General features: G+C 37.2%; 1 protein-coding gene and 1 long non-coding RNA gene across 5 annotated transcripts; one reads left to right on the forward strand and one right to left on the reverse strand.

The window, feature by feature from the left end:
- Positions 1 to 31866: 31866 nt before the first annotated feature.
- SPDL1 (spindle apparatus coiled-coil protein 1) lies at positions 31867 to 51997 on the reverse strand. Of its 4 annotated transcripts, none has more exons than XM_073890097.1 (12): positions 51853 to 51997; positions 47469 to 47650; positions 45665 to 45841; positions 42790 to 42984; positions 42069 to 42218; positions 41874 to 41972; positions 41685 to 41795; positions 39388 to 39528; positions 38869 to 38972; positions 37681 to 37868; positions 35252 to 35591; positions 31867 to 32682 (listed from the first exon to the last, which is right to left on the reverse strand). In XM_073890097.1, the coding sequence occupies exons 2-12, from the start codon at positions 47625 to 47627 to the stop codon at positions 32535 to 32537; spliced, it is 1812 nt and encodes a 603-aa protein (XP_073746198.1). In that variant the 5' UTR covers positions 47628 to 47650; positions 51853 to 51997; the 3' UTR covers positions 31867 to 32534. The 4 variants fall into 4 exon arrangements, with proteins under 4 accessions (XP_073746198.1, XP_073746204.1, XP_025722846.1 ...); XM_073890103.1 differs by lacking the exon at positions 31867 to 32682 and adding an exon at positions 33364 to 34174; XM_025867061.2 differs by lacking the exon at positions 31867 to 32682 and having other exon boundaries at positions 34198 to 35591.
- Positions 51998 to 52005: 8 nt separating this feature from the next.
- On the forward strand, positions 52006 to 88453 carry LOC141371927 (uncharacterized). Its single transcript, XR_012377277.1, has 3 exons — positions 52006 to 52190; positions 57232 to 57336; positions 88133 to 88453. It is a non-coding gene; the product is annotated as an uncharacterized lncRNA (long non-coding RNA).
- Positions 88454 to 121647: the final 33194 nt, after the last annotated feature.

The raw sequence follows: 121647 nt of genomic DNA on the forward strand, positions 1-121647 counted from the left end.
AAGAAGTTAAAAATAGAGCTACCCTATGACCCAGCAATTGCACTACTACGCATTTACCTCAAAGATACAGACATAGTGAAAAGAAGGGGCATATGCACCCCAATGTTCATAGCAGCCATGTCCACAATAACTATGGAAGGAGCCGAGATATCCTTCAACAGATGAATGGATAAAGAAGTTGTGGTTTACATATACAATGGAATATTATTCAGCCATCTGAAAGGATGAATACTTACCATTTACATCAAGGTGGATGGAACTGGAGGGTATTACATTAAGTGAAATAAGTCAATCAGAGAAAGACAATTATCATATTTTTTCACTCATATGTGGAATATAATAAACAGTGCAGAAGATCATAGGGGAAGGGAGGGAAAACTGAATGGGAAGAAATCAGAGAGGGAGAAAAACCATGAAATATTCTTGACTCTGGGAAACAAACTGAGGGTTGCAGAAGGGGAGGTGGTTGGGGGGATGGGGTATCTGGCTGATGGGCATTATGGAGGGCATGTGATGTGATGAGCACTGGGTGTTATACACAAGTGATGAATCATTGAACACTACATCTGTAACTAAGGATGATATGGTGGCTAACTGAATTTAAATTTTAAAAAATCATGTAAACAAATGAAAATGAAAACAAACTGTTCAAAATTTTGGGATACAGCAAAGGTGGTCCTAAGAGGGAAGTACATAGCAATACAAAACTTTCTCAAAAAATTAGAAAAGTCTCAAATACAAAAGCTAACCTTACACTTAAAGGAGCTGGAGAGAGAACAGCAAATAAAGCCTAAACCAAGCAGAAGAGAAATAATAAAGATTAGAGCAGAAATCAATGAAATAGAAAACAAAAGAACAATAGAACAGATCAATGAAACTAGAAGCTGGTTCTTTGGAAGAATTAATAAGATCGATAAACCCCTAGCCAGACTTATCAAAGAGAAAGGAGAAAGGACACAAATTAATAAAATCATGAATGAAAGAAGAGAGATTTCAACCAACACCAAGGAAATACAAATAATTGTAAGGACATATTATGAGCAACCATATACCAACAAATTAGGCAATCTGGAAGAAATTGATGCATTCCTGGAAATGTATAAACTGCCAAAACTGAAACAGGAAGAAACAGAAAACCTGAATAGAAGCATAATCAGCAAGGAAATTGAAGCAGTAATCAAAAATCTCCCAACAAACAAGAGTCCAGGGCCACGTGACTTCCCAGGGGAATTCTACCAAACATTTAAAAGAAGAACTAATACCTATTCTTCTGAAGCTGTTTTAAAAAATAGAAAGGGAAGGAAAACTTCAAAACTTGTTCTATGAGGCCAGCATTACCATAATCTCAAAACCAAAACCATGATCTCCCCCCAAAAAGGAGAATTACAGATCAATATCCTTGATGAACATGGATGCCCAAAATTCTCACAAAGATACTAGCCAATAGGATCCAACACTACATTAAAAGGATTATTCACCACGACCAATTGGGATTTATCATGGGCTGCAAGGGTGGTTACACATTCACAAATCAATCAACATGATATATCACATTAATAAAAGAAAGGACAAGAACCATATTATCCTCTCAATTGATGCAGAAAAGGCACTTGACAAAATACAGCATTCTTTCTTGATTAAAACTCTCCACAGTGTAGGGATAGGGGAATATGCCTCAATGTCATAAAGGCCATTTACTAAAAGCCCACAGCAAATATCATTCTCAATGAGGAAAAACAGAGCTTTTCTCTAAGGTCAGGAACATGACAGGGATGCCCACTCTTACCACTGTTAATTCAACATTGTACCAGAAGTCCTAACCCCATCAGATAACAAAAAGAAATAAAAGGCATTCAAACTGGCAAGGAAGAAGTCAAACTCTCACTCTTTGCAGATGACATGATACTTTATGTGGAAAATCCAAAAGACTCCCCCCCAAAATTGCTCGAACTCATACAGGAATTAAGCAAGGTAGCAGGATATAAAATCAATGCACAGAAATCAGCTGCATATCTATAAACTAACAATGAGGCAGAAGAAAGAGAAATTAAGAAATCGATCCCATTTACAATTGCATCAAAACCCATAAGATACCTAGGAATAAACCTAACCAAAGAGGTAAAGGGTATGTACTCTAGAAACTACAGAATACTTAGGAAAGAAACTGAGGAAGACACAAAGAAATGGTAAAATATTCCATGCTCATGGATTGGAAGAATAAACACTGTTAAAATGTTTATGCTACCCAGAGCAATCTACACATCCAATGCAATCAATCCCTATCAAAATACCATCAACGTTCTTCACAGAGCTGGAATAAACAATCCCAAAACTTGTATGGAGCCAGAAAAGACCCTGAATAGTCAGAGGAATGTTGAAAAGAAAACTAAAGCTGGTGGAATCACAATCCTGGACTTCAAGCTCTATTACAAAGTTGTAATCATCAAGACAATATGGTACTGGCACAAAAACAGACACATAGATCAATGGAACAGAATGGAGAACCCAGAAGTGGACCCTCAACTCCATGGTCAATGAATCTTCGACAAATCAGGAAAGAATATCCAATGGAAAAAGGACAGTCTCTTCAATAAATCATGCTGGGAAAATTGGACAGCCACATGTAGAAGAATGAAACTGGACACCACACACAAAGATAAACTCAAAATGGATGAAAGACCTAAATGTGAGACAGGAATCCATCAAAATCCTAGAGGAGAACACAGGCAGCAACCTCTTCGACCTTGGCCACAGCAACTTCTTGCTAGACATGTCTCCAAAGACAAGGGAAACAAAAGCAAAAATGAACTACTGGGACTTCATCAAGATAAAAAGTTTTTGCACAGCAAAGGAAACAGTCAACAGAACTAAAAGGCAACCTATGGAATCAGAGAAGATATTTGCAAATGTCATATCAGATAAAGGGCTAGTATCCAAGGTCTATAAAGAACTTCTCAAACTCAACACCCAAAAAACAAATAATCCAGTCAAGAAATGGGGTAGAACATACATTTCTCCAAAGACGACATACAAATGGCCAACAGACACATGAAAAAATGCTCCACATCACTTGTCATCAAGGAAATACAAATCAAAACCATAATGAGATACCACCTCACACTAGTCAGCATGGCTACAATTAACAAGACAGGAAACAACAAATGTTGGCAAGGACTACATTGTTGGTGGGAATGGTACAGCCACTCTGGAAAACAGTATGGAGGGTCCTCAAGAAGTTAAAAATAGAGCTACCCTACAACCCAGCAATTGCATTACTGAGTATTTACCCCAAAGATACAAATGTAGTGATCCGAAGGGGCACTTGCACTCCAATGTTTATAGCAGCAATGTCCACAGTAACCAAACTGTGGAAAAAGCCAAGAAGTCTATCACCAGATGAATGGATAAAGAAGATGTTGTATGTATATACACACACACACACACACACACACACACACACACACACACACAATGGAATATTATTCAGCCATCTGAAAAGATGAATACTTACCATTTACATTGAGGTGGATGGAATTGGAGGATATTACGCTGAGCAAAATAAATCAGCCAGAGGACTATTATCATTGTTTCACTGATATGTGGAATATAAGAAACAGTGCAGAGGATCATAGAGTAAGGGGGGGAAACTGAATGGGAATTCATCAAAGAGGGAGAAAAACCATGAGAGACTTTTAACTACAGGAAACAAACATGGTTGCTGAAGGGGAGATGGGGTGGGAGAATGGGATAATTGAGTGATGGGCATGTGATGAGATGAGCACTGGGTGTTACACTCAGAGCAACGGTTGGATTCTTGAACACTGCATCTGAAACTAATGATGTACTACATGTTGGCTAATTGAATTAAAACTAAAAAAATAAAAAGAAGGAAGGCAGAAGATATGGTGCAGATGTAGACTGATAAGTAAAGTTGATAGAAGGAAACAAAGGTTGTTCTTTTCAGAGTAGTTGTTTCAGCATATGATGAGAGGTGGGTGAGAGCTGAATTCTAGAGCCAGCCTAACTAGGTTCAAAGGAAAACTCTTTCCAGTACCAGCTGTGTTACTTTGTGTCTCAGTTCCCTCATTTTTAAGATGGAGATATTTCGCAGCACCAACTTCAGAGAGTTGAGACGACTAAATGAGTTAATACTTGAGAGCATGTAGGGCACTAATATTTAGCACATAAGCATGCAACAAATGTTAACTATTATTTTCTCAGCAAAATATGAAGGTCATCAGCTGAGATTAAGGAAGAAAGAAGGTACAGAAAGAGAAGTGAAAGTCGTCTTGCAGAATTGGTATATGAGTGTTCACTGGTAATAAGATTAAAGTGAGAGAGTCAAGATGATTGGATTTCTTCTGCCACATTTAGCTATTTGGGCACAGACATGAATTAAGCTTGTGATTATCTACTCTGGGTGCTATAAGAATCACCTGGAGAGCTTTTAAAACTTACTATGTCTCAGGTCTCCCTCTTCCCACCCAGATTGATTAAACTGGTCTGGGATGGGAGTCCAATAGACTTTCAAAGATTCTAATGTGCAGCTAGAGCAGAGAAGCACTGGAGTAAGGGAAGAAGTCGGGTTTAACTGAGGTTTGGGGGTCTGTCCAGAGGAATTCAGAGGAGGAGAGATCAAGGGAAGGATTAATTATGAGTAATGGAATGTAAATTAAATTAGTTAAGGAAAAAATTGAAGACTTCCATGATGGACAGTAGAAAATTGGTAGAGTCAGAGCTTGCAGTTCCCACTGGAGTAGAACTGTTGATGTGGGAGGTACTCTGAGAACAGAAATAGCTCATGATCATATATCTTTATCCCAAGTGCCAAATACATTGTAAGCCCTCAGATGTTTTACATAAACAACACAAAAATTTAAGTAATTGAAGTACACCATGAGAATTATTCTTGTTCTTGTTCCTAAGAAGTTATGATTTGAATCCAATTGACCTAAAGTGGTTTTGTTCTAAAAGGAGTTCAGTTACAGAGAACAGAATCTATTATAAATAATTTAAGTAGGAAGTAATATATTACAGTGTATTAAATGGGTCACAGAACCAGACACTGGTTTTCCAGGAATAACTAACTACCAAAGCTACACAATGAAACTGGACTTAGTAATTTTTACAACTGCCATGGTTGATATCCTTTTATAGTAATTCAGCAAGATAAACAACAAAGAAAACCATCAAATAAGAGAGGTACCAAATATACACCAATGCAATCTTAAGTCATTTTACATGCTGCTACTTAGGTGAAATAGAAAAGTACTAAGTGTTGAAAACTATGTTTTTCTGTACAATCTGTCCACAAAGTCAAGAAACATGAAATGAATTTATTTTTAAAGAGTTATTTGTTACTTTGTCAAATAATATGCTCAATATATTTTTCTTCATCATCCTGATAACTTTTCAGGTGAAGGACCTCTAAATTTAAGACAAAGGGCTCAATTGTTAATCTTAAAAAATGTACAATAAATATGATTTTCCCTGTTATACCTTTTTCCAGGTTAGCAATTAGATCTATCGCTTTAAATTTAGAGTATTTCATTTGAAAACTTATTGAACATTATTTGAAAATGTAATTTCCCAACTTTGTGGACAGCTTGCACAGTAAAAACAGCTTAAGCCAACTTTCTTTTTTTTTTAAGATTTTATTTTATTTGAGAGATAGAGAGTGTGAGAGAGCAAGAGCGGGTGCTCAAGAGAAAGCATGAGCACATGAGCAGGGGGAGGTGCAGAAGGAGAAGGAGCAGACTCCCCACTGAGCAGAGAGACTGATGCAGGACTCAATCCCAGGAACCTGGGATCATGAGCTGAGCTGAAGGCAGACACTTAACCGACTGAGCCACCCAGGTTCCCTCTTTACTTCTAATGTACAACTCCAAAATGAAGTTTCCTTCCTTGCTTTCTCTCTCTCACTCTTTTTTTTTCCCTTCCTTCCTCCTTTCCTGCCTTCCTCCCTCCCTTCCTTCTTTTTCTTCCTTTCCTTCTTTCCAGAAGGCTTTCACAACCAGAATCTAGAGGAAACGTAAAGAACAGATTAATCAGGGTAAAGAAATTCACTGTAACAAGATAGGAAAAACATCATTTCAAAGAGCCATCCCCTTCATTTAGGAGAAATCACTGCTTTAGGTTTTAAATTTCACTGTTCTTTTTCTGTTTTGAATTATTCTTTGCCTGTGCTTCTTTAATAGTTTCTTTGTTCACTTTTCTTTGACCTCTTTTTCCAGATAAGATATCTCTCAAGGCTCATAAGAAATACCATTATTAAAAAAGAACACTAGATATGGGGGCAAAATTTCTGGAGTTAAGGCTGGGCTCTAAAGAAAAATTACCTTTCCTTATATTTACATCTGCATTCTTAAGCATAATGGCACAATATGATCTCTGGAAGGTCAACAAGTACTTATAGAAAAAAGTAATTGATACACAAGGCCAGTATCAATTTCACAAGTGCCAATGTTCCTAATAGGTCAAATTAAGTTAACATTTCAGGTTTTCTCAACTGTATCTTGTATCTCATAAACTTCTTCTAGATTTTATTTTAGTTAGCTGTATATTATTGTCTTAAAAGTAACATGTAAATTTTAATATCCTATCTGGAAACAGAATAAAGTATTTACAAAGATAAAAAAATGTTATTTCTGTTAGGTGAAGATGGGGATCAGGATTTATTTTTTCTTCATTCATTATACAAATTGACCTAGGATTATTCTTCAAAAAGACTATACTTTCCCCACTGCATCTGTAGTGTCATTTTTTGGTCACAAATCAGGTGAGCAAATGTGTTTGGCTCTGTTTATGGATTCTCTATTCTCTTTCTTTGATCTGTTTTCTATGTTTGCATTTACATCACACTAAATTATCATCTTATAACAGATCTCCGTATCTGTTAATGTAAGTCCTCCACTTGTTCTTCAAGATTTCCTTGAATATTCTTGGACTTTTGCATTTCCACTTGAATTTTTTTTTAATTAAAGATTTTTATTTATTAGAGAGCGAGAGAGAGCACAGGAGAGGGAGAGGGAGAAGCAGACTCCCCACTGAGCAGGGAGCACAATGCGATGTGGGGCTCAATCCCAGGGCCCTGAGATCATGACCTGAGCCGAAGGCAGATGCTCAACCCACTAAGCCACCCATGTGCCCAAGCCTTTCCATGTAATTTTAGAATCAACTTTTGAATTAACTTGTCATGTTCCAGGAAAAAACAAACAAACAAACAAACAAGCAAAACCCAAAAGCTTGCTGGGAATTTTATTGGAATTGCTTTGAATCTTTAGATCAATCGGAGAGAAGTGAATTCTATGGTATATTCTACCATTTATTTAGCTCTTTATGCCTGTGATATTTTGTAATTTTCCATGTAGAGGTCTCATACATCTTTTGTTCACTTTATACTTAGGCATACTATATATATGTTTTATGCTCCTATAAATAGCATAAAATTTAAAATTTCATTTCTATTTGTAGCTGGTATTTTTTAAATTAGTACTGTATTCAATAGATATCCTTAGTAAATACAGTTCTTAATTTTCAGTTTTATCTACAAAATGTTTTAGATTTTCCACATGTCTTGTCATATCATCTGTGAATAATGAAATTTAAGAACTTCTAATTTTGACACAATTTCAGACAGAAAAGTTACAAGAATATTAAAAAAAAATTCTGTAATCTCTTTACTCAGATTCTCCAAATGTTACGATTTTACCACATTTGCTTAATTATGCTTCTTTCAATAGATATACATATGCTTTTTGAGTCATTTGAGAATAAGGTGTGACATGATACCATTTTACCCCTAAATACTTCACTGCGCATTTCTTAAAAACAAGGGCAGTACAATGATCAGATTTGCAGTACAATGATCAGATTTAGGAAATTAACATCAACACAATACCATCAGCTAATCAAAGTCCTCGTTCAAATGTTGCCAGTTGTCCCATGTGGTCCCAGAAAATTCCATGTCACAAATTGCAGTCAGGAGTTAAATGTCTCTTCAGTCTCCTTTAATCAGGATCAGTACCACCACCTTTACTTGTCATTCATAATCTTTACATTTTGAAGACCACAGACCAGTTATTAATGCCCCTCAGTTAGGGGTTCAGGATGTTTCCTTGTGATTATATTCAAGTTATGGACTTTATTGGCGGGAATACCAAATAAGTGATGCTATGTTTTCCTCACTACTTTGTATCAGGAGACACATGTTATCAATTTGTTCTGTTACTGGTGATGTTAACTTTGATCATTAATTAGGGTCATGTTTGCCAGGTTTCCCCACGTGAATGTTAGTTTTCCCATTGTAATTAATATGTATTTGTGAAGAGATATTGTGAGACTATATAAATATTCTATAACTCAACATACTTTCAGCCCACTTGTTTTAATACCTATGAAAATGATTCCTGAATCATAGACAAAAAAATTTTAATTTTATCATTTTTTCTACATTTATTAAATGGAATTCTGTGACAAAGAGCTAACCTCTCACTGTTTATTCATTCATGTATTTATTTATTTATTTAAATGAATATGGGCTCATGGTTTGTGATGTTCCTCAATGCCTTATAATCCATTACTATCATGTATTTAGATGCTCAAATTATCCTAGATTTGGCCAGTGGGAGCCAATCAAGTTGGGTTCCATGCCATTTTGACATGCCCCCAACATTCTTTAACTACTTTCTTATTTTCTAGGACAAGATATTCAGGTCTCTTGTCATTCATTTTCAGCCTTGGACCAGAAAGTAGTCATTTCTCAAAGAAATGGTTCATTTAGTGGAGGATCATTTTAGTGGAGAATTATATTAAGAGACAAAGATCTGGGTGCTAGATGTACTGGATGTGCTAATTGCCATTGAGATGCTATTGTTTCTGAGGCTTCTCAGTAGATCGAAATACATATATATGTATACATATAAACATGTCTGTGTCTGTATGTACAAGTGTGCATGTATAAAAGTGTGTGTACACATACATGTGTATCTAAGCTTTTTTTTTATTACTGATACCTCCAATTCCAAGTTAACACCAAAGAGTTCATTTTTAGCTTTCCTCTTCATTAATTTTTACTCTTCTCACCAACAGTGAGAAATCTGGTTCCCATTATTCACAATACATTTAGTTATTTAGTCAATCCTTCAGTTCTTTTGCCAGTTTCCCCATTCTTTATTAGAATGATTACCCTTAGGAGATTCCTCAAGAAGGGTCCACGGGTACAAAAATTCCTTAATGTTACCATGTTTAAACTTTTCCTAAAGCCCTGATGTCTAAAAACATAGCTTTAATACAAATAAAATCCTTGGTTCACACTTTCTTTCCTTAAGGTTTTTTGTTTTGTTTTAAAGGCTGCATCATTATTGCTTTTTTCTGAATGTTGTTTTAGAGAAGTCCAATGTCAGACCAATTCTCTCACCTCTGTAAGTTATTTGATTTTTTTTTTTTCTGGAGTCAATGAGGATTTTCCTTTGTTTAAAAAAATCTAATAGTTTTGAGTGTTCTGAATCAATTTTCCCAGTTTAGAGTGTTGTGTTATCATTTGCTTCTACTTCATAGAGCTTTTGTTGGGGGGTGTGGGGACTCATCAGTTCATAAAGTGGTCTTGTTTTCTGTTTCCTTCATATAATAGCTTTATATGGTTTTAGCTGTTTTTGCCTATTTATGTCATGGAAATTCAGGGTGATTTTTACAAGGTTCCTAGTCAAAGGGTGCTCCCTCCTGTCAGTGCAGAGAAGTATAGTCTTTAAAAGTTTCTGCTGTGAGTGATGGGGGAGTTGGGAGAGTTCTGAGTCCTCTGTTATTATGGTTCTTTTGTCTTATAAGACCCCACATTTTCCCTTTTGCTTCTTTTCTTTTTTTTAAAAGATTTTATTTATTTATTTGACAGAGAGAGACACAGCGAGAGAGGGAACACAAGCAGGGGGAGTGGGTGAGGGAGAAGCAGGTTTCCTGCCAAGCAGGAAGCCCAATGCGGGGCTCGATCCCAGGTCCCTGGGATCGCGACCTGAGCTGAAGGCAGACGCTTAACGACTGAGCCACCCAGGCACCCCTCCCTTTTGCTTCTTTTCCCCTTATTTTCCAATCTACACAGGAATCCTCAATAAGAAATTACTTGCTGGTTTCGATTTTTGAAATGAATAAAGTTGGGTGGGTTTTTTTTTTTTGAGTGGTATTAGGGTTACATAAAAATAGAGTTCCCATAAACCTTTTCTCCCCCACCAGCAGTTTCCCCTATTATTAAAACATTGCATTAGTGTGGTTACATTTCTTACAATTGATGAACCAACACTGATACACCATTATTAAGTACAGTCTGTAGTTTGCATTAGATTGCTATTTGTGTTGTACAGTTTTAAGAGTTTTGAGAAATGCATAATGTCATGTAATTGCCAGCACAGTAGCATGTAAAATAGTTTCACTGTCCTAAAAATCCTCTTTGCTCTGCCTAGTGCTCCCTCCCTCTATCCCCAATCTCCTCTTAAAACCCTGGAAATTACTGATCCTTTTTCTAAATCTACAGTTTTACCTTTCCCAAAGTAACATGTAGTTGGAATCATACAGTATGTAGGCTGTTAAGACTGCCTTCTTTCTTTGTTGTATTTACATACATTGAAAGCTGCTGCCTGAGGATCAGGCTTCTAATTTAGCATCCATCTAGAAGCTGACTGTTCTTTCCCAGAGAACAGGTAAGTCTGCAGATACCTTCTCTGCCTTCTCCCTCTAGCTCACTCTGTCACCAGTATCTCCCTGGAAGGAGCTTGTACACATGTCTGTCTTTTGTGGTTGCCACCCAAGAGCTGGGCCCCTGGAATGCCTGACTCTGATAGCCAAAGGGGCTTGTATTCATGAGTCCCACAGGACTGTAGCAAACAAAGAAGCAGTTAATAGGCACAGGAGTACTTGCCTGTGGCTATACGCCTGGTTCGAGTGCAGAGGCAGCAGGCAAAAAAGCCCATCTACTTTTCCCATGGAAGGGCTCTAACTACATGCCTTCTTAGCTGCTGCCTGAGGGTCTAGGTACTGGCTGCAATGCTCCCCTTTGGAACACTGACAGGTCTTGGTAAACCCTCAACTACTAGGAGCCACATACAAAAAAAGAAGGTTGCTTGAACAATTACAATTGAGAAACAACCAAGAACTCAAACTGAGCTAATCAATAAGGTTAATCTCCTACATAAGACCACTCCATAAAGACTAGGAACGTAGCTGTTTTATCTAATGCATGGAAACCAACACAGAGTCAGGGAATATGTTCCAAACAAACAAAAAAAAGATAAAACTCTAGAAACATAGTTTAATGAAAAAGAGATAAGTGGATTACCTGATAAAGAGTTCAAGACAACAGTCATAAAGATGCTCACCAAGGTCAGAAGAACAATGTATGAACAAGTGAAAATTTCAACAGAGATAGAAAATATAAGAAAGTACTAAATAGAAGTCACAGAACAGAAGAATATGACAAAAATTTTAGCAGAGGGGTTCAATAGTAAACTAGATCAAATGAAAGAAATGATCACCAAACTCGAAGACAGACAGGGCATTGAAATTCATCCAATTAGAGGAGCAAAAAGGAAAAAAAAGAATGAAAAGAGTGAAGATAGATTAAGAAACTTATGGGACACCATTAAATAGAACAATATTCACTTTATAGGGGGTCCCAGAAAGACAACGTTTAGAGAAAGGGGCAGAAAGCTTACTCAAAGAAATAATGGCTGAAAACTTCAACATGGGGAAAGAAACAGACATCCCGATCTAGGATGTATAGAGAATTCCAAAAATTTAAATCCAAGGAGCCCCACACCAACACACATTATAATTAAATTGCCTAAAGTTAAAGACAAAGAGAGAATCTTAAAAGCTGCCACAGAGGAGGGCGGAGCAAGATGTCGGAGGAGTAGGAGACCTGGATTTCATCTAGTCTCAGGAATTCAGCTGAATAGGGATCAAACCATTCTGAACACCTACGAACTCAACAGGAGATCGAAGAAGAGAGTAGCAACAACTCTCTGAACAGAAAAGCGACCACTTTCTGGAAGGTAGGACGTGCGGAGAAGTAAATCCGAGGCGATATTCGGGAGGATAGACGGCGGGGGAGGGGGCCTCCGTCAGCCGCTTCTGGCAACTGATAAAGCCGCGGAGCACAAAATCGGAACTTTTAGAAGTTGGCTCCGCTGAGGGACGTCACTCCAGTGGGTAAGTGGGAGGTGGAAACCTTGCGGTACACTGTGGACTCAGGACGCTCGGGGTCACAGAAAGAACAGGGGTGCCTGAGTGCAGCAGAGCTCCCAGGTATCAGAGCAGGGAAGCTGGCTGCAGAGATGGAGCCGAGGCGCGGGCTCGCAGCTTGGGGTTGCCATAAACTGTGATCCCCGGCCCACTCGGGCCACTGCTCCTCCAGCAGGGACCCAACAAGCAGCAGAGCCGGGGAGACTCCCCTCCCTCCCCCAGGAGGAGTGGCACAGGAGCACACTGCAGGGATCTGATGGGTTTGGAGACTCCACATGGGATCGGGTGCCAGAGATAGAAATGCTCGGTCACAGGCTGGGTGAGTGTGGAGTGCGGCCGGAGACCGGGGAGATGGGAGTGATTGACTGCTTTTCTCTGGGGGCGCACCAAGGAGCGGGACCCCGAGTTCTCAGCTCCTCCGGGCAGAGAGTGGGAGGCCACCATTTTCACCCTAGTCCTCCAAAACTGTGCCCAGAGCTTGGCAGGGAACAAAAGCTCCTGAGAGCAAACCCAAGTAGCTTGCTTAGCCCGGACCGACAAGGGCGGGGCAATTCTGCCTCTGGCAAAGACATTTGGGAACCACGGCAACAGGCCGCTCCGCTCCCCCAGAAGATCAGCACGAACAGCCAGCAAGGAAAGACCAAGTTTACCCATCAAGGAGAACGGGAGAACTCCAGCGCTAGGGAAATACTGCACATAGAATTCATGGCTTTTTTACCATGATACATTAGTTTTTCAAAGTTAATTTTTTTAACTGTTTTTTTGTTTTTTGTTTTTTTTTAATTTTTCTTTTTCCCTTTTTCAACCAACATCTTAACAATCCCTTTTTTAAAAAAATATTTTTTATTTTTCATTTTTAGAGTAATATTTTCTCCCTTCATAGTAGTTACCCTTATTTTTGGCATATATATATAAGTTCTTCTCTCTTTAAAATTTTGATATACAGTTTCTTCTAACAGATCAAAATATACCCTAAATCACTAGTGTATGGCTTTGTTCTAGTCTCCTGCCTGATCACAGTCTCTCCCATTTTTTTTCTTTTCTTTTTTCTTTTTTTTTAAATCTTCTTTCTTTTTTCAAACAACTTCTTATCAATTCCGTTTATAAAACCGTTTATAAGTTTCATCTTTACAGTCATCTTCCACCCCTTCATTGTATCAACCCTTATTTTGTACATATATAAGTCTTTCTTCCTTTAAAATTTTAGCAGGCACTTTCTTCTAACAGACCAAAATACACCCAAAATCTAGTGTGTGGCAATGATCTATGCACTAGCCTGATCATATTTGATCATATTCTGGTTTTTTTTGTTTTGTTCTGTTCTTGTTTGTTTTTATCTTTTTTTCTCTTTTTTTGCTTTCTTTCCCTTTCTTTTCCCCTGGTTTCAGGTCTTTTCTGATTTGTATAGAGTATATTTGCTGGGGACGTAGTTAACCTGCTAGCATTTTGTTCTCTCATTTATCTGTTCTCCTCTGGACAAAATGACAAGACGAAAAAAATCACCTCAGCAAAAAGAACAAGAGGTAGTACCTCAGCCAGGGACCTACTCAATACTGACATTAGTACAATGTCGGACCTAGAGTTCAGAATCATGACTTTAAAGATACTAGGTGGGCATGAAAAAAGCGTGGAAGTTATTAGAGAAACCCTTTCTGGAGAAATAAAAGAACTAAAATCTAACCAAGTCGAAATCAAAAAGGCTATTAATGAGGTGCAATCAAAAATGGGGGCACTAACGGCTAGGATAAATGACGCAGAAGAGAGAATCAGCGATATAGAAGACCAAATGATGGAAAATAAAGAGGCTGAGAGAAAGAGAGAGAAACAACTACAGGATCACGAGGGCAGAATTCAAGAGATAAGCGATACGGTAAGATGAAACAACATTAGAATAATTGGGATTTCAGAAGAAGAAGAAAGAGAGAGAGGGGCAGAAGGAATATTGGAGCAAATTATAGCAGAGAACTTCCCTAATGTGGGAAAGGAAACAGGCATCAAAATCCAGGAGGCACAGAGAACGCCCCTCAAAATCAATAAAAATAGGTCAACACCCCGACATCTAATAGTAAAACTTACGAGTCTCAGAGACAAAGAGAAAATCCTGAAAGCAGCTCGGGAGAAGAGATATGTAACCTACAATGGTAGAAACATTAGATTGGCAACAGACCTATCCACAGAGACCTGGCAGGCCAGAAAGGACTGGCATGATATCTTTAGAGCACTAAACGAGAAAAATATGCAGCCAACAATACTATATCCAGCAAGTTTGTCATTGAAAATAGGAGAGGTAAAAAGCTTCCAGGACAAACAAAAACTAAAGGAATTTGCGAACACAAAACCAGCCCTCCAAGAAATATTGAAAGGGGTCCTCTAAGCAAAGAGAGAGCCTAAAAGCAGCATAGATCAGAAAGGAACACAGACAATATACAGTCACAGTCACCTTACAGGCAACACAATGGCACTAAATTCATATCTTTCAATAGTTACCCTGAATGTAAATGGGCTAAATGCCCCAATCAAAAGACACAGGGTATCAGATTGGATTAAAAAACAAGACCCATCAATATGCTGTCTGCAAGAGACTCATTTTAGACCCAAAGACACCCCCAGATTGAAAGTGAGGGGGTGGAAAACCATTTACCATGCTAATGGACACCAAAAGAAAGCTGGGGTGGCAATTCCTATATCAGACAAATTAGATTTTAAAACAAAGACTGTAATAAGAGATGAAGAAGGACATTATATCTTATTTAAAGGGTCTATCCAACAAGAAGATCTAACAATTGTAAATATCTATGCCCCGAACATGGGAGCAGCCACTTTTATAAGGCAATTAATAACAAAAGCAAAGAAACACATTGACAACAATACAATAATAGTGGGGGACTTTAACACCCCCCTGACTGAAATGGACAGATCATCTAAGCAAAAGATCAACAAGGAAATAAAGACTTTAAATGAAACACTGGACCAAATGGACTTCACAGACATATTCAGAACATTCCATCCCAAAACAACGGAATACACATTCTTCTCTAGTGCCCATGGAACATTCTCCAGAATAGATCACATCCTAGGTCACAAGTCAGGTCTCAACTGATACCAAAAGACTGGGATTATTCCTTGCATATTTTCAGACCACAATGCTTTGAAACTAGAACTCAATCACAAGAGGAAAGTCGGAAAGAACTCAAATACATGGAGGCTAAAGAGCATCCTACTGAAGAATGAATGAGTCAACCAGGACATTAAAGAAGAATTTAAAAAATTCATGGAAATCAATGAAAATGAAAACACAACTGTTCAAAATCTTTGGGATACAGCAAAGGCAGTCCTGAGAGGAAAGTATATAGCAATACAAGCCTTTCTCAAGAAACAAGAAAGGTTTCAAATACACAACCTAACCCTACACCTAAAGGAGCTAGAGAAAGAACAGCAAATAAAGCCTAAACCCAGCAGAAGAAGAGAAATAATAAAGATCAGAGCAGAAATCAATGAAATAGAAACCAAAAGAACAGTAGAACAGATCAACAAAACTAGGAGCTGGTTCTTTGAAAGAATTAACAAGATTGATAAACGCTGGCCAGACTTATCAAGAAGAAAAGAGAAATGACCCAAATCAACAAAATCATGAATGAAAGAGGAGAGATCACAACCAACACCAAAGAAATACAAACAATTATAAGAACATATTATGAGCAACCCTATGCCAACAAATTAGATAACCTGGAAGAAATAGGTGCATTCCTAGAGATGTATCAACTACCAAAACTGAACCAGGAAGAAATAGAAAACCTGAACAGACCTATAACCACTAAGGAAATTGAAGCAGTCATCAAAAATCTCCCAACAAACAAAGGCCCAGGGCCAGATGGCTTCCCAGGGGAATTCTACCAAACATTTAAAGAAGAATTAATACCTATTCTCCTGAAACTGTTCCAAAAAAATAGAAATGGAAGGAAAACTTCCAAACTCATTTTATGAGGCCACCATTACCTTGACCCCAAAACCAGACAAAGACCCCATCCAAAAGGAGAATTATAGACCAATATCCTTGATGAACATGGATGCAAAAATTCTCACCAAAATACTAGCCAATAGGATCCAACAGTACATTAAAAGGATTATTTACCATGATCAAGTGGGATTTATCCCTGGGCTGCAAGGTTGGTTCAACATCCGCAAATCAATCAACGGAATACAATACATTAACAAAAGAAAGAACAAGAACGATATGATCCTCTCAATAGATGCAGAAAAAGCATTTTACAAAGTACAGCATCCTTTCTTGATCAAAACTCTTCAGAGTATAGGGATAGAGGGTACATACATCAATATCATAAAAGCCATCTATGAAAAACCTACAGCGAATATCATTCTCAATGGGGAAAAGCTGAGAGCTTTTCCCCTAAGGTCAGGAACGCGGCAGGGATGTCTACTATCACCACTGCTATTCAACATAGTGTTAGAAGTCCTAGCCACAGCAATCAGATAACAAAAAGAAATCAAAGGCATCCAAATCGGCAAAGAAGAAGTCAAACTCTCACTCTTTGCAGATGATATCATACTGTATGTGGAAAACCCAAAAGACTCCACCCCAAAACTGCTAGAACTCATACAGGAATTCAGTAAAGTAGCAGGATATATAATCAATGCACAGAAATCAGTGGCATTCCTATACACCAACAACAAGACAGAAGAGAGACAAATCAAGGACAGAAGAGAGACAAATCAATTGCATCCAAAACCATCAGATACCTAGGAATAAATCTAACCAAAGAGGCAAAGGATCTGTACTCAGAAAACTATAAAATACTCATGAAAGAAATTGAGGAAGACACAAAGAAATGGAAAAATGTTCCATGCTCATGGATTGGAAGAACAAACATTGTGAAGATGTCAATGCTACCTAGAGCAATCTACACATTCAATGCAATCCCCATCAAAATACCATCCACTTTTTTCAAAGAAATGGAACAAATAATCCTAAAATTTGTATGGAACCAGAAGAGACCCCGAATAGCCAGAGGAATATTGAAAAAGAAAAGCAAAGCTGGCGGCATCACAATTCCAGACTTCCAGCTATATTACAAAGCTATCATCATCAAGACAGTATGGTACTGGGACAAAAACAGACACATAGATCAATGGAACAGAATCGAGAGCCCAGAAATGGACCCTCAAGTCTATGGTCACCTAATCAACTAATCAACTAAGCAGGATAGAATGTCCAATGGAATAAAGACAGTCTCTTCAACAAATGGTATTGGGAAAATTGGACAGCCACATGCAGAAGAATGAAACTGGACCATTTCCTTACACCACACACAAAAATAGACTCCAAATGGTTGAAAGACCTAAACGTGAGACAGGAGTCCATCAAAATCCTAAAGGAGAACACAGGTAGCAACCTCTTCGACCTCAGCTACAGCAACTTCTTCCTAGAAACATCGCCAAAGGCAAGGGAAGCAAGGGCAAAAATGAACTATTGGGATTTCATCAGATAAAAAGCTTTTGCACAGCAAAAGAAACAGTCCACAAAACCAAAAGACAACCGACAGAATGGGAGAAAATATTTGCAAATGACATATCAGATAAAGGGCTAGTATCCAAAATCTATAAAGAACTTATCAAACTCAACACCCAAAGAACAAATAATCCAATCAAGAAATGGGCAGAAGACATGAACAGACATTTTTCCAAAGAAGACATCCAAACGGCCAACAGACACATGAAAAAGTGCTCAACTTCGCTCGGCATCAGGGAAATCCATATCAAAACCTCAATGAGATGCCACCTCACACCAGTCAGAATGGCTAAAATTAACAAGTCAGGAAACGACAGATGTTGGCGGGGATGTGGAGAAAGGGGAACCCTCCTACACTGTTGGTGGGAATGCAAGCTGGTGCAACTACTCTGGAAAACAGTATGGAGGTTCCTCCAATAGTTGAAAATAGAGCTACCATACGATCCAGCAATTGCACTACTGGGTATTTACCACAAAGATACAAATGTAGGGATCCGAAGGGGTACGTGCACCCCAATGTTTGTAGCAGCAATGTCCACAATAGCCAAACTGTGGAAAGAGCCAAGATGTCCATCAACAGATGAATGGATAAAGAAGATGTGGTATATATACACAATGGAATATTATGCAGCCATCAAAAGAAATGAGATCTTGCCATTTGCAACGACATGGATGGAACTGGAGGGTGTTATGCTGAGTGAAATAAGTCAATCAGGGAAAGACATGTATCGTATGACCTCGCTGATATGAGGAATTTTTAACCTCAGGAAACAAACTGAGGGTTGCTGGAGTGGTGGGGGGTGGGAGAGATGGGGTGGCTGGGTGACAGACATTGAGGAGGGTATGTGCTATGGTGAGCACTGTGAATTGTGCAAGACTGTTGAATCACAGATCAGTACTTCTGAAACAAATAATGCAATATATGTTAAAAAAAGAAGAAGAAGAAGAAGATAGCAGGAGGGGAAGAATGAAGGGCAGTAAGTCGGAGGGGGAGACGAATCATGAGAGACGATGGACTCTGAAAAACTGAGGTTTCTAGAGGGGAGGGGGTTGGGGGATGGGTTAGCCTGGTGATGGGTATTAAAGAGGGCACATTCTGCGTGGAGCACTGGGTGTTATGCACAAACAATGAATCATGGAACACTACATCAAAAACTAATGATGTATGGTGATCAACATAACAATAAAAAAAATTTAAAAAAAAGCTGCCACAGAAAAAACAACTTGTTACATACAAAAGAAATCCCATAAGACTATCAACAGATTTTTCAGCTAACTTTGCTGACCATGAGACAGTGGTATGATATACTGAAAGGGCTGAAAAAAAGAAAAATGACAACCAAGAATACACTGCCCAGCTAAGGTGGCCTTCAGAATTGAAGGAAAAATAAAGAGTTTTTAATAGAAGAAAAAGCTGGAGTTCATCACCAGTAGAGTGGCCTTACAAGAAATGTTAAAGGGAGTTTTTCAAGCTCAACCAAAAGGATGCTAATTAAATAGGAAAATATACGCAGGTATAAATAAATCTCATTGGTAAAGGTAAATACATAGCTTAATTTAGAATATTCTAATGGTGATGGGTAAATCACTTATAACTTTACCATGAAGATTAAAAGACAAAATTACATATAAAAAACTCACAAAACTACAATAATTTGTTAATGGATATACAAGGTAAAAAAATGTAAATTGTGACTTCAAATACATAAAATGCAGGGACGGAAAGCGTAAAAATGTACAGCATTAGAAGTTAAGTTGTTATCAGCTTAAAATAGATTGTTATAAGATGTTATATATAAGCCTTATGGTAATAAAGCAAAAGCCTATAGTAACACACAAAAGAGAAAGAGAAAGGAATCTACACATACACAGAAAATCATCAAATCACAAAAACATCAGAGAGGAATAAAAGTCCAAAGGAATTAAAAATAGGAAACAATGAACAAAATGGCAATAATCTACAGCTATCAATACTTATTTTAAATGGAAATGGACTAAAATATCCAATCAAAAGACATGAATGGATTTAAGTAAAAACAAGCAAGACTCACTATCTGCCACCTACAAGAGACTCACTTCATATTTAAGGACACACAGACTGAAAGTGAAGGAATAGAAAAAAAAAAAGAAAAAAAAAAAGTCCAAGCAAATGGAAACCAAAAGAAAACAGGGAGAGTGATACTTATATCTGACAAAATAGATTTTTAGCCAAAGACTGAAATAAGAGACAATGAAGGTTATAATATCATGACAAAGTGGTTAATCCAACAAGAGGATAAAACATTTGTAAATATTTATGCACTCAATATGGGAGAACCTAGATATACAAAGCAAATATTAACACATCTAAAAGGAGAAATAGACAGCAACATACAATAACAGTAAAGGATTTCATGATCTCACTTCAACAACAGATATATCATCCAGACAGAAAATGCATGTTAAGACTAGAAGGACTTAACACACATTTAAAGAATATTCCATAAAATAGCAGAAGAATACACATTCTTCTGAAGTACACACGGAATATTCTCCAGGCAGATTATATGTTACAACACAAAACAAGTCTTAATAGATTTAAGAAGACTGAATCATATCAAGCATCTTTTCAACCACAGTGATATGAGATAAAAAAAAAAATCAGTTTACAAAAACTAGAAAATTCATAAATGTATGGAGATTAAACTATATGTTACTGAATAGCCAAAGGGTCCAGGAAGAAATCAAAAGAGACCAAAAAACGTATCTTGAAACAAATGAAAATGTAAATACAACATACAAAATTTATGAGATTCAGCAAAATCAGTTCTAAGGGAACCTCATAGCAATAAATACCTACATCAAGAAAAAGGAAAGATCACAGAAAAACATCCTAAATTTACACTGCAAGGAACTGGAAAAAAAACTAAACCTAAAGTTAGTAGAAGGAAACAACAAAAATCATAGTAGAAATAAATAAAATAGAAACTAAAAACAAAAAATCAATGAAACTAAAAGCTGTTTTTTTAAAAGATAAAATAGACAAACCTGTAGCTACTCTTACCAAGAAAAAAGAGAGGATTCAAATAAATAAAACAAGAAATGAAAAAGAAGACAATATAATTGATACCAGAGAAATCCAAATAATCATAAGAAAATACTATGAAAAAATATATATACCAACAAATTGGAAAACCTAGATGAAATGAACAAATTCCTGAAACATACAACCTATCAAGACTGAATCATAAAAAATATAAAATCTGAACAGACCAATTACTAGTAAGGAGATAGAATCAGCAATCAAAAGCCTTCCAACAAAGAAAAGTGTAAGACTAGAGAGTTTCACTGCTGAATTCTATTAAATATTTAAAGAAAAATTAATACCAATCTCTCTCGAAACACTACCAGAAACATAGAAGAAGAGGGAACACTTCCAAACTCATTTTATGAGGCCAGGATTACCCTGATACCAAAATCAGACATGGTCATTACAAGAAAAGAATATTATAGGTCAATATCCCGGATGAAGATAAATGCACAAATCCTCAACAAAATATTAGCAAACTAAATTCAACAGTGCATTAGAAAGATCATTATACCTTGATCTAGTGGGATTTATTGCAGGGATGCAAGGATGACTCAAAATATGTAAATCAATCAATGTGATACACCACATTAACAAAATGAAGGCTAAAAATCATGACGATCTTAATAGAGGCAGAAAAGCATTTGACAAAATTTGACATCCATTCATGGTAAAAACTCTCAACAGATGAATGTAGAAAGAATATATCTCAGCATAATAAAGACCATATATGACAAGACCACAGCTAACATCATACTGAACAGTGAAAGGCTAAAAGCTTTACCTCTACAATCAGGAACAAGACAAGGATGCCCAGTCTCACAATTTTTATTTAACATATTACTGAAAGTCCTAGCCAGAGCAATTAGGCAAGAAAATAAAAATAAAGTCATCCAAATTGGAAAGAAATAAGTAAAATTTTCTCTCTATGCAGACATGATATAAAGAAAAACCTAAGGACTCCACTAAAAATTTGTTAGAACTAATCAACAAATTCAATGAAGTTGCAGGATAAAAAATCAATATGCAAAAATATGTTGTGTTTCTATATACTAACAAAGAACTACCAGAAAAATAAGAAAACAACTCCATTTACAATAGTATCAAAAAAGAATAAAACAGCTAGGAATAAATTTAATCAAGGAGTGAAAGAACGGCACACTGAAAAACTATGACATTGAGGAAGACACAAACAAATAGATATTCCATGCTCACGGAGCAGAGGAATTAATAGTTAAAATGTCCACACTACCCAAAGCAATCTACAGATTCAACACAATCTCTATCAAAATTCTAATTTTTTTTCACAGAAATAGAAAAAACAATCTTAAAATTTGTATGGAACCACAAAAGAACCCAAATAGCCAAAACAATCTTATGAAAGAGCAAAGCTGGAGGCATGATGCTCCCTGATTGCAAATTGCATTACAAAGCTACAGTAAACAAACCAGTATGGTATCGACATAAAAACAGATACATAGATCAATAGAACAGAAGAGAGAAGCCAGAAATAAACCCACATATATATGGTCATTTAATTTATAGGAAAGGGGCCAAGATTATACAATGGGGAAAGAATCATCTTTTCATAAATGACTTTATTTCTGTTGATCTATTTCTGCATTTTCTATGCTGTTCCATTGATCTATTTCATCTACTTGTTTACTAATATCACTATATATATATAGATAGATAGATAGATAGATACACACACCACATTATAGCTTTATATTAAGTCTTGAAGTTGAGCAGTATCAGCCATCCAACTTTGTTTTTCTTCTTCAATACTTTGTTGACTATTCTTGGGCTTGTGCATTTTCACCCAAACCTTATAACCAGTTTATCCATATTTACAAGACAACATTCTGGCATTTTTTTCCCCTGTGGGAAAATTTTATTAATTAATTAACTTATTTTTATTTTCCATTATGTTCAGCTAGCCAACATATAGTACATCATAAGTTTTTATTGTAGTGTTCAATTATTCATTAGTTGTGTATAATACCCAGTGCTCATCCCAACACGTAACCTACTGGCATTTTGATTGGGATTGTATGAAATCTATATATCAAGTTGGAAAGAACTGACACCTTAACAATACTGAATTTTCCTACCAATGAACATAGGATATCTATTTATCTTTTTTATTTCTTTCATCAAAGTTTTATAGTTTTCCTTATATAGATCTTGTACATATTTTGTTTATGACTATTTCATTTTGGGGGTGATAATGTAAATGGCATTATGTTTTAGATTTTATTTTTTTTAAAGATTTTATTTATTTATTTGACACAGAGAGAGAGATAGCGAAAGCAGGAACACAAGCAGGGGGAGTGGGAGAGGGAGAACCAGGCTTCCTGCCGAGCAGGGAGTCTGATGCAGGGCTTGATCCCAGGACCTTGGGATCATAACCTGAGCCAAAGGCAGATGCTTAATGACTGAGCCACACAGGCGCACTATGTTTTAAATTTTAAACTCCAATTCTTCATTGCTGGTGTATAGGAAAGCAATTGACTTCTGTATATTAACTTATATTTTACAATCTTGCTGTAATTATTTATTAGTTCCAACAGGGTTTCTGTTGTTGATTATTTGGGATTTTCTAGATATGCAATGTCATTTGAGAACAAAAAGTTTTATTTCTTCCTTCAAAAGCCGTATACTTTTTACTTCCTTTTGTTGTCTTATTGCATTAGCTAGAACTTCCAGAACATGTTGAATAGGAATGGTGACAGGGGACATGTATTATCCCTCATCTTAGAGGGAAAGCATCTAGTTTCTCATCATTAAGCATAATGTTAGCTGTAGGGTTTTTTGTCAATCTTGTTCATCAAGTTGAAAGTTCCACTCTGTTGCTAGTTTGTTGAGAGTTTTGAATTTTGTTAAATGCTATTTCTGTATCTATTGATATGATCATATGATTTTTCTTCTTTAGTCTGTTGATGTGACTAACAGATTAGTTGATTTGTGAATGCTGAACCATCCTTCCATACCTGGAATAAATATCATTGGCATGGCATATAATTATTTTTGTACATTGTTGTATTCAATTTGCTTATATTTTGTTGGGAATTTTGCATTTATGTTCATAAGAAATATTGGTCTGTAATATTCCTTTTTTGTAATTTCTTTCCCTGGTTTTGGTATTGGGGGTAATGTTGAGCTCATAGAATGAGTTGGGAGGCAATCCCTTTGCTTTTTTTTTTTTTTTTTGTATAAGAGATTGAAGAGAGTATAATTTTTTCCTTAAATATTTCGTATTCACCAGTAAAACTACATGAGTATACTGCTTTCTGTTTTTAAAGATTTTTTATACTGGTTCATTTTCTTTAATAGATTTAGACCTATTTGGATTATGCATTTCTCCTTATATGGGTTTTGGTAAATAGTGTCTTTCAGAGAATTGATTGATTTCATCTAAATTATAAAATTTGTGGGCATAGTTATTCATAATATTCCTTTATTATCTTTTTAATGTCCACAGGATTGGTAGTGATGACCACTCTTTCATTTCTTATTTGTGTTTTCTTTTTTTCTTAGTCTGGCTATAGGTTTATTATTTTATGTATCTTTCCAAAGAACTAGCTTTTGCTTTCATTAATTTTCTCTATTAATTTCCTGTTTTCAATTTTATGAACTTCACTTTTATTATTTATTTTCTTCTGCTTACCCTGGATTTAATTTGCTTTCCTTTTTCTAGTTTCTCAAGGCGGAAGCTTAGATTGTTTAGATCTTTCTTCTTTTCTAGCATATGCATTCAATATGACATATTTCCCTATAACCACTATTTTTGCTATATCCTATAATTTTGATAAATTGTTTTCATTTCCATTTAATTCAAAATATTTTAAAGTTTTTCCTGAGACTTATTTGTTATTTAGAAGTGTGTTGAATAATCTCCAGATATTTGGGAATTTGTTCACCCATCTTTCTGTTACCGATATCTAATTTAATTCCATTGTAACCTGAAGGCATACTTTGTAGGATTTCTATTCATTTACATCTGTTAGTTTTATGGCCGCAAATGTGGTCTATTTTGGTGACTGTTCCATATGAGGTTTAGAAGAATGTATTCTGCTGTTTTTCTATAAATTTCAGTTAGATTCAGTTCATTAAGGTTCTATTCAGCTCAACTATATCCATATCTATCTATCTCTCATCTATCTATTAACTATAATAATGGATGTCTCTTTCTCCTGGCAGTTCTATGTTTTTGCTTTGTATATTTTGACAATGATTAGGTGCATATACATTAAGGATTGTAATACCTCCTTGGAAATTTGAATGACTCTTTATCCCTAATAATTGTTCTTATTCTAAAGTCTGCTTTGTCTGAAATTAATATATCTATTCTAGCTTTCTTTTGATTAGTGTTAACATATCTTTCTCCATCCCTTTATTCTTAATCTAAGTCTTTAAAGTGGGTTTATTATAGACAACATAGAGTTAGTTGGGTCTTGTCTTATTTTTATTTACTGACAGGCATCTTTTAATTGGTGTATTCAGGCCACTCACATTTAAAGTGACAGCTAAATTAACATCTACCATATTTGTAAATGTTTTCTACTCATCTCTCTTGTTCATTTTTTGTCTTCCACTTTTTCCACCTTCAATGGTTTTGAGCATTTTATGATTCCATTTTATTTTTTCTCTTATCAATTACATTTTTAAAAAACATTAGTGGTTGACCTAGAGTTCACAATAACATTTACAACTAATCTAATTCCACTTTCAAATAACATTATACCACTTCATAGGTAGTGCAGATAGATACCTTATGACAGAGCATTCTCAATTCCTCCTTCCCATTTCTTAGTTCATTGTTGTCATTGATTTTACTTGGCTATCAGCTGTAATCACCAAATACATTGTTGCTTTACTATTTTGAACAAACTGTTTTCTGTTAGATCAATTAAAAATAAAAAAAAAGACTTTATCTTCATTCATTCCTTGTCTAATGCTCTTCCTTTATGTGTATCCAAGTTTTTGACCTAGAATCATTTTTCCTTCTTTCTGAAATACTATTTTTAACATTTCTTCCAAAGCAGGTCTATTGGTAAAATTTCCTCAGTTTTCATTTTTCTGAGAAATTATTTCTCCTTCACTTTGGAGGAAAACTGCACTGAGTACAGAATTCTAGGTGCATGAGGTTTTTTCTTTCAACACTTTATTTTACTCCATTCTCTTCTTGCTTGCAGGCTCCTGAAGTCTGACATGATTCATATTTTTCTTTATAGGTATTTTGTTTTTTATTTATGTTTTTCTCCTATGGTTTCTTTGAATATTTTTTTGTTTCTTGATTTTTTTTTTCTTGCAGTTCATTATAGTTCTAGCTGCAGATATTTTTGGATTTATTCTGCTTAGTGCTCTCTGAACTTCCTCAATCTATATTTTGGTATCTATCATTAATCATAGAAAATTCTCAGCCATTATTTATTGTTCGTTAATATATCAATATTAAAACAATTCTTCTGTTTCCTTCCTTCTTCTCATTCTACTTATCTCATTACAGGTATTTTGCACCTTTTATAACTGTCCCAGAGTTCTTGGATATTTTGTCCTAGGTTTTTTTTTTTTTTTTAATTTTCTCTTTCATTATTCTTGCATTTCAGTTTTAAAAGTTTTTATTGGGATACCTTCATGTCCACTGATTCTTTCCTCAGCCATGTCCATTCTGACACTGATTTTGGACTTTAGTCTCCAGAACTATGAGACAGTAAATTTCAATGTTTCATTCAGCTTGTAGTTATTTATTATGGCAGTCTTTGGACACTAATACAGTAATATTACACTGATTTTCACCTTGATTTATTCTTGCATTCCTGGGACAAATCTCAGTTGGTACTAGTGCACAATCCTTTTAAAATGCTTCTGAATTAAATTTGCTATTTTGTTGTGGATTTTTGCATCCATATCATAAAGTATATTGGTCTGTAGTATTCTTTTTTCATGATGTCTTTGGTTTGGGTATTAGAGTAATACTTGTCTCATAGAATGAGGGAGGAAATGATCTCTTCTATTTTTTGGAAGGGTTTCAGAAGGATTAGTATTAACTCTTTAAACATTTGGTAGCATTTACTAGTGAAACCATCTGATCTTAAGCTTCTTTGTGGGAATTTTTTTAATTACTAATTCAATCTTTTTTGTGATAGCTCTATTCATATTTTTTTTCTTCATAAGTTTTGATAGTTTGATTCTGGGAACTTGATCAATTCATCTAGGATAGCTAATTTGTTGGCATACAATTGTTAATAGTATTCTCTCATAATCCTTTTTATTTCTGTAAGATCAGTAATACTGTCTCCAATTTAATTTCTTACCTTAGTACTTAGAGTCTTCCCTCATTTCTTTTTTGGTCAGTCTAGCTAAATATTTTCCAATTTTGATCATTTCAAGAATGAAATTTTGGTTCCAGTGATTCTCTTTGTTTTCTTTTCATTTATCTTTGCTTTAATCTTGATTTCCTTCCTTCTGTGAGTTTTCTTTTTCAGTTTTTCAAAGTAAAAGTCTTGGTTATTGATTTGAAATCTGTTTTCAATGTAGGCATTTATAGCTACAAATTTCCCTCTAAAGTACTGATTTTCCTATACCCGATAAGTTTTTTAGTGTGAACTTTGTTTTCATTCATCTTAAAGTATTTTTAAATTTCCCTAGTGATTTCTTAATTTACTGGCTGCTGAAGACTGTGTTATTTCTACATATTTGCAAATTTTTCAGGTTCTTTTATGTTATTGATTTCTAATTCCATTTGACTGTGGTCAGAGAAGATACTTTTTGTGTTTAACTTTTCAAATTTATTGAGACTTGATTTGTGGCATAACATATGGTCTATGCTATGGAATGTTCCATGTACACTTGAGAAGTATATGTATTCTGCTGTTGTAGGATGGACTGTTCTATATATCTGCGAAGTCTAGGTGGTTTATAGTGTTACTCAAGTCTTCTGTTTCCTTGTTTATATTAATTCTATTATTGAGGGTGGGTGCTAACATCTCCAATGATTATTGTTGAATTATCTCTTTCAATTCTTTGTTTTTCCTTCATGTATTTTGGGGCTTTCTTCTTAGGTGCATGTTTACTATTGTCCCATCTTCTTGATGGGTTGACCATTTTACGATTCATGTTTGTAGGGGGTGTGAGAGATTTGGGGACTGATCAAGAAAAAAAATGATATAACCATGAGAGGCAGTTAACACACAGTAAGCTTTACTGGGTGGCACCTGGACAGTGTTGCCTGCGTGAGGAAGTTCCTCAGGGGATGAGAATGTCCAGAAGCTACCAGGGCAGGGACCACCATCAAGAAGGAGAGCATAAGGAAACTCCTAGCAGAGAAGGGCACTGAAGAGAGAGCTTATATATTTAGGGGATATTGCTCAGCAAACTGGTGGGAGTCTCCATGTCTGAAGGACAACAGCAGCTTAGGACCTTATAACTATAAGGGCCTCTCTTATTAGGCAACAACTAATGTGGTCAGTTTTGCAGAGTATGCAAAAGACACAAGCTCTAAATGGCTAAGAATCTGCTTATTTCTGCTATTTTTAAAATAATTGGATGTGTAAACATTTGAGATTGGCACTGGTGGGGCTTTTGAGCTAATAGGTCTCAGCCTGTAGTGAAGACACAAACTAGGAACCAATTTGCAGAGGCCATCTTTGGTTCATTCATATACTAATGTCTTTCATATTTTGGAAATTTGGGGGCCATTATTTCTTCAAATAACCTTTTTGCACTTTCTCTCTTACACAAATGTTGCTATACTTGATAGTGTCCTACAGGCCTCTTAGGCCCTGTTCATTTCTCTTAATAATCTTCTCTTTCTGATCTTCAGCCTGAATCATCTCAATTAGCCAATCTTCAAAGTTCGCTGATTCTTCTACTTGTCCAAATGAACCTCTCCAGTGAGTTTCTTTTATTATTGTACTCTTCAACTCCAGCATTTCTATCTAGTTCCTTTTTACAATTTGTTGATACTCTCTTTGACATTATTCTTATAGTTTCTATTAGCAATTTAAGCATATTTAAAATTATTGATTAAAAGTTTTTGTCTAATAAGTCTAATTTCTGGGCTTCCTTATAGACAGTTTATTATTCCCTCCCATATATGGCCCATACTTGTTTCTTGCATGCCTTGAAATTTTTTGTCAAAAATTGGGCATTTCTAGTATTACCATGTGACAACTCTAGAAATTATATATTCCCCCTCCCCAGTTTGTTGTAATTGCTTTAGTTGTTTCTGTGATTTTAAAATGAGTTTTCTGCACCAATTTGGTAAAGTCTTATGTTCTTTATTGTATGTGGCCACCGAAGTCTCTGCTCCATTAGCTTAGTGGTCAGCAAGTCACTCATCAGAAATTTCCTGAAATGTCAAAACTCACTGATTTTTCTTAATTGTTCACCTGACTGTTTTAAGCCCTTGATTAGTTTCCAGAGTCCAGTAAAGTTAATTCTAATAATCCTTGTCAGTTTATTGGCTGATTTTGTGAAGGGATTGGATTTTGGTTTCCTATCCACAATTTTTCTCTGGCCTTACTCAGTATTCTTTTATCTAAGAAAGAGGATGAAGATTCTACCAACCTGCCTGTGTATATCTCCTATGTTAAGGGAACAAAAAAAAAAAAAAAAAAGGAAAAACAAACCATAAAATATAAGTGGCTCCTGGTGGAAAAGGAGGAAACAGGAACTGAAGCTAGATTTCTTAGATTTTACTTTGGATCCCCATATTTAGATAATTACTAAAAAATTAAAATATTTTAAAAAATGTTAACTAAACTATTCCCAGAGTCATACACTTGCCCACGTCTAATTAACGTTTATGTGGAGAGGCTGAGATTTCAATTCAGACAGTCTAACTACAAGGGCAACAACATTAACTATTATGCTAAACTATGTGGTATTAAGAGATAACATAGGTAAAACACCTAGCAAATCAACAAAAAATTAGCTTCAAAAAATCTATTAGAATAGAGTTTTAAGTCTTACATTTTCCTTAGAAAAAAAAGCATTTGATAAACAGACTTATTTTTGATTACATAAATAGATGAATACAACCCTTATCCCAAACATGGACACCCCCCCTCGTACTTCAATAAAAGTACTCCTCAAAACTGAAAAATCTCTCACTCCTCTTTTCTGTTAGCACCATCACTTACCCAATCAGATGTATCTTTTACCCCTATAGTCTAAATAGTCTAACATCCTATTTTGCCAACACCTCTTGATCGCTTTGCTTCTCTAAGCAGTATCTTGAATCCAACCACCAATCTTCATTCCCACTGCCACTGCCTCAGCTCCCACCTGTATTTCCTACCTGGAGTAATCAAATGGTCAAATTAGTCTTTCCTGCCTCCATTCTTATCTTTTTCTATACCCAATTTTCCATTATGCTTCTAGAGTGTTTTAACTAAAAGTAATTTCAATAATTTATTCAACCTTTTCAATTTATTCAATAATTGCTTTGTTCTATCAATTATTCATCATCTACAGTGGTTTTCAAAAATATATTCTTAAAACACTCAAGACTCAACAGGATTGCCTCAGTTTCTAAGCATGATAAAGCTGAAGGTATGTGGATAAGGTTCTTTTGTCATCCCTATTCTTCAACCTTTAATCACAGTTGCTCAATTTATCTGCAGGATTAGAGATGTTGTTTAATGCCTTTATTCTTTGAACAGCTATTTCTTCTACCTATAGTGCTATTCTCTCCATGACTTAGGAAACCTCTGAGACAATCTTAAAGATGACAAAAATATAAGAAGCCTACAGGCAGTTTCTTGTTTCCTTCTCTGTTCTTACAGTACTTTGTATACTCTATTAACAACCTCTACCACATGTTTTTCATCACCTAACACCTGTGCCCTTGGATAAGTAACTTCTCTGACCTTGGTTTCCTCACCTATAAAATGAGGATAACTAAGTACAATATCTAACTCACAGAGATGTTGGAGGGTTAAATGTGGTAATATATGAAAGGGCTTAGAAGAATGCTTGGACATTAGATTTATACAAATGTTAAATATAAGTCTTACTACTAGTAATAATAGCACTACCACTATTCATTTATGTGGGTCTATTAAACTGTAAACTCTAAAGGGTTATTTTTATGCCCCTAGCACACAGCTAATAGTAAAAACTTAATATTGGGAGGAATTGATCTACATTCTATAATATGCAATGAATACAGTCAATTATTTATTATCCTCAGGTTAAAATTTTCATTTCCTGGTGCCTTCAGCTACTTCTTTTTGCAAGAGGTATTATTTAATGTGAAATCTCTAAATTCCTTAGAGTATGCTTTTTGCAGAAAATTAAAAGTTTATTTAATCTCTTACAAGTGGGAGGCAATTTCCTTTTACTTAATATATTTCAATAAACTTATGTAAACCACTATGATGGGCATTAAAGAGGGCATGTGATATGATGAGCACTGGGTGTTATACTCAACTAATGAATCACTGAACATTATATCAAAAACTAATCATGTACTATACCTTTGCTAATTGAATTAAAAAAAATTTTTATGTGTCAACTTGGTAGGGTCACAGAGCCTAGATATGCAGTCAAACATTATTTTGGATATTTCTATGAGAGTGTTTTTGGATGAGATTAACATTTAAATCTGTGGACTTTGAGTAAAGTAGTTTGCAATTAGTGCAAGTCCTGTTTAGAACAAAAAGACTGAGCTCCCCAGAGCAAGAGAGAATTCTGCAGCAAATAGCCTTTGGACCTGAACTATATATAACACTGGCTCTTCCTTGAGTCTCCAGCCTGCTAGCCCACCCTGATGACTTTGAACTTGCCAGCCTCCATAATCACATAAACCAGGTTCTTAACATAACTCTCCTTCCCTCCCTCTACCACTATCCCTCTTTATATATAAATACACCCACCTACAGTATACATGAAATTAAGTTGTAGACCAGGCTATAATCATTTAAAGGGGAAAAAAAAAAGTCTTTATTTGGAAAGTTTAGAATTAAAAATATGTATTATATATGTATATAATATTAAGTATGTATAAATATAAAAATTATATGTGCCAGAGAATTAAGAATCTGTGAAGTTCATTTTACTTCTTTTATCCCCTTTTGATAATAATGTGTTATCTATACAGAGTAAAAAACAAAATAGAAAGGGGATAAATTGTTTTATTTTAAATTTCAAAATTATATTTTTCATATGCTTGAGACATAAAATTTAAATCATGTACATGGATACAAAGATGGACATACCTACTTAAAACACTGACAAAACCTAGTTACAATATAATATATATTTTTAAACCAAGTTTTCTCTTTTTATAATAGAGTGAAAAACTAAGCTCATTAAAAAGTACATAGAAAAATATAATAGTTAATAGCTAATTCTGTGTTCTCTTTTCAAATACGTGGCTTTGAAGGTATGTATTAATAACACTTAAAAAATACATATACAATGCAACAAATAGATTTATAACACTTTCCTTCAGTTACCAGTTTATTCACCGTAATTCACAGAAGCTCCATGAAGAGTCATCATTTAAGGAACTCTCCTGGGTGGAATCGCAACCAAATTTTGAACATTTGGTCAAAGGAACATGAAAATTCCAGGTCTTGGCATAACAGGTAGAAAGAAATAATCTACAACGTTGTATATTTCAGATGAAGACAATCTTAACTAAGCTCCAAATCAACTTTTTTGGGCAAGTGGTACCTTACTCTCATTAAAGAAATGTCTTTACTGCTGAGGGCACTTGGTCTCTGGAGTTGATTTGGAAGAAACGTATAAAATAGGGTGTGATTTCTTACAAGTTTCCTTTTCCAATTTGCTTGCAGTTTCTTTCCCTTCTTTAACTTCTGTTTGAAGCCTTGATTCAGCAGCTAACCTACAGGCATTAAAGCATCCACTCTGAATTCAAATGCGGTTAAAAAAATTAAAGAAGAAACAAACCTCTCATATAATGGGCCTCTAATGAAACGTGATCAATTTTATGTATATGAGGAGAAAATTATAGTTGACTCCAATACTATTAAGAACTAAGTCACTGCCTCTCTAAAAGAAACTTTTTTATATCAACAGACTTAATTTTTTAAATGCCTAAAATGATATTTTTAAGGTTGATAAAAGTCATGGCAAAGCCTAAATTAAAGAATTAAAATATAATGGGGTGTCTATGATGATAATACACCTAACAAAAAAATGTAAAGGCTAGAGCACAATTTTAACGTTAACATGATATAACAAAAGGCAAACACAAGATAAAAATAACATGGAATCCTGGGCTGCATGAATACATACCAATTTGTCTTAAAAAACAAAAACTGAATTTCAACTAGAATAATAATTTAAGAAAAAATAAACAGTGGAAAGGTATTTTAAAAGGTTTATAAAGATTTTATACTAAGAGCATCAATTTATAAAACATGCAATAGTGTAGTCCCCAGTAAACCCGTATTTATTGTTACAATATTATCATAGGATTGTGTGTCTACGTTAATCATGCAGACAGCAAAAGGTTGGAAATATCTTAAGTTAGCAGATGGACTCACACATACACAAAAACAAATGTTTTGTGATATTTTATTTGTTTTTGTTTAATTTGCCAGACAAAATTCCAACATGCTACTTAATTTGAGTCAAACAAGTAGCTAAGTACATTCGCTTAAGTAACTTTTATCAAGCAAAAAAAGGCAGAAAAAGAAATGAAGACAACACAGATAGCAAGGTCTGCACTGATTAATTCTGGAACTTTACCTCCAGAAATACACAACAGTCAAGCACACTTACACCATGAATCACATATATGCAAGCATAACCTATTGAGTTCATTTTAGAACTACCTGGAACTCTGTGTGTGTGTGCGTGTGTGTATGTCAGACAAAATTCATTTGAAGTTACTTTTTCCTTGAGAATATTAAACTTTTATTTTATGAGACTTATAATGTTATTATATAAAAATTCAAGGAATGGAGTTATAAATTACAGTTGACCCTTGAACAATGTAGGGGTTAGGGGCACCGATCTTTGCACAAAAATCCTTGTATAACTTTTGACTCCCCCCATACTTAACTAATAGCCTACTGCTGATTGGAAGCCTTACCCATAACATAAACAATCAATTAACACATATTTTGTATATATATACTATATACTGTATTCTTAAAGTAAAGCTAGAGAAAAGAAAATGTTTTAAGAGAAAATCAGAAGGAAAATACATTTACAACAATGTATTTAGGGAAAAAAGTCCGCATATAAGTGGAGCCGCGCAGTTCAAACCTGTGTTGGTCAAGGGTCAACTGTACTTCTCCTAATAGTAACAGCAGCTCACATTGTTAGATGCTTTCACTGTAGAGCACCACCTTTAATAACACTAAAGACTTTAAATTAAAAAAAAAAAAAAAATCAGATAAAACATACAAAACAGCCCCTTTAAAAAGCTGGGCTATGCCTGAGTATATTAACTCAAATGCACACTTGTAAAATGTCTTATTCTCTACTCTCCCATCTACAACTCATGTAGCCCTAGCAGCCCTTTAAAGATCTCCTTTCAAAATCAGACAATCCAAGCTATTTTCACATCAATATGCTTAATTTTTTAAATGTCTAAAGATATTTGTTTTAAATGCCTCTATTATTCCATTGCATACAGACATCCTTTATCATCTTTTTATTACCTTCTCCATTTTCCTCATTCATTTCTCTTTGCCCTACCCTTGGTTCCGCTGTATACACCCCGAGCTTGTGTCTTATTCCACCCTAGCCTCAGTCACTGTTACCTACCTTTCTCTTTCACTCACTTTCTCTTATCTTCTTATCTCAATAATTTTTTTAAAGATAAGGCTCTTAAAATTTTAATTCCTATACACATATACGTCTGACACTTCCTCTTTTAGTCACAAACTGAAATACATAGAAACTAGAGGCTTTGAATTTTGATATAAAATGAAAATGAATTACCTTTGATATTTAAAAATGTCAAAATCAAAGCTCATTCTTAAAGACTTAGGATAAACATTTTCAAAAGCCAAAAAAAAATTTCACCTAACAGTTTTCTAGAAAGCTGAAATTTCTTAGATCACTAGAAAGCCCTTTTAGGAGGTAAGTTAATTTTTCTTTCATGGCCACTCTTGAACTAGGGAAAAAATAACCAACTGTACATTTATTCAAACCAACAAAACATTCAGAGATATACTAGACTGTGATATTTTTGTTTCATCAAAGAGCACAGTATGACTTTTGAAAATAATTCCCTTATTCAGGAGTTCTTTCCCTTTGCAATCATTTTAGTTTTTCTTAAAGTTTTAGAAAAGTTGAATGTAGGCAGATGAAACTGTGGAATTATACTACATGCAATACTAAGAAAGTAGATAAAGAAACAGACAGCACAGTTCATGCAGCGAAAGAGAAGAGATGGAGAGGTCTGCTGGTTGCCCTGAAGAAAAGAGGACACTGACCTGGGAGAATTGGGGGTGTTTCCACTTCTTTCACTTAAGGCTTCAGAGTCAGTTGAAAATCCTGTAAGTTTCACACATTTCTTTTCCTTCTTTGGCTGAATGTCCATGGGCAGACTTTTGTGAGGAGAGAGATTGATTCCTGGTGTATTTATAGAAACTGTCTTTTCTAACTGCAAGTTATCTTCAGAATTGCTTGGACAGCACTGAGCCTCGTCTTTCTGAGGTGGTAATCTATAAACTTCTTCCCCAACAGCACTTTTGGCACATACATTGTTAGGGGTGGTTATATCCACAGGCAGGACCTCCCGCCTTTTTTTGGGTACAGGCACTTCAATTTTCTCTGAGAATAAAAACCATTAAAAATATATTCAGTCAAGAGATCAAAACAAAGACAGTAAACATAAAAAGATAGAACTGGTTATAGTTTTTTCCTTTCTTATTCTTCATTCTTTTGAAACCCACATATCTCCTTACTGATATCTTTTATCCTTTCTTTTTTCAAGGACTTCATTAACTATCTTTTAAAGGTTATCTGGCTATAAATTTTTCCTTGGGAACTCAAAAGATTTAGTTCTTGCAAGGAAAACTTATGTTCTGATATTGTGATAAAAGTTACATGGGGCTTTATAAGACTTCAGTGGGGAGGTAAGAAAGGTTACAGTGGCTAGGAGTCAAGGAATCCAGGTACTAATTCCATACTAGCACCCTGCAGCTGGGTGACTTTGAGGAAGTACTAATCTCTTGAGTTTTATTTTCTTTATCTGTAAAATGGGGATTAAAAAAAATCCACTCCACTGTTGTAATGATTACATGCAAAGAACAAGTTAAATTCTCTATAGCAACTTGTGGCAATTAGCCCCACCCACAAACTATATTCAAAATCTGAGTACTTCTACTATGGATACTTCCCAAATTCAAAACACAGTATATCTCATTGCAGACTATGACAATAGCCTTCTACCCCCACTGCCTAACATAACATCATTCCATCCCCTATGCAGGTCTATTTACAGTCACTAAATTAATTGTTCCAATACCTTTTCCCTAACCCATACCAATGTGTCTTTCATTTTCAAAATCAAAAACGTTAGTAAAGTTGGAAAAATCATGGTTGGACATGGGGTTGGTGTTCCTACTCTACACTGTTCTTTTTAAATCATTATTTTCCCTTTCGCTTGTACTGCTCCCCATATCAACTAGATTCACTATACTTCCCTCTTTGCTGTGTTCATTTCAGCAGACTTCCAAAATTCATAATGTATAATCCTTAATTAGGAAAGCCTACTAGGATCAGGGAAGAGAAAAAGGATGAAAGAGAAGCCTTTTTAAACTATTAAAACCCTTACTATTGCTGACAATCTCCCCACTACAGTTAAGAATCCCTCAAGTCACTGAGACAATAATAGTCTTAGGCATGTGAACAGTGTGGGGCAAAAACTGGCTGAAAATCTATAACCTAAAACGTGTAATAACACTTTTCTTGGGTCTAAGAACCATTGCATTCTTGGGCTTTTTTACTTTTGGCTGTTTTTTAATTTACAAACAGTAAAATCACTCTTTTTAGTGTATAACATGCAGAGCCCTTGTGGTAAGGCTATTTTCTACCTCAGTGATTATATTTGCTAGTTGTCCTCTAATTTCTATCCTACTAGTCTTCCTCAATAATAGAGCCCCCAAGAGTATACTCAATGATATTGTAATAACTTTGCATGGTGACAGATGGTAACTAGACTTATCATGGGGGGTCATTTTGTAATGTATAAGTACCGAATCGTTATGATATACACCCAAAACTAAGAGAATATTAGATGTCTGTTACACTTAAAAAAAGAAAATCCCAAGATGTCGTTGGGAACATGGCTCCTGAGAATCAACGCTGCATTTCTCAGCTTTTCTTGTAGGTAGATAAGGCCACATGACTCAATTTTGCTCAAAGATTATGCCGAAGAACAATACAAATGAAGCCTAGATCGTGACACTCCGACCAGTCCTGGAATGCCTCTTCCAGACTTCTGTAATGGAAGGACTTAATACCTATCTTGTTTAAGTCTCCATTATTTTAGGTGTTCTATAAACAATATTAACTAAATCAGCTCCCAAACATCAGTTGCTTCAACAAAATCAAACTCTTTGACATACTGCATAAGATATTGTAATTGTAAATGGAAAAGTCTCTAAGGTTTTCAAACCTTATCAAGGTTCTAATATACAGATATCCAACAGAATACCTATTATATTCATACATACCCAGTACTCAGTTCTCTTTGAATTTTCCTACACATTTTGTAGCTGTAAATTTATTAGATATACATAACCACAAATTAGTTTGTAATGAGATTTGCATAAAGCTGTAGTAAGAAAAAAGACCTGATATGATTTCTCAGAGTTTCTCATAATTTAAAAAGACAAAATATATGAGACATGCATACCTTCAGGTTCATACTTCAGTTTTAGCTCATCTAGTTTAGCTCTCAGTTTCATATTTTCACTTTGGGAGAGCTGGAGGCATCTTTCATTTGCAAAAAGTTTTCTCTCAATATCCAAAGCCCGTTGGCTCTCAAATAATGCTTTCATTCGCTGTATGGACAATTCACCTTTAGTGCTTTCATTTTCTTTGCTATATAAATAAAAAAAGGAGAACCAAGGAATATTAAAATAACACATAATATACATAAGTGTTTTATATACATATATATAAAACACTGTTAGTGCAAACCATTTATTACATATTCGAATTCTTAGATAAACATATACTTCCTTGGGGTTTTAAGTAACAAAGAAACAATAGGGGCATCTGGGTGGCTCAGTGAGTTAAGCATCTGCCTTTGCCTCAGGTCATGATCCTGGTCATGATCCTGGGATTGAGCCCCACATCCAGCTCCCTGCTGAGCAGGGAGCCTGCTTCTCCCTCTGACCCTTCCCCCTCTCATGCTCTCTCTCTCTCTTTCAAATAAATAAATAAATAAAAATCTTAAAAACAAACAGGGCACCTGGGTGGCTCAGTTGGTTGGGCGACTGCCTTGGGCTCAGGTCATGATGCTGGAGTCCCGGGATCGAGTCCCACATCGGGCTCCCTGCTCAGCGGGGAGTCTGCTTCTCCCTCTGACCCTCTCCCCTCTCGTGCTATCTCTCATTCTTTCTCTCTCGAATAATAAAATCGTTTAAAAAAAAAATAAAATAAAAAATAAAAACAAACAAAATAAGCTTTAGCAGCACTTTCAAATAAAAAAATGTCATGCATTCTTCAAAGGAAAGGAGGAAAATATTCTTTCCATATTAATGCATGTGTAAATAATTTAAGTTTCAAATTAGATATTTGTTCCTGAAAAATTTAGATTGTAAGAACATTTTCTATGTCAAAGTTCTTTTCACTTACCAATCTAAAATGCTAAACATGGAGAAATGAAAATATTTATTCATTGAAAGTATTTTTTTCTTCAATAACCAGCACTAAGTATATATTGATTATATCTTATTTGCTACACAAAGATATTTTTGTTGTCTTTCTTTTCTGGAATTTCTTTAGGCAATTTGAAAACAAAAATTTGTAGTCACTAACAGTACTTATTATAAGCAAGTCAAGAGAATGTCCATCTTTCTAAGCACCCAGCACTTACTTTAAGTTGTCGAGCTGTATCTGAAGTAAATCCATGTAATAGGTGTTATCTGCCGGAGCGCCAGAGCTGGCAGAAAGTTTAGATTCTGTACTTTCATATAAACTCTAAAGAAAACAACAATTGTTTTTACTTAAGATCAATAACAAATTAGGTTAATCCAGTTGTCCTTGAACAATACAGGTTTGAATGGCACAGCTCCACTCACATGTGAATTTTTCACAGTAGAGTACTATACATGTATTTTCTCTTCCTTACAATTTGCTTAATAACATTTTACTTTCTCTAACTTAAAGAATACAGTATATAATATGTATAACATACAAAATATGTGTCAATCGGCTGTTTGTAAGTAAGGCTTCCAGTAAAGAGTAAGCTACTCATATAAAGTTTTTGGGGTCATAAAGTTATGCAGCTTTTTGACTACACAGGGTTGGGCATCCCTAACCTCTGTGTTGTTCAAGGGTCAACTGATTTAAGATATTCAAACCAAATCTGGCTGCATAAAGGAGTTACATGTACCTTAAATTTCTCCAGATTTCTAATTTCACCTAAGAGGTGTTTAATTTCACCGTTTTTCTGCTCCAGCATAGCAAGCAACCGTTCCTGCTGCTCATATTCAGTTTGAGACCCTTTCATTTGTAGCAATGTGGCGATTTGTAACTAGGAAAAAAAAAAAAAAATTACCACCCTAGTGCCCACCCCCCCAACAGAGAACTGTTAGGGGAGAGGAAGATTCTGGTAACTATATTTTGGTACAACGCATATTCTATACTACGTCACATTGAATTCAGTTTGGAAACCAATAGCTATGTCTACTTTAATAATCTAATAATTTGAAAATATTTATATCAATAAGTTTAGTTACAGCTATAACTCGAGTACTTATTTGAGTACTTAGGAGTAATATCTGACATCGATAACAATTATTTGTACTTCTAGTGAAATGTAAAATTGAACTGAATGGCTATGATCCAGAAGCATCACTTAACTGGTAAATAAACTTGTCCAAATGCTATAATGTTGTGCTTTACTCATCATATGCACTGTCATTAAGGGTCTGATGGGGTTTCTCAAAAATTTTGATTAACTTCAATAGTATTAAGTGGAGGAAATTATTAAGCTACTCACATTTATAATGGTGAGACTTACAAATGACAAGGATGGAAAACAAAGGTAAAAGACACCTAAGGATACCGAGGGAATCTTCAATACAAATATAAATGTATTTATTTTTTAATAGCAGCAATCAACTTACCTAATTATGACTCCACCTAAACCTGGAGTTGTATACCAACTGAAGGGAAATTAACTGGAATCTAAAACTACCATTCCTTTCTGCCTTCAGAAATTTCTGGAGTTCTAAAAAGTGCCAAGAGTTTAAATATAGTTTTGAGTAACACAAGCAATGATATATGGTTGCAGTTATGGTTATGAAAATAGAAAGATGACTTTTAACATTTTTTTAAAAGATTTTATTTATTTATTCATAAGAGACAGAGAGACAGAGAGAGAGAGGCAGAGGGAGAAGCAGGCTCCCCGCTGAGCAGGGAGCCCGATGCGGGACTCGATCCCAGGACCCTGGGATCATGACCTGAGCTGAAGGCAGAAGCTTAACTATCCGAGCCACCCAGACACCCCAACTTTTAACATTTTTAAGGACCCACTTTCTGTTCCTGCTTCAGACTGGAGTCTAAGAAGATTCAGATGCTACTTGTTTATAAAGATAACTTGGAATATCATGGGAACATCTGAAGATTAATAATAGTAGCCAAACAAATACTGAAAGAAAACAGAAATGTGAGAAAATTCACAAAAAAATCATTCCTGGATAGGGGAGTCTTGGTAAACCAGGCAGTACCACTGAAATCCTTTAAAAACCACAGCTGTTTATTATCAGCACTTCCTTATATGCCAAGCACTGTATAAGCATTTTACTATGCTTTCATTTAATTCCAGGGCAATTTAAGAAGCAGGTTCTATCATATCTACTTTATAGGCGAGGCAAGTGATGATGCTCTGAAAAGTAAAAATACTTGTCCAAGGTCACATAGCTAGCAAGTGACAGAAGTAGGGATTCAATCCCAAGTTGATCTAACACCAAAGTTTAATTATTACCTTATTTCTTTTTAAATCTCACCATCCAACTGGGTGATGGCCATTAATAAGGGCACTTGAAGTAATGAGCACTGGGTGTTATATGCAACTGATGAATCACTGAATTCTACCTCTGAAACTAATAATACAGTATATGTTAATTAAATTGAATTTAAATAAAAAGTTTTTTTTAAATTGAATGGGCCTATATGCTTGACTTGAGGAACTTCAAGAAGAGGATATCCAAATCTCACTCTATAATAAGCCTTTGCAGGAGAACTGAAGAATGATGAGAGAGCTAGTTTTCACTGAAGTAGAAACCTTAGGCCTGTGCTAAGAAATGCCAGGCCAACAGCTGGAAATAAAAACTTTTGAAATTTTTTTTCTCCGTTACATAAAGATTTATATATTTCTGGGAAAGCTATTGAGTAACCATTTAAAAAAAAAAAAAATCAATCACAAAGCTATTGAGTACCCATTAAAAAAAATCAATCAACAGATGCTAACTATACTACTACAAATACCTACTGAAGGATTAATTTTTTGAAATAAAATATAATAGATCTTTTAGTCAATCTAAAGATACTTTTTCCAAAATAATGCAGTTCTAGAAATAACTAAGTACACTCTTTGAAGGAAAAGATGCTTTCTTTGATGTATCTGTACACATAACGTGGATACAAAATCAGTTTAATAAACCTTCGATGGTGATAACCTTATACCTTCATTCTTTGCATCTGTTCTCTGTTAAATGCATTTTGCTTCTTTAGTGACTGATACTTGACTTTCATACTGATAAACTGACGTTCCATTGCTGCCCTTCGATCTTCCACCTAGAAAATATTAACATGTTTAATTACTCTTGTATTAAGTGAAATGCCAATTTAATCAATGGAGTATTTGTTACATACCTCTGCAAACAAAGAGTTGCCTTTACTATTGGGGTCCAAGGCTTGCTGGAGTGCCTGGTCTAATTGCACCTGAAGATCTTGATTTGCTACACGAGCTTTCTAAATTTGAAAGAAAACAATTTAGCTAATAGAGGTTAAATTCGCAAGGAATCAACTCATTATAAATTGGAAAAAATGTTACTCTAATCGTGGTACCTCTAAGGCATTATAGTAAGAAACTGCTTCTTTCTCTCGCTCCTCTTTTTCTTCTTTAAGTCGGTCTACCTGGCGCATTAAATTAGTACTAAGAAGTTCTAGTTGTTCTTGTCTGTACTGTAGTTCATTCACTTCTTCTTTGAGGGTGGTCTATTCAATAGGAATTGAAAAAGAGGAAAAGCTCTTGAATAATCTTTCATTTAGCAGCTGCTCAGTTTATCTGTCAGAAGTGGTTTACAGCCAAAACTAAAACTAGTTAGTCAGCAGTTGCATAATAAAAGAATAAAAATTACTAAATTTTTCAGCAGGGAACCAAATGAAAGGCTATCTTTCTTTCCTATAAATTTAAGCCTTTAATTTTTAATTAACCTCAGCCTGCAGTGAAAAAAATCTACATTCATATGCATATCAATTTCCATGAAACCAATGTTTTATATAGAGTTTTTATGACACAAACTAGGATCAGAGTTAATGACTCTAAATTCTCCCAGAGGTTTCATTAATCTAAAGGTAATCTGCTTTACATAATCACATAATCTAAAACTTTACTATGAATGAATAATCCACCGAAAAACTCTGTATTTTTTAATCAGTAACATTGAAGTTAAGACAAAAAATATTTCAGCTTTAAAATTACCTAAGAATTATAACAAAAACGTATAAAAAAAATATGCAAGGAAAAAAAAAACAAATCTAAGAACATAAATGCCATAAAAATTACCTTCACACTTTCCATTTCGGTCAGCTCAATTTGAAGAGCCAGCATCTCTGAAGACATGCTTTCGTGTACACGCTCAGACATTATTCTCATTTCCTCTGACTTACATGAAAGGAGTTCCTTCTGATGATCTACTTTGTGCTTCAACTGCTTTTCACTAAGCCTAGCTTCATCTAATTCGGCTTTCAGTTTTTCTAACTAAAGTAAAAAAGAAAAAATCTCAATCTTAAAAAATCAAAAGGTAAGTGAAGGCCAGCAGAATATACAGTTACAGTATAAATTATTCTGGTAACCACAGAATAACTATTTTATAAGACAGTCAAGCTGAACAAAACTACACTTTCATATAGTTCTCTATCTTGGAAAACTAAAATATACAGTTTAAGGGAAACAAACTTATAGCAGAAGGATGAAGTTGTAGGGTCAAGCCTAGATTTAGCTGTTTCATTCCTCCTAGGTAAAAACTGTGAATGACTGTATCTACCATTACTGGGTTACTGTGGCTCTCACCCAAGATCAGGGTGGTAAAACATTCCGCATGATGCCTAGCATTCACTAAACAATTTCTGTTATCAAGAAAAAACTTTTGCTTTATGTCCAGGGTTGTAATTATCACCTATTTTGAATTATCTTCAATGAAGTATCAACATTCTATATCCTGGTATCTGTTTTCTATTTAAAAAATAAGAGCCTCGGGCGCCTGGGTGGCTCAGTTGGTTAAGCGACTGCCTTCGGCTCAGGTCATGATCCTGGAGTCCCGGGATCGAGTCCCGCATCGGGCTCCCTGCTCAGTGGGGAGTCCGCTTCTCCCTCTGACCCTCTTCCCTCTCGTGCTCTCTCTCATTCTCTCTCTCTCAAATAAATAAAATCTTAAAAAAAAAAAAATAAGAGCCTCTTGACTTGTTTTCCTTTTTCTATTTTCATGATGTGAAAAAAAAATTTCAGCTGAACGATCTGTGTTGAAATGTGACTATCTTTCTGAAAAACATCACTGACTGACCTAAATTTACTGCATGATGAGACTATTAAGGTTCCTCTTCGGCCAAGGCTAAGCATCTTACGACAATGATATGCGTTGTCCTACAAACATACAAATAGTCCATACAAGTAATCAAAGTATGTCTGGGCTCTTGGCCACTCTGGCTTCTATATGAAGAGTGAATGGTATGAATAGCAAAGATGGAAGCAGGTTGCCTGGATAGAAGGCTACAATAGTAGTCTAGGGGAGAGAGAATGGTGATCTGGACTAGAATGGTAGCAGCAGAGATGGATGCTTTGTAGATCAAGTTCTTAGAACCAGTTGAAGGAGTAACTGTGAGAAATAAGTGAGGGGCGCCTGGGTGGCTCAGTCAGTTAAGCATCTGCCTTCGACTCAGGTCATGATCCCAGGGTCATGGGATTGAGCCCCACATCGGGCTCCCCGCTCATTGAGAGAGTCTGCTTCTCCCCTTCCCTCTGCCCCTAATCATGTTTGCTCTTTCGCTTGCTCACTCTCGAAAGAAAGAAAGAAAGAAAGAAAGAAAGAAAGAAAGAAAGAAAGAAAGAAAAGATATCAAATATAACTCTAAAATTTTGGCAGAGGTGATTTGAGAACATCCATTAAGACTGAAAATATTTTTTGACTAATTTAGTCTTTGCTCACCAAAAAGCCATCTCTTATATAAATGGCCTTGCTTCAGATTATGAATATTTTCTACATTAGTCTTTTTTGTTTAGGTAATGAAAGCCACTGCTAAAATGAAAATAACATGGCAGGGACGGGGGGGCGGGGCAGGAATCATTATCTGTCACTGGTGTCTCAACTCAGATTAGTTTCAGACAAGGTGGATTACTGTTTGCCAGTATGAATGCAAGAAGATTCTAAGTATTATATGAAAAGGGATTTTGATAGCCATGTTCATCTGACTAAAATTTAGGAAAAAATATAACCAGTTCAAATATATAATTTCATTAATATCATTAGTTAAAATGAGAAAACATTTAAAAAGAGAGTTAATTTAAAGAAATTAACAGTATAGGTGGTATAGATATGGACAAATCTTAAAAGATGCTACACAAAACATGGAAAATTAGAAAACAGGCCCAAAGTCAGTTAAGGTTTTGTAGAAAAGGGTCTGGAAAGTATGGACTCTATACAAAGAAGAGCCATGATAAAGGTTCTGGATTCTTTTGAAGTAACCTGAAGGAACTGGATAGTTGGGGGTAACCGAAAAAGAATGGACAACGTGTTTTTAATGTGTGAAATGAAGCCAGTGTAACATGTCGTTAGTTTTAGTGACGTGGGCTTTGGAATCAAACAGCTCCAGTTCAAATCTTGACTGATTTCTGTGATTTTTGTCTAATTTATTCAGTATGTTTAAACATTGGTTTTCTCATCTGTTATCCACAGACAGTAATTGTACCTTCCTTACTGAGTCGTAAGAGGCAGATATGTCACTAGCTTATCTTCAATAACCAAACTAGAAAGTATCAATTCTAATGTACATTAATTTACAATAAACTATTGGTTTCTTTTGTAGGATTACAAAGTGTACTACTCCTTTCAGTGAAAGCTAGGACACTAGTCTTTCTGAAAGGGGACTGCCATACTACGCACTGTAAGCAAGAAAGTCATGCTTTTCACTAAACTAAAATGCCATAACAATATCCAGTTATTGAAATTAAATAATTGTATTTAATTAGTAGAATGTTATTAATACACGTCCCTTAGGTAAACTCTTGTTTCTCAGTGTTCCCACTCCCAATATTATGATGATGGAGCCTTGATCTCAGCTATTTTGCATAGATGGCATTAAGAAAATCTTCATCACCTAAAATTTACATATTGCTAACTCCATGAACATGAAATTTTTGTTTTGACATACATAGATATCCAAACCTTATTTTTTAGTTCATTTACTTCTTGTCCATGGCTTCTGCTCAGTTGTTCTTTTAATTGCTCCAGGTGTGTTTTTTGTTGTTGTTTAACAGCTTCACATTCAGAGCTCAAACTTTCTAACATTCGACTCTTAAGCTCAACTTCTCTCTGAAGAGTATATTTTTCTTGTTCATAATCCTGAAAACAGATTCAATTATAATTCAATTACATAAAAATAACTTAAAGCCACCACATATAAACAGTTCTCACCTTCAACTGTTTCATTCCTGTTTCACATATTTGCTGCTTTCTAAGTAACAACCACATGTAGACCTGGAATAACTCTGTAGCCAGTCAGTCTTAAGAAAAGCCCCGAGGGGTTTAGTCCATGCCACTGATGAGGTAATTGCTTCTATACCCTACCCTGTCAAGGAAGTAAGAGGTGTTCCATGGCATGTCAACATGTCACCCACGCGCCATTCTAACAGGGAAGTTTAAAGATTAAAAAAGCATTAGTTCAAACTCATTCAATAAGTTTTTCAAATAAGATAAAATAAAACTAGATTAAATCAGAGAAAAATAAGCAAGTTATCTTTTTTGCTATACTTAAATTTTGAGATCAAAGTTTAAACATATTACTGAGCATTTAGTACATAAAACAGATTAATTCATTCTTTCAATAAATGTGTGCCAGACATTACACATATAGCAATGAACAAGACAGACAAAATTCCCTTTCTCATGGAGCTTACAATCTGGAGTTAATTAGCTGAATTAGTGAATGATAGCAACTTTACAAAACACTCAGGGAAGACCTCTCAGCTGAGGTGATGTTTAACAGACACCTAAAGGTTGAGGACACAATTCATGACAGTGAGGGGATGTGCAATGCAGATGAAGGCAACAGCTCATGTAAAGCCCATAAGGCAGGACTAGTATAGCTAAGCACAAGGGAAAGTAGTTTAAAACAAGGTCAAAAGGTTGGCATGGGTCAGATCATACAGGAATCTGCAAACCCAAGTAAGGAGTTTGGATTTTGTTGTTAATATAATTGGAAGTCATAACTGTGTTTTTAAAAAAGCAGGACTGTGACATGATCTTTCGTTTATTTTTCAATGGCCATGTGGCTGCTGTGTGAAGAATGAACGGTATGAAAGGCAATGAGAGAAGCAGGCAACCTGGTTAGAAGGCTACAGTAATTTAGGGGACAGATGATGGTGGTCTGAATTAGAGTGGCAGTAGCACAGATGGATGTTTTGTAGGTCAGGTTCTTAGACCTTGTTGATGGATCAAACATGAGAAATAAGGGCCACAAAGATATGTAGTAAAATTCCCTGAAATTTGGCTCAAATTATTATATATTTACTAAGTAAGCTAAATTGCAAGAGAATGTTGTTAGCAGGCAGGGAATCAACTATTCTGTTCATGTTATGTTTGAGATGTCCATTAGTAGGCAATTGAATACACAAGTCTAGACTTTAGGGATAAACTAAGGACTTGGTGTAGTGTCATAAGGCATTTAGATGTTATCTAAAGCTATGAAACAAGTGAGGTCACCAAGGAATAGTGCAGATAAAACAAAATCTAAAATCCGATATGTGCAAAGAAAAGAGTAACTTGATTTTTCAAATTCAGAACACACAGGGTCAGAAAGAATATTAGGAATTCATTCAGTTTAGTCCCCTTTATTAGAGATAGGGGTGAATAAGAACTAGAACTATAATCTTCAAAAAGGAATAAAACTAATAGTAATAATAATTGCTAGACAATACTAATGTTCAATAGCTAAGCACAACCTTGTAAACATAGGAGTCCAGGGTCCTACCTCAGTCATGGTCATCATTTCATTACGACATTTATCCAACTGATTCTGCAACTCATTTTGGCTCTCCACTAGTTGTAAGCCATACTGTGCAGCTTTTAGTCGCTCTTCTTCGACCTCTTTGAGCTTGCATCGAAGATCTGCAATTATATCTGTCTCCATGTTTTTTTTTTGTTTTTAATCTACTGTAAATAGAGGAAATGAAAGTACTTAAGCTTAAACAAAATATTCCGTACAATGATAACAATAATAAAAGACATATATATCTTTCCCCCCAATACTATTGCCATGTAAAAAACACAGCATTGAAGATTTTATTACTGGCTTTTAGGTGGTCAAATTTGCATTCCTGTTCTAAAAGCAAGGTCTGATAATTCTTTCACCTGATTTGAGACCAAATCAAACAAAGAAAAAAAAATTGAACACATTTAACTTTGTTTCTAAGAAATGCAGTTTTATCAGGAAATTGTTCACTTGTGTGCTAAGCTTCCTTAAATGCTGAGGTAGGGTGGGTCTCATATTTATATCACTATACAGGTAACCAAATTAAGAGCACAATGAAAGAAATTAAGAATTTATAGTAACACGACTGCTACTTAAAATATAAAAATGCAGCTTTGAATAAGGTTTGTAAGGCAAGGACTATCGTGTCCACAATTTTTCACAACAGTGTTAACTTCCTGAACACATTAAATTTGCTGTATTGACAACAGGTTCACTAGTATTTTCCATTATTTATAAGAAGACATGAAAAACAGAATCATGTTCAGAGTAATTAAAAACATTTCTTTCATTCTAGATTTGCAATCAAGGACTTAAACAATGAAGGACTTTTATTATATATAGAAACATTCCACATAATTCAACCTTACTCATCAGCCTTTTCAAATTGTTCCATCTCTTAGGCCAGATTCAAACTCAGCTTTGCATTCAAAGAGCAACAGGCCGTTAATAAGGTTGTTTCCCCACTTCCCAGACAATGTAGTCATCATTCAACAATTATTTCTTAAAGCCTTATGTGCTGATCTCCATTCTGGGCATTTCAGATCCATCAGAAGCCAAATGAGCCAAAAAAAATAAAGCGCTCTTCTTTCATGAAACTTACCTTCCAGTGGGAGAAGACAAGCAATAATAGTATCATAATTACATGTATAAGAAAGTAAAGAAAGAAAAGAACAGGATAAGGGAACCTGGAAGAAGTCGGGGTATTGCAACTAGGATGAAATCTAAAATAAGTGTTGGGGGGAAAGCCCTCAAGGTGATTTCTGGAAAAAAAGAACAAAAAACCTTGCAGAGGATAAAAGAATTAGCTATGTATCTATTTCAGGAAAGAACAAGGAGTAGAGGAAGAGGGGTAGCACTAAAGTGGAAGAACACCCAAAGAATGAACAAGATAGAGTTTAAGTCACAGGCAGTAATGGGGGAGAATAGGCAAAGGAGGCCATCACAAGGACTTTGGCTTCTACTCTGAGTGAGACTGGGGGTCATTGTGAAGTCTGGAGTAGAGAGTCGATACTTTAAAAAGGATCATTTTGGCTGCTATGTTGAATAGTTCGAAGGGGACCAAGTGGGAAGCAGAAAGACCAGGTGAGATGATTGCTTACGCAAGGGTGATTGTATAGGAGGTGGGGAGAAGTGATCAGATTCTGCACATATAGTTTGAAGGTAAAGCCAACATGATTTTCTGAAAAATTAAATGGGGGTGTATGAAAAAGAGAGAAGTCAAAAAAGCCTCTAAGGCTTCTGGCCTGAGCAACTAATAGAGCAAATTTACCATCAGCTGAATCATCAAAAATTATGAGTAAAAATTGTTTTGAAAGAAAATCAAGGGCTTATGTTTTGGACATGAAATGTATCAAGTAACGAGTTGGCAATACGAGAAGGATCTGGGCTGGAAATATAAACCTAGGAGTTATTAACATAAATCCTTGAGTCTTGGTGTCACCAGAGTACGAACATAATTAAAGAGAAGAGGACCAAGGATTGAGCCTTTAAGAGGTGGGAAAGAAGACAGCAAAATATACTCAGGCATGACCAGTGAGGTAGGAAGAAAACCAAGAGCACATATTATCCTGGAAGACAACTGAAATGGGCTGGAGAGAATGGTGGGAAAACAGGAAACAGTTCTGCTGCCAAGCAGAATAGATAAATGAGGCATTAGCTGAAGGGAAAGTAGGATTAAGTTTATCTTTTTTAAGATACAATATTTTAAGAAAAAATAGCATGCTTGTATGTCATGGGATAGATTCAGGAGAAGAAAAACTGATGATATAGAAGGCATGGAGAACTGCTAAAGTGATGAAAAAGAATAAGGTCTAATGTACAGGGGCTGATTTTAGATGGGAGCATGAATATTTCATCTAAAGTAAGGGAAAGCAAAATATATGGGTACAGACACTGATAAGTAGGTAGATTAGTGGTGGGAATCTGAGTAAGTGCCCCTCTAACTGCTCCAATTTATCAGTGAATTAGGAAGCAAGGTCATTAAAAATGAAGATGAAGGAGGAGATATATGGTTCCAGAAGAGAGAGAGGGAAAAAAAAGGGTATCCTGTTATCCAAGGCTGGCAGTTACTGCTCTAAAATACAGGAACTTTCTGGGGTGCCTGGGTAGAGCAGTCAGTTAAGGGTCTGACTCTTGGTTTTTGGCTCAGGTTGTAATCTCAGGGTTGTGAGACTGAGCCCCGCGTGGGGTTCCTCACTCAGTGAGGAATCTGCTTCAGACTCTCTCTCTCCCTCTCCTTCTGCCCCTCCCCATTGCTCACTCTCACTCTCTCAAATAAATAGAATCTTTAAAAATAAAGTACAAGACCTTTCCAAAGCCTGTAGGTGATGGGGCTAGGCACTAGTTATTGCACTGGTTTATTATGTATTTATTGAGGATTTACCATTTGTCAGGCAGAGTGCGTCAAATGAATTACCTCATTTAATTCTTTTGATGGGCCTAAGTTAAACATTGTCATCAACATTTACCAAAGAAAAAAAGGGAGCTAGCCTCAAGACATCCCAGCCAGCAATGTCCAAGGAAGTCAAAAAAACTAGCTCTCCTTCTTTCAAAAGATTTGCTAGAATTCCTATTATGTCTCAGGTACTGCGCTATAACTGAGGACACAATGTGGACCCCAAAACTAGACAATGTCCCTACCTTCTTGACTCTTACAGTCCATTAGTGGAAAGGCATTAAATCAAATAACTTAACTGTAAAGTTTTTTAAGTGTGATAAGCGCAAGAGGGAACCTATAACATGGGGGCGCTGTTCTAAGTTGGGAAGTGGGGTGGGGGCAAGGGAGTATGGACAAGAGATTTCCCTGAGGAAGTGACTTTTTTGCAAAGGTCTAATGCATGAGTAAGAGTTAACCTGTCAATCTGCAAAGAGGTACCTGGGTTGAATAACTATACCTAACACATGTCAGACATTTTATTTGGTGCTTTGCATATATAATCTAACTCAACAACCCCATGAAATATAAGGTATTTCCGCCATTTACACATATGCAAACCGAGGCACAGAAAGGTTAGGTAACTTGCCCAGGGTTACCAAGCTAGTAAGTGGCTGAGATGGGGAACCAGGGTCTAGCTCCAAAGTCTGGTACTCCTAACCACTTTTGTGTTCAGCCTCTCAGAAACATAACATGCACAAAGCATTTAGGACAGGGAGCTCAGGAATTCAGGCTGCCTTAGTTCTTATTCCGCAACACACTGGCAGCATGAGCTTGGACGACTTATTTAAGGTCTTGGGTTCTCATCCATAAGATAAAGACAGTAACATTTACCTAACAGGGGTTTTGAGATTAAACCAGCTAAGGGATGATAAGCACTTAGAATCTGACACGCAGTTGTCTGGGGCAGCACTGTCCAACGGAAAAGAATGCGCGTTGTGCTATGTCATTTTTAATTTTCTAGGAGCCTCGTTAAGAAAAGTAAATACAGGTGAAATTCATTTTAGTAATATTTTATTCAACCCATCCATCCAAAACACTAGCATTTCAATATGTAACCTTTATAATTCTTAACGGACTGTTACTCTTTTTGTATAGTCTTCGAAATTCAGCGTGCATTTTTATATTTACAGCATTTCTCAATTTGGACTGCCACATGTGGCTAGTGGCTACCATAGTGGACCGCGCAGGCGACCCGGCCTTCCTTACTGATGCACGATACCCGGGGGGGTGGGGGCACACAGCCCAACAGAAGATTGAGACCGGCTCGGAACCTAGCTGAGAACTCCGGGTTCCGCTGAAGAAGCTAGGGGCCTCCGCCGTGACCCAGACCCCAGGTTTCCCGAGGCCCTGCTTCCCCCCGCCCCAGAGAGAATCCCTTTGCGGCTCCCACCGCTCCTCTCCACACGCACCTCCCTCCAGGCCCGTTGCCCCTACCTCTCTCCTCACCCCTTTCTCCTGCTGCTGCAGCCGGCGGCTCGTGACGAGGGCTCACGGCAACCAGGTTCACGACGGTACCACCACCCACGATTAGAGACGCCCGCCCATTCACGCAGCTAGCTCTCGGGTAAGCGCCAGGGCTTTTTGAATGCTGTTCCCGCGACAACTCACACATCTCGCGAGATGTTCCGCCCAAGCCGCGCGCGGAGGGAGAACACGGAGGAACGTCCGATCCAGCGCCCCGCCCTCTCTGCCGCGCCTGCGCAGAAGCACGTAGCGTGCTGGGGACTAGGTGCCGGTGCCGACGTAGCTCCCTTAACTGGTCAGCTTTACGCAAGCTTGGTTTTGTACGTGTCTTCCCCATGTCTACTTTTAGTTGCCATGCCGTTTGTTTCTGTTTTGTTCTGACGACTGTACCTTTCTGGAGAGACAATGTCACTAGAAGGCGAGGCGGTGGGGAATTCTGAGGTGTGCAGGCCTCCGGCATCCTACTCGCAGGTTGGCAGGCGCGCGCCCTGAGGGCATATCTTCCACGGTTCCAGGAATCTGAATCAGTGTGACAGTGCCTAAACTCATCATAGGACAGTATCACACTTACTGTTACAGAACAGGATGGCAGTTATCATTATAATGGCACTAACATTTGAGCTTTCACCATGTGCCAGGACAGTGCTAAATTTTACACGGATTATCTCAGTTAAGCCCACAAACAGCCTGAGGAGGTAGGTATTATTATCCTCTATTTCTAGTGAGGAAAACAGCCCGAGGAAGAAAAGTATAATGGCCAAGTGGTAGAACTAGAATTTGAACTAATGCAGTCTACTGCTAGGGGCCAGGCTTTTGCGTGTGTGTTTAAAGAACGAATTTATGTTTTGGAAGCCTGATGGCTATTCACTATTCTAAAATTTAAGCAATCAGAAATAACACTAGCCAACATTTACTGAGCACTTCTGAGTCCGAGTAGCTGTTATATGATAGGTCATGTGCTTTGAAACCATCTTTCTTGCTTACTTGAGCCCTTGACCATAGCTCCTCTCTTTTTCGTAATCAGGTTTTTTCTTCCCTGGTGGATCTTACCTAATAAACATGCTGTAATGACTGACATCTGAAAAATAATTCTCATCTTCCTTGACTCCAGTCAGCTCCCTCTCCATTTATTTGCTTCCCTTGGTAACAAAATTCCTAAAAAAAAAAAAAAAAAAAAATTAGACTGGTTATCTTCATTTTCTTACCTTTCATTCTAGCATTTTTTCCCACCTGGTTTTGGTCCCCACAGGTCCAGTAAAATGGCTCTTCTGAACATCACCAGTGAATTCTGTCTTGCAAAATCCTCACTTCTCTTGTATTATGACAGAGTTGATTACTCTCATTGAGTCTGGGTTTAGGTCTTGTGGTGCAACACCTTCCTTGCTTTCCTCTTTTTAGTTTCCTTTGTGGACTTTTAGTTCTGATTGAGCTAGGCCAGACAAGAATTGATCTAGGTTTGAAGACTGGCAACAATGATACCTTCAAGTTGCCTAGCAGATGTACTTGGGCTCTAAATGAGTGAGATGCTTGTTCATTTGTCATCACCCCCATGTTTTTGAGTAAATGAAATTCCATTTTCCCTACGATTTAACAAAGATTCTTCAACTGAATTCCTCAAAGTAAGACACCATTCTAGCCTAAGTCAACCATGACTGAGTGAAATTAGGTAATCTAAAATGTACCTGAACTTCATTTTTCTTTTTTGTTACATGAGAAGGTAGACCTACATTTCACTAATGTTTCTTCCAAATCTAATTTTTAATATTTTAAACTATTAACCAAGTGGCCATAATGTATTAAGCACAGTGGAAGGAATTCAGAAATGTGATAATCTCTACCACTTCTGGAAGATGTTCACAAAATAGTAGGAGACTAAAAAAAAACAAATATAAATAACTACAGGGCTGTATATAAATGCCATATACCGTACACTAAAGGGAGAGGTCAGTTTTGTGTGGCTGTTCCATTAATGTGTCACAGTGCAGGTGGCACTTGAGCGGGGCCTTGAAGAATGGTTGAGCTAAGGAGGAGTGCATTCAAAGGGTGGAGACAACATTAGCAAAATCATACAAGCTACCTGTATTATAATTATGGTCATTCCTTAGAACAGTCTGGGTAAGGTGCTACCACTACCACCAGTGGACACTAGATGTCACAAATGAAATGAATTCTAGATGGTTCATGCTTGTTTGGATAACTTGCTTAAGATTCATAGTTCCCGATACAGATGCACATACCCAGATGAGTTTCACATACCATGCACTAAATGCCATGGATCAGGGGGGAAAAAGCATATATCTTTTATTTTCAGTTTATATAATGTGAGATGGGATTTTGCCTCCTCACACAGAGTAGTGGATTCACCAAGCATGGGAAGGGAATTTAGATGCTGGGAAAGAACAACCCTCCTCTCCAGCACACTTCCTGATATTATAGCTGTTCAAAACTAGAAGAGACTGCTATTGTGCACTGGCCATCATTCCTTCACTATGACTGTTACAGTGGAAATGAGAGGATTGGTTATCAGAAATGGTGTAGAAGGAGTGTTACACTGTACTGAAAGCCTGTGTGTATTTTGATATGAACTTACTGAATAATTAAATTTGTTTTTGGTATTATAGGGGAATAGTCTTTGTCCTCAAAGGACTTAGGATTTAGTGAAAGAGGCATTTACCAAATAATAAATCCTTACTCAGAGTATGGTTTAGACTTTCTTGTTCCTTCATATTATTAAGTAAAGTTCCAAGATAGTTTTGGGGGGATCAAGCAAGAACAAGCCCAGGACTCTGACACAGTTTGCAAATAGGAACTGGATTGATCTACAAAGTTCCATAATTTATAGGATGGGCCAAAAAATGAGGTTTTGGAAGTTACACTCAAGGTTGTGGTAATTGAGACCTGGAGAACGGCTGAGATCAAGAAACAGTCTTAGAGGGGCGCCTGGGTGGCTCAGTCATTAAGCCTCTGCCTTCGGCTCAGGTCATCATCCTAGGGTCCTGGGATCAAGCCCCACACTGGGCTCCCTGCTCAGCGGGAAGCCTGCTTCTCCCTCTCCCACTCCCCCTGCTTGTGTTCCCTCTCTTGCTGCCTCTCTCTCTGTCAAATAAATAAATAAATAAAATCTTTTTTAAAAAAAGAAAGAAAAGAAAGAGAGAAGAGAGGGCTATGTGCAGGACTTTGGTGATTGTTCTAATCCACAAAACAAGAGAAGAATAAGGATTCAACAACAGCAAGAAAAAAATCAGGACCATCTGAGAAGTGATCAGGAAATTTAACTGTCAGTTATTGTGTTAATTAGATATCAATATGAATGCTTGTATCAGCCCAGCAGATTTGACTTTAATAGTAAGAATGACAGTGGCAGTCTTTCTTGGCCCTGCTATTTATAACCAGCTTCAGTTCTTCATGAGCCCTATTGCTATACTCCTTTTCCCCCCTGAATAGAGGCAGTCCTCACTTGGAGCAAAGTTGCATCATCCCAATATTGTGGACATTTATTGGCTAACTTCCCAGAATCAATTCCATTCTCCTTTTCCTGGCCAAAGCATTCTGATTATTTAATAATTCGTTTTCCTGTCCATTTTCAACCACGGTGATTGTTTAAAATTGATCCTACCCTTCAGCTGTAAGGTATCCCATCACTCTGGTTATAGTAATTTGTTCAAAGATGGGCATGCAACTGAATCCAAGCCAGTGAAACAAAATGAGATATTCACTGAGACTCCTGGAAAAATGGAGTTTGTTAAGCCCCTCGGCATTTAAATTTTGTAGCTCAAAGCTGCCTGCTGCCATCCTGGTTCCATGAAACTTAAGTTTGCTTGGAATGGACTCAAAAGCAGAGCTGATAATTAGAGAGGTTGAAAAAGAGTCCACGTCATACTGTTTGTGCCCCTACATCAAACTCCTCTTAAAGCAAAAAATATCCCTGAACAATAGTTTTTGCTCAAGTGGCTTCAATTTTTGTTTTCTGTTACTTGTAACATGAAAGGTTTTAACCAATACACTCAATAATACTTAAGTCTGAACTTGAGTAGACTAATTAACGTGTCAAGTTCCCAGTCTACATTTAGGATGCTATGAGACCAAAACTGGAAGTTGCTAATGTCCAGAGATAGGATTTAGAGATGGCTCCTCTGAGAAAAATTCATTGGTTAAACTAAAAGAAAGACTTATTCTAAATGAAGGGGCGTAGTGTATAGTAGAGTAAAATAAGGATCCAAACAGCTTGCATGTAACCCCTTTCTTGGCAACACCTCACATTATCATTATGCCCCTGTTAAGCTGACTTCTTCAGGTGATTTTAGCACCTAAGACAGGATTAGACCGAAGGTTTATATCACTTGTAGTTTTTACTTGCCAAAAGTAGTACCCAGCCTAGTTAAAGATATATGTGTATATAAAAAATACCAGTCCTAATTTTTGCAACTATTCACAAAACTGTAGTTGCTACTTTATGACAACCTATCTTCCGGTGCCCTTTACATATTTCTTTCATTTTTCTGTCAGTATCTCAACTAATTGGTGCTCTTTTTCCAGTACAGTGACCCTAATCTTCACTGCTGAATAAAATATATTCACTAGTTATTATCTATATTACTCACTATTCTGTTGGCCCAGATTTATTTGGGCAGACTCAAAGTGAGATAGGATACAACTTAAGGTCTTGTGCTTTCTCTGAGAGCTTGAAACTGTCACACTACTTTCTCTCACGCGTATGTGTGTGTATGTTTGGATTCAATGGAAAGAAGTGGTAACTGTCTTGATGCTGTAATATTTAGCTTAATATATTTTATTCCTTCTAGGAAAAAACAACTTGGGAGTGTACATAGTGAAAGGAGAAATTGATGAGTCAGCACCCCCCAAGTAAGCTGCTGAATACACCTGTTCAATCATGCTTGCTCATGAACTACCTCTTGCCTATTGCCACTAGGTGACAGTCTTTATAAATATTTCATCTGAAAAAGTGTCTTTCTGTTGACAGAAATTAGATTCTGTTGGGAGAGATGGTTACCTTGCTAGTTTCAGCTAGCAGATTAAGCAAGCGCATATGTTTGTTACAACCTACATACTTTTGGTGATTTGAGATCATAGTTATTCCTCATCTGGAGCACTCTTCTCCTCCTACTACTTAGTTTATTCCTTTCTACAGACTGAATTGCTTCTCCTAAAATTCATAGGTTAAATCCCTAACCCGCAATGTGACTGTATTTGGAGATAGGGCTTTAGGAGGTCCTTCCAGTTAAATATGGTCATAAGAGTGGGTCCCTAATCTGATAAGATTAGTAGCCTTACAAGAATAGGAAGAGAAAGATCTCTGTCTCCCTCTGACTCACTCTCTCTCTCTCTCCCCATGCACCACAGAAGAAAGGCCATGTCTGAAAGTGGCATCTACAAATCAGGAAGAGAGCCCTCCCCAAGAACTGACTGGGCCAGCACCTTGACCTTGACTTTTCAACCTTCAGAACTGTGAGAAATAAATTCTCTGTTGTTTAAGAATTTTGTTGTTGTAGCCTAGAGCAGACTTTCCATGGCTGGAGAGGCCTATGACTAATGGTTAAGAATATGATACATGTTCTGGAATCAACATCTGGGTTCATTGTAGGCTCTGTTACTCCATAGCTGTGTTACCTTTAACAAGCTACTTATCCTCTTTAAGATGCAGTTTCCTTAAGTACAAAGTGAGATCATCAAAAGTACCTAATTTGATAGGTCATTGTGTAGTTTAAATGAACTAACACTTTTTAAACACTTAGCATGATGTCAGCTGTTGTTAAAGCATTGTCTCAGCTCAAATGTTACACCATCTGGGACAGGAAAGCATTCCCCTTCTCTGAATCCCTATCCTCCGTGTCTTTTATGTATCTTCTGTAGCACCCTGTGCTTATCCTTTGGAACACTTACAGGAGTTTGCAATAATTTGTGTAATTTATGTCTGCCTCCCTTACTGAACTACAAGCTATTTGAGGCTAGAAAAGCCAATATGTGTTTTACTCACTATGGTTTCTCTCGGCAAGTGTCATAGTGCATGGGACAGGTAGGTGTTAAAGTCAAGTTTGATTAATGAATAATAAATGAAATTCATTAATTTAAATGAGGTATCTAAACTCTCTTTGAGAGAACGAAGTCAAGTAACTTGTAAAAGAATTACTATTCTTAAAAAAATTACTATTCTTGGGCGCCTGGGTGGCTCAGTTGGTTAAGCAACTGCCTTTGGCTCAGGTCAGGATCCTGGAGTCTCGGGATCGAGTCCCGCCTCGGGCTCCCTGCTCAGCGGGGAGTCTGCTTCTCCCTCTGACCCTCTTCCCTCTCGTGCTTTCTCTCATTCTCTCTCTCTCTCTCAAATAAATAAATAAAAAATCTTTAAAAAAAATTACTATTCTTAATTCTGAATGAAAAATGCAGAAAATATATTAATTGTTTACATGAAACAAATTAGGTGTTCCAGAGATGGTACACCAAATAATCTCTGAAGTTTTAATCACTTCATTCACTTGTGATAATATGTGTCCCTCACTTGAACCAGTATTTCTTCATTGGGAATTTATATATTGATATTATTTTTTTAATTCAAGCATTTTAAATTATACTAAGGAAATTGGTATGAAAATAATCCTACTGGAGAGGCCTGTAAAGCAAAGAATTCTTGGCTAAAGAAAGTGTTCACTTTTGTGTAAATACAGAGTCATATTAAATTCTTTTAAAGGAAGATTCACCCTCGATGAAGTTAAGGTTTTAAGACTCATGTTTTCCTAATATTTTATCATGCCATGGATGGATTTATCTATTTCCTGGAACACAAAACATGTTGTCCTATTAATTTTCCAAAAATAGAAAATATTAAAAAGGGTGTATAATTTCAGTAATTCTTAAAGTCCTTTGGTTATGAAGTGGCCAACTAAGTAAGGTGGCCCAAAAGTATAATAATGAGAAGTGTAAGAGAAGTATTAGTTATTGATGTTTAGAAAGATAATTTTATGTTTCTAAAGTTTTCTCAAAATATGGGGCATAAGTATTTTGTGGACTTTACATACCTTAGATGGATAGTAAAAGCTCCCTGTTTCCTATCATGGGGATAAAACTTTAGGCGGCCTTGATACAGGATGTGATCCTTTCTTCGATCATTGCCTTACCATTTTATTTGCCTCTGCATTATCAGGCAGGGTGCTTGGAACCTGGATTCATCACAAATGAAACCCATCAACTCCCCCATAACACCACATGCTGGCAGTATTTGTCTACTTTTGATAAGTTGGTCAGTCTTGTGAAATACTTCTGTAAGATGAAGTTCTGGAGCTTGTCAGGTGTCCTCTCTGACACTCATGTCTTCCTTTGGCTCTCAGATTACCCAACCAGCTGGGGTAAAGCCCATATCCTCCCACAAAGCATGTTTCTTTGGAAATTCAGATCTGTTGGCTTTTGGCACTAAAAAGTAATGTTCTTGCACTTTCTGTCCAACCAGTACTGAATAATCTCTTGGGGGTGAGTAACCTTTTAAATGGAGGAGTAACAGTTCCAGGGATCAGTGTGCATTTAGCAATTTGTAAGAAAAATCAGAAGGAATACAGTGTCCTTTTGACTACATTTGAATGTAGCAAGGCCTAAATTTCTATGCACACAAAAAAAGTATGTCTTCTGAATTACATAGGCATGCAATCATTATTACTATATATGACTGAAGGCAGGAGTTACGAAAGGGTCTTGGGTGACTGTTATCCTCCTACCTATAAAACTCCTGGCAAAGGGATTAATAGGTGTCCTATAAACAGAGGCAGAGTTAAGTTCTTAAAAACAACATCCCCTTCATAGGATTTAAATCTCCCAGCCAAATGGAAAAATAGGTTTAAAAAGTAACATCTAGTCTATTCTTAAATATAGTTGGAAGCTCTGATTTCATTTTTACTCCCACAAAAATAAATAGTGCTACTCTCATCCTAATAAATATATATATATATATATATATATATATATATATATACATTTCAAAGAGTGGTTTCCAAACTTTGTTCTACATTAGAAACATCTTATATAGAATGTTAATGAGGAGCTTTTACAACTTCTGATGCTCAGGCTATACCCAACACTAATTAAATTGGAATGTGTAGGGGTGAGTGCCAGGCATCAGTGATTTTTAAAGATGCAGGGGAGATTGCAATGTGCAGCGAAGTTTGGGAACCTGGGTTAACATAGTCTTGTACTCTCTCCTGCACTCCACCTTTTCTTCATTGCCTCTTTAGCTCAGTGGTTCTCATCCTGACTGCGCATCACAGGGCATCTTAAAAAAACCCATTCTGATTTATTTGGTCTAGGGCAGTGTATAAGAATCAGAAATGTTGGGCACCTGGGTGGCTCAGTCAATTGGGCATCTGCCTTTAGCTCAGGTCATGATCCTGGGGTCCTGAGATCGATTGAACCCTGCATCAGGCTCCCCAGGGAGCCTGCTTCTCCCTCTGCCTCCCTCTCTCTCTCCATCTCTCATGAATAAAGAAAGAAAGTCTTAAAAAAAAAAAAAGAATCAGAAATGTTCAACTGTTCCCCAAGTGATTCTAGTGTGTAGCTGTGGTGGAATCACTGGGCTAACTGATTATAGAAAGAGGTAGGATAAGGTGGGTCCTTTAGTCTTTTTCTGGCAGTTAAGAGCTTTATACATTTTAAAATTATTGTTCACTAGCTTTGTTGAATGAATTTTTTCTTCAACTCACTAGGCTGTTAAGCCCAGCCACTTTCCTGAACCCACTGGTGGTAGGATTGCCCAATAAAATATAGGGCAGCCAGTTAAATTTGATTTCAGCTAAACAATGACTATTTTTTAGTACAAGTATGTTCATGCAATATTTGGGATGTATAATAAAAAAAGATTATTTATAGGAAATTCAAATTTAACAGGTATCTTATATTTTTATTTGCTACTTCTGACAATGCTAAGTGGTGGGACAGCAGAGCTCATTCTTGGGAAAATCAGCAGTTGAATTCAGGAGAGTTCCATCCTTTTAATCTTCAGGGTTTATAGTCTGTTTTTTTTTTTAAGCTCTTACCCCTTCTAGCTGTAGAGGTAGTAGATAAAAAGGCAGGAGCAGTTTGGGAATTTAAAAGTGCTTAAAATCCTGCAGTGAGCCAAGAAGACCCACATTTTCCTTTTGCTTAGGGTATCATTGGGTGACCGTCAGGGGAGCAGCACAGAAGATGAGGGGGGTCACTGTGCAAGAAAAGAGAACACGGAAGGGGGTAGAGATCTGAATCTTCAGTATAACCTTTAGTTTCAGTAATCCCAGTTCTGTGTGTGCTCTCTAGAGGATTGCCATTTTGAGCCTTTTCTATGACTTTCAAGTAGTTCAGAATTGCTTTTTAAAAATTATTATTTCTTCTTAACCTATCTGAATATCAGATCCTTACTGCTTTGGCTGGAGTCTAGATAGTTTCCAGGTGAAGCTGTTCTCATAGCTTACCGAGTCTGAAATAATGGAAACTTCAGATTGTCCCTAGCAATCTTTAAGAACCCCCTCATCTCAAGAGGCTTCCCAAGCAGTCAGGATGCCTTTCAGCCCCATCCTCTGAGGACTGTTCACCATAAGCTGATTCCTGAAATTTCCTTCCTCCCCACCCTCCCAAATAGGCCTTGAACTGTAAATAAAATTCATGGGTAGGTGTATTTCTTGGCCAATAGCAGGCTCCATACAAAAGGAAAAAGAGCAAGATTTCACAGTAATTCCCAGAAAGCAGGTGTTGTAATGATTTAACCAAATTGGAGCCTGACATTTTGATGAACAACTCTTGAGCACCCCTCATAATTTCCTCCATGGAGGAGATAGGCAAACAGGTAATATGTCAAATCCCCATTTGCCAGTCCAAGTTTACTAATAGAAGGAGGTGAAACAGGTGAAGCACATTAACTTTTAACCTGTTAACATTGATTTTTTTTTTCACTAAACGTTAAATGTTTAAAAGGGAAATGCACACTTGCGGAAAGGAGACAAGACAGAGGGTGATAGGAAGGGGCTGAAAGCTGGCTTGCATCATGGAACATATTCGCAAGCCAGCTGGGCCCACTTTGTGCAGATGTTTTTATAGGAATAAGAAGGAGGGGCTGGTGTTCTAATATTCAGCACATTAATGAAGCAGTGGAATATCTCTGTGATGCTGCTCCTTTCTGTGGCTAGAGATGGATGTAGAGGATCAGAGGCTTTGGGATAAATTTATTGTTCAGATTGAGTTCACAGAAATTGCATATATTGATAGTAAGGCTTTTTTCCAAGTTCACTTAGAAAGGGCTAATTTATTTTTTAGGATACTGACTCTGAAAACCAAAGAGCTGCATGTTTATTTGCCTGTGGATGGAACAAGCAAATCATCATTAGATAATTTCTTCCCAGGTGGGCAAACATGTACCTAGTTGGAGGTAATAGTTTCAAAATTAATCTCCTTGAGTCTAAATGTTGAGCATGTTTTGGGGCAATGTAGATTAAGTCTTCCTCTTCCCCAGATGGTTAGCTTGGTCTTCCACTTTTTGCCTGAATCCTTCAGTAGTATGCCTATGCAGCATGTACTTCAGAAAATGGAGGAAGTCCATTTTTCTATGTGAGTTGGAGGTTTGCAGATTGGTGACCCACTGTTTGTTGTACACAATGCAGAAAAAAGGAAAAAAAAAAAAAAACCCTTTGAGCCAAAATGAGAAACCTGGGAATTTACGCACACACACACACACACACGCACACACGCACACACGCACTCATACTCATACGCACACATAGAAATTGGATTGCCAGTTTCTCTTGAAAAATCAGAAGATTTGGTCATGCTGTGCTCACATTCCTCATGCAAAAACTTTGTATTTTCTGGGCACACGTTTTCCAGTTTACCTGCCTGTCATTTTATCTTTGGGCTTATTCATTTGGATGGGTGCCCTGGGCTTATTCATTCAGTGAAATAGGTCAGATATAAGGAGACATTTATATTACCTTTATGTATGGTTCCTATATGCATTTGACTTTGCCATCCATGGTGTGAGGCTAGACTATATTATCACTCCAATGTCCTTCAAGCTGATTCTGTGATTCTTCTCTTTTATATAAATGGAGTTTATTAATATTGTTGGAGATTATCTGATACTTTGAGTAAAGAACTTGACTGTACTGTAGCTCTAAAAGTCATTTCTGTCCTATTTCAATTTGGTCTGCTTAAAGCGTGAATGAATTTATGACTAACAGAGTAACTCTTCAATTGATTTTCTTCTTTGGCTGTGTTTTTATTGATGGGAATTAAAATGATCACCTGGATAAGCTTATTTATAAATGAAAACCAGAAATTAGTAATTTGAATATTCAGAAGGTCTTGCCTATTCAGGTAAAATCTAGCAAAGAAATGCTCAACTGCTGGCTCAACCTAGTATCAGACAACTTAACATAAGAAAGGACCATAGGGATAAAATCTGACCCCTTTGTTTTACTGATAAAACTGAATTTAAGAAAAGTAAAGCCATTTACTCTTTTTTCCCCCTATTTATTTATTTTTTTTATTTATTTTTGATATAGTGTTCCATGATTCATTGTTTGTGCATAACACCCAGTGCTCCACGCAGAATGTGCCCTCTTTAATACCCATCACCAGGCTAACCCATCCCCCCACCCCCCTCCCCTCTAGAACTCTCTGTTTTTCAGAGTCCATCATCTCTCATGGTTCCTCTCCCCCTCCGACTTACTCCCCTTCATTCTTCCCCTCCTGCTATCTGCTTCTTTTTCTCTTTTCTTAACATATGTTGCATTATTTGTTTCAGAAGTACAGATCTGTGATTCAGCAGTCTTGCACAATTCACAGCGCTCACCATAGCACATTTATTCTTAATCACACTATAGGTTTGTGTCGGAGCTGGGGTCCAAACCATCTCTTTTGACTTTAACCAAGGCCAGTGTTATTTCTCTTATCTTTAATTGCTTCTAATTATATAGGAACAGTTTCAGGTTTACTTCTCAATTTTCATTGTTATTTATTCCAATAACACTATTTACAACAATAATTATAACTTTGTCATAGCTATGCATTTTATAATTATTAGAATTATTTATAGATCATTTCATAGGTACTTTTCTTAAAAATATGAAGATGACCCTTATTAATAAAAAATTTATAATTCATATTTTAATTTAAAAAAAGGCTTTCAAACAATGGAAAATGCTAACAGTAGTTGTCTTTGCCTAATTTTAGATGGCTTCCCCTACTTCTTTCCTATTATTTTTTGTTTGTCCAAATTTTCCATAATCTATATCATTTTTATAATTGTTAGAATTTTAAAACAGTTATATAAAAGAAACAAAGGCAAATCCAGGCTAATAGAGACATTTATGTGAAATTAAAATGTTCTCACACCTCATTCATTCCTATAAGTGGGATGTAAAGACCATTTCCTGTGACTTAAATATGCACACACAGAGAAAGGATTTGACACTTTCCCACAGTGAAAGAAAAATGTCTGGTGGCCATGACTGCAAGGGGCATGTGCTGAAGGCTGTGACCTAGAGCACATTCCAGGCTGAGTAACGTGGACTTTAAAACTGAAAATCCAGCAGTTCTAACTCTCTCAATTATTATCCCTTTACAGTAATCTGGCAGTTCTAACTCTCTCAGTTATTATCCCTTTATAGTAATCTGGCTAATTGATTAGCCCAGTCTTCTAGTATGGACTTTTTAAATATTTTTTGGAAATTCTGAAAGTTAAGTGAGTTCAAATTTATTTACCCTTTGTCTAGTGTTAGGAAATTTAAAGGAAAGTTCACGCCAGATATCTCTCCCAAAGTCTATTGCAACAGCTGCATGGTTACCAGGGGAAGAGTTTACTTGGATGGAGATAGAAAATACTTCTTTATAAATAATCTGTTTTTACGACTCCTGTTTCTGGGAAACCCAATACATACAATGCACCTATGAGTATTGGAGGTCAAGTTCTGACTGTGTTTTTATTAAATATTTGACTTTTTATTTTTTTTGTAATCACTAAGTTTGAGATCTGGGTGATTAAGGAGTTTGTAAGGAGCTTGCCACTGTCTCTCTTCTCCCTGTCTCCCTGTCTTTCTTTCTCTCTGTGGTTCTCCCTCCTTCCCTTCTTCTCTCCCTCTCTCTCTCCTTCCCTCTCTCCCTTCTTTCCCCTCCCTTTCCTTCTACCTCTCTCTATTTTGAAAATACTAAGTTTTAAAATAAGGATTGCTCTACTTTTTCATGCTTCTTAGTTTTGATTTCTTAAGAAGATGAAGCATCAGAGAATATTGCATAGCTCAGTATTGATTGATCAATTACTGTTCTCAGTCCTTTAATGTGTCTTCTGTAAAGCTGGGATGCCTGGGAGAATAGTATTGACAAATAGATCCAAGGTTTTGTGTCTGTTAGGAAGGCACCATTTTACTTACTTTCCCTTTATCATGGGAAGGACACAAGCCCATCTTACAAAAGGATATTTTAAGACCTCAGAGAATCTCAATAAAATGTTGCATCAAGTTTTTCTATCAGCAGTTAACTCTTAGCAGGACTACTCCCTTTTTAAAATTCTGACATGTTTCTAAATAAGTCATAACCTCTTCTAATATCCAGATCAGCACTAACACACACAGACACATGCACACACACACACACACACACGCACGTGCGCGCACATACACACCCCTCTTTGGCATTCTGCATCTATAAACCTTCCTGGTATGGGTAGGATGCAGTCCTACTGCTGCTGCTTATAGAGTTGGACAGAAGAGCCCTTTGGAAAGGCCTAGTGACACATCACAAGACACAGGCATGAAATTTCTTCCTCCCATTTCCCCACTGAGTACTTTGATAAATTTCAGGTTCTCTCTCAGAGTCGGGGTTGATGAGCTCTGGTTTCAGGCTGGGATGGTCAAGGCTCTGACACACAGGCAGGAGAGTACTTAGAATCTAAATGACAAAAAGCACCTTAATTTAGAAGGAAGAATAATTGAAAAATCCCGGCTGCTCCATGCAGTTCTTCTCAGGTGATTCCTGGAAACAAACTTTCATAGTCAAAACTCCCTCTCGCTCATGAGTTCCTGCTTCTCACCCTACAAGGACACAGGTATAAAGCAAAACACATTTTCAGTTGCAGATGTTGGTAAAGAAAATTCCAAAGAGGAACCTTAACACAAGTTTTGGTTTCTTTTGAAAATCTTTAAAAATAACTTTTCAAAAAATATTTGTTGGTTTAAAATGCTACTTAAGTTGGAGAGTGAGTAAATTTTTCATATTGCCTTACAGTTTATGAAGCACTTGCCAGTAGATTAAATTATTTAGTAGAAGAAAGTTAAGAGAGTTTTCCCAGTAGGAAATGGTGTGTGAGTGTGACATATTAATATTCAGCACAACATGCAAACTTGGGAGGGAGACGCTTGAACGGGCAGTGGACTGGACACGACTGGGGAAGTACCCAGCTCTGAAAGCCCCAGCTGGCCACCGTAGAATGGGTAAGTCTTACCACTGGAGACAGACTAATCTTGGTTCCAGTCTCTGCTTTACTTCTTTATAGAGAGTTGTCTAAGAGTGGAGGCTTTGGAGCCACATTTCTTAGATCCAAATCCTGCATTCACTGCTTCTTCTGTGACCCTGTTCACCCTCCTGATATTTCTGTATTCTCATCACAGATTGGAGACAATAATACCACCTAGTACATAGTGTTGTGAGGATTAGATGAGATATGATATGCATTGTGTTTGGAAAGGTGCTGGCACATTGTATATCTTTAGTAAATATGAACCACTATTAATAAATGTATTACCTTAGCAAAGGCCAGTCACATGACTGCTCCCTATCTCAATATCCCCATATATAAAAGGGGAGAATATAATTATTGTAATGATTAATCGAGAGTGTATATTTTGTTAATTTAATTTTAACCTTTTTATTAAAAATATTGCAAACAACACAAAAGTAGAGACTAATGGAACTTTGTTCCTGGTTTTGCATGTAAGGAGCTTGGAAGTTGCCTCTCTGTTTTAACAGGTAAAAAGCCAAACAAACTAGAAAAGTAACAACTCTTCTAGGATGTGTCAGAGAGGAGAGGATGCAGGGCAAATCACTGTTCTTAAGATTGGAGAGACAGAGAGATGAATATAGAGAGGCATAACTTCCTGGAACAGAGACTTAAGTGGGTACCATTGGGGCATCAAGTACCACATAGGAAAACCCAAACCGTAATTGCCAAATTGCTGGAGGCTCAGTGCAGACAAGTCTCAGAGTTAAAAACTCCAGGGGGATCTAGGCATAAGGGGACCCCCCCCACAATATTGAGAGATTTACCTCCAGGGGCTTGACCAGGTTCACACAGTAAATATGGGAGCAAAATCCCATCATGCTTCCAGCAAGGAGAGGGGAAAATGAACCATTTTGAAATATGCCAGAACACTCTGTTCTTAACAAGACCTGCCATCAGGAGCAGCTACTTAACCAGAGCCTAACCTGGCAAGGTATTATCATAGCTTAACTGACCCAGGGAAGGGAAATAACCAATTTCATCTGGCTTCAGCCACTCTGTGCCAACTAATGGAGGAGAAAAAACAAAAACAAAAACTGAGAAACGCTTGTGAAGTTCACAGTCCAGAGACGTAGGCTCACTGAAAGACTGAAACCTGATCATAGCACTATAGTACATCTCTCCCCAGCTACTACCACATTACTAAATGCCTATTCACAACAATACCTTTAACCCAGAACATCGTATTTGGCTATCAAGGAAAAAATTACAAGGCATACCAAAAGTAATATATATATATCCCACATAGTTTGAAGAGACAGAGAAAGACATGGCAAGGATGTTGGAATTATCAGACTGAGAATTTAGAACAATTATGATTAATATGCTAAGGGCTCTCATGGATAAAGTAGGCATCATGCAAGAACAGATGGGCAATGTAAGCAGAAAGATGGAAATTCAAACAAAGAACTAAAAAGAAATGCTAGGGAGACTAATGTAAATAACCACATGTGCCCATAATCAAGCTTTAACAATGATCACTTTTTGCCATTTTTGTTTCAACTATTACTCCATCAATTTTTTTCTGGGACTTTTTGAGTAAATTACAGACATTACATTATTTTAACCATAAGTTCTTCAGCATGCAGAAATAGTAGATTGTTTGCAAGATGGCCATAATGATTCTTCTATGTGCAATGTGACTTTTCAACATGAGTTTGTGTCTCCTCCAATTAGGAAGGGGAGTCTGTTTCCGGTCTTGTGACATGCCTTGACTAATGAATCTGGAAAAAGTGATATTGTGGGATTCCAGACCTCCAAAAATTGTCCATTTGAGCCCAATCCAACTACTGACCTCACAGAATCATGAGTTAATAACACTACCAAGTTTTGGGTGGTTTATTGTGCAGCATTAGATACCTAATGCAGTGATGTGTTTTTAAAAGTCCCTAACACAGGTCTTCATACATAAAAAACATGAAGCTTTTACCATCCTGGACAGGAGACTGAACTCACAAGATTTGAGACATTTTACCACTCTGAGGGAGATTGTCAGCATGCTAGGGTTAGTGTGGAAATAGTATTCCATGGCATTAATTCTAACTAAGAGAGCCTTCTGTGGCTGAATTAGATATTTCAGTTTCAGGTCCAAGGGATGCTGATCCTTGACCCAACCTTTACTGGGTCACAGTCTGCTTTGAGGATGTGATGTCTATAGACCTTCTTCCTAGAAAAGAATACCTGTGTGCACAGATCACCTTGCATGCGCATGTGTATGTGTGCATGTGCATGTAAGTTTGTTTACATCATGGGGGCTCATGGTTCAGTCACCTTGCATAAACACTGAATCCCTGTGTCTGCATAGTCAGTGCTAACTGCCAAACAACTATTTATGACTATTTTCTAGGCATTTGCTTCCATTGTGATTGTTGTTACAGCTACTAGTGAATGAGGCGGAACTGTTGGTATGGGTATGGCTGGATTCAGATTTAGAGTCTAAAAGCTGTTTTTTTTTTAGTCTTCCATGTATTTTATTTTCTTTTTTTATTATTTTCAGTTAGCCAACATATAGTACCTCATTAGTTTTTGATGTAGTGTTCAGCGGTTCATTAGTTGCATATAACACACAGTGCTCATCACAACATGTGCCCTCATTAAAACTTCTTGACTAATGCTTGGTTTAACCAGATCTGTTTCAAGACCCTTCACAGCTGTTAGTTCATTCTTCCCATCCCTACCCAGAACTGCCTTTAGCCTAAACTCTGGGTGATAGAATGCTCAGGAAGTTGGCAGATCCCCAGAAGAACCTCGGCAGCTGCACCTTACCATGCTGTTGGCACTGTCTGATGTACTAGATGCTTCCCCATGACTTTGCTTTGCATTTCTTGACGATTGTATTTATTTATTAGGCTTGCACAGACTATAAATATTTGCTTTGGTTCACATTTTACACTGCTTGATTGTTATCTCTGCTGTGCACCATACACTAGTGTGTTCAAGATCTTATTGATGGAGATGGCCAGCTCTTTGGCCATTGAGTCCATCTCTTGATAATAGTCCATAGTGTCCAGTATTCTCCAGGAATAGGCAGAGCTGGATGGAAGCAAGGACATGCTGAAGACTAGAGAGCCAGCCCCCACCTCAGGTGAACTGAGAAATTGGAATACCTCTAAGATCGAAATTAAAGTAACTTTATTGTTTATAAAAAAAGATAAATGAAAGGTGTTGATTATTATCAAATATAAAGTGGTACACACTCCATATCAATTATCACTCTCTTTCCTCTTACTTTGTTTCTTTGTAATAGCACTTACCGCCTTGCATAACAATACGGATCTATTTGTTTATTGTTTGCTTTCCTCCATTTTAGTGCAAGCTTTATTAGAACATGGATGTTGTATTGCCAGCACAGTAATTGGCATATAGTAGGTGCTCAGTAATTATTTTAATTCTCTTTTGAGTAAGTGGATGAATAATTGAATGAACTAATGTTAGTAAACTGGTATCTCCCAAAGTTCTTCCAACATTCTTGTGTATAAGCATTCTCTGGAGAGGGCTTTAAAAGATACAACTGTCCATTCTATATTTTGAGGGATTCTCATCATTAGTATGAGAAATGAACTCCAGAATCAGGTATTTAAACTCTCCAAGTTATGCTGAGACAAGTGGTCCCAGAAAGGGGTTTTGAAAAGCTGCCTCAAGTGATTTATTTTCCCTCCAAAGATGTACACCAGGAACATTTAGCAAAACATTGGAGTCCCATCCTTTGTCCTTTGCAATTTGGGACAAATAAAAATATAATCAAACTTTTAAAATAATCAAATAGTAATTTAGTAACTCACTTTCATTTAAAATAATTTTTCTGTTTTCTCTCCATTTTTTCACTATGTCCCTAGGGTTTTTTGTTTGTGTGTTTTAAGTAAAGTTAGAAAATGGATATATGGTGTTGCTATAAAATTCTTTTTTAAAAAAATTCTAGTGTAGTTAGCATACAGTGTTATGCTAGTTTCAGGTGTACTATATAGTGATTCAACAAATCTATACATTATTCAGTACTCGTCACAATAAGTGTATTCTTAATCCCCATCACCTATTTCCCCCATCCGCCTACCCATCTCCCCTCTGGTAACCATCAGTTTGTTCTTTATATTTAAGAGTCTGTTTTTTTGTTTGTTTGTCTCTTTTTTCTTTGCTTTGTTTCTTAAATTCCACATATGAGTGAAATCATATGGTATTTGTCTTCCTCTGACTGACTTATTTCACTTAGCATTATACCCTCTAGATACATCCATATCGTTGCAACTGGCAAGATTTCATTCTTTTTTATGGCTGAATAATATTCCATTGTGTATATACAACACATCTTCTTTATCCATTCATCTGTTGATAGATATTTGGGTTGCTTCTATATTTTGGCTATTGTAAGTAATGCTGCAATAAGCATAGGGGGGCATGTATCCCCTCATATTAATGTTTTTGTTTTCTTTGGGTAAGTTCCCAGTAGCGGAATTACTGGATCATATGGTAATTCTATGTTTAAGTTTTTGAGTAACCTTCATACTGTTTTCCACAGTGGCAACCCCAGTTTGCATTCCTACCAAGAGTTCCTTTTTCTCCACATCCTTGCTAACATTTCTTTCTTGTATCTTTTATTTCTTTTTGTAGATTTTTCTGAGATCTATATCTCAGAAAGGCTTAAAATTGCTCCTGACTATATATTTTTTTCAAACTGAGAAAAATTTGGTAGCAGTCAGTAAGAATGCAAAAAGAAATGTTTGAAAAATGGACAGACTCACTTTTGGCACTGGAGTCTTATAAGTTAAAGAGCATATAGGTCAATTAGCACCTATACTTAAAAAAATCAGTTAAGCCTCAGAGAATATAATCAAGTAATTCATTTTTAAAAAGGAATATGAATAGTTAAAAGCATTTTTAAATTTTTTACTGATCAAAGAAATGCAAGAGTAATGAGATTTTTCACTGACCAGTTTGGCAAAAATTAATATCCAATGTGGGAAACATAGAAAAACAGGTTGTCTTTTACACAAAAACAAGCACTCCTGCATGGCCTGGAAGAAATTTCCTAAAGGGCAGCTTGGAAATAAGTGTCAAATTTTTAAATGTGGATACCCATTGGCCCAGCAATTATATTTGGGGGACGAGTCCATAGGAAATTATTGGATATGTGTTCAAAGATATATTTTCAAGGATATTAATGGATGGGCAATTTATAAAATCAAACATTTTCAAACAATGCTAATATCTACTAATCAGGATTAATGAACTTAGTTGACATATATCCATAAAATAAAAGTAACTGACATTTACTGGGCACTTACTGTTTCCTTGCTACTGTACTAAGTTCATTATAGGAATTAACTCATTTACTTCTCTCAAGAATTCTCTGCATAAATAGTATTATTATCACATTTTAAAGATGAGGGAAGTGAGGCACAAGGAGATCAAGTAACTTGTCCAAGGTTATGCATCAGCCAAGGGGTCAAGTTGGGGGTGACACCCAGACAGTCTGGCATGATTCTGCATATATGGAATATAACACAGCAAGTATATGGAAAGGGGACAGGATATATTTGGTAGAGTAAGGTAGATTTCAGAAGAATCTAGCATGGTTACAGGAAGAATAGATTGGAGGAAGGAAGAATTTATGTAGAATGCTTAGAAAAAAATTTGAAAGAGTTTATGCCAAATGTATCAAGGGTTACTTTTAGGTGACTTCCACTTTCTTCTTTATAGTTGCTTACAATCTGAGATTCTTGTTTAGTAATGTCGTTTTTTTTTTTTTTACAATTAAAAAAGTATTTTTTTTTTAAATCAGCCAACCTTTAGCCTTAATTTGTTTTGACAGATTTCGAGGCATTTCTTATTAAATCAGTTGGTATTGATTTTTCCCTGTTAATGTTTCCTACAAGCCAGTACCTTCCTAAATTTCAGTTATTCAGTAGTTCAATGTTGATTCCACATCTATATTTTAATAAAACCCTATATAACTATCCTGTGAGTCACAATTAAGGAGGTTGTAGGGATATGAAGATATAATACTGAAATGATTATAATAGACACGGTTACTTAGCTGACCAAATAGTCATTGATGGGATCTCCACTCTGCAGATTGGAGGAGCTGGATACTCACTTTCACAACCACCCTTGGACCTAGAGTTGGCCATGGGACAGAAGGCAAAGGGGCTGGCTGCTGTATGAGTTTCTACAGAACACGTTCTTTTCCTGGTAGAAAGATCAGACCTAACTGGCACTGCTTTTCTCTCCCTCAAGCTTACAGCCAGTTGTGAGGGCATGATTTTTGCAGTTATAGAAGCCATTTTGTGAACTTGAGGTTACCTAATTGAGGGCAAAATCAAGAGATGTTCTGACCCTAACATGTGGTGCTGCTGAACCAAAAACAGCTGAAGCTTACCTCCAGACTTCTTGTTTTGTGGGAAAAAGAAAACATTATTTATTTAGGCCACTGAGAACTCTTACTACTTGCAGCCATGCATAGTCCCAATGGACAGAGTGCTCAAAATACTCAGGTATTATTTTTTATTGCACTTAAAAATGTTTTATATCTTACCTTGTGTAGAAATACTGTTTGAATCTTTTTCATGACATTCTAAAGGAAAATTGAAACTTAATTAGAAATAGAGTTGATCTGGTTAAATTATTTCTTTTTACATGCAAAAAATATTTAGGGAGAATAAATGATTAGCACAAATTTACATGACTAGTGGTTATTTTTTTGTATAAACATGTTTTGGAACTTTGTATGGTGACGCCTTCAGGTGGCTATTTCTGTTTACTACAAGTCATAAGTCACAAGGTGTATGAAGTACACGATGATGAGACTATGAACAACCTACAGCATCTCAATAGATAAACTGCCTGACAAGAAATATGTCTGCTCCTTACCCTGAGCATGGGAACTGCTGGCTGATGAATTTGCAGAAGATACGAATGAAGAATGCTTGCCTGGGTGTATTGGTAGCTGTTCTTCATCATAAGCACTTAAAGAGTCATTTTGTTGGATGATTTTGGTCACTGATAGAGGCTGAGATGTGCAAGCCAATGGCAGCCAGCACAGCAATGAACTCATTATTTTTGTCTAAAAGGCCAGCTCAGCCTCTGCTAGAACATCTTTTTTGGTATTTCTGTATCACTCACAGCTAATGAGTCTGGACTTGCCACTTATATTTCCAAAGTGAATTCCAGTGGTATAATATCATTTTAGAGTGAAACTTAAAAAGGAAGAAGGTTGACACTGAGGGTATAACATAGAACCTCATCCACAAGATAGTTATTGTAATGACTGCATTTGAATGTGTACCAATAAGATCTTTTTCTCATGGCCAAGCCATAAAATGGCCCAAAAGTCAGAAGACAGAGCTATATCCTAAACACTTGTGAGTTAGCTCTCAGCTCAGTAGTCACCTCCAGCGGAACATTCCCTAATTCTTCAATCTGAGGCAGCCTTTCAGCCACTGTAAGATATAATTCCACTTTAGTTTTTTCTAGGCTCTTATTACCATCTGGCCATTATTTTGTTAGTTTTGTTCCTTGTTCATTATATCTCTCCCTTCACTAGAATGTCCTGTCAGAGGCAGCCGGACCCACTCTATCTTGTTCACTGTGGCATCCTCAGTGAGGATGCCAGGTCCCAGAGTAGGAGTTCAGTAAATTATATGTTGAATGAATTGTTGAAAGTGTGACTAAGATGCTCTCTCTAACTACTTTGGCTCTTTAGTCAATAAATTATCTTTTAAGGGTGAGATGGAAGATGAAGTCTCTCTTAAAGTTTTGGTGATGGTATTGATTTGTGTGTTAGCTGAGTACTTGCATCTTGGCCTGAAGAGTTACGATATAAATAAGTGGAAATATATTGGAGCAGTTAGAACTAACACATGCCACAAAAAAAAAAAAAAGAACTAACACATGCCTTAGTCACAATAAAATTCATATTTGTGTGTGTCTGTGTGTGTGTATACATATCAGTTTGTCAGGTTTATATAACTTGCTTTTAACTGAGTGGCCAGTAGTCTGGATTACTGAGGAAAAGATATTGTTTAAAATTGTGCCAGAATTATACAGATATTTTCACATTTCACTGTATAATATGTTAAACAGATATTTTCACAACCTTCAACTGGCCCTACTACATACACATCTGTTCCCCAATATAGACCCCAATATAAAAAGCACCAAAACCAGGCCAGCATTAGGCTCACTTAGAAAACCTGGGCATCTTGAGAGGTTGTCACTATGCCCAAGAGAGAAGAGCCCATAGCAAACCCTGATGTACCCTACCTGCTCTTGGGATGGGAAGTCATGTAGGACATGGTATAGCAATAGCATCATTCTACTCTAAAGAGCAGCTAAAGCTGCCAGCAAACTAAATTTTCAGAGCAAGATAAAACATTAATTACTAATGTCAAGATTAAAGTTTGCTTTTTCTGCAAAGTGCACGGGGGCTCTAAGCAACTTGATCTTTGAATTCCCAAGGTACTAAAAAATCTACACAGAAGAGATTGTGGTCTTAATTTTGCAAGAATCCCCACCTTCAACACTGCCAAATAAAAATCTAGCTTAATGACACAGACTACAAGGAATATTTGTGAGCTTCTTTTAGAGGGCTGACATTTAAAATACAATTTAAGCTGATAATTTAACTATAAATTCTTCCAAAATTCTATGAGTATACAGGTGGTGCCTTGCCTGAACTTAAACAACTGTGTAATAATCAAATTGGATCTTGTTTTTAGAAAGCCTTCCCACATACTACTTTTTAAAAGTAGTTGCCACTTTCAAAGTGTTTGTCATTTTAAAAGAAAAGCACTTAGCAGAAGAGGAATTTGGCTGCTGGAAGGCAAAAAGCTGAGTTCTAATATTTGGTATTCATAAATATGAAGTCACCTTTTCCTCTCTTCTTGTCCCAGTCCATTAATACTGATCTCAGAGAATCCTAGGGAACAAAATACAGATTAAATTACCAATGTCCACGGTTTGGAAAAAGTTACCAATGTCCAAGCAATATCTGTTTGTTAGAAAGAAAATGTTGTTGTTCTGGGTATAGACTCTCAGACCACAGAAACATAAGTGCACAAGAAATGGAATATCTTTTTTTTTTTTTTTAGCACGGACCTTCATGTCAATGTCAAGCTCCCGTTCTGTTGAATGTCATAAAACCTAAAGTTAGTCACTTGTAGGTACACTAAGTCTTTCCAACTTTAAACTTCATAAGCTGAGAGTTTCTTTCTCTATCCTTCTTCTGGGAATAGCATTAGCATCGTGGCAGTTTACAAATACCTCTAAAGCACTGGGAATGATGCAAAGCTTAGCTGTTCTGTTCTGCCTTTAGTAATGTGGGTGGCCATCTTAAACCCTCTAGCCCTTCAACAGTGCATACAGCCCTCTTTACCTTATTCCTCCAGGCAAGGCCACTGTCTCCCAGAAATCCAGGCAAGAAGTACAGTACAAATCTCCTCTGTTATCATATCTGAGCATTATATCACTTTACCTTTTGCAACAAACACTAGCCCCTTTGCTGAGAGCCTCCTATCAACATCTCACTATATTACTCTCTTTTCTGATTCTCTTTTTTTCCCCCACCTCAAAAAGTGTGTTAATTTTGAAAAACTCAACCTTCAGAAAAGTTGTAAGACTAATATAATGAACATCTGTATACCTTTTATCTAAATATACCAGTGGTTAAGTTTTTGTCTCATTTGCTTTATCTCTGTCTACACACAGACACAGACACAGACACACACACTTTTTTTTTTTTCTGAATCAAGAGTTGCCTACATGATGCCATTTCATCCTGAAATACTTTATCACGTATCTCCCAAGAACAAGGCATTCTTCTACCTTACTGCATTTGGGAATTTAACATTGACACAATGCTTTTACTAATATTACTTATTTGGATCCGTATCTAAAAATTTCTGGTCCTCTCGGCAATGTCTTTTATACATTCTTTCCTTTTTAATAATAATCTTTATATAATAATCTGGGATCCAGTTTGGGACTACTAACTGCATTTAGTTATCATGGATCTGAATCACCTTTAAATGAGATTATCAGCTCAGAGAATTATTTTGTCACAGTGCATGGAGGGAGAGAAGGTGAGAATGGAGAGGAAAAACCTCACTTTGTTCTTTAGGCCAAGCCCTTGGTTTTTAAAGCTCAGAAGCCAAGAGATCAAATCTTTTGCCACTATCTGCCTCCTTGCTCTTAGCTGCCTATTTTGTAGGCAGTGAGTGCTAGCAAAGGAAAACTGGAAGGAGGAAAACCATGCCAGTTAGTATTACACTTTGGATTATTACCCTTCCCCAGTGTTATTACAGAAAACATGGATTTGTATCTCCCATTAAAGTAGATTTTTCTCCTTGGGGATTTTTTGATAGTGTCCCAGAGTCGCCATGTTCTGCCTTATAGAATTCATTCTCTGGAAGACGAAGTTCTTCCTTCTCACCTTGCTCTCTCTCTTCTGATTCCCTTCTTGGTATCATATTATTGCAACTGATGCCAGAGAACAAATAGTTTTAGTTGGCTTTCAGGAGGGACGTTTTGGACACTGACTAAATTTAGAAGGACAGTCATATGGATCAGGTATGAAATCAGTACTGTTATAGATGAAAATTCGCAGGACCCTGGCAATGAAGTGAATTGCTTTCACACAGGCTTCTGTAACTAAAAGCATCAGTAGCAGTCTCAAGTGTAGCAAGTTAAGAGTGTCTTTGCTTTCTTTTTTTTTTTTAAATATTTTATTTATTTATTCATGAGAGAGAGAGAGAGAGAGGCAGAGGGAGAAGCAGGCTCCCAAGGAGCAGGGAGCCCAATGCGGGACTCGATCCCAGGACCCCAGGACCACGACCTGAGCTGAAGGCAGATGCTTAACCATCTGAGCCAAGAGTGTCTTTGCTTTCTGATTGTCTCTGAAACTGTCTTTTGGCGGATGAGCTCAGTTTATTAATTAGAGCAGATAACTTGTGAATTTTAAATCACTTGCAGGTTTTCAACATGACAACCTCACTACTTTTGAGAGGCTTATATTACAAAGCCAACAACTTTATGACAATGAACTAACGGCCTTTTGTGCTGTTCTAGGCAGTATTTTACTTGACATCAGGGAGATGTTGTGTAAATACTCACTGAAACACAGAAGAGTAATTATTCTTATTCAGTGATAACATAAACAATTGAGCTCAGATTCTGGGATTTACTCAACTATCCCTCAGAACATGCTTTGCTTCTACTGAGATGTGCAGGGGATAAAAAAGAAAACAAAACAAAACAAAAAAACACTTTTCTTTGAAAGACTAGTCATAGACTGGGAAAAATATATTCACTATTCACTTATATGATAAAGGAATTTTATCAGGATCTACAAAAAACTCTCACAGTTCAATAATAAGAAGGCAGACAACCCAATTAAAAATGGGCAAAAGACACAAAAAGACACTTTAGGTGATAAGCAGACCAAGAGGCGCTCAATAGCATTAGTCATCAGGAGAATGTAAACTATAATGAGATACCACCTCACACCAACTAGAATGGATAAAGTTAAAAAGACTGCTAATACCAAGTATTAGCAACCCAAATGTCTGTCAGGATGTGAATATGTTAGTGTGTCCATACAATGGAGTACTACTCAGAGAAACAATAAGAAGGCATGAAGCAACAGCCTGAATAAATCTCAAAATAATTACATTGAGTGAAAAAAATCCAGGCAAAAAAGAGTACATATTATATGATTCCTTTCATATGAAATTCTAGAAAATGCAAAATAATCTGTAGAGGCAGAAAGCATACCAGTGGTGCCTGAAGATGGGATGGGGAGAAGGTGTCTGAGGGGGGATGGACTACACAGGGGCACGAAGGAACTTTGGGAGATGATGCGTGTGTTCAGTGTCTTGACTGTAGTGACGGTTTCATAGGTGTATGAATAGGTTAAGACTCATCACCTTAAATATGTGCAGTTTATTGTATATCAATCATATATATTGTATATGAATTATACCTCCATTTTAAAAAAAGAAAGCATAGATTGGGAGAAAATATTTACGCTATGTAAAATTAAAAAAGGACTAATATCCGGAATGTTATAAATAAAGTTTATATAGCTCTGTAAGGAAAAAAGACAACCTAATAGAAAAATAACCAAGTATCTTTTATGGGATATATATCTGACCATGATAGCACAGAAGTAAGACAGCAGGAAGGAGGAAATGGAGTTAAAGTCTTCTAACATGCTTGAATTTCTTGGGAATTAGCAAAAGTACTTATTTATATTAAATTTAAATATGTTAAGGATAAATATTCTAATTTCTAGGAAAACCACTCTAAGATAATATAAAAATACATGACTAACAAGGTGATGGAGAAGGCAAATATAATAATAAACTTTTTTTTTTTTAATGCTTCCCATCCTAAGAGCTCTGAGCTTAAGTTTTTCATATCCTTTTCTAATCCTGGTTCAGTGTTCAAAATAGGACAAATTTGCAAATTGTTCAGGTTTCTTTTTGTTTTTTTCTTTTTTCCTGGTTTGGGGTAAAAGTTGTGTGTGTATGTGGATATGTCATTTTATTTTATTTTTTGTTGCTCCTGTTTATTACTGTTATTGTTATTTGCCCTATGCTAGAGGGAAAAATAATGAAAGAAAATTTAATCTGCTACTTACCTAAACCTGGGTAAAATACTTAATTGAAAAGGAGTCTGAAACTCATAGTTTAAATACATGGTTCATGTCTCCTATAGTTTTGTATGCACTATCACACTGTCCTTTGGAAGCAGATAATTGAGATTTGCGATATTTTGCTTTCAGATTTGTCTCAGGAACAATAGAGTCCCATTGCATTTACATATGTAGGCTACCTAATGCAGGCATCTGACCTTTAGCCCCTACACTCGGTTATTTCCTTAGTCCTTTTTCCACTGAGTCATGACTAGGGAATTGCTAGAGAGTCCTGTGAGAGGTTTTAAGTTTATAGTCTTAAATCTACAGTAGCTCTACAATAAATTACTACTGTTTCTGAAGTTAGTATTTATATATATTTATTCACATATTTACTGTTGCTCTTCATTACTTCGTGGATCTCTGTGCCTCAATCTAGGATCATTTCCCTTCTTCTTCCCTTCACTATTTGTATGAAAATGTCTATTTTGCCTTCATATTTAAAGAAAATTTTTTGTTGGACACTGAATTATAAATTGACAGGTTTTTATTTATTTTTTTTGGAATGGATTTTTTTCTTTTTTTGGTTTCTATTTGGTATTAGTGATTACTTTATTATTTTTTTCTTTGTTTTAGTTATTTTTTATTATTATGTTTATTATTATGTTCAATTAGCCAACATATAGTACATCATGAGTTTTTGATGTAGTGTTTCTTTTTTTAAGATTTTATTTATTTATTTGACAGAGAGAGAGCACAAGTAGGCAGAGCAGCAGGCAGAGGGAGAGGGAGAAACAGGCTCTCTGCTGAGCCAGGGGCTCAACGTGGGGCTCGATCCCAGGACCCTGGGATCATGACCTGAGCCAAGGGCAGCCACTTAACCAGCTGAGCCACTCAGGCGCCCCTTGATGTAGTGTTAGCAATTCATTAGTTGTGTATAATACCCAGTGCTCATCACCACACGTGCCCTCCTTAATACCCATCACCCGGTTACCCCATCCCCCCACCCTCTCCCTTCAGTAACCCTCAGTTTGGTTCCCGGAGTCCAGAGTCTCTCATGGTCTGTCTCTCTCTCTGATTTTTTCCCATTCAGTTTTCCTTCCCTTCCCCTTCCCCTGTTGTCCTCCACATTATTCCTTATGCTCCACATATGTGTGAAACCATATGATAATCGTCTTTTCTCTGCTTGACTTATTTCACTTAGCATAGTCCCCTCCAGTTCCATCCATGTCGTTGCAAATGGTGAGATTTCATTTTTGATGGCTGCATAATATTCCAGTGTGTGTGTGTGTGTGTGTGTGTGTGTGTGTGTGTGTGTGTGTGTATGCCACATCTTCTTTATCCATTCATCAGTTGATGGACATCTAGATGTGCTATTGTGGACGTTGCTGCTATGAACATTGAGGTACATGTGCCCCTTCTTTTCACTACATCTGTGTCTTTGGGATAAATACCAAGTAGTGCAATTGCTGGGTCATAGGGTAGCTCTATTTTTAACTTCTTGAGGACCCTCCATACTGTTTTCCAGAGTGGCTGTACCAGCTTGCATTCCCACCAACAGTGTAAGAGAGTCCCCCTTTCTCCACAGCCTTGCCAACACCTTCCTCTCGTTAATTTTTGCTGTTCTAACTGGTGTGGTATCTCGTTGTTTTGATTTGTATTTCCCTGATGGCTAGTGATGTTGAACATCTTGTCATGTGTCTGTTGGCCATTTGTATCTCTTCTTTGGAGAAGTATCTGTTCATGTCTTCTGCCCATTTATTGACGATTATTTGTTTTTTGGGTGTTGAGTTTGAGAAGTTGTTTATAGATCTTGGATACCAGCCCTTTATCTGCAATGTCATTTGTAAATATCTTCTCCCATTCTGTGGGTTGCCTCCTTGTTTTGTTGACTGTTTCCTTCACTGTACAAAAGCTTTTTATCTTGATGAAGTTCCAAAAGTTCATTTTTACTTTTGTTTCTCTTGCTTTTATAGACATGTCTTGAAAGAGGTTGCTGTAGCTGATGTTGAAGAGGTTACTGCCTATGTTTTCCTCTAGGATGTTGTTGGATTCAACATTGAGGTCTTTCATCCATTTTGAGTTTATCTTTGTGTGTGGTGTAAGAGAATGGTCCATTTTCATTCTTCTGCATGTGGCTGAATTGATAGGGTTTTTTTTCAGTGTTTTCCTGATATGCTTCCATTGTGTTCTGACTTCCATTGTTTATGTTGAGAAGTCAGTATCAGTTTTTTGTCTTCATTGTTAATAATACATCATTTTTCTTTGTCTACTCTTTTCCTCTTTTTATTTTGAAAAAAAAATGAAACTGTAGAAAATTTGGAAGAATGGTACGTGAAAACCTATATATACTTTATCAATATGCACCAGTTTTTTAACATTTTTCCACATTTGTCTTCTCTCTCTGTTCCCCACATACATACACACATATATACATACACATATGTATGTTTTTATATATACATTTACACACACACACACGTCCTCACTGTCCTCACTCAGAATATCTCACAACGGGGTGCCTAGGTGGCTCAGTCATTAAGTGTCTGCCTTCAGCTCAGGTCATGATCCCAGGGTCCTGGAACGGAGCCCCACATAGGACTCCCTGCTCCACGGGAAGCCTGCTTCTCCCTCTCTCACCGCCCCCCCGCCACATGCTTGTGTTCCCTCTCTCACTGTGTCTCTCTCTGTCAAATAAATAAATAAAATCTTAAAAAAAAATAATATCTCACAGTATCTGTCCTCACTCAGAAATGCATTGCTCTTAACAGTAGAATCTGACTATCCTAATCCATCTCACCAACACCTCTGTTCACTGTTTTTGATTGAGAGAGTCTCTAAATATTTAACCAAACAATGTAAATATTTGAAAAAATTGCTAGTGTATTAGTTTTCTATTGCCGCATAAGAAATCACCACAAACTTAGCAGCTTAAAACAACACATATTTATTATTTTACAGTTTCCCTGAGGCAGAAGTCCTAGTGTGGGTTAGCCAGGTCCTCTGCTAAGGCTCTCATGAGTCTGAAATTACAGTGTTACAGCTGGGGCTATGACTTCATTGAGACTAGGGTCTTCTTTCACACTCACTAGTTGGTAGGATTCAGTTCCTTGTGATTATAGGACTAACATCCCCATTTTCTTGCTTGCTAGCAGAGGGACAGCTCTCAGCTACTTTCAGGTTCTTGTCACATGTTCCCCTCCACTGGCAGTTTAGACATGGCTGTTTGCTTTTTCAAGGCCGACAGGAGAATCTTGCTCTTGTCTGCTACAAGAGAGTCTCACGTAACATAACACAATTACAGGAGTGACTATCCCCTTATTACAATCCCTACCCACATTCATAAGGAGGGCATTACACAGCACAAATACACCAGCAGGCAGGAATCTTGGGGCCATCTTAGAATGCTGCCTACTGCAGTAAGAGTTAATGACGTTGATGAAAATGATGTTTGGAGAACATCCTACTTCCCTTTTCCTTGGAAACTCGGATTGTTAAAGCACTGCAAACATGCACTTGTTCAGAATTGTTTTCACTGTTCTTATTGCATCTTTACTTAATTAGTTGTCTTCTTACTTTATTTTCAGAAGTATATGCAGTTGACCCTTGAACAATGCAGGGGTTAGGGGTGCTGACCACCTGCATGGTTGGAAATCTGCATAAAACCTTGACTCCTTGACTCCCTCAAGACTTAACTACCAATAGCCCACTGTTGACTAGAAGCCTTTCCATTAACATGAACAGTGATTAGCACATATTTTATATGTTTATATTTATTGTATATGGTATTCTTACCATAAAGTAAGCTAGAGAAAAGAAAATATTATTAAGAAAATTATAAGGAGGAGAAAATACATTTATAGTACTGTACTATATTTATTGATACTGTAAATTTATGTCATCTGTTTGCAAGATGGATTGTCTATCAGTACCTATATCAATACTGTCATATAAAACACTGTAGATATTCTATGTATTACTAATACTAGACATCAAAAATGAAAAGAATGTGAAAAGTATTTATTTACAGGTATAACAATTCATGCATTGATAACAAAGAAGCAGCAATATAATTGCTTTATGGTGGCCTAGGGTAATCAGTATAATTGCTTCATGGTGGCCTAGCCTATACACTAATGAATGGTTATACAAATTCTATGGCAGAGAGTATTATAGTCATATTCATAATACAGTATGGAAACATTGCTAACATGTTTTTAAAAAACACCTCTGATGATAGGCTGATACAGAGTTTCTCTAACTAGGGGGGCGGGCAGGCATACTGTATAGTAATATAATTCTTTGAAAACAAATTTATAAAGCAGTAAGAAAACAAACACATTATTAATTTTATACTAAATATCACTCACCTTGTGCCTATGTAAGGATAGGCTATCCGTTTCCATACAAGTCTTGCACAGTGTTCTACGTGATGAATAATACTTAGGTGATGATAATGACACAAAAATGTCTCTTACAGTTCTTGCTATACAGTTGTCAGTTTTTTCACATGAAGATACACACATGCATACACAACAGGTAAGTTTATTGCCTGTATGGCATGATGATTATTTACTATTCATTAAATGAAAGTGGATCATCTTCAAGGTCTTCATCCTTGTCATTTTCATGTTGAGTAGGCTGAGGAGGCGAAGAGGAGGGGTTGGTCTTTCTGCGTCTGTGGTTGCAGAGGTAGAAAAAGTAGAGGAGGTGGAAGGGGAGGCAGGAGCAGTAGGCACACTAGGTGTAACTTTACAGAACTACGTGGTAATTTCTGACTTTTTGTTTCTTCATTTATCTAGAAATGTTTCTATATAATAGTACCAATTCTTCCACCATTTGCTTTAGTTTCAGTGCCTGTTTCATAGAAGGCTCTGTGCTGTAAAAAAAAAAAAAAAAAAAAAAAAAAAAGCCGAAAGCAGTCTTAAATAATCAGAACCCTTCTGTCAGGTTGTCAACTGTCAGTTTGTTTTCTGGCGCTGTTTCTACGTCATCTTCTTCATTGTCTGTCACTGGTTTAGAAGTACTCATCTCTATCAAATTGTCTTCTCTTCATTCCTCTGGTGTGGTGTCTGTTAGCTCTTGAATTTCTCCAAGATCCATATCCTAAAACCCTTCACCTCTCACCTTTTTTGCCATACCCACAATCTCTTTCATGATTTCTTTGATTGACTCTGTTGTAAATCCTGTGAAGTCAGGCACAACATCTGGACACAGTTTTCTCTAGCAGGAATTTATTGTTTGGGGCTTTGATGGCTTTCACAGCTTTTTATATAACAGGAATGGCATCTCTAATGGTATAATCCTTCCAGACTTTCATGATGTTCTCCCTACGGGGTTCTCTTCCATAGCATTGACGATTCTTTCCATGGAGTACCATGTATAATGAGCCTTAAAAGTCATTTTGACACCCTGAGGTGTCATTCTGGAGGCTGAATTAGAAAATTTGTGTTTGGGGGCAATTGGAACACTTAATTGCTTTCAATGTTGAACTCATGGAGTTCTGGGTGGCCAGGGGCTCTGTCCAATATCAAAAGAACTTAAAAGGCAGTCCCTTACTGGCAAGGTATGCCTGACTTCAGGGACAAAACATTGATACAACCAATCCAGGAAAAGTGTTCTCATTATCCAGTTCTTGTTGTACAATTGAATACTGGCAGCTGGTGTTTATCTTTTCCCTCTAAGGCTTGGGTGTTAACCACTTTATAGATAAGGGTAGAAAAGGGTAGTCTTGATCATAAACCCAACTGCATTTGCATAAAACAATAGAGTTAGCCTATCCCTTCCTGCATTAAATACTGGTGTTCACCGTTCTTCCTCAGTAATAAATATCCTTTGTGGCATTTTTCCCCCAGAATAGGACACTTTTGTCTGCATTAAAAACCTGTTGACACAGGTTTCTTGTGGCCTTTGGAACTCATCTGGGGCCTCTTGATCAGCAGAAGGTGATTTATTATCTTGACATTTTTTAAACCCAACCTCTTTCTAAAATTATCAAACCATCCTTTGCTGGCATCACATTCTCCAGCTTTAGATCCTTTACCTTCTTTTTGCTTAAAGTTGTCACATAATGACTTTGCTTTTTCTCAAATCATATTAGATTCTATAGGCATGCCTTTCTTATAGCAATCTTGTACTCATATACAAGCTGCATTTTTAATACAAGATAAAAATGTAATTCACAAAAAGTGCAAGGTTTTTGCACCTGCTAGTGTAGCTACAGTGACAGTTTTACACATTTCCTTTTCTATTTTGACCATGTCCTTACACTCGATTCATTTATCTTGAAATGGTGGGCAACCACAGCTGCAGACCTCAATCTATGCTACATATCAAGCAGTTCATCTTTTTATTGTAATGTCATGAGTTTGCTCTGCTTCTTGAGAGCACTTCCAGCATCACTAATGGCATTTCATATGGGACCCATGGTGTTATTCAAGGCTTACGATATTACACTGAACACAATGAAAAATATGCAAGAACCATGAGAATTCACTTTTTACTGCAATACTCAATTTACCAGAGAGATGAACTGCTCACACGGATACGATCAGCATCATATCGCATTTTAAGTGGATACTTATAGCACTTGAACTCACCACTATGAAATTCTTAGAGTAGTACAGCATGTACTACAATTAACTTTATGCAGTTATGATTTAGTACTGCATCTTTACATTTGTTTACATTTCTCTTGATTGCAAATGATGCCATGTACAGTCTGTAAGTGTGTGTAAGTTTTGATAAATTTTGATTTGATAAATTTTAACTTTTAATAATAGATTTGTGTATATTTTATGGTAGTAAGTGATAAAACAGACTAGTACGTCCATATAATTTATGTTTTCATGACATACACAACTTTTTCTTAATTTTTCAATATTTCTAGGGCATATGGTTTGTGTGTAAGTTGTTTCAAATTGTCACAAATCTCCAAAAAAAAGTCCAGTATATTTATTGAAGAAGTCCACATGTAAGTGGACCCATACACTTCAAACCTGTGTTGTTCAGGGGTCACCTGTATTTTTAAAAGTATGTAAGTAAAATAAAAATCTATGTTTGCAAAAAAGCTTCTCAAATGCAGCAATATAGAGAGGAAGAAATTGATCTCCTTTCAGTTCCTCTTTCCATTCAATCCAGTTCATTCTCTAGAGATAATTGTTGCTATTGGCTGGTTCTTCCACACTTTCTTCTATGCTTTTATGTACATACACAGGCATGTTTGCCTATATACACTTAAATAATCAATAAAATCATCCTTCACTTATTGTTCTGCTATCTTTTTTGACCTCACAGTGTATTTTGCAGAGTTTTCTATGGCAGGAGCTACAGCTGGATTCTATTTTTAAATGTGACATAATTCTGTATTTAAAATAAGAATCATGCTAACATGTACTGAGTACCTACTATATGCCGGGTAATGTTCTGGCTCTTTAGAGAGGTATCTCATTTAATTCTCACTATAGCCCTACAAACAAGGAAAATTTGTCTTCTTTTTGCCATTGGGGAAGACTGAGTCACTGGAAAGCTAAGCAATTTGGCCAAGGTCACATAACTGTGAGCAGTGGAGCTGAAACATAAGCCCAAGCATTTTGGTTCTGAAGATTTTGTTCCAACCACTACACTCTGCTCCTAATATATATATCATACTTTATTTAGCATTCTCCTATTCCTGGACATATAGATTGTCCCAATTTTAGAATATTTAATATTGCATTGAAAAATCCCTGTTTATATGTCTTTGTGTGCATGTACAAATATTTCTGTGGGATAGACCCTTAAAAATGTACTCTCTGGGTCAAAAGGCATGCACACTTTAAAGTGTGATAGTTCAGATAAAAGAAGGCCCATTGTATTTGGCTTATTATGACCATGACCAAAACCAAACTCAGAGCAAGTTATGACAAGTACATCTACAGGTTTTGAGAAATGTCTGAGCACTCAAGCCTGGTTTATTCTTTTATATTGTGATCTCATCCTTTGTTTCATGGACCTTGCAAAACTCCTCTCACAATCTGTCTCTAAGGAGAAATTGCCTAGTCCACATGTTGTTCTGCCCCAAATTATTGTTTATTTCATTTGCATTTGGCTTGTCTCATAATGATGCAATTAGCATGCAGAGGAGGTCCACATGCCCAGGGGATTGTGAATGGGGACCAGAGTTCCATCTCATTGGGACCTCCTCAGGTCTTTTTGGTTGGTTGGACTCTAACAGTGCTCTTGGTTATGCTTATTTTTGTGGTCACAAGAATATAAACATCTTCTCTGCCTTTCTTTGTTTATTTAAAGGTCTCATCAGCCTATTCTCTTTTCCTCTAAGTTTTCTAATTTAACTCTTTACTTTTACTTACTCATCTTCCTACCTTTCTCTTCTCCACTATAATATATTCACTTTCTGAACAATATTGAATACTCAACATAGATGTCATTTGTCCAAGATTGCACACTTATATTAAGTGTCTCATTTAGATGGGTGCCTTAACTGACTCAAGAGAGCTGAAATTTCCAAATAGTCAAATATCTTTGCCTTGATTTACTGAAAATGCAAGCAAGGGTTCATATTTGAGTGCCCTGGCCATAAAGTAATCAGGTGATATGATATGGAGACTATGAAATCATATTTACCATGAACCTTTCTTTTTTGGGAACTACCTGAGAGGGAACCACCTGGATAAGCAAAGAAGGACATTTTATAAGGGTCCAACTCTGTGAACATTTTTAGAGAAGACAGAATTTTCAGAGAAGACAGAGAAAGCTGTGCTTGTTGGTGGAATGGTATTCTGCTTTCCTGACAAATATTCTCTTTCTGCTTATACCTTAAGATGATCTATGTTCCATTAGGCTTTTAATAAATATTTGATATGGTATTTCATTTCTTGTATCTCAGGTATACTGATGGAAGAAGTCTAAATCAGGTGTTTAAGAGAAATTCAGTTATAAGCCTCCTTTCATTTTTATGTACACCATACAACTCCCTAAGTCAAATACATCTTTTTATTTCAAGTCTCCATCGCATGGTTAAGTAATGGCATTTCTCACCTCTGTGAAGGTAGAAATTAATACAAAAGTCTTATCACTGAATTAAAGTCAGTTCCTGAAAGATGACTTCGATCTCTTTCCAGATTCTTGCGTCTCCTGAAATCCTTCCGCATGCACGTGAGCCGGGGGCCCGCAAGGACAGGTCTTCCCCACTGAAGGAAGAGTCGGCCCATAAGCTGTGCAGCAAACTGAGCCACAGTTAGAGGCAAACCGTCAGTGAAGATGGAACTAACAGAACTGAGGGAGCTCCTGAAAAGTGTGTCTTCTGTTAGCACCAGTTCCACCATTGCATAGAATAAGCCACAAAGGTGTTTTGAGTTCTGGAGCATTTTCCAGTGTACTCCATCTCTTGTGGTCTTCCTTTTGATAGGAGAATGCCCAAAGTTAAGTAAACAAAACACAAGAGGCTGACTTGCTGTGGACAATAAATTTGAAAGGGTAAGTGAACATTCCTGCATTTATTGATTAGATTTGAGATACTTTGTCTGTTTCCTATTAAAATCTAATGTCCTGGAAAAAAAACCAGTTTTGGAAAAACCCCACTAGAGTAAATACTAATCAAGAACTTTCTATCTTCATTGAAGTATCTGCTACATTCTCTCTTGGCCAACCAGCCATTGTTAGGCCAGATTCATTGAAACAGGTGACAGATGCACATCACCTACATAAATTTCAGACATTGCCCTTTACTCTGATACTTAAAACATTGTCATTGAGGCTGGACTTCAAAATTATTTCCATTTGATTGCCTAGAGCTCTTGTTTTCACAGGAATGAGAAAGCCCTCTCAGGTAGTTCCCAAAAAAGAAAGGTTCATGGTAAATATGATTTCATAGTCTCCATATCATATCACTTGATTACTTTATGGCCAGGGCACTCAAATATGAGAAATAATCTTACCTTTCACTTTCACAGTGAAAGGTAAGATTATCATTATCATGCTCCTCATTGTCATCATGACAGTGCATTCTCAACTGAGAAAAAAGAGCATTTTGATATTGTAAGCATTTAATTTTCATAGCTCTGCTGTTTCCATGTATTTTTTTTAAAGATACGGACGTTTTTGTAGAAGAGGCTAACCCTACTCATCCTTTTGATGTGATAGGCAAGCAAACTTTGTGGGAACTCCTTCCTTTCAGACTCTATAGTCAGGAAAATATATCCCATTTTCTTGTGAGATATGATTACATGGGAGGAAGCCACAACAAGTCTCTTACCATATATTGACATCATGAGCTATACTAATCATATTCATGACTCACTATTAGTATCTTGCTCCCAAATCAAGCGAATAAAAGAGGTGTCTGAATAATTCTAACTATAGTTACTACTTAGAAGTTCTTTGAACTCCCTGCTGTATATTTATGAATAAATACATATTTTTGCTGGGTTGCCTCTGAAAAATATTATTAAATAGAGAAGTAGCTTGTCTGGGCTGAATTCCTTCAAGCTGGAAAACATATTCAAACCCTTGTAAATTGGTAGTATTTTTCAGGCTAAGATCCATTTAAACAGAGATAAGAAGATTTCTATTCCTAGTTCATTTAGGTGTGAGATTTTATGATGGAGTTATTAGTTCCTCTGACTATTCTATTGAAAGAAAGGAGAATTTAAAACATATGTAGAGTTTCTTTGTTGTTTTATTCTTAAGGCTTTCTCTATTCTAGTATGAGATTGACTTCCCAAGCCATAAATAAAAATCACCTACAGCGTCCTACTGTGTATCATGGAGAAGAGAGCACTATTCTGAACTTGAGGCAGTTTGGATGCTGCCCTGACATTTTTATTATCTCAGGTTTCTTAGTCCCAACTGCTGCCTCGGACTCCTCTTTGAGAAGCCTGATCCCCTAAGACCATTACTAAAGAGCCCACCCAACTCTGCCTCTATCTGCAGCCCTGTGCCAGACTGAACACCTTTAGATATTAGTTCAAATCTGGATCTAGGCTGAGTTTTCCATACTCTTTTTGAACCTGAATCCTAAACTTCTGGTCTTGGGAGCCGGGTCTAGGACTGGTTAATGGTTGATACTCCCAATCCTACCTGTCCCTAGGTTCCTTCTCTGCCCATCAGCTCATGTCTTTGACAGACATCAGCGGAATTATGAGAGGCATAAACTCAAGAATGGAAAAATGGAAATGAACTTGAATATGAGATCTCAAATAGGTAGGCAAATATACTTCAATAATATCCCAAAGTAAAACTAAGAGGTTTTTTAAAAATTTAATTTAATTTTATTATGTTATGTTAGTCACCATACAATACATCATTAGTTTTTTTTTTAAATTTTTTTTATTGTTATGTTAATCACCATATATTACATCATTAGTTTTTGGTGCAGTGTTCCATGATTCATTGTTTGTTCATAACACCCAGTGCTCCATGCAGAACGTGCCCTCCTCAATACCCATCACCAGGATAACCCATCCCCCTCCCCCCAATACATCATTAGTTTTTGATGTAGTGTTCCATGATTCGTTGTTTTTGTATAACACCCAGTGCTCCATGCAGTACGTGCCCTCCTTAATACCCATCACTGGGCTAGCCCATCCCCCCAACCCCTCCCCTCTAAAAACTTCAGTTTGTTTCTCAGAGTCCATAGTCTCTCATGGTTCGTCTTCCCTTCCAATTCCACCCCCCTTCATTTTTCCCTTCCTTCTCCTAATGTCCTCCATGCTCTTCCTTATTTTCCACAAATAAGTGAAACCGTATGATAATTGACTTTCTCTGCTTGACTTATTTCACTTAGCATCATCTCCTCCAGTCCCATCCATGTTCATGTAAAAGTTGGGTATTCATCCTTTCTGATGGCTGGGTAATATTCCCTTGTATATATGGACCACATCTTCTTTATCCTTTCATCTGTTGAAGGGCATCTCAGCTCTTTCCACAGTTTGGCTATTGCGGACATTGCTGCTATGAACATTGGGGTGCATATGGCCCTTCTTTTCACTACATCTGTGTCTTTGGGGTAAATACCCAGTAGTGCAATTGCTGGGTCATAGGATAGCTCTATTTTTAATTTTTTGAAGAACTCCACACTGTTTTCCAAAGTGGCTGTACCAACTTGCCTTCCCACCAACAGTGTAAGAGGCTTCCCCTTTGTCCACAACCTCTCCAACATTTGTTGTTTCTTACCTTGTCAATTTTTGCCATTCTAACTGGTGGTATCTCAATGTGGTTTTGATTTGAATTTCCCTGATGGCTAATGATGATGAACATTTTTTTCATGTGTCTGTTAGCCATTTGTATGTCTTCTTTGGAGAAGTGTCTGTTCATGTCTTCTGCCCATTTTTTGACTTAATTATTTGTTTTTTGGGTGTTGAGTTTGAGAAGTTCTTTATAGATCTTGGAAATCAATGCTTTGTCTGTAGTGTCGTTTGCAAATATCTTCTCCCATTCTGTGGGTTGTTCTTTGTTTTGTTCACTGTTTCCTTTGCTGTGCAGAAGCTTTTTATCTTGATGAAGTCCCAAAAGTTCACTTTTGCTTTTGTTTCACTAGCCTTTGGAGCTGTATCTTGAAAGAAGTTGCTGTGGCCGATGTCAAAGAGGTTACTGCCTATGTTCTCCTCTAGGATTTTGATGGATTCCTGTCTCACACTGAGGTCTTTAATTTATTTTGAGTTTATCTTTGTGTATGGTGTTAGAGAATGGTTGAGTTTCATTCTTCTCTATATAGCTGTCCAATTTTCCCAGCACCATTTATTGAAGAGACTTTTTTCCATTGCATATTTTTTCCGGCTTTGTTGAAGATTATTTGACCATAGAGTTGAGGGTCCATATCTGGGCTTTCTGTTCTGCTCCATTGGTCTATATGTCTGTTTTTGTGCCAGCACCGTGCTGTCTTGGTGATCATGGCTTTGTAATATAGCTTGAAATCAGGCAACGTGATGCCCCCAGCTTTGTTTTTCTTTTTCAACATTTCCTTGGTGATTCGGAGTCTTCTCTGATTCCATACAGATTTTAGGATTGTTTGTTCCAGCACTTTGAAAAATGTCATTGGAATTTTGATCGGGATGGCATTGAAGGTATAGCTTGTTCTGGGTAGCATAGATATTTTAACAATGTTTATTCTTCCCATCCATGAGCATGGAATGTTTTTCCATCTTTTTGTGTCTTCTTCAATTTCTTTCATGAGTGTTCTGTTGTTCCTAGAGTATAAATCCTTTACCTCTTTGGTTAGGTTTATTCCAAGGTATCTTATGGTTTTTGGTGCTATTGTAAATGGAATCAATTCTCCAATTTCTCTTTCTACAGTTGCATTGTTAGTGTATAAAAAAGCAGCTGATTTCTGTGCATTGATTTTGTATCCTGCCACATTACTGAATTGCTGTATGAGTTCTAGTAATTTGCGGGTGGAGTCTTTTGGATTTTCCACATAAAGTATCATGTCATCTGCAAAGAGAGAGAGTTTGACTTCTTCTTTGCCAATTTGAATACCTTTTATTTCTTTTTGTTGTCTGATTGCTGTTGCTAGGACTTCTAGTACTATGTTGAGCAATAGTGGCGAGAGTGGGCATCCTTGTCATGTTCCTGATCTTAAGGGAAAGATTCTCAGCTTTTCCCCATTGAAGGTGATATTCGATGTGGATTTTTCATAGATGGATTTTATGAAATTGAGGAATGTTCCCTCTATCCCTATACTCTGAAGAGTTTTAATCAGGAAAGGATGCTGTATTTTGTCAAATGCTTTTTCTGCATCAATTGAGGGGACCATATGGTTCTTCTCTCTCCTCTTATTAATGTGTTCTATCACATTGATTTGTGAATGCTGAACCACCCTTGCATCCTAGGGATAAATCCCACTTGGTTTAAGTTTCATCTTTTGTTTAGGGTTTTATGTATTATGCTTCCTTCTACTTATATTGGTAATTGAGAACTGATTAGATTTCTACATGCATTACAATAAGTGATTAAGTTATAAACCACTGGATGTCACTCTTAAGCTATGCAAGTATAGCTGCAGTAGAGATTTTTGATAGCGAATTAGAAGTGGATAGTTACGAAATAGAACGAGGGATAGAAACCATTTGAACTGTTGGGGTAGGTACATTCACAATGTCAATGAACCAAGGCAGAGTTTGCCCTTAGGTTCCTGTATATTTTCTTTAGTCTTATTTCTCAGTGGCTGTTGAACTGGATTAGTAATCAGAGAAAATTCCCTCAGCACCAAAAAGCCATTCATTTATCTATTCAGTATGTACATTAATCACATGCTATAAGCAGGTTACTAGGCTAATGAACTATAGGATTCCAAGAAAAAGTGATTTGGCATCATGAATACATTTAACTTACTGGAATTCAACTATGCTAAAACAAAATGAAGGAAAACTCTGCCTATTTTTCCACTCAGTGAATTTATGCCTGAGGGTAATTTTCCTGCTGTCTCTCAGCCTCAAGCAAGGCTTTTACACTCCACTCTGTGACACTGGAGCTGGGTTATGCAAACTACATTTCCCAGGCTTCTTTGCTTGCTGACCTCTGGGTAGGTTCTACTGACTGGAGACACTGACAAGGTATTAGAAGGTGAGGATAGTAGAGCAGAAGAAATATTCTTTCTGTTTTCATTCTAGCTAGCTTCTCAACAGCAGTAGCACTGAAGTAGGACCCCAGTCTTGAGCTTATTTTAGCATTTCTAACACCAATTCTCCTGTGGCCTCTGCAGAAGTACCAGTAGCAACTATGCCACATTTCCTCTTTGAGCTGTCTATCAGAGTCCAAGTAGTAATCATGTGATGTCCCCCTCAGAGGTGCCAGAACCAGCTGAGCAGTGACACCTTGGAGGTCTGAACATCTGCTCTGTGGAGAAACTTCCCCTAAGATCCCAGGTTCTGCTGACACTATTTCCTCTCTTTTATAGTCTTAGCCCTAAGAATGGTAGCCACTTCCTGAGCTACTAATACTAGGGTTCCCTTAGCAACTGGTTTTGTTCTTCCAGCATTCTAAATGTTGTATAACTGATCCCTGCATTAAATCACCTCTGTCTGAAATGTCATGAATGGTTTCTCTTTACTTGATGGGATTCTGACTACAGTGAGCATGAGCTGAGAGACATGAATGTTCTCTTTCCTCATTCGGTATCAGATTTTGTGTGCTTCTTATGGTTGAGACATCTTGTAACACTGAATGAAATTCTAGTGTTTATAGTTATATTTTTCAAATAATATGGGTCTTAATCATAAGCCAACTAAAAACAGTGGAATTTAAATCTTCATACAAATAAAGGATGTAATGATACACCACCCTGTTCCAGCACCAAAGGAAATCAATGTTGAACTTAAAAAAATGGTCACAAAATTGTCCTTTTCTAAGAGCTTTCCAAGAATGATTTGACAGTATAAGATTTTTGCCTTTCAAGTTGATTTTAGAAACTGACCTTCTCACAATACATGTCTCCATAGTATACTTTTGCAAAATTGAATAGGATAATAGTTCTTGCCTTCAGGAGCTTTCAATCTGGTAGAAGAAATAGGTATATACAAACAGGAAGAAAATACATGGCAATGTTTTATAGGAACAACATAGAAGGACAAAACTTTTGTCACATTAATAGTCAGGCTTCATGAAATAGGTTGAAACAGTAGAAGGAACACAGGGAACATGATGCACAGCTTCTGCTAGAAATTTCATTCACTCCCCTGCTTAGAAAAAGAAATTATTATCATTATTACTATTTCAATTTTAAAGACCTATTTGGAAGAAGATGCTTGCCTAGTCATGGAGTTTTGCTTTGTGTATAACCTTATCTTCTTTTGATATGTTTCAGTGTCATTTTATTTTTCTCAGTGACAATGGGGAACATCTATTCCTTCCTCAATGTCCCTCAAAAATATACTCTTTAAAGGTTTAAAAGACCAGTGTTAATTCTTCATTTTATTCTATGAGAGTTTCTTTTTCAGTGTGTGTTTGTCTGATTTTTCCCCCTAGAAAACACATGAGTATATTCACTAGTTCCAATTTTTATCATCCCCGATCCTTCTTCATGTCTCACTTCTGGAGCTGATGAAATAATCATTGTCCTTTCAGCACAGAACACCAGGTTTAGAAAGACAAGAAAAGAAATTTTCCAGCTCTAGTGCTGGGACCATCACTCCATGGATGCTTTTGAACTTCAGTATGTTTCATCCTCATACCAGGTTATTTATCTTTGAAGGTGGTGACATACTAGGGTGAGAGATGACCTAATGATGAGGGATGTCTTCACAAGTTATGAAGAAGTGGTTTTTGAAGACTAGGAGGAGATGTGGGAAGGGGTTTAGCGGTTAACTCTTTTCTTAACTGCTAAATCTTTGGGGATTCAGCACTTTTTCAAAATATTTTTGCCTAAAATTCTTCAAGGATTCCTTTAAAGGAGAGGAGCAAAAGGGAAAGATAGAGGTTCACAGCTGAAGAGAAAATATTTGTTGCTTTTTTCCTCATGATTTGAACATCTTTGAACAATGTTTGTCCTGCCGAAAGACTTAGTTTGAGGGGTTCTCCCCTTGTTTTGAACAGTTATAGGGGTATAGAAAAAGTTTTTTTCCTGAAGATGCCCCTCCTATTACTTTGAACTATATCAGAGCACACTCCATGCATAATTCTGTGCACTTACCTCCTCTTTTTTTTTTTTTATGGCAGCTCATTCCAGATGAATGTGACAGCCTGAGAGGTATTAATACAGTGGAAGTAATACACTTATTTAAAACGGAGTTTACTCTACCCTAAAACAAAATATCTATGTAACTCTAGCTTTCTGATTAAAACTTTTTATAAATGAAGGATCTGACAAAATACTGTTAGGTTTTGAATATTGGTCCATGAGATTGTTAGAAGAATTTGGCTGCCTTACAACATTACGTTATAGACACACCTCAGTGTGGGGTAATACAATTCATATACACCTTAATGGGAACCTCCTGACTCTGACTCACAGCAAGAAAGGAAGCCAAACACTCCAGTCTGTAGTGCTTATTCAAGTTCCTGGATTTAAATCTGGAGTTATATTTACTTTGCATTTATTTTCTGAAGTGAATGATATGGTGGACAAGACTCCAGGTATGGAACACTAATGGATAGCTAAGAGATACTTCACCTTTCAAAAAACAAATTTCAGAAGGTAAGCCAAAAGAGACTATTCTCAACAGAAAAGATGTAAGTAAGAGCCCATAGAGAAAAGGCCAAAGGAGGATTTCAACTTTATTTGGAAGTCATCTAATCAGGATATGTGGAGAAGAATAATGCTAGTTTCTAAAACAGGAAAAAAAAATTCATTGAGGTAAATCTTAGCCTGTAGTACCTAGACCATATGAGTATATAAAGGAATTTCAAACTTGCAATCAATTAATTAAATAACAGTGTCACAGCAGCTTTTGCTGTCATTGAACTAGACTGGTTGATTGACTAGTTATTTTGCTGTCTTATAAAGAAACTGGGAATAAGTTTAATGTTAGATCTATGTAATATGATTAAATTGTTTTGGGACAATTAAATCAATGTGTTTTACTATCTACACCAACTGATTGTGTTAACGGTAACTTGATCCAAAGTGATGCAGCAAAATTCTGTTTTTGATATAGGCCCCCATGGCTGGTTCGACTGTGGTTATTTTAGTTGTGAAAACACAGTCTCAATCTCCATGACCTAAGCAATGCAGGTGGTTAGGACAATTCTCCAAGTACTCTAATTCAGAAAAACATGGGCCCTTCTAGAAATTACCTGGGTCATTTGACATGTGTTTTGCTTGAACTTGTTCAATAACTTTTCCAATCCTTTCCTTTCCTTTCATCAAAGAGACACAACCCTATGATAACTGGACATAGAATATAAAATAAGATGGAGAATTTTCTATGCTGTAAGGCTTGAATAGGATTTTTCTCACCTGGCATATACAGTTTCACCTAAAATTAGGAAATATTGTGGACCTAAGTCTATGTTGCACTGGAAGTACGGGGAGTGAAATAACAGAGATCTGTAGCTGTTGAAGATCAGGAACTAGGATGCCACAACACTTAGCTTTGCAATCAGACTTACAAATAATAGGATCTTCCACACCAGTGGTTTTCAAAAGTTTTTACTTATCATTCTATCCAATAATCAGGATTCGCTATCTTAGAAAAAGTCAATATTCTAAGGAAGGAGATTTATATGATTATAGCAGGAAATACAAACTTAAGGGTCAGGACAAGATGACTGAATTAAATGCCCGAGTATAAATAATATGGAGTGGTGCAGACTACGGCAAATTGGAACATTCATGCCCCATCTAAAGGTGGCATTCATTCATGATTCAGTTCATCCAATGGTTACTAGGTGCAAATATGGCCTCAGTTATGCCAGACCTTCCATTTTTCAACAAAAGTCAGAAACCTAGATCTTTATATGAAATTTCCCAATGTTTAAATCTTGGCAACCTCTTGAAGTTTGTGGAAGCCAATTAATAACACCCGCTCCTTTCTCTTCTTGAGTTCATTAGCAATTGAGAACTGACACAGGAGTAAGGCAGATGGAGATCAAGATGTCAGCATTATTACTGATAAAGCTGATTGAAGAACAAGGCTGAAATCTGCAGCCAGATATATTTTCTAATTACCACTCTCCTCAGAAGAAACCTTAGTTATACAGAACTGCCTCATAAAGGGGGGGGGAGGAATGAAAAAAGAGAGGGCTCACAGTGCTCTCAATAACTTTACCCAATTAATAAATGAGGACCAATGAATATCATATATAGCCTCCTACACATCTGGGAGAGAAATCAGAGGGTTCCTAGAGAGGAAATCCCCCAACACACACTATCACTACACATGAAAATGTAAGGTATAAGGCCAGGGGATTTGTTTTTTAAATTGCTGTGTAAGAGGAGCACCTGGGTGGCTCAATTGGTTGGGTGTCTGCCTTCAGCTAGGGTCCTGATCTCGGGGTCCTGGGATCAGCCCCGTGTCAGGCTCCTTGCTGGGCGGGGAGCCTGCTTCTCCCTCTCCCTCTGCTGCACCCCCCCACTCCCTCTTGTGCTCTCTCACTTTGCTCTCTCTCAAATAAATTAATAAAAATCAAAAAAAAAATGTTGAGCAGGACAAATACAGCTAGAGTTAGCCCACAGATAACCAATTTGCAAACTCTGGTTTACACTTACACTGTTTTTGGTCAGTTAATGGCAATTTTAAGACTAAAAAATTTCAGTAATATTGTAAGCATAAATGCTAAAAATAATATTTACTTTTATGGGAATTCAACATATTAGAATACTTTTTGATGATTTTATATGATATTTTAATAATTGTGTCTTCTTTCATTGGCTTAATTTTCCCAACAATGTATGTCATGAAATAGATTTCAGTTGATGTCCAACTCTGTACTCTTTATTTTCCTGACCCCATAAAGAAAGCCTGTGTTCAAAGTTCACAGCCCCACTTCTGACTCCACATTTCTCTCCCCCTTGCACTCTAGTTTCATATCTGCTAAGACTCACCTTCTAATTTCTGTCCTTGCCTCGCCCTTCTTTTTTAACATCTGAAGTCGTTTTCTTGGTGACTGTTTTAACTGCTCCTTGATTCTGATTTCTCCTCCCCTATCCATTTCCAGCTATGCTCCCTTGAGGTGCTTTGAGTAAACACTCTATAGATTCAACATCAGAAATCCCCAAATACTGTGTGGTTCTCCCGTTACACTTACTCCAGACACTTCAACAGGAAATGGCATTCATAGTTTTTCCATTTTTGGTTGTTCTGGAAATGTTTATTAAATACATTTTGCAGTGAGTGGACCACTGGCCAGAGCAATGATATTTGTCATAACAGGATCAGTCCTGTTCTAATGGTCTGGCATTTTAAATGGGTTTCTTATTCAGCAGAGAAAGAAAACAAAGTCATCCTTGATGGAAATATCTTGATGTCTCCCTCCTAATGTGACTAAATCTTAAAAAGTGATTTTAGGGGCCCCTGGGTGGCTCAGTCGTTAAGCGTCTGCCTTTGGCTCAGGTCATGATCCCAGGGTTCTGGGATCGAGCCCCACATCGGGCTCCCTGCTTGGCGGGAAGCCTGCTTCTCCCTCTCCCACTCCCCCTGCTTGTGTTCCCTCTCTAGCTGGCTCTCTCTGTCAAATAAATAAATAAAATCTTTTTAAAAAAAGTGATTTTAAAATCTAGCTTCCATTTTTTTATAAAACCCCTCTCAGAATCATAATTGACTAAAAAAGTCTTTTTAACTTCATTGTAGTGGTGGTCTGGGGCTTTTTTGATGTGTAGCCCTAATTCACTGCTTGCTCTTTAGTGTGTTTTTCATTGCTCAAAAGCTGTTTTTTAGGCAAATGACACCCACATATAAAAATGATGACCCTGTCATGCATATTATCCCTGGAATTTCCCTCATTCAGAGCTTTCTCCCACCAATATTCAAGGGAAGTCTAGATGATCTGAGTGCTTTGAAGGGAGCACTAAACTGGATGATGGAATCCATTCTGATGTCTTATTTGCTCTAAGATGACCCTGTAAGAGAAATTTATTACCTATTTGGGGGCATGGGGAAAGAAACCTCAACCCTGGCTTCTCAGCCTTCTCAGCTATGGGCCTTGAACTTCTGCTACTGCTAACACAACCCAGTATAGAGAAGTTAATCTCAACTCAGGCAGGTAGAAGGCCAGAAGACTTGGCTGACCAGCCATGAGTTATGCAATGAGTTAGGCTAGAAGTCATAGGTTCCAACTAGGGTGAACCCTAAGCATGTGGCATCCACTAAAACTCAGTTACTAAATGGTGTCCATTTATTAAGTACTTACCACGGTTTTGGAACTGCACTGTTTTTCATATATAATCTCTTTTAATTTAATCCTTATTACATCCATGAGATAGGGATCCTCATAGATGAAGAAACTCAGGCTCAAAGTGGTTAAAGACATAAACAAGGTCACACATCTAGTTAGTAGCAGAGTTAGAATTTAACTCTGGGTATCTGATCCAGTGCCTGTCAAACACTGGCCATTGGCCTGTCCCTACAATTTTTGTTTTTACCTAGGCATTCTGTTCAGCATTCCAGTTCTTCATTTGTCTGGGAACCACAGCATTTGCCTTGCTTTTAATAAATTGCCCAGGTAGATTTAGAGCTGCCATCAATGGGGTGGCTCTGACTATATCTTTTACACTGAACTCTCAGTTAGAGACAGTCTGTCTTGGCTTTTATCCCTTCCCATCCAACAGAAAAAGGGACTTCAGAATGCCTGTCATTATGCCCATGACTGAAAAGACTGATGCTCAAGGCCATTCTCTTAACATGAAAATTGTTTCACGGAGTCCAGTCATATTGCAGATTAAAGATATATCCCAACCTGAGGCTCTTATTTTTCGCCATAAGGCCACCTTTGGATCTTTACATCATGGACAAACCTTATCTCTCCAGCAGATATTTTTATAGCTGATGAGTATTGATAAGTATCTTTTGGGGAAGGTTCTAGCAGTAGAATGTCATGGTTATACACATAAGCTCTGGGATCTGATTGCCCTGGTTAGTTTTGAGCACTACTTTACTACTAAGTGAGCTTGGACAGGTTTCTTGACCTCTTTATGTTATACTTTCCTAATATATAAAGAGGAAAAAATAATAACAATTACATAATGGATTGTTGTTAAGATTAAATAACTTAAAACATATAATAAAGTTACAACAGTGCCTGGCCCATAGTAAGTACTCAAAAATCTTAAATCTAATTAATATTATTAGTGTGGGAGTTTATAGAATTGTCTTTATCCTTTAGTTTTATTTTATGCTGGGTAATTTTTACAAAATGTGCATATGTGTATCATTTATGGAGTTTTTTTTTTGTCTATAAAAGATAAAAATTCGACCCAACTGGCTTATAGATAGAAAAGAAATTATTGACTTATAAATCAAACAATTCATAAACAAACCAGTATGGCTTTATCCAGGAGCCAAATGATGTCTCCAGAATTCAGTTTGTCTCTATACATTGCTCAGCTATGTTGCCTTGGTTTGTTTCCATTCTTGGTGATTCTCTTCTTATGTTTGAAAGATGAGTATTATCAGCCTTTGGAGCTTCATGCTTCTATGCTGAAATCCAGTGAAAAGGCGTGAGCATATTTATCCTGGAATTTTCAGAAAACATTCTGGGATCTACTCTGATTGGACTAGGTCAGTCTGTGTGCTCATCTTTGACTTGAAAACTGATGCCATTTTGGCCAGGTCTGGATCATTAACCCCATTTTTGAGTTAAGGGTGGAGTCAACTCCACTGGAAGCAAAGCACATGGATTGAAAGTGGGGGAAATTGGGGAATTGCTACCAGAAGAAAGATAAAAATATTCCAGATAGCAAAATAATAGATATTCACAGCATGATGCTTTTAAATAGATTTGGAGTACTTTGCAACTACGGGGACTCAAGTTATTACAGTTCAGTTCCGTTGTATGTCCAAACCCAATACATTGAATGACTAATTATGTTTAGCATTATATAAAAGACAATATTAATACAATAGAGATAGTCAGTCTCCTAAATGAACCAAGCAGATATATGTTATATATAATGCTGAGGTATGAAAGATTTTCACATTTTGGTTTCTAAGAATGGAGAAGAGCTCTTAGACTCTTCTCTTTTTCCTTATAACCTCTTCCTTCCACCTGCAAAAGGGGGACAGAATGGGAGAAGATATTTTCAAATGACATATCAGATAAAGGGCTAGTATCCAAAATCTATAAAGAACTTCTTAAACTCAACACCCAAAGAACAAATGATCCAGTCAAGAAATGGGCAGAAGACATGAATAGACATTTTTCCAAAGAAGACAGCCAAATGGCCAACAGATACATGAAAAAGTGCTCAACATCGCTCGGCATCAGGGAAATCCAAATCAAAACCTCAGTGAGATATCACCTCACACCAGTCAGGATGGCTAAAATTAACAAGTCAGACAACGACAGATGTTGGCGGGGATGCGGAGAAAGGGGAACCCTCCCACACTGTTGGTGGGAATGCAAGCGGGTGCAGCCCTGGAAAACAGTATGGAAGTTCCTCAAAAAGTTGAAAACAGAGCTACCATACAATCCAGGAATTGCACTACTGGGTATTTACCCCAAAGATACAAATGTAGGGATCCGAAGGGGTACGTGCACCCCGATGTTGATAGCAGCAATGTCCACAATAGCCAAACTATGGAAAGAGCCAAGATGTCCATCAACAGGTGAATGGATAAAGATGTGGTATATATATACAATGGAATATTATGCAGCCATCAAAAGGAATGAACTCTTGCCATTTGCAACTACGTGGATGGAACTGGAGAGTGTTATGCTAAGCGAAATAAGTCAATCAGAGAACGACATGTATCATATGATCTCACTGATATGAGGAATTCTTAATCTTAGGAAACAAACTGAGGTTTGCTGGAGTGGTGGGGGGTGGGAGGGCTAGGGTGGCTGGGTGATAGACATTCGGGAGGGTATGTGCTATGGTGAACTCTGTGAATTGTGCAAGACTGTTGAATCACAGATCTGTACCTCTGAAACAAATAATACAGTCTATGTTTAAAAAAAAAAAAGATAGCAGGAGGGGAAGAATGAAGGGGAGGAAATCGGAGGGGGAGAAAAACCATGAGAGACGATGGATTCTGAAAAACAAACTGAGGGTTCCAGAGGGGAGAGGGTGGGGGGATGGGTTAGCCTGGTGATGGGTATTAAAGAGGGCACGTTCTGCATGGAGCACTGGGTGTTATACACAAACAATGAATCATGGAACACTACATCAAAAACTAATGATGTATGGTGATTAACATAACAATAAAAAATTTAAACTAAAAAAAAAATCCAAAAAAATAAAAGGGCGGGAATTATGGTTACAGTTGGCCACTTTGTGTGAAGTTCCTGTATACAGATGGTTAAGAAGTTCATTTCCTCTTTTTTGGGGTGGTATATTTGCATGGTCCTTCTACATAGGTAGAAGGCCTAGATATCTCTCTTTGATGCTTCTTTTCCAGGGGATCCTAAGAATTCTCAGTTTAGCTTTGGGCACTGAAAATTTTGCAGAGATAAGCATTCAACCTGGTTGGGCTTTCTTGAGACCGAATATCCTTTCTATTGGCTTGTAGTCCATTCAGACCTGTTTCACTTGAATATATAGGAGCTCTCTGTAGATTCAGTCCTGACTTGCTTGAATTTTGCTTTGGCATTTGGGTCAAAGTTCCTGTACTTTATCTTTGTTTAATAGCTCCTTTGTAGACATTATAAAAGAAGTAGTGGTATACTCAAGGTAAGAATTCAGGTAGTATTAGGTCCTCTGGCTAAAATACCATCAAAATATCTTTATACCACCACTTAATTGCACCTAATTATACATTCCAAACACAACTTTTGAGAACATTTAGATCTAATATTATTGTCTTTAAACTCCAGAATTAAAGGTCCAAGAACAAATAAAAGGGAAATCCAAGGCACATTATATTGCTCACACACTTGAAGAATATAGATCAGTAGTCTGAGCTGGGTTGTCAAAACTTTTTGTTAAGAACAAAGGAACCTGACTCAAAAAACCAAACTTGAATAAAACCTCTTAATGGAACCAACTGTTTACTAATATGATTTCCATGTGAGGAATCTGGCCCTAGATTGAAATTTTATTTAGTACAAACTAAGCTACTAAGGGGATTTGTTTTCTCAACCCAAAGCTTGAAAATCATTTTCGTGAAGTACGTCACTGTATACATTGTGACTGTTGTGCATTCCCCTTATTAGGAGAAAGAGTGGAAAATATCAAATCTTGTCAAATGAAGCAAAGGAAAGAAATTAGACTTTCATTTGTAGGAGAGAAAATAACACCCCTGGGACTGAAATGCCTGCTCTATTACTAGGCAGTCTCTAATTGAACCCTCCTTCAAAAATCCAACTTCATGACTTATGTCTTAGAAATTCCCTCTAATTTCAAGTCCTCAACAGTTTAGCATCTGAGAATGTCCCCTTCTGAGCTGTAAGGACTAATGATTAAAAGGAAACCCGTGAGATATAAAGATAGTTAACTTCTCTCATGTGAGTACAGTGATTTAGAAGAGATTGATATGCTAGTTTTTTTTTCTTTAATGATCTTTCCTGCATGTGGCCTCTCTGATTCCCATAATAACATTTTGTTTATACAGATAATTTTCTCTCCAGCAGGAGCTCTTACATGCTTTAATAACCTTTTCTCATAAATCAACTCAGTGCACTGTAAAGTTTGATGAGGTACAGGGTCTAGGAAGGGTTTCCTTAAGTCTGTCACCTGGGGCTCTGATAGCTCCATTACTCCCTCCTGAACTTCCAAGTGGGTTGATGTTAGTGTAGGGACCTGCGGGCAGGGCTTGACTGGGCAGGGAAGTCATGCCACAGTGGCCCAGGGGTGAGTGCAAGCTCTGTGAGAAACAGTGTCTGAGAAGGTCCTGTGTGAAGAAGACAAAATCTGCATTTGTGTTCATAATGAGAAAATCTTGGATCAGAGATTCTTGGGTTGGGTGTTGGTTATCTCCTAGGAATGCCATACTTGTACTGACCCAAGCCTTCATTTACAAAATAAAAATGTCTGTGAATTGTGCAAAACTGTTGAATCACAGATCTGTACCTCTGAAACAAATAATATATTATATGTTAAAAAAAAGATAGCAGGAGGGGAAGAATGAAGGGGGGGAAATCGGAGGGGGAGACGAACATGAGAGACGATGGGCTCTGAAAAACAAACTGAAGGTTCTAGAGGGGAGGGTGGGGGGATGGTTTAGCCTGGTGATGAGTATTAAAGAGGGCACGTATAGAATGGAGCACTGGGTGTTATACGCAAACAATGTATCATGGAACACTACATCAAAAACTAATGATGTAATGTGTGGTGATTAACATAATAATAAAAAATATAAATAGATATTAAAAAACAAAATAAAAATGTCTCCACTGGATGATTCAGGTGGATTAGATAGTATTCTTTTGGTAGCACAAGACAGAAACAGTTTAAATTGGCATAGACACAAAAGAAAAAATAGTGGATGGTGTTACTGGGATACCCAATGAAGGGCTTCAGGTACAATCTGATCCAAGGAGATTTTTCTTTTTCTCATTTTTTGGCTTGGTGTTCTCAGTCAGGCTTTTTACACCTAGTGAGAAAAAAGGCAGTTAGCAACCTCCTTTGCTGATCTTGATAACTTAGGATCCAAAGGAAAAGAGAGAGACCTTCCCTCTCTTGGCATGTCTGTATCAAGATTTAAGGAATACAGTGACACTGTGATTGATAATCCCAGCAGACCCACATGAACTCCATATGAATGGGTTTCCCAAAGGTGTCAAAGAAGGGAAATTCAAAAATCTGCTGGAGTGACCCATCTCTGTCAGCTCTATAGTCCTCTTTCCTGCAACCTGCCCTGCCTTCAGCACCCGCCCACACACATATGCATGTGTGTATACACAATGCACACATACATACCAAATACTGTTTACAGTCCTGTCTAAAATGTTCTGAAAGGAAACCTCATAAAAATAAAAAATAAATAAGGCATAAGCAACAAATTACAGTTCTTGAGGATCTCATTGTAGTACTACAAGAAATTCCCTAGTATCACTTAATGTTCATTTTATTTCACAAACACTACTATATGTACTAGGCACTATTCTAAGTATTTTATAAATATTAACTTATTTAATTTTTATAACAACCCTATGAGGTAAATACTACTGTTATTCCTATTTTAGGAATTCCCAGATAGGAAATTGAGGCACAGAGTGGCTAAAGCATTTGTACCCAGGTAGTAGGAGTCAGAAGTAGGATTTGAATCCAGGTAGTCTAGAAAAAGTTCCTTTGAAAAGAACTTAAATACATTAAATGCACTATCTCCTGCTCATTAGCCCTTGTACCATTAAAACTATTATATTAATATCTTCTGTGTCCTTTGCTTGAGCTGCACTTCAGAGTTACCAGCAGGTATATATCATATGCTCTCCACTGCTTTCTGACCAATCTCCTCACCTAGTACGTACAGCAGGGTTGGCATTGTTTCTGATCCAGAGAGACCACAGAGATACTATGCAAAGAATCTGACACATAGTGAACTCTCAATATGGATTCATTTTTTCTACCTATACTAGTTTTGTTTCAGCTGACCTTTACTTGGCTATTTTATTTATCTCTTTTTCTTTTCTTAGTTTCAGTCTCTAAAAATGAGGGGATCATTGTATCCCATTTGAAAGAGCCGACATATTGAACTTTGAGCAGAGTCAGGAATAGCTTTGTGTTCTCATGGAAATATAAATGCCTTTCTTCTCTGGATCCATTGTATCATGGACCATTTATTCAGACAGATAATCCAACAACTGAAATCTCACTCCAGTCCTGAGATCCTCCCAGACTACAATCCTAGAATAAAAGACTAAGCCATCTGTACTGGGTTGAATACTATCCCCCCAAATTCATGACTATCTGGAATCAGAATGTGACCTTATTTGGAAATAGGGTCTTTGCTGATGTAATTAGTTAAGTTGAGGTCATACTGGGTTAGAGGGAGCCCTAAACCGAATGACTGGTATCCTTATAAGAAGGCCATGTGAAGGTGCAGACACACAGAGGGAAGAGGGCCATGTGAAAACAGAGGCAGAGATTGGAGTGATGCAGCTACAACCAAGGAATGTCAAGAATCTCTGGCAACCATCAGAAGCTAGAAGAGGCAAGGGAGGATTCTTCTTTAGAGCCGTAGTGAGGGCATGGCCCTGCTGATGCCTTGATTTCAGACTTCTAGCCTCCATACTGTGACAGAATAAGTTTCTGTTGTTTGAAGCTACCCAGTTTATAGTAACTTGGTATAGCAGCCCCAGGAAACTAATGCATTCTTTGTGCTACTTATTTTCTCAAAGCTTCAAGTACTCCCTCCTAGATTCTGCTCTGTGATGCTGGGGCTAATACTTTGAAGCCATGTTTATGCTTTTGCCAGCAGCTCCCTGTTAGGGTCTGCCAATATGAGCCCTAGAAGGAAGCTTCAGAGTTGGGGAGAGTAACGGGGCATGCTTTGTCCTGTTTGCTACTCTTCTGATCTGTGTTAACACAGTGATGCTTCTTCACCCTAGTGTGGACAGTTAATTCCAGTAGCAGCAGTTTTCCCCCCTCCTCAGAACCAGTCTCATTGACCTGCCCACCCAAGAAACCAGTACCAATCTTGTCATTTTCCCATAACAGTCATGGGGGTCCCAGGTCCTGGGAGACCCTCCTCTAAGCTTCTAAACAATAATAATCCAACCTCCTACCTTTGTTTCCACAGCCCTAGGGGTGGCAGCTGCAATTATTATCTATGCCATAATATACTGTTCTCTTTTTGCTCTTTCAGTTCTTATTACCAAGTTAATAAGTCTTTATAATATATTTCACCCATAAATAACTAATGTGGTTTCTCTTTCCTAACTAGACTCTGATTGGTGCAGCCTGTAGTCCTTGGCTTGGTAAAATGCTCCATTCCTCCCAGTTTGTTCAAATTAGCCATGGGGAGGCAGACCAGTTAGGAGGATTGGGAGCAGTAACAGTAAGACCTGACTACAATGGCTTAACCCAAAAGCTTTTTTTTTAAATTAAGACTTTATTTTTTTAGAGCAATTCTAGGTTCACAGAAAAATTGAAGTGAAGGTACTGCTCCCATATACGTCCTGTCCCCACTCTTACACAGCCTCCCCCATTATCAACATCCCTCACCAGAGCAGGACATTTGTTACAACTGATGAACCTACACTTACACATGGTAATCACACAAAGTCCATAGTTTACTTTAGGGTTCACTCTTGGTTCTGTGGGTTTAGACAAATGTATAATGACATTCACCCATCGTTATAATATCATACATAGTATTTTCACTGCCCTAAAAATCCTCTGTGCTCTGCCTATGCTTCTATTTGCTGCCCCCCCATCCCCTCCACAACCACTGATCTTTTTTCTGTCCCCATAGTTTTGCCTTTTCCAGAATGTCATATTGTTGGAATCACACAGTATGTAGCCTTTTCACATTGGCTTCTTTCATAGAGTAATAGGCATTTAAATTCCACCATGTCTTTTTATGGATTGATAGCTCATATCTTTTTAGTACCTAATAATATTCCGTTGCCTGGATGTACTACTGTTTCTTTATCCATTCACCTACTGAAGGACATCTTGGTTGCTTTCAAGTTTTATCAATTATGAATAAATATACTATAAACATCTCTGTCCAGGTTTTTGTGTAGACATAAGTTTTCAACTCCTTTGGGTAAATACGAAGGAGTACCAAAGGCATTTTTTGGGAGGAGATAGCCAGAAGCTGGCTGTCCCTGTTGGTTAATTCAGTGGCTCAAGGCTATGGTATCATGACTGGTGCAAAAGCACTTTCCCTTTCTCACCTCTGCCCCTTTGGTGAACTGGTAATGCCAGCTGTCACGGCCATGGGATGGCTGCAACAGTTCCAGATGTCACATGGAGAGGTGAGGATGTTCAGTGAAGAAAAGTAGCATGCTTCCTCCTGCATACCTTTTATTAGGGAGTAAAATCTTCATAGAAGCCCCCAACAAATCCCCCTCAGCGCTTGACTAGAATTGCAGCACACATCCATACGCTAGCTGGGATAGGTGTCAAAAGTGAGCACCTAGCATTTGTAGCCTCTTACATGAAGGGCAGTCACTATCAGCTTCCTTCATTTGACAAACCTTCTCTAATATGAGCCCAATTTCCTTGTCTATTAAGTAGGGATAATAATAACTATCCAAACAGGGTTTTTGCAAAAACTAAATGAGTTAAAGGGCCAAAATGTTTGTAGCTTAATGTGTGGCATTTAGTGCACATTCTGTAGAAACAGACTTGTCCTCCTATTACCTGACTTCTTGTCCAAGGGGACTGCCTACCCTATGCAACCAAGAAGCTGCCCTTGGTTCTTGGTCTTGTATCTGGGAGGTCAGAGTTCAAAACTCCTGCTGTAGCTCATGGATGTTCCATTTACATGACACTTTGTCTTTTTTGGAGTGCTGTCGCCTATGGTATATTATTAGTTACAAAAACTGTGTAAGGAAGTCATCATTACCTGCAAATGTGGAGGTTGAAGTGCTGAGAAGGAAAGAGTTGGGATCCCTGTCCCTGATGAGTTTATCAATATGACTTTTAAGTCCAGAGTTGTGGGAACCATTCTTCATTTTAGGATGAATCTGTGTGTCCACAGAGATTTTGCCAGAAATAACATAGACCCCCATTTTATGGTAACAAGGCTTTCTGCTCAAGTCTCAACCAGTAAATTTTTCTTAAGATTTCCTGTGAGAAATATTTCTGCACACAGTTGTAAATGTATTCATCTATAGCCTAAGAACATCGTATTTCTCTCTCTGCGTTTTTATTTTGACTTCCACTCTCCCCAGCCTTGTTCATCCACACAAAGTACCACTTTGAATCCTTTCTGCTTCTGCTGAATTCACTAGCATATTAGAAGCATCAAGGAGAAAATGAGGTTGTTGGATCTGGGGCAATGCATTCTGAGTAATGGAAGATTATGCTGTGTTATGGCCCAAGGCAGCCCCCAAGACAGAAAGCTTCTCAGCTTGTTTCCGGGGCCATTTGAGCATCTTCATGCTATAGCCTTGTAGGTGTTGGGAGAATTTCTCCTCTGAAGAATCAGGAATACTCAGCTTCTCTTTTCTTTATTTTTCCCTATTTGTGTTACATAATATTCCTCCTGGTATGGGCTGTTAAGTGTATAATGTTTTAACCATAATGTATCAGGAAGCAAAGAATATTCACATTGATTAAGCAAGAAGTAATTTACCAATGTCCTTGACTTCAGAGCATCCCTCTGAGTCTTGAATCTTGCAAGAGTTCTGTAAGGTACTACTTTCCTCTTCCTACCTTTCCCGTGATAGTACAGACTTACCTTCTGGGAAACACTGTCTTTCCTTTTTAACCAGGGGGACTCTGTTGCAATGGAGTGGTTCTCAAACTACAGTAAAGATATTAGGTTCTGCCACTTAACATCTTGAAGAGCTGTTTAGATTCAGTGTGTGTGTGTGTGTGTGTGTGTGTGTGTGTGCACGTGCGTGCACAAGCATGCTTGCACAGATATATGATGAGTTGGAGGGTAAGCAGTAAATGTCACATTCTTCTCTAGGACAATCAGAATTTCTCATTCCTTTGTAAACCCCCCACAGCAAAAGAACTGAAGCACCCTCTTGCCATTTTTTGGACCCCCCCACACACACACATGTATCTCTGCTGTTAGTGCTTAAAAAACTGTTACTGTCTGGGCGCCTGGGTGGCTCAGTTGGTTAAGCGACTGCCTTCGGCTCAGGTCATGATCCTGGAGTCCCGGGATCGAGCCCCACATCGGGCTCCCTGCTCAGCGGGGAGTCTGTTTCTCCCTCTGACCCTCCCCCCTCTCGTGTTCTCTCTCTCAAATAAATAAATAAATAATCTTTAAAAAAAAAACTGTTACTGTCTGGCTATACTTGGAGGGGGACAGAGAGGGCAGCAGATGAAGGACCCTATCTTTGTGAAAAGCTTCCCCTCAGTCAGCAGGAAGCTTACTTGTCTACTCTGAGAAACTTGGAGCCCAGCCTGCTCCCTATAGTAGCTGTAGGATGTGTTATCAGGAAGGAAACTTGACAAGTAGAGATCAAACTGGTCTTATAGGTGGCAATTGGTATTTTTGTATGTGGCATGGTGGGGTTATCTGGTCATCTGTCAGGCCTCCCTTTAATTTGATGAAAATGCAAACAAATAAAAACAAAAGCATTTCATTTTCAGGGAACTGCATATGAAAACTTCTGGAGAAGCAGGAAACAGCCTGACTAGGAACAAAGATTTTCCTCAGGCCTGGGTTCTGGTCCTGTCCCTGATACTTACCCAGAGATCATGGAAGGGTCACTTAACCTCTGACAGTGAACAGGGTTAACTGTTCTTTTTTGTGGAATTTTGGGATTAAATGCAGGGACATCTGCTGTGACTGCAGGGGCAAACTGGCACTGGGGAAGGCAGAGAGCTAGGTATTCACTAATAACAGAGTTTTGTGTTTTGTTTTGCAAGTTGGAAGATCTTTTCTACTCTAATACATGATATATTTGTACATGTGAATCTCTGGCATACATTTTACCATGGGGTACATGTTACTCCAAAAAAGCAGCAGGTTTTTAAAACCTCAGCTTATGTGGCTCATTTTTAAAGAATCTGAAAAGAATTATTTTTTTTCTTTCTTTTCTTTTCTTTCTTTCTTTCTTCCTTCCTTTCTCTCTCTCTCTCTCTCTCTCTCTCTCTCTCTCTCTCTCTCTCTCTCTCTCTTTCTTTTTTTCACAAAAAATCATTTAGGGGGAAAGGTCAAACCTTGAACTTCTCTGTTTGAGGAGAAAAGTTTCCAAAAAGAAATCCTTCAAAGTTGAACATGAAGTCAAAATTTCTACACTTCTAAATAGGTAACAAGTACCAAAAACTTAATCTAATAGGTTCTCAGACTCAACAAACATAGTTCTCTGCACAGGAGACAAATTTCCATGCTCGGTAGAAGGAGGCGTGTGTGGGGGGGAGAAAGTATGGGGAACAGGGGTCTGATATCTATAAGCTTTTCATTTCTCCTCAGTCTGCCTCTGCCATCACCATTCCCACCCTATCCAACCTGTAACAAATGAATTCAGAGAACTTGCTACTAAATTATGACTTTAACCTTGTTGACTTCCAAGAGTTAAAAATTGACATTTTAAAAATGTTTAGCCTAAATATATGATGCAGTCATAAAAACCATGCTTTAGCCTAGCACTAATCTAAATTGCTTTACTACTAATGAAACAGATAAAACCACATCTTCATGTCTTTTCCTACAGCAAATATGTTGCCTAGTTCAAAAATAGTTTATTCAGAGAAGGAGTATAGGAATAATCCCCAGGACCAAAAATACTTAACCTCCAATATTTGCTATTATAAGCAATGCTGCTGTGAGCATTCTTGCATGTGTCTTCTGGTGCAGGGATATAAGAGTTTTGTGTATTGGCTTAGGAGAGGAATTGGTGGGAAATAGTAAATGCAGTTGTTCAATCTTACAAAATAATGTCCAGTTTTTTTACAAAGTGTTTATACTAATTTACAGTACTACAAGCAGTTGGGATGGCTACAGATCCTCACTGTTACTTTGTATTATCAAACCAGTCAATCTTTGCCGAACATCCATCTACATATTGAAGCAGGAATACAGTGACAAAAATTAAAAAGATGACATATGGTATACTATTTTTATAAAGCTCATAAAAAGGTCAAAACAAAACTATTATTTAGGGACAGATACATAAAACAGTTTTTAGAGAGTATCAGTCTAAAACCCAATAATGGTTACTTTGGGGAGTGAAGGGAAGCTCAGGGATAGGATTAGGCAGGAGGACACAGACACCGGTAGTGATCTAGCTGTGAACACAGCTTCATAACTTCCACACTCAGGCTTCCATTCACCCTCTCTATAAAATGGGGCCAATGAAGAATATACATTTCTTAAATTTGTTGTGAGGGCTAAATGACAGAATGCAAATAAAGTCCTTATTCTAGAGTTGGTGCCTTTAAATATTTTAGCATTTATTTTACAAGAACTCTTTTGTTGGACCTTAGACGTTTAGAGAAAAGGATAGGTAAAATTTGCATTTGGATCTTAGATACCTTTGGAAGAGAAGCGTTTGAAACTTTTCTTCTCAGATACCCAAAAGAATCCAAGTCCATCTGGATGATGGATTGAAGTTGGTGTTTGTGTTTGTTAAGTCCCTGGGGCAGGAATTATACCCTGAAATAACATCATTTTGGTGGTAGAATGAGATGGGGCCAGTGGGCTGGTGTTCCAAAGGGTCTGCAAAATTGCAGACACACTAAAACTTGTCCTGAATCACACATCTTGGTGTCAGGCCACAGTCCTAGAACACCAAACGGTGGGTATGAATCTAAATGGGCCAGAATTAGGCCACCACTATCACCTTGTATCATAAATTTGCAACAGCTGCCATATCAGCAAAGTGACCAGGAGACTCAGCCGCAATCATAAGTCTTTGCACTGCTGGGATTTCCTTGAATGTTGACTTGGGCTCTGTCCTTGGTGTGTACAGCAGCAGCAAGCAGGTCAATGGAGATATTCCAAACTTGTAACCCTTTTGGGGTGCATATTTCCAGAATGAGGAGGATTTCAACCAGTCTTTCAGCTCCAACTGAGGCATCTATAGCAAACAGGTATCTCTTTGACAGAAGCAGGGACACATCAGCCTCTAAATGAGTTTGCAGGTAAGAGCAAGCAGGTCTGGATCTTGGAGCATGATGAGTAAGCACCACTGGGTTTGTACTTTCTAGACATTGCAGAGTTGGGAGGAATCTGTGTGAGGAAAGACAGGATTTCCCTGCTAAGCTTAGCCCTGGGAGATCTGAGCGTTTGCTATACTTTGGTCCACAACTGATTGGGGAACAATCATTATTCGGAACCCAACCTGTAAAACCAGACACTCCAATCAAAATATTTTCATACTGAGTACAATAAGATGACATGTCTGCAAAGTATGAAGGCTGCCATCAGTTGAAAATGGGGCCTGCCTTGTGCTCTGTCAGCGGGGAACATGTTTATGTCCTCATCTTGGTTAAATCTTGTGGGATGGAAGGAAAACTCTTTGGATATACACTGGATAACTCAGGACCTATATTGATAATTCTAAGCCTTCTAAATTGCATTTAGATGTTTTTAAAAATATATGTTTATATAATTTTTAATATAATAAGCACTCTTATTCCTACCATATAATATTAATAATTGCCAACATTTGTTCTACTTGCTAAAATTTTTTAAAAAGGAACAAAACATTATAAATAGATCAAGTTGAAGTTCTCTTTGCTTAACCATTCTGTCCCACTGTTCTCTTGCTCTTCTGAACTGCTCCAAGGCAACTGATAATACAACCTGGGAGGCATCCTCCCCCTGCCTGTTTTTATACCTTTACCATACTTGGTATATCTATACCACATTATTTAGGTTTGATTCTTTGTTTTTTAAATCAATATAAATTGCATCATCGGTACATATTTTTCTGAAACTTCCTTTCACACATTTTGTTTTTGAGATCTATCTACTTTTGATGCAATACCATTGTGCCATAGTATGAACACCATAATATAAATATTCCATAATACAAATATACAATGTTTTATTTATCTGTTCTTTTACCTATGGATATTTAGATTTTTAAAACATATTCACAAATTCAGAAAAGGTTATAATGAATAACCTCTTAAAGGATGTTCTTAGCATGTTCTACAAGCTAGACTTGCCTACTTCACAGGAAACATGGGTTATTGTAGCATCAACATCATCATCAAGGGCAGCCAGCTGCTTCTGTGATCACACTGTGGCCAGCTTGTTTTGTTTTGCAAAAGGCAGTTGTTAAAATTTTATGAATTTTGTGAGGCAGTTAAAAAACAGCCATTATTGAAAATACAATCTAATTTTACAGTGTAATAAAATTATATTTTAAAGGTAATAAGTACTCAAAACTCAACACTTCCTAATTATGTCACAATACCTTGTGATTATGCTCTTGAAATTATTTATGTCTTATTTCTGTGTGGTAGAAATACTATATGATGATGCATGACTATACATCTCCTCTCAACTCTGCATTGTATTGTTAGCTTGAAATTAGCCAAAGAGGGAGTATTTACACTATAGAAACCAGCGATGCTAGCAAATCAAGGCTTGATTTTATTATTTTGTTGATTACATAGACCAAGAGTTGGTGAACTTTTTCTATAAAGATCCACAGAGTAAATGTTTTAGGCTTTGCTGAGCACGTTCAGTTGCTCTCCTGCACCCCCACTTTCTCCTCCCCCCAGCTCTTCCTCCTCCTCCTTTATAATCCTTTAAAAATGGGGAAAAAACAGTTAGCTAATGAGCTTTACAAAAAAAGGAGCCAATGGCCTGTATTTTGCTAACCCCTGGCCTAAACATAAGGAAGTAATAGGGAAAATGTTAGTGCAGATTAACTTGAAAAAGAATGTGTTGTCTATATAGATTCACATTTGTGAATAGTGGAAAAAATTGAGGAGACCTTCTTCCAGTGTTTGAAAACTGTAACCTGGTTCAACAAAGAAGTTAGGCACATCCTTTACAAAAGAATGAAATTTTGACATATGTCCTCATTATTTATCTCTTTTTATTCTTACTCATTAACACAAATGAAATATCAACCAACATTCATTGGAACTACACCTGGAAATGTAGTTACTGAACATTCAGCAACACCTCTGGATCACACCCATTCAATTTATAGAGGAAAAAAAGCACTGATTCATCTGATTGAGATGCCTTATTATACACCACTAATACCCACCCCCCCACACACACCCACACACACACCCACACACACATACACCACTCATACAGTTGGCATACCTTCTGTCTTATGTATGGTCTTCCAGTTTTCCACTTAAAACTATTTAAATTGCTACTGTTACTAATACTATGAATATCTTTATCACCATCATCATCATCATCGTCATCATCATCATCATCATTTCACAGTCTGACTTCTCACCAGATGGTACTTCTCAAGGGCAGGAACTGTGTTGTAAATATAAACGCAATTTATGTTGATTTAAACTTATTTGAAAAATAAGCTTAATAATAACTACCTAATAGTTTTCTGTGAGCATTAAATGAGATAATATATGTGAAGTGCTTTTGATGGTACCTGGCATATTGTAAACACTCAGTAACTATTAGGTATTGTAATCATTATAAATATTAGGGGTATTAGTATTATTCTCATCATCCTCAATATCAGGGTAGCTTCAAATCCCAAAATAGTTCCTGGCCTATTGCATATACACTGCAAGGGTTAAATTCATGAATGTGACCTCTTCTTAGTGTATGGGATGTACTAATAAAAAAAATTAAACTATTTAATTTACTTCTAATGTCCCTAGGACAAAACGCTAGATGATGTGGTGATACTAATGTGTGTGAGACAAAAATTCAATTCCCTTCTTTAAAGAGTTGACAATCTAGTTGGGGAGACTGACCACCGTAAACAGTAGATGGAAAGTGCAGTGGAATGGAATAGTCTCTAAGCACCAAGGGCATAAGAGGTGAGGGAAGCTACTATTTTCTGCAATGATCAGGAAAGGCTTATTGGTGAGATGGGTCATGGGCTGTTTCAGAGGGGCAGAATTTCCTTTATCATGGCCACCTAATGCCACAAATTAATGTAGACCTTTAAAAATAATATATCTTCCCCTCTGTTTTTTTGCAAATCATTTTCTTCTCTCTATGAAGTGTCCTTAGTCCCTCTCACTTATGTTTCTAGAAAAGCATCTCACATCTCAAACCATAAAAGCAAATTCTGACATACAAACAACACGAAGTGCATCCTTGCAGATGCTGGCAGCCTCCATATCTAAAAGCATTTGCAAATTCCTAACAACCATAAACAATACTCCCACATCCCATAAAGTGATGCAGTAAGTCACTCTGAGAATATTCCACTTCCATGTTAATATTCTCAATATCTGATGGGGATATCTTGCAAGAGGGCCTGACATCCATCTTGATGATACTCATCCATAAAGCTGTCCTATGGTGAGCCAGGCTTTCTCTGAAATCACCTTACCCAGATCCCCAGGCCTTTCCTCTCTATGTCTATTGTAATGTTTCTCATCTATAAGGTGTCCTAGGGCTCTCATCACAAGCTCAGGAAGAGCCTGAGGAGGAAGCATAATGCCAAAAGAATGGCCTTGAACATTTTTTGGCCTGCCGAAAAGGTCTGCATATTCTACTAGCTGGGTTTCTAGTACTGCAAAGTAGAGCTGGTATCATGCATATCATGTAGTATCTTTCTTTCTCCTTACCTATTGGGTTTTGTGAGGGCATAATTAAACTCATCCTTCACCCCTTTGAGTTCTAAGCCTTTTAAGAAATAGACACCCAAGTCAGATGGAGCTCAAAATATCTATAACATAATTGGCAAAGCTGGTAGAAGAATGTGACTTGACAGGGCCTAGTGATCATCCTGTTCTTTACCTCTAAGTCTAGATCTTGGAATGAACATGGAGAAAGTGGGTATGCATAGCAGTCTCCCCTCCAGCCAGCCACATGAACGGACATGGCTGGCCTCATACCCTGCCGAGGCCCGAGTCCTGAAAGAGAGACACAGAGATTGGGCCCCAGGAAAATAGTGCCTTCAAATCGTTACCCTGCCCATAGAGACTGGCAGACAGTAGATGCCAGAGTCTGATCCCGTCACCAAGCAGAGAAGTCACTCTTCGTCATAGAGGAGAGCCAGAAAGAGGTAGAGAAGGGCAGCAGTCTCCCACTTCTCCACCACCCCTAATGCTTCTAAGAAGGGGACATTCCTATTTCGGAGACAAGATCTTGGGCAGAGGAAAAATGCTCTATTATATGACACACAGTACCAATCACTATGCATCTCCATATTGTGGCCAGTTGTTGGTGGCCTAGGGGAAAGCCTCTCTCTCTCACCTCTCCTCCCTTCCCCTCCCTGCCTCCATTCCCCTCTCCTCCGTTTTCTGCACTCCCCTTTTTTTCTTTTCTTTCCTCTTTCCTTCTTTTGTTTTGTTTTTTTCCTTCCCTTTTTCTTTATATTTTCCTTTCAACAAATATTTATTGAGTGCCTAGTGTATGCTAGTGATAGAATGATGACCAAGACCAATGTAACCCTTATTTCAAGAAGCTTATATTCAAGTGGGCAAGACTATTGAAAAAATAAGTACCTAAACAAATAGTAAGTCATGGCAAATGATATGAAGGAATGAAACAAAAGTCTGAGATAGAGAATAATGGGAAGCATTTAGGCATTTATTTAGAGAGCTAAGGTCTCTATGGGAAAGTCTCTTTGGAGAGGTGTGTTTTAGCTGAGTTCCAGAGGATAAGAAGTCAGGAGTGAGAAGAGAGTAGAGAGAAAGGGGGGGAGAGCTTTTCCTAGGCTACTTATAGGATTGGCCCTTTGTAGCGGCCAGAGAAAGCAGCCTCTGTCACCAGACAGGAGCTACCTGTTGGTTTTCTCTCTGTATGCAATGCTGATAAGTTGGTAGTGACTTACTGGAGTGTTGTGTTTTAGGTCCTTAAAAAGGCCCACTACTTAAAAGGTCCATGGAAAATGGGTTGTGCCTGCTGTGGGAGTAGAAAGGGCTCCTGGGTCAGAATTGTCCCTCCTGTTTTATAGGATTTTTCCAGTGGCCTGACATCTAAGAGGTGAGCTGGAAAGACTGTGAGGATGATGTAGTTCCCACTATTACCCTTAAAATAAACATTCCACTCCACACCTTCTATAGCAGAAGGTTTAATAACTCAGAAATCATTTAGCCAATGAGCTGCAGGATTGAAGGTATCTGACCCCACCTTAATTTGTCTCTTCAAAATTATTCCATAACTCTATGTGTCACTTGCAGCAGTTGAATAAATTCCTAAAGAGAAGAAAAGTGAGGAATAGATCCCTCCCCATTTTAGAATCTTTTTGTGACCCTACTATATAGAAAGTTAGGTGGGCTATTTCTATGAGGCTGGAAGAATGCAGAAAATTGTTTTGGAGCACTTGGAATTGCAAAAACTACTACCTTTTAAATGGGATTTGCCTCATTCAATAAAAACCCATAAAACCCCATATCACATGGTATACGTGCATACCTGTATATTTACGAGTTCATTTGGATTTGTGTTTCTCAAATGATAATATTCATATCAGTGGTTGTACATGAGATAATGTTATGTGGTATGTGGACTTTTTAATTTTAATATTAATGTTAATATATATTAGAAAAACTGGTTTATTATTTATACAAGAGATAAAATTACCTTTTATAGTAAATCTATGTCAGTACAAGATGATTTTTAAATAGTAAGGGGGTAATCATATAGATAGTATATGAATGTAGCAAAGGTATGATGATGATACATACACAAAGAGCTGAAATTTGGGAAACACTGATTTTAAGTTTTGTATGGGTTCAGTTGTGTACCCCCAAATTAGTATATTGAAGTCCTAACTCCTAGTACCTCAGAATGTGACCTTATTTGGAGTTAGGTTCTTTTACTAAGTGTGAGCCCTAATCCAATATGGCTGGTGTCCTTATAAAATGGGGAAATTTGGACACAAAGCATGCATATAGGAAAGACAGTGTGAAAAGACATAGAGAGAAGACAGCTATCTATAAACCAAGCAAAAAGACCTAGAACAGATTTTTCCCTCATAGCGCTCAGAAAGAATGAACCGTTCCCTACTCACAGCTTAATTTTGAACTGCTAGCCTCCAGAACTATGAGACCATAAATATCTATTGTTTAAGCCATACGATTTAATTCATTTTGGTAGCCCTAACAAACTAATACAGAGTTTATTTTCATACGCTTGTGACCAATTGCCTCCTGGACGATTGTTGAAATCTCAAAAGTGTGGGCTTCGAAAGGATGGGAACTTCCAAGTGCCTGTAATGCCCAACAGCAGGTACAGAAGATAGCTTAGTAAATCGTTTTTCACAGACAATCAGTACTCTATTAAGTGTGGAGAAAAAGGGAAGATATTTCTCAATATCTAGATCATCTAGTGGAAACAACACTCTTGGAGTCCAAAGACTTGAGCTCAAGTTCTTGTTCTGCCACAGACTGTGAGGGGTTTTTTTGAACAAGATTCTTCATTTGTGAACTCTCCTGAGTGGGGTCCTATGGTCCCTATTCAGTTTTATTTTCTCTTCAAGAATCCATGTTTAGAAACTATATGTCAGTCATATCCACAGCTGGAGAGAGGGTGAATCAGGGCAGGGCTCATGGGAGATGTGAAGAGGTTTGACTAGCTGTCTAGACAGACAACCTCAATATTTAAACTTAACTGAACATCTGTTAATCTTCTAAGATGCTCCTGATGCTACATCAATTTGATCACCTGGCCAGCAAAGATGTCTGATTGTGGCAACTCAGGGGCTACAAGATAGTGAATTAGTGAATGGGTAAGAATCTATCTAGTCTATGTAGAATCCAAACCCTAAATGATATTAGGAACTTGATTAGGCTACTAGCTTTGGTCTACTATGAATAAAATTCAATTTTCCTCCTAATTGGCAGGACTCCAGGCCCCAAAAACCCTCATTGCCAACTGTTTAGTCTGGCTATAAAAAGTGTATAAATTTTATTCTCAAAAAATAAGTTAATTTGAGGGGTGCCTGGGTGGTTTAGTCATTAAGAGTCTGCCTTCAGCTCAGGTCATGATCCCGGGGTCCTGGGATCGAGCCCCGCGTCGGGCTCCCTGCTCAGCAGGAAGCCTGCTTCTCCCTCTGCCTCTCCCTCTCCCTCTGCTTGTGTTCCCTCTCTCGCTGTGTCTCTGTCAAATAAATAAGTAAAATCTTAAAAAAAAAAAAGTGAATTGGAAAAAGCATCTCTTTCTTTAGTCTTTACTCCAACAGAGGTCCCTTCCCCTCCAGTCACTACCAACCAAGTTAGGGAAAGACACTTATTCTGACATTAGAGATTATCTCCTACTACCTGGTTGTTCTCTCCCTCTTGAATTTTGGGGAATGCAGAGTGAAAATAAGAAAGGAATTTGAAAATCAATCACATGAAATCAAGTTAATTAAATCATATCAATCCAATCAAGGCATGCTGCTGCCTTGTTGGATCTGTCTTAGGGAGCAAGAATCAGACCAAGAATCCAGCTGGATTGGTTGAAGTTATTTAGTTTCCATCGTTCCATGCAGCGATAGTTGCTGAAGCTGCAGGAGAAAAAGGAATCTTTAGATGGGAAAGACATAGGCTCATCCTCAGCAATGTAGTTATCTGGCTTCAAATGAGAGAGAAGCTAGTGTAGGGAGAAGGAAGAGGGTAAAAATGTTGTTTCTTCAGTCTTTTCTCCAATACCACAATGTCAATAACAATAATAAATGTTTTCTGAGACACTGTTTTAGGCATTAGAGATCCACCAGTAGCAAATGTAGCACGGTCTCTCCCCTTTCAGAGCCTATGTGTTAGGAGGGAAGCCCAGTGTTTTTCAGAACACTGGATGTGCTAGTACTTTACATGATTTATCTCATGAAATACTCCCAACAACTCTGTTGAGGGACTATTATGATACCTGTTCTGCAGTTAAGAAAATTGAGGTTATGCATGGTTTATCTTTGCCTATGGCCATATATCCTAAAGATGGTAGCATTTGATTTCAGGCACTTTAGGGTGGAAGACAGTACACCTATTCATCTGTTCTCAGATTTCCCAGTGCAGTCCTGTAAACAGTTATATATCTTACTTCTGCTCTGTTTACATGTGTGTTGGTGCCCTGGCAACCAGGACACATCCCTGACTAGACTTTGGCTTACTCACCAACATCTCACTCTCCCCTTAGATCCTTGAGTCCAGAATTCAGCATTGTTGTTTAACTTACCTCTGTCTCTCAGAAAGCTCAATTGCAGAATGTTATTTCAGTTCTACAATCTACTTTATTAAATGTGTCTTCTGACCCCTTTGTTCTCTCATTCTCATAGTAACAGTTTGATAAGGAGGTTATATCTGATTATGGATTGGTATTTCTTCCAGATTTTGGTTCTGTATTTGAGGTTTGGGGATGCCAATTACCCATTCATTTTTTCTTTCTTTCTTTCTTTCTTTCTTTCTTTCTTTCTTTCTTTCTTT

The sequence above is a fragment of the Callorhinus ursinus genome, unplaced genomic scaffold (genome assembly GCF_003265705.2).
Source record: "Callorhinus ursinus isolate GAN/ISIS: 27379988/994484 unplaced genomic scaffold, GSC_fseal_2.0 scaffold3, whole genome shotgun sequence".
In the NCBI taxonomy this organism is placed as follows: domain Eukaryota; kingdom Metazoa; phylum Chordata; class Mammalia; order Carnivora; family Otariidae; genus Callorhinus; species Callorhinus ursinus.

What these genes read in the sequence shown, in the direction of transcription:
- SPDL1 (XM_025867061.2), bottom strand. Translation starts at nt 47,627, where the DNA reads ATGGAGACAGATATAATTGCAGATCTTCGATGCAAGCTCAAAGAGGTC. An exon ending in AAATGATGACCATGACTGAG is followed by an intron (nt 45,842 to 47,468) that starts GTAGGACCCTGG and finishes ATCTGTTTTCAG; the next exon opens with GATTATGAACAAGAAAAATA. An exon ending in ACTGAAGTATGAACCTGAAG is followed by an intron (nt 35,592 to 37,680) that starts GTATGCATGTCT and finishes TTTTATTCTCAG; the next exon opens with AGAAAATTGAAGTGCCTGTA.